A 144179-nucleotide genomic window follows, 5' to 3' on the forward strand; every position below is an offset into this window, starting at 1 on the left:
CCTTTAAAATTGTGTGTCCACAAAGGTATAGAAATGCCCCAAGAAATATGAACCAACTTAAAAAGTTAAGTATTCCAGTAATTAAATCGCTTAATTATTTATTTCAGTTGAGTGTTAAGTCAACCACTCATCATTTAGAGAGTTAAGGATAACAGAATTAGAAACTACTAAGTCAGGAAGGGAGCCCACCTTCTGGTTTTATAGATGAGTCAGTTGAGGCTCAGACACCAAGTCTAAATGAATCTAAATCTTGCAAAGTCTTTTGCCCTCCCCTTCCTCTTCTAGCAGCATGTCTCTAAAAAGGGGTTCTTCTACGTCTGCCAAACCCTTCCTCATTTAGTCCTTTTTGTTTCCCAAAGACTATCTATAAATAGCATTGCAGACTTACACAGGGACCTAAAGTTGGACAAGAGGATCAACCCATAGAGATCTCTTCCAATTTTTGAAATGATCTTATTTATGCTTCTAGGATAGAAAAACTTTCTAGAAGCAGCCTCTAAGCCTTGGTGAAGAGAGAATTTTTATGGACCTGAGGGCTAGCTATAAGAGGTGAGTTATAGATTTAGATCTGTAAATAATGATTGTGTCTAAGAGGCAGTTGCACGGAATAGTAAGAGTCTGAGGACAAGCAGAAGTGGGACAGAGCTGGTGCATCCTTTCCTACTGGGTTCTGGAACTACCAGTCAGGCTTGGCAAGGGGTCAGGAAGAACACATGGCCCTCCTTTACCTTCCTCCCTCCATACACAGAATGGAGTTGTGTTAGAAAGATACCCCACCTATAACCTCAGAAACAACATGCTTTTAAAGTCACACTGGGACCCCGGAGTACTCTCTCTCTCTTTGTCTATACAATCTTGGTACACCCAGTGAAAAGGTGGGACCTTGCCGCACCCAAGGTAATCCTATTCTTCTTGGGACCTACCTGCAAGACCCCCCTGCTTCAAACGTCATCCTGGACCATTCAAAGACTTTTAGACTCCCCCTTCATTTCTATATTAGGATGGGAGATGGGTTGTAAGAGGAGAAGAAAGGTTTTCCTAAAATGCCCCTAGGAATTTCCTCTAACATTTCAGCCCAAACTTCATTTTTGTTGTTTTATTTTTTGAAGACTGGAAATCAATTGCAATTCTTCTCCCTTGCCTCAACATGTTTTTCTTCCATAAGTAAAAGTTTTGCATTTCTGGAAGCAGGAAATAACCTTATTTTGCTCATTCTTTTTGAAGCAGCTGCCTCGAGACTCATCCCTGGAAAAGTAGTTTTACCTCTCTGGATCTTAAATTTCCCACCTGCTCAATAAAAGGGTTGATGAGCGATGGTTAAATTCTCATCCACCATAAACAGTGGAGGAGTCTGAGGCCCACTGCCCTTTGACTTTTCTCCTGGAATGTCCAGCACAGAGGTAGTTGAAGGTTAAGGATCTCTCCAATGCCAAGTGGTTAACATGGGGGTGAGGCTCACTGACTGCAGGTCTGAAGCCTCTCCCCGGCTCAAAGACACCCTCTCCAAGATTTCTCGAGTGTGAAGCTGCTGCGGGGTCTTCTCCATTCTTTCCCGCGTCCTGGCGGAAGGTTTGTGTGGCCCAGCTCTGTCGGTCTCCCGGCCACCCAGCTGTCTATACCATTTTTAAACCCAGTCGAGGCTGCACCGCACACCTAGCTCGGTTTCTCACGGTTCTGCCACTACCCCTCTCCTCCAGGTGCCTCTCGGTTCCCACTATTTCCCACTTCCAGAAATCCCTTCAGCCGCACCAGCCACACTTTGCATCCCTCGCTTGGGGCTCTGGAGCTAGGCGCGGAGGTGAAGAGGGGCGCTCTCCCGGGGCGTCTCGGGCTCCAGCTCCACCTCCACCTCCCCACATCAGCCTTTCTTGTTCGCTGCCCCCCACGCCCCGCCCAGACCCCTGCTGCCTTCCCTCCAAACTCCTTGGGTGTTCTCCCGGAGCCCTTTTTCTTGCATCCATGTAGGTAGACTCCTCCCCGCCCTTACCTCCCCAGTAAAACGGGAGCGGGTCAGTGGGTAGGGCGGTTGGCCCAGCCGAGTCACCGGACCGGCTCTCTGCTGGGCGGGGACCGGGACAGAGAAGGCTCCGGGCCTTCCCCCAGCTCCGGGGAGCGCTGAGCTCTGTCAGGCAGACGCACCGCGGGACCGGATCACTAGAGCAACCTTGGGCTGGAACCCGGCACCAAAGCGCCCGAGCCGCCGCCTCCAGTCCGCGGGCGTCCCCCGCGCTCATCCCGACTTCGGAACGCCGGAGCCTCAGGCGCCCCTGAAGCACCGCTCGGCGTGCGGGTCTCGAGCGGCACCGCACGCTCTTTTCCAGGCCCCCAACAAGGAGGGGCGCGCGGGGGGCCCCAGAAGCACCTCCCGCCAGCCCGCCCTCCCCCTTCCCCGCCCGCGCACCGGGTCCGCGCGGCGCGGCGCTGCGCTCGGATTCCGGGAGGAAAGCGCCGCGCGGTGTCCCTGGCGTCCTCAGTCCTGCCCCTCGAAGTGGAGATGCGCGAGAGGCAGGCGAGGGCGCGCAGCTCGTGAGACGCCGCGCCAGCCGGCACCATGCGCCTGCGGCCGCTGCCCTTCGTCGTGGTCCCCGGCTTGCTGCAGCTGGTGAGTGTCCGGCCCGCCGCGCGCCTAGCGCGCGGGGGACGCGTTTCGGCGGGAAAACTGCGTTCGTGGCCGACTCAGAAGCGGAGACTGGGGTTGCACGGGACCTCGGGGCTGGGAGCACGGGGGGTGGAAAGAGTTTGGGGTTGCTTTAGGGGTTGGAAGGGAAGAATCGAGGAATTTAACAGAGGGGACCTTGAGGCGGATGGAGGGTTTAGCAAGGATTGGGACTTGAGGGCTGGGGTAAAGTGGGCAGAAAGTGGCCGGGGTAAGAAGATGCGAGAGGGGATGAGAGTAGAGGGGTGCGATGAGGATGGTCTGAAAGATTTGCCTCCAGGCCAGAGTTTGAGGGGCTTGGTGGTTTTTGTGTTTCACATGGTATTTTGCCCGGATGCCTGCAGACACTCCTTTCAAACCGGGCATCGTGCATCCTTGTTCTCAGGGTCAGTTCGTAGCTCCTTGCTAGGGGAAACTTAGGCAAAAGACAGATTTGGGAATCGGGGGGAGATTGGATTTGTCTTCGTTTTCGTCTGGCGCAGGGGACTGGGATGGGGTTTTGCGCCGGTGGGGTTGCGGGATGTAACTTTCACGCCAACTCCATGCTGGAGCCCCCTCTCGGGAATATCGTAAGCAGTGTGCTGCCAAAGACCTCTCCCGCCTCGTCTGTCTGAGGGGGCTCTGAGGCATATGAAGGCCGTGAGAGGGTGCTTCAGGGTTCTCCGGCGAGGCTCTGGGTGACTGTTAGTCCTTTAACTATCTTCTCTCCCTGCTTTTCCCGCGCGGCGCCGCGCTCTCCTCCTTCTGAAATATGCCTCCATAATATATGTATTGTTAGTTAATTATACTTAAGGGAGATCCCAAGTAAAACCTTCCAGAAGACAACTTTTAAAGTAAAATAGGGAAAGGGACTGCTTTCGCCTGTGGATTTCAATTGTTCTCTAGGTACTTAACCTTGATACAGTGCTGTTAAGGGTTTTCTCCAGGTTCCACGGTTTCTTTGGTCCTTATACCTAAGATTTTGCTAGTTAGCTATGGGCTGTTAAAACAAGATTAAGGAAACCAAGCTATCAGAAAATGATGATCTCTCCCTTTCTCCTCTCTTCTCTTCTCCTCTCTCTTTCTCTTTCTCTTTCTCTTTTTCTTTCTCCTTTCTCTTTTCTCTTTCTCTTCTATTATTTCCTTTTAGAGGGAAAGATCAACTAACTTAAGAAAGTTTCTCTGTGAGATGTATGATACTGTAGATGCCGAGGTACTTGCAAATTTTGAGGATGGAAGGGATTCTAAAAGGTCTTAGTGAAGGGGAGAGGATAAGGAAAGGCCCGTCCATTCTGGTTACAACAGAGACTAGCTTTACTTGCACAGCATTAGGTAAGAAATTCTTCAGTGACATCAAGAGGAATATGCCTTGATGTTCCCAAATGTCCTTCATGGAGCCATCACATCCTGCCTATATACAATATTGCATGTTAAAATAAATTGTACATCTAAGGCATTTTGCATGCAACATATAAGCCACATTAGACTTTAGTATTACTTGCTTTTTTAAAATGTTTAATCTGGATTCCAATAAAAGATGGTCTAACCAGCAGCATTTGTATGGTGTACATAAATAAAACTCCAAAGGCCTAGAGAAATCAGGTACTTAGGTAAGATTTTCAGGATATCTTCATGAATCTCTTAGTTAATTTAATTTTGCATTCAGTGATCCAACTGTGTATCTGTTCCGCCGTGTTAGACTCTTAAAGATGAGGAAATATATCTGGGCATATGATGGGAAAAAGTTCTCCTATCAGCCACTGTATTGGAAATGTTACTTTTTTTTTCACACCACTGTAGTCAATAAGAAATAGGAAATACATCTTGAAGGGATTATATATCCTCCTTAAGAGCTAGATTCTAATATTACAACATGGATTGATTGATTCATTTTTAAGGAAGCTTATGTCAAATTCTAATCCGTTTTTGGATTGTGCTTGGGTTGTAATGTTTTTTTCCTGGAGCACTTTATCATGGTAAGTGAGGTGTGAGCTGCAGCTGTGTGATAAGCACACATTCCTTACTCTGCCATCCTTTTGGACAATAAAAGGCTGTTTACATTCTCCACATTCTTAGAGCTGTTTCCAGCCACACAACACAAGGGGGTTAGGATGTGAGCTGAAAACAGAGTGACTGGGGAAGGTAGACCTAAATGAAACATTCCCCAGTCCCACCATGTACCCCACCCTGGCAGGTATCAAGGAAGGCAAGTCATAACTGGACCCTTTAGATGACTCACAGTTTTATTCTACCTTTTCCAAGCTGATATTGGACTTATTTGCTCAGTCCCAACAGCAAGTGGATAAAGTGTTTTCTAGATGTGAAAACTGGACTTTTAATTTTCTAGGAACTAGAAATAGTTGTATTTAGTAGATCTGCCATGGGGGGAGTGAAGAAGTGGGGGCAAGGTTGGATTATTGCTAGAATTGGATTTTATTTTTTCAACCACCTGGGCAACCTGAAGAATGTACTTTTTAAAACACGCTAAGTTTTTTAAACCAGTAGTGGATTCATTTGGGGATTTTTAAATTGAATTTTAAGAAAATGGTCTGTTTCATCGAAAACAGTCACATGGAATTGGGTCCAAATAAGTCACTAACCACACGATACTGGTACAATAACTAGAATGTTTTTACTTGTTTTTGTAATACTTAAAATTTGTAAGAAAACAGTTGGATGAATTGGTAAATATTGCAGGTAGCCTATGAAGTACGTGCGTGTTACCTGCCTTTGTCCAGTTCTCCTTCCTGCGTCCAGTGTTTTAACAGATACATTGCTCACCTAATTAATAGGATTGCTAGGCAGTTGCAAAATTTAAATATCAATCCTAAATGTATTATTTTCTCCGAAATCCTTATTCAGCAACCATTCTTTATTATAGTATTAACAACACATTATTTCTTTTCTGCCATCTAATGATGAGAAAATTAGCATTTGAAATTAATATTATAATATAATGAGTGTTATTTCCTGACATGATGCAAAGTAAAGACTTCTCCAGATGACAACTTCTTACAGATTTACATGATAATTTAGGACTCATAATAAGTGTGATTTTTGCCTTTAAGTAAAATGCAGATTGTAAAAGATTAAATTTGAATTTAAGTAGATTATTAGCTTGAGTTTAAGTTAAAATTCAGTGATGATTTTAAAAATAAGTTTGTCATACATTTCAACTTGTTTTTCTGTGTTACAATGATTTTATAAAGTAAAATATAAATTAGAAGTGATGTAAGGTAGCGAATTTTTAGAATTCTATAAAATCAGAGCACCTGTGAGGAAAGGTGTTACAATTTTAAGTTTATCCTCATTGTGTAGTATCTTCCCACATGAACTTCCTTTGTTTATCTTTTAATAAATTAATAATTTTAGGATTTGTTTACTATGATATTCATAACATATATTATTCTCAGCTCCGTATTTACAAGAAGTGGTAACTCATGACTGTCTTCCATTCAAAAATCGTAATTTCCCTCATACAGTTCTGATCAATAAACATCAAAACAGTATTTTCTAGTGTAGGATCAATAGTCTCTTGGCGAGATGATGATAACGCACAGGCGGAAAAATACTGCCATATCATGGCTGCGACTTAAGAGTTGACGGGACATTACAATTAATTCCTCATTAAAAACACCGTATCTTAGACGTTTTTAAAAATGAGAATTAGGATTAGACAGCTAAGTCCTCTGTTCTTGCCATTCACCTCTCCGAGCCTGTTGTGTTCCCTTGGTCTGTTGTGAGATTTATGTTATCTGGTTCAGTGTTAAATGCCTTCCACATAGGAAACTGACTCCTCTTGGGAACTTATTTTATAGCTTAATAGATTTCCAAATGGAAAAGAAAAGCTTTCTTAATCTTCGTTGTTGTTTGTTTTTCTTTAATATTCTTTCTGTATTGTTTTTGATTAATGATCAAAATGCTCAGTAAGGCAGAAGGCTTTTTGGAAAACCTTTTAGAAGTTTTACATTGTCAGCTTAAAAATGTGTAGCTCTTGCAAATCGAATGAATTAAGAAATGTTGATTTTATAATACGTTGTCCACCTTTTACCTGTTAAAGAGCTGAGCTAATCAATACACTTTGAATGATTTAGACATTTGGTAGTAGCAATCAAAGGTGAATATAAATGTGTCACAGGTTCGTGATTTTGTAAAAGCTCTAAGACTGTCTCTTACTGTTTACATATTCTGTGGACTCCTTTACCTGAAGCATTGCTGGGTAAGATTTGAAAAAAGAATTACAGCTGCACACTCAAGTGCCTACAGTTAGGGCTGTGTCAGCGTTTCTGTAGAGAATCTCATTTCTATCTTAGCCATAAGCATTATTGCTGGTAAGAAGTTGGCATTTAATATCTTGATCTGGGAGTCAATTATTTTAAAGCTGCTTTAAAAAATTGGTCCAAATGATCTTGAGCACTCATCCATGTGAGGTTACTCTCGCACTATTCATACAGTACGGAAGACCATGATTTAACAAACTGATTTCTGTATTAGTCTGGCGTAGACATTATAATGTTTAAATTATTTTAAATAATCCTTTTCCAATTAACCCATTTATTGCACTGTTGTAAGACTTTGAAACACTATTTCATCATAAGTGTTTTTTGCCGTGCCAAAATCAGATGCCCTAATGATTATTTTTATGAGTTTTTACTTGCTAACAATCTACTTGATTTTTTAAAAATTATTTTTGAAATGACCAATGGTGTTAATACAACTCCATTCCTTATTTCAAAACCATGTTCCATTAAAAAAAAGTATTTAAAACAATTTACAGCATAGATTTTCATATTATAGAAGGAATTCTAAGATATGATTGAAAACGTCCATTTTAGGTTATTTTTAATTTATGAAAATCTAGATAAAAACCTTCAAACAACTGTTTGGTTCATTGTGCTATAAGATCAATATATAATAAGGGATTCTGTTTCTTTGTAGAATGACCATTAAAAATTAAAATGTCATTACCTAAACCCAAAAGCTACAAATCATATTTTCCTTTTTTCCTAGCCAGATCATTTAAGAAGTTAAAATAATGTCTTTAAACTTGCCATTCTTATCAATTTTGTCTGTCCTAGATTCATGGACGTACGGTAAGGGACAAGGGAAGTTTTGTATACTTAAATTACAATAATAATGCTGTCTTAAAGTTGCACATACTTACTATTTTCAAGTTTCTTCCATACAGTTTACCATGTTCTGTTCTCCCAATAAAACTATAAGATCAAGAGGGACATTTTAAATGTCTCCATTTGTGTATTGGAATGAACAATGCGTTTGGTGTTCCATTTTTAAATAAATTGCACATTCAACAAATATTGACTGACTGGCTGTTTAGACCCAGACAACCACACCGAGACGACAGCAGACATTGGGGACGTACCAGTAAGCATAGTAGGACTGATCTGAGAGTGTGAGTATGTGGATGTGTGTGCACACATTTGTGTGTATGTGTCTTGTGCAAGTCCCTTAACAACCTCAACCCTTCATCTGTAAATGAAGTCATTAATGATAAAGTGGATGAAAAGTGCTTTCTTGCGTCACTTTCCTTTTTATCATATGGTAACAGTGTTTCTGGATTTTTCTTTTTATGAATTACGTCTTTAATTACTGTACAATTTAAAGTATGTCTTAATACAAACATAATTGTTTTAAAGATAAGTTTTACGTGGAGTTTATGCTGTGTAACCACATCACAAATGATATGTGTATTTAGAAGTAGATTTAAAACACTGCAAGATTGATTAATGTTATCACTGTTTATGGGAAGAGAAAATTAGTGAAAGTAGGCAAAGGGAATTGATGAACATTTATTTAACCCATATAATCAACAAAATCAATAAAATTTAAATTAAAATGGTGTATTCAGGCTTTTTTCCCCCGTGTATACTATTTTTAAATTGTAAACTACTAAAATCTAGTTATTGCTTTAATTTAAATAAAAATAAATTGATGCTGAGTTAAATTCTGATATTTAAGATAAACAGCGTAACGGTGTGATACTGTACTTCAACCAGAAAATGATCCTATGACTTTCGTACACCCCAGTAGAATCCAGCCTATTTAAATCAGAAATAGTTTTAACTAACTAAAAAGGTTTCAGGAGTTTGGATGTAAATGGTATGGAAATTTTGAAAGAAAACCAACAAAGAACTGGCATGTGAGACCCTATCAAAGGTGGAGAAAATGTCAGTGACTGACTTTGACCTCCAGAATGCCTCACTCTGTTCAGTATCCATGCTGAGGTAGAAACCTCAACTCATTCATTTTAGGAAAGTTTTAAACAAGTTTGTCATAAAGTCAAAGAAGGTAAACACAACAAACAGGTTCTTGGATCATGTCCTTTGGTCAGCAGTTCCATTTAGAATTTAATCTCCCAGAGTCCAGTTTGCCAAGTACTTTGGCGAGTAAATGTATCTCCAGTTAGGATCAACCGAGGATCTGAGAGTTCCTCTAATTTCTCAAGATCTCAACCTGTACCACTTGAGATAAAGATGAACAGGAAGAGAGCAAAAGGTCTTAATTTCTGTTAAGGGCCACTTAATCCCAGTTGTCTAAGGGGAAGGTCGGAATGTGAGAAGGAGCCTGGGGGATGGGGCCGGGCTACATAGTAGGTACTTACGCTTGTGCAGAACTTGGGAGCATCCATATGTGATTGTTCTTTAGCAATAGCAAATTTCCTCTTGTTCTCCCTTCCCTTTCTTACATTTGTAAAGGTAGTATATCATTGACTCTCCATCCTGATCTCTTTGGATCTCTTTTTAACATTTCTATGCACAACCCCCTCCCCTCCACTTTTTGATTTTCATTCTAACTCTGGGCAACTGTAAATAAATCTCCTGCAGAGAAGTACCCCCCAGGTGCTGGTGTTGGATGCACCTTGCCAGGAAGCACTCAGAGTCAGAATGTCCTTCTGTTCCCTTCCCTCCCCCTTAAGCCAGCTTTTAACAAATGACTCACAGGTGCCAGGGTTGTCTTGCTCGGAGACTTGGCGGAATATTCCAGAGTTTCCTTTGAGGGAGCAGGTTGAATCTACCTCAAGTGGATTTTGCCTGAGATCATACATTTCCATGGCTTCCTTCCACTCTCTGACCTGCAGCTCCACGCTCTTACCAGACTTCCCTGGAACCTCTTCATTAGAAATCACTCGCTCGGGGTCTGCTTCTGGGGAAACCGACCTAAGATTTCTGTTTAAATGTTTTTTTTTTTTTAAATATTGAGAAAATTTTAAAATAGGTATTCTCATCCTTTTCTGCTTTCTGCCATCTCACAGTAAGAGATAATCACTATGAATAATTTAATGTGTATTTTTCCAAGAATTATGTATATGTATGCTTTTATTATAATTATATCAACACAACAATGTTCTATAACATTTTTTGTTATAGAATATATATTATGGCCATTTTTATGTAATATAGAACAGCTTATATTTTTGAGGATTCATAGTATTTCATAGCATTGACATACCATAATGTATTTGATCAATCCCTTATTAATATTTTGACTGTTTTGAAGTTTGTGTATACACTTGTAACTATGTAAAATGAATGCCTAGAGTTGAAAATTCTGGTTCAATGCTGGGAATGTAAAATATGATTTTTGATAAATATAAATTGTCCCCTAATTGACAATACCAAAATAGAGTACCACACACAGTGTATTTGCACATGTGTGTTCCTATCTGGATAGTATTTTCTCTTTTTTTTAACTTTTCCAATCTATTAGAGGAAAATACCTCACTGTTTATAGGGAAGGTGAAATGTCTTTTCATATTTAACCATTTGTATTTCTTATTCTTATTAATTTTCTTAATTTTTCCATTCTTTTTTTTCTACAGCTTTAAATTTCTATGTCTTTTATATTGGTCTTGCACAATCGTTGTTTATTTTATTTTATTTATATGTTTATTTTTTAAAGATTTTATTTATTTATCTGACAGAGAGAGACACATGGAGAGAGGGAACACAAGCAGGGGGAGTGGGAGAGGGAGAAGCAGGCTCTCACTGAACAGGGAGCCCAATGTTGGACTTGATCCCAGGACTCCAGGATCATGACCTGAGCTGAAGGCAGACGCTTAAGGACTGAGCTACCCAGGCGCCCTTGTTGTTTATTATTCCTTGGATAGTTTATACATTATGGAGTTGTTGTGGATACTGTTTCTATGCCTGACATTTTAAAATTATTTTTTGCTGGCACACAAGGAAAGATATTTATTTTAGTGTATTTATGTTTGTATGAGTTCTATTTCTGAACTAGATTATTTTTAATAATCCTTTAATTTGATTCTCTTGGATTTTACATATAGATAATTATATTACCTATAAATAATCTTATGTTTGTCTCTTTAGTAAACATTGATGCCTCTTGAGTTAAAATCTACTCTCCTAGTGTACTGAGTAAAACCTTCAGAATACTGGACTAACACTGGGAAAGACAGAGTTCTTGTATTTCCAACTTCAGTGAACACTTCACTCAATATGTTTACTTTTAGCTTCTGGTAATCTATCAAGTTAAGAATATACTTTTATATTGTACATTAAAATAAATTTGTTGATCTCAGAGGTCGATTTCAAATATGTTTTTAGCATCCTTCAAAATGATCATTTTTAAAATGCGAACCTCTGTATATTTCTTATTTATATAACATAATTTTCCTAATATTTTTCCTAAAATTTTCCCAGTATTAAGCTGTTTAAACCAAGTTAAATGATCTATATTTTAATACACTGGTACATGTGTTTTATCTTCTTAGTATTTTATTTAGGAACATTGATAATAATACATAAGTAAAATACAGCAAAAGTGGTTTTACATCAGGATTATTCTAAGATCATAATTAGAAAGACTTCTATTTTTTTTTTCCTTAGTTCTGGGAGAAATTAAGATGAGAATTGCTTCTGCCTTGGAAGTTTGTTGGGAATCATTTTAATCCACTTGAGCCTTTTTGTTTCAGGAGAGATCTATTGGAAACATTTAATTGCCATTATGACTACTTATCCCCTCAGATTTTTTTTCTTAAAAACTTTATTGAGTCCCTTTTGTTAATTTTAAAAGAAAAGTATGCATCTTTGCACATCTTCAAATTTATTTAGCATAATATCATATATACTATTACTTTAATTTTTTTAAAAATTTACTTCACATCTGTGAATTTACACCAAATCCCCCCATCCCCCTGCCCCAACCAAGTTTGTGTGTTTGGGAACAGTAGTTGCTGGGGGACGGCCTTCATTCTTTTTGTAGATCTATGGCTGTAACTAGAAACTTTCTGTGGCAGATTCCAGAGTTAACTCTATAAGCTGTCCAAGATGAATGAAGCCTCATGTTAAAGGGTGAGCATCTAGAGCCTCAGCCCTCTTTCTGCTCACTGGAGGACATTGCAGCCTTCTGGGAACAGCCCTGGTACCTGTGTGCGCTCCCAGCTCCCCCTGGGCTGAGCTTGGTGGTGGGAAGAGGGTATTCGTTGGTGGGGGCAGTGGGAGGGGTGGTTGGGAGTAAACCCCAGCTTACTGCTCAGGCGTTGTTCTTCTTTGTCTTTGATTACGGGCTGCTCAGCACATCTGGTTTTTGCATCATTCTGATCCACTCTTCTTTCCTTCCTCTCGAGGTTCTCACATCTTGTGGACTCTTGGCCTCCTTTCCTCTTTCTAGCACCACTATGCATTCATTCTTGTTTTTGCACTCCTAGTTCATGTCATGGGAAATTTGGGAGGGAGGCAAGGTAAATACATTCACTCAGCTTTCCCCATTGCAACTGGAAATCTTTTAGTCGTTTTTGGCTCATTTTTCTTCATCCCCTACAATATCCATTCAGTCACAAAATCCTATGAAATTTCCTTCCAAATCCTTCTGTAAACTGTCTCTTCCTCTCCACCTGGTGCCATTTCATCACTACAGCAGCCTCCTAGCTGGTCTACTTTATTCCAAAACAAGCCTTCTAAATTCACTCCACATGCCATAGAATCAGCTTTCTTAAATCCTCTTTTGATTTACTGTGTCACTCAACTTTTTTTTTTTGAAGATTTTATTGTTTATTTGAGAGACAGAGTGAGTGAGAGAGAGAGAGAGCACATGAGCAGGGGCCAGAGGGAAAGGGAGAAGCAGACTCCTTGCTGAAGAGGGGGTCAAACATGGGGCTTGATCCCTGGACCCTGGAATCATGATCTTAGCCAAAGGCAGACACTTAACCAACTGACCCACCCAGGTGCCCCTGTAACTCTACTTTTAAGAATGAGATTGTGATTTCCGTTTTCCTAACACGTGGTATATAAGTTTTTTTGCCTGGGTTTCTAGCCTTTAATCTCTTATCCAATATTCATCACATGCTACAAACTGCAGCCAGGTCTGTATCCTTAATACTCTACGGATACTTTAGAATAGAGGGAAAGCATAGGTTTTGATGATAGAATGATTTGGATTCAGTGCTTTCTTTGGCATCTTGGACAAGCCAATACGTCTACTCAATGTCAGTTTCTTCATAAAATAATGTCAGTTATAGCTATTTCATAAAGTTGTGATGATTGTCTAAAAAATGTGAAATGCGTAGTACCTAGTATTAGCTTAAAAAAGATCAGCGTTCCTTTCCATCTGCAACATCTTAGCTTCTTGGTATGCAAGCAACAGAAGCTGACTCTGACAAACTTAAGCAGAGAAGAAATTCATGAGAACAGGGCGACTCACGGGAAAATTTGGAGAACCAGGCATGTCGAGAGCAGAATCAAGGATCTGGGTATCAGGAAAGTATCATTTAGGCAAGAAGATGAATAAATGCCAAATTTTTTTTTTTCTTCCTCCAGTCCTTCTTTTGCTTCGTTTAAGATGTTATGTTCAGGTTGAGAGCGTCTGGTAGACTTGAAAAAGTTGGACTGCTTAGACCAACAGTTCTACACATCCTAGGGAATCAACACTCCGTGTTCCCATTAGAGAGATCTTGTGATTAGAACTCCTGCTAAAGGAAGAACTCTATCAGAGGAGGAGACCCAAACTCCTCCAGCTCTTCATCTTGATTAGTGTGATTTTTTTTGACTCATAGATTTAAATAACCACAGATCACCAGACATTTAAGAGAAATCATTGACAAAAAGGAGGAGGAGGAGGAAGAGGAGCTACCTTGCAGGAAACAAATAGTATAGGGGATAGATTTCAATTTGAAGGATTCCTAATTAGTATTCTCAGAAACTCAAGAAGTTATTGCATCCTGAAAATAATAATAGACTGCTATGAAGAAAGATCAATTGCACAATGAGAAAGAATTCCTGGAAATGAAATGTATAACTGATGAAATTTAGAAGTTGAGGAGAAGATTGAAAAGAACAGGGCTAAAGTTCATGCTGGTGAACTCTTTTTTTCTTTTCTTTTTTTTTTTTTTTTTTTAAGATTTTATTTATTTACCTATTTGTTTGATGGAGAGAGAGAGGGAACACAAGCAGGGAGAGTAGGAGTGGGAGAAGCAGACTCCCTGCTGAGCAGGGTGCCTGATGCAGGACTCGATCCCAGGGCCCTGTAATCATGACCTGAGCTGAAGGCAGACACCTAATGACTGAGCCACCCAAGTACCCATGCTGGTGAACTCTGAAGAGGAAGTCAGCCACAACAGAACCAAAAGACCAAAATAGGAAATAGGAGTTAACAGTGAAGAGACACAGAAGACAAATACAGAAAATCCAGTAAGATGCTCCAGAAACACACTGTGAGGGGAGGGAACATAGTAAAAAATAAAAAACAAAACAAAAAACAAACAAACAAAAAAAACAGTGTTGAAGGGGCTGATTTAAAAAGAAAAAAAAATCTGGTGAAATTTCTGAACTTGAAGGAAAAAATAGAAAATCCTTAGAGTTTTCAGAGAAACAAGAGATTACTCACACACACACACACACACACACACACACACACCTCATTAACCACACTGGATGTTGGAAGCAAAGGAATAATGCCTTCATAGTTCTGAGAGGAAAGGGACATTGAACCAATAGCAAAACTATAAAGTATGAAGGAAAAAGGAGGAAGAAAAAGCAGAGAAAATCAGAGAAAGCAAAAAATGACTTGGGCATGCAAGGATCTCAGGGGAATTACTACTCACTCCATATGGAACAATTTTCAAAGAAATACCTCAGCCAAGCAAGTAGAAATATAGAACGGGGGGATGATGTGGGATATAATGGTGTCTGAGTATGAGTCAGAAGTGAAGGAAGCTGGAAAAGGATCCGTTAGCCTCTGACCTTGGAAAGGTATGGGGTTCCGTTTCCTTTTCTAGTTCAATCACACTGTGGCTCTACAGGGATTTCCATTTCAACCGTTTCAGTTCTATAAATGCTATTTATTAGTGTTTAGAATGGATTTACACACAAAGCATGAATGATTTAAATATAATCTAAGAATGGAATATAACCGCAATAAATATTAATGAACTTAAGTAACAGAATATATTAAAAATTTGGAGGTAAATGAAAGACACAGGTGAAGATAAGCAAGCATGCCAGTTTCCTTATCTTTCATAGGAAGAAGTTGAGAGGAGCTGTCTAATGTTAAAAAAAATTAAGAAATAGACTTCAAGTGTTAAAAGCTACCAAACAATAGAAGAATTAAAAATAACACAACTAACAAAAATTCTCACGTAAATTTATTTACAGTGCGCTTTTATTTTTTCCTGTCATATAAACAGATTAGAATACTAAATTTAATAGTAACATCTGGAGATGGGATTTTGACCTTCAAATGTGATTGTATGAGTGCACTTCTTTTTGTGTAGTGTTTTTGACAAATATTATCACTATGAATTTCAAAATAAGGGAGGTCTTCTTCGTAAAGGGAGCTTCCCAGCAGTTGTAAAGACATGCATGTGAGGTAATGTGTGCTTCACTGGGATGTGACGGGTATGTTAATGGCATAGATTGTGGTGATATTTTCACGAATGAATACTTATCTCCAAGTGTATATGTGATAAATGTATAGCTTTTTGTATGTCCATCATGCCTCAATAAAGGATTTGAAAAAGGGGGTAAGCAGAGGTCATCTCTTGGGTCGTGCCATAGGGCAGGGTTTCCCAACCTCAGCACTATTGACATTTTGGGCCAAGTAATTACTTGAGTGAAGGGTTGGGGTAGTGAAAATGGGGCTGCTCTGGACATTGTAGGATGTTCAGCAGCATCCCTAGCCTCTACCCACTAGATGCCAGTAGCACACTCTCCCAGTTGTGACAACCAAGAATATCTCCAGACATTGACCAATGTGTCCTGGAGGACAGACACACCTGGACTGAGGCCCACCACTGTAGGAGATTCCTGGCTATGAGAAGCTGAGCCATGTGACCTCTTTGGCCTATGCCAATTAAATACTCTATCTTTGCGCTATTGGGAAGGGATCAACATTTTGCATAGACCTAATTTCTTAACACTTTTTTTTTTTTTAACCCCATCTCAGCTTCCTTCAGTTCAGTTTTCTTCAGTTTAGTTCAATTCAAACAGTGTTTTTGAGTGCAGCTCTGTCAGACACTCTGCCCAGGGTACCCACCTCTATTTAACAAATTTTCATTTTTAAGGCAAATGGATGAGTGAGTCCCCTGATATTGCCCTCCTGGATAAGATTTCCCTCTTAGTAGAAATTCACACGCTTTATTTTGCCTCAGGTACAGCTCTTACCAGTTGTTAGGGCTGGCTCAGAGAGTTTTAGTAAAGCCTTTGAATTTCCATATTTTAAAATGCGGTAATAAGAAGTTTAAAGACAGCAAATAAAACTGAAAATGGTGATCATCAATGATAGTTGGCTAATAAAAATGTGAACTAAATCACACTTGATGTATGTATTTGTTACAATTAAAATGTAGAGCAAGGAGCCTGATGCGGGACTCGATCCCAGGACTCTGGAATCGTGACCCGAGCTGAAGGCAGTGGCCCAACTGACTGAGCCACCCAGACGTCCCGAGAGTAGCACTTTTGAATGGAAAATTTGATTCAGTGTTTTTGAGATTTTTAAAAAGTAGCTTAAAACTATTAAATTCAACTCTTAGAAGCTAGAATATGTTCCCTTTTTATTGAAAAATTGGGGGCTTTCAAATTTGCTGAAATGTAAACTCTGAGGTACTCTTTTTATAAATAGTATGAATCACTTTCTTCTACATTGGAATGCATTTTTAATTAAATTTCTTCTTTAAGGCAATTCTTAAAAAAAAAAAAAAACGTATCTATGAATGTATACTAGAAGTTGCATCATCTCCCCTAGAGATAAACACGGTAATAAACAAGTAAACAGACCCTGGCTGGTGTTAAAATTTGAAATATAATATATTTTCATGAAATTATAGATCTGTATAAAAGGCGACTTTCCTTATTGGGATAAAGTCTGGGAACCACAGTGGACTATGCGCTATGCTTTTCTGTCTATGGTGGATGAGCCTCTGCATAGGCTCCCATAGCCTCTGGAGTGAGTGTGTTGCTCACCGCCTGGGCAGGCCAGTGCGTCCCTGTTCCTGCCCTTATACACACACACATGCACACAGATAAACTCTCCTACTGAACTTTTCCCACCGCATCAAAAGTGGTATCTTTTGATTGGCAGGGAGTATATTTAGTCTCTACTTCGGCAGTTAGAGACCTGCTTATACTGTGCTAATGTCACTCTCTGCAAATGCCCAAACAAGCCATGATTTACTGGTACACTCTTAGCTTCCCTCAAAGGTTAGCATAGGAAATAGCCATAGAAAAACATTTTTTGGTAACACATATATTCATATTTTCATTCACTGCTTTGTTTGCCAGTTTAAGGGTCTACTGTAGGCATAGTATTCTGCCAAACTTTTCTTTAGAATATATTCCTAGGGACAAAAGTATTTTTCCTGGTTAAGTCAAGAATCCTTACTTAAAGAATGACAGTTTTCAACTCAGTGTTTCCTATTAACTTTTCCTACCAGGAAGAGCAGAGCTAACTTACAGCTCATTGCAACAAGTATCTTTACTAAACCCAATTTTCTTCAAGTTTTTCTCTCCCACTATATAGTTCTTGACCTTCTATTCTTTTACATACAGTCCTGTTATGTATAGCTTATGTCACGTGCCTTGAAAATACTTTCTGAAAGTATTTGAGCTGAAATTTTCTTTGCCAGATGTTTCTCCATTGCTGTTCGCATGTTCTTGAAATTTGGTGAAGTCTTTTCACTTCTGTAGGTATGAATTTCCTCAAAAGTTTTCCTTGTGAAAACTGAGGTGGTTCGATTCCACTGTCCTTGTATGCCAGCCCCTGTGACAGCCACGGCGAGAAAGCCTATTCAGGGCCTTTGGGCGTGTTACCTCAGCGTCTCTGGGTTGGGGCCAAGTCACCAGGTGTTGCTGGGGCCCAACCAGGTTTAGGAACCCCTGGACCAGATGGTCGCCTAGACGTTCTTTGGGTTTATGAATTTACAATGCTGTTGGGAGCCCTGGCCCCCAGTGGGTGGACTATAAGCCAGCCCCAGGGAAGGAGCCTAACTCTCCTGATTACACTGCCACCGTTACAGGAAGGAGACCCTCAGGTCACACAACAGGGGTCTTCCCAGCTTTTACAGACCTTTCTTCCTGAGGCACGTGAAGTGCTTCTCTCTGGGCTCCTGCACACAGGGTACACCTGCGTTGGAGCGTTTATGTGATAGTATTTACGGATGTGCACCTTTGTATATCCCACTGAACTTAAGTGCAGTCCGCAAACAGAGAGTGTGGCTGTCCATCTCTAAGGCCACAGCCAACCACCGGTAGGTATCCAGTAAATGCTCAGGTGACTGAATGAATGAGCTTTTGAGAGAAATCAGCCAGGAACCCCCTGCTAAACTGTGTTTCAAAGCTAATGGAAAACCACCTGGGTGACAGATCACAAGGAATAAATTTCAGTGGCATATTAAATCTAAGCCTTTAGATGTCAATGTCACTGACCTCCTTCTAAGTGTACCTGAACCCCCTTTGTTTTGGAGCTCTGGATTTCTACAGGAGAGGGCTCTTAACTTTTCTTAACAGTATTAAAAGGATCCTTTGGGACAGAACTTTTACACCTAGGTTACACCATCATACAAAAATAGATTTATTTGTTCTGTCTGTTATCTTCTACTAGAATGAAGAAAGGATATTCTCAATAGTCAAGGAACTGATTGATTCCATTGTTTACTCTTTTATAAGGCAATATAGATAAGCACAATTAAAATTTGTTGTTCATTAGCAAATATGCACCTTATAATGCTTTATAATCTCTTCCCATCCTTATCATTGACTCATGTTTTTAGTAAAATATGCTTTGCTGTTGTTCTTCTTAATATATTAATATTTAAGTAATTAGAGAAATAGATAATATAGGAAATTTTTTAAAAAATTTTATTAACATATAATGCATTATTTGCTTCAGGGGTACAGGTCTGTGAATCAACAGTCTTACACAATTCACATATTTCTAAAAGTTAGAGTCAATCATTTGATAGAAAAAAAATCATGAAAATAAGGATTTAGATATCCAACAGTTTTATTTTTTTTTTTAAGATTTTATTTATTTATTTGACAGAGAGAGGGAGATCACAAGTAGGAGAGTTAGGTGGAGAGAGGGGGGAAGCAGGCTCCCCGCTGAGCAGAGAACCCGATGTGGTGCTCAATCTCAGAACCCTGAGATCATGACCCGAGCCGAAGGCAGAGGCTTAACCCACTGATCCACCCAGGCACCCCCATCCAACAGTTTTAAATTTATGATCAAGTTTTCTGATCTGCTTTTAAATTCTGATATTTTAGTGCTTTTCCACACAAATCTCCTTATTTCAGCTATTTATTATTTTCTGAGATCGCAGGTTTAATCTGTTGCTATTTATATACTAAGGCCACTTTCTTGGTATAGCTTAATTTACCCCCTTTTTAGATTATAATCATATATCAGGTTTTTATTTAGTGTTAATTAAGGTGATTATTTCCTCATTGAATCTTTAAAAAATCTCAAAGGCCACATATGGTTTTAGCAATCATCACCTTACCTATGAGTAAGCACCGTAACCTCCTTGTAACAATGAGCTATGCCTCAATTCTCCCACCTTATGTATAAGTAGATGTAATGTAACACAATGGCGCATGTAAGTAAGCATGGCCTGACCCGAGGAGCCAAGCATGGCTATGTAGGGAATGGTGCCTCTTCTCATTATACTAAACAAGCATATTTCTAGCAGATAAGGGAGCAGGTCTACTTTCAGTTGAAGATTATTATGTGTAGACAGTTATGGTTTAAGCAGGACACAGCTCAGCAGCTCCGGGTGATAAAGGCATCCTTTGTTTATCCACAGCAACACAGACTGTCAGGGAAGGTTTTTGCATTTTCATTCGGGACCAGCTTTTCTTCTCGGTTCTGAACACAAAATATTATGGTATAAGAAGCCCTTTTAATACGTTGTACCACACTTAAGTTAGCACATCAAAATTGACCCAATGAAGGCATATGACCAGATCATTAAGGAAATTCCTTTTATAATATTTAGTTTTGATTTGTCTTTGGGTTTATACTGGAGAGAGGTAGAACCAAATCAAATGTATCCAAGTGGTTATGAAATGACATGCCTGCAGCCGAAGAACAGTAGTTCACGAGTGCCTGCAGTAAGCAAAAGCTGTCATCTTTGAATGTTATTAATGAGAGACTTCAAAGTTTCTGTTAAGAATTCTGGGGTGCTAGAGACTGCAGGGTAAAGTGTGAATCATGGGGGGAGATGTGCCAGTATTGGTGTGAAATCTGGTTCCTTTAGTGATGTGATACATGTCATAACTTGTGGACTCCCATTATCTCGAGCTGACCTTGTTGGTGACATAATACAGTGTAGTTCAAGGCTCTTGTCTCCAGACGTGTCAGAGAGAGGTTACAGGGTGTGCTTGTAACAGAAGCAAAGGTCATGCTTTTTCACTTTACATCTGTTGCCTCTTCTCGCCTCACATACACCCAGCTTTGAATCTACTTAATATGCTTTCTAACAGAAACTTCTACTAAACTCTTTCTCTGGGGACCCATGTGGTCCTGGCTATTTCCCAATTCTGTATATACCGTAATTCTCTAAGACAGGAAAAAAAGCTCTCTAAATATCAATTGTGCCTAACCTGTACACTACTCTGGATTTTAATAAGCCTAATCTAGGATTTCAACCTTTGTAACCTTATACTGTGAAATGGGACGACGTTTTGCATGGTTAGCTCTACTTCCATGTCACCCTCATGAACACCTACAAGCATCTTAAATGGTTAGCCTCAGATGCCTGGCTTTTAATTTTCTAAATCTCAGAGCCCCTAGGTTTCTCTTTAGCTGAATCTGCCAACCTTCCTTTTTATCTTCAGATAATCCATACATTTGAATGCACATGATGAAACATATTTTGCTTTAGATAGGTACTTCAATCAGAATCTTTGAAAGTTAAATTTTCTTGTATCTGCAAGTGGCCAGAAAACCACTCTCCCAACTTTATTTTAGTGACATATAGGGGATGGAGGAAGATGTACTTGGGTACTAAAGCCCAAGCCAGGATCCTCCTTTCTCAGCTTCAAATGGCACAGGAAACCCCCATCAGATTTCCAGCATGCTCTCTCAGAATAGCACTCGTTTCTGTTGCCACAGAACATACTTTGGCTTCTTGCTGAGAGCCAACAGGAGGCACAGCAGATGTATTAGTAAATCACAGAAATTACAAAACTATGAAGAAATACAGCCACAGGACATTGAAAAGCTCTGCTGCATAAATGTGACTGGGAGTATATTGTGGCCCCTGACTGTTGGGAACTTGGCCAAGAAACTGGGTGTTAAGGTTGTCCCATTGCTAGGACAATCAGCCATAGGTGAGTGGTGAGATCAGGTACTACAGATCAGAAAAAAATGTGAGGCATGGGGGTTAGCCATGGGCGGCCACAGAATGTTTTCGAGACTGGCAAAATGACTGAGGTTAGGTAGGGCATAGGCAGGGAACACTGGAGTGATCTGGAGAGGTTCAAGTAGAGGGAAGGGTTGGAGCAGGTAGCAGCAGTAGGTCAGGCACAAAGACAGAAGATTTGGTCCATTATGGGTCTCTAAGTTTCAGGTAGCGTTAGCTCTGGCACCCTGAACATCTCTGTAGGACAGGCATCTACTTGGTGGCAGTGTTATTCGGTTGGAGGCTTGTATGTGCCACAGGCTGGTTTCATCTGGTGGCTGCTCATGCCCTGATATTTGCTTAGCAAAGGGAGCTCAGGACTTTATCCTCAGCCTTGTTCCTGTAAAAAAGTGAAATTATTGTTCTTTCAGAATTTGGCTTCAGAAGGAAGGTCCATGTCTGGTCTGACAATTCTGCCAGCCTGTCTACTCTGCCTTGAGGCTGGCATGTTAATCTAAGAGACTGGTCCTCAACTTTTAATTTGCAACCACCTGGGAAGCTGCCTAAAACTGCAGGTTCTTAGCTGCTGCTCAAGGAGATAGATACCAGGTGTGTAAGGTGAGGCCCAGGAGCCTGGATTTTAAGCAGCATCTAAAGGGTTTCTAAGCCCTTTAGATTTAGAGATAGTTGGAGAAATACTAGCCTAAAGGGAGCTGGTTCTACTTTATTTTAGAAAAAATGTTGCTCTAGGGCCATTAATGACTGAGCATTATCTAAGGATCCTGACTGAATTTGTTCTCCAAAGCAGGGACCCTCTGCAACAGATGAGATGTAGTTCTTACTCATTATAACTTCCCAGGATTTCACCATTGCTAAGCGTGTTTCTAACACACAGTCTTTTTCGTTCTGAAGGGTCAGGTTGAGTCATCTTAAAACTTAAGCGGATATTGAGTATGTGGACAGACTCTGAATATGCAACGGAGAAAATAGGAGAGTGGCTTGCAGATAGATTTATTATTCACTGGTAATTGGGGAACTGGTGGCCCATTTATTTTACTGTTGTGTCTCTTAGACATATGGTATTTATCCAATTTAGGGTTGGCTTTGTTAATTTCCTCACTTGTCTTTCAGAATGAACAAATTGCAGGTTAATTTTAGCTTTTCAATTTGGAAAAAAAAAGTTCAGAATGGCTTATGATTTTGAAGCCTTTCTCGGAATGATTGTTAATTTAAATACTTTATAGAAGAATAGTGGTGCAAGTGTCTGTGACAGATACTACTGGCTGGCTGTCATAATCACCATCTACAATCTCTTTGTTCTTTGTATAATTCTGGCACAAGTAGAATTGTAAAATTCTTACAATTTTTAGAAGATATTGCTAAGGCCAGTGGCATACAGGTAAAAATTTGCCAGAAAACCTTTTGCTTTTTTAATTAAAATAAGGATATATTTGGTTGGAATACCTTTTGCCTTTGGCACTTTACCTCCTTTCCACTTGGATTGTAGAATTGTAGCTAAGGGGTGCAGCAGCCATCCTGTAAACATGAGGCAGCAAATGCAGGCAGAGAGCTACATCTTGAGAACAACAGAGAGGAATGATGACAAAGCCTGGGTCTTTTATAGCTTTGTGGCGCAGCATCTGCGTCAGCAGTTGCCTGCCTGTCTTAGGGCTTCTTGTTTCTTGAGTACCTGACTATTTAAGCCACATATTGTCCTAATTGATACAGGATGCTAAAACATTTTGTGACATGTTCCACCTTAATAAAAATACCCATTATTAGGGCACCTAGGTGGCTCAGTCTGTTAAGCATCTTATTTCAGCTTAGGTCATGATCTTGGGATCCTGGAATAGAGCCCCACTTTGGGCTCCTTGTCTACGCTCAGTGTAGGAGTCTGCCTCTCCCCATTCCCCCTGCTTCTGTCCCTAGCTCATGTGCATGCTCTCGCTCTCTCTCTCTCTTAAATAAATAAAATCTTTTAAGAATTTTTTTAAAAATTAAAATACCCATTATCAAAGATAGTTGCAAACCATTATGAACAGCATATCTTAGTTAAAAAGAAAGGAAGAAAGAAAAATGTCTTACAGATCATTCATTAGAGCCTGGTGGGATTCAGAAAGAATTACAAGGAATTTCGAATGACAGTCTGTTCCTCTTAACAGCATACATGATGGCAAATTAATTTGTAACTTGACATAGTGGCTACAGAATATCTCAGGATCTGAGATGGTGAGTTCCGCATCTTATAAAGTAGCCAGAGGAAACACTTTCATAACATAAGCATATTACGATGTAAGAACTGGACCAGCTCTCATCCCCTCAAAATCAGAGACTGAAAATGGAATGTTTCAGTCAGTACAGCTCTTAAGTGAACTTTTTGCTGGGTTTCTTGGTGAGGGACAGTTGGCGTAAATAAAGCCTAAGTACTTAAGAATTCTCCAGACTTGGTAAACCAGTCAGAGAATTAGATCTGCAAGGCCACATCTCTAATTATGAGTCTTTCAATTTTGAGAAATGGAATTTGGAAAGGTTATCATGTGACTTAACAAACTTGAGATGTTTTGTAGTGAGATGGGGCATGTTTCAACCAGAAGGCTTATGTAGGAGTTCATGGGGCTCAATCAAGTAGAGACATGAGTCAAGCACAAAAATAGTATTGTGTAAGGAACTCTGGACTGGGGACATGAATTTGAACTTGAAAATTAAATTCTTGTTACTAGCTGCTTGACTCAGAGTAAGTCATATCACTGAACCTCGGTATTTTTTCCTGAAAATGTTATATACACTTTAAAGTTATGCTTAGGCTTAAAATTCTATGATTCTACAGTAATTTCACAAGGACAGAGGGAACAGGTCCTTTGTGTCAGAGCAGATTTCAAGCACAGGCCCCCTACATACCTCAATAGCTCCTTGGCCAAAATACCCAGGTGATAATATTAAAAATTCAGTGATCAGTTTTTTCAAAAGAAGTGCAGTCTTATTCAACTATGATTTTTCATTTTTCTGGAGTTCTCTGTGTTAAAAGAGCTTTGGCCTCTTTTCTGAGATCTAGTCTGTGGAATATAAGGGATAGAAATTTCCTTAAGAAGTTGTGTCTGAGAGTCATCCCTGACTCAGCCTGTGCCTCTCCCTTCTCTCATCACACATCTTGTTGAAAACTACATCATAACAGTGGTGTTCCTTGGAGCACCACTCTTGTCACTCAGAAGTATGACGCTGGGAGAAAGTTCATTTGTGTGCCTTAGTCAGGCTTCAAGTAGGCAAGCAGAACCAGTGGGAGATTAGATAGGTGAATAGAGAGAGGATAGATAGATAGATAGATAGATAGATAGATAGATAAGGACACACACATACATGCATGCATACATATATATCGATCTAGCCATATATGTGTGTGAACACACACATTGTTCACTACCCACTGATCCTAAATTAAGGTGATAATTTAATAAATTACCTTTTAACCCACTTAAGTGGTTTGCCAGCCAGACTAGTGGCTTTAACTCTCTCTGTCATACTGACAAATCCTAGGGAACAGTGAAGAGTTTGAATTCATTAGATACCTTCCTGAGCACTTTCTAAGTAGTAAGTGATGATGAGACAGTTTCTGTTGTTGAGCCCATTTTCTTTTGCACCCAGTTTATTCATGCCACCTTCAATTGTTATTGTGATTCTGTAACATAGTTATTATTTTGAATTGATAAGAATTATTTCTGAAGAGAAAGATAATTTCATGTATAAAACTTCAGTTAGGTGTCTTTGAAAGAGTAAATAAGGGCTAATTATTTTTCTAATTGCTGGAAAGTTAGGCATGGGCAAGACAACTGGAAAAAAGGCAAACACTTTTCTAAAACTCTGGGCAGATTCTGTATCCAGATTACTTTGCAAGTATGTTCATTTGGGAGGTACTTAAAGGAATTGATACAGTAAATCTTAGAGAAATTATGGTTTTCATAAGAAATATGACATTGTAACTGCAGTCATGAGCCCATTCTCAGAGAGAAGCTTTTGATCTTACAAAAATTGACATATTTACATTTTGATTAAAATAAAAAAATGTTTATATTAGAAGTCCTTGCTAACGCATTAATACAAGGAAAATAAGCAGTGTTCATATTAGAAAAGGATGAATAAAATGGATGATTTGATTGTATAAGTAGGAAACCCCCCAAAATCAGTAACAGCAAAAAATCCTGGAACTAATAAGTGAGCTTAGCAAAGTCTCAGGATACAAGGTTAATATACGAAAGTCAATTTCTGTCTTATATGCCAACAAAGAACAACTGGACTTGAAAATTTGAAAAATAACATCATTAGAACAACACCAAAATTTATGAGGTACTTATGTAAAAAATCTGAAAAAAAAAGTCAGGATCTATCTGTGAAAAACTACAAAACACTGATGAAAGAAAACAAAGAAGAGCTAAATAAATGGAGAGATATGCCGTGTTCATGGTTTGGAAGTCTCAGTGCTGTTAAGATGTCATTTCTTACTAACTTGATCTACAGATTAATGCAATACTATTTAAAAAAAAAAAAAACCAGAAGGCCATTTTGTAGATATTGACAAACTGGTCCTAAAGTTTATATGGAAAGCAAAGACCCAGAAAACCAGTATAACACTGAAGAAGAAGAACAAAGTTGGAAGTCTACCCTAATTTGGGGACTTACTATTAGGTCATAGTAATCAAGACAGTGTGGAGTTGGTAAAAGAATAGACACATTGATCAATAGAATAGAATAGAATAGAATAGAGGGACTAGAAATAGACCTGCAAAAATCTAGTCAGCGGATCTTTAACAAAGGAGCAAAGGCAATTTAACAGAGAAAGGACAGTCTTCAACAAATGATGCTGAAGCAATTGGATATACAAATGGAAAATACGTAACTAGACACAAAGTTTACATCTCTCATAAGAACTAACTCAAAATTATAAACCTAATATTAATTGCAAACCTATAGAACTTCTAGAAGAAAACAGGAGACAATCTGGGTGATCTTGGGACTATTGATGAATTTTTAAATAGAAAACCAAAAGCACAATCCAGGAAAGAAAAAAGTGATAATATGGTCTTCGTTAAAATTTAAAACTTCTTGGTGAAAACAGTAGTAAAAGGATGAAAAGAAAGACCACAGACTGAAAGAAAATGTATGCTGAGTGTGTATCTGATAAGGGAATTGAATCCAGAATATCCAAGGAATTCTTAAAACATAACAATAAAAACAATTTTAAAATGGGCAAAAGATGTGAATCTCATCATAGAAGATATATAAGTGGCAAATAAGCATGTGGAAAGATGCTCAGTAACATTTGTCACAGATAAATTGAGCATTAAAACAATTATGAGATACCGCTACACACCTGTTAAAATACCTAAACTCCACGTATCTTCCAATACCAATTGCTGGCAAGGATGTGGAGCAACAAGAACTCTCCTTCATCAATGATGAGAATGTACAATGGTACAGACACTTTGGAAGACTGTTTGGTAGTTTCTTACAAAGCTAAACATAGTTGTAACACAAGATTCAGCAATTGAGCCTTTACATGTTTATCCAATAGAATTAAAAACGTTTATTTATACACAAATCCCTGTATGCACATGTTTATGACTTCTTTATTCTTAATCACCAAAAACTGGAAGCACACAAGATGTCCTTTAATAGGTGAACAGATAAACAGATATTGGTGCATATATATAATAGATTATTATTCAGTTAAAAAAAAAAAGCATGAGTGGCCAAGCTAGGAAAATATATGGATGAATCTGAAATGTGTATTGCTAAGTGAAAGAAGCCAGACTAAATGTCTGCACACTTCATGGTTGCATGACAATCTGGAAAAGGCAGAACTGTAGAGACTGAACGGATTAGTGATTGCTAAGGGTTCAGGGGGCAGGGAAGGATATGAATGGCAAAGTATAGGAGAAATTTTAGGGCAGTGAAGCTATTCTGCATGATACCATAATGGTGGATATATGACACCAGGCATTTGTTACAATGCATAGAATTTTGTTGCACAAAGAGCGAATCTTCATGCATGTTTAAAAAAAAAAAAGAGTTTAGGAGCTCAGGGGATTCTAGGTTGGAATGCAGAATATGACAAAACAGTCTAACAGCACTACAAATGTATGAAGTGACCTCACTGAAGAGGATAGGGGTCAGGGGGAGTTGCTGACCTCAGCAACTATAAATGAGTGGGGTCTGCAAAACTAAAGGCAAAAATCTGTACATAAGCACCGTACTCGAGTTGATAAAATTTTCCCCTGGAGGTCCAAGTCACTAGTCCTTACATCACTATACATGTACACTGGAATCAATCAATCAAGTAAGCGTGTGGTGCATGTTGGAGCTAGACTTCTTACTTTGGAGCTGGAATCTACAGATAAGGAAAGGGGGAGGCTACAATGACCCATGTGCTTATGGGTTAGACTTGGAGTCACCAATACAAGCTCATGTTTAGGATGAATACAGATGGTTGCACTTAGAAATATTTATAGATGTGTGTATATACGCAAGTTAGCACACACACATGTATTTCCTTGCTCTGCCTGCTGAGAGGACCTTGCAGAAACAACACCCCAGTAGCAATGAGCACACCCATCAACCACATCTTAGTTTCTAACACCATTTTTTCAATAAAAGGAACCAGAGCTCCTTAGAAAAACAACCAATTCTAGAACTAAGGCAAGAGATACACAGTTCATGTCTGGAGCATCTTGCAGTGTCAGAGAATAAGAAATTGCTCAAAAAGAGGAAAAAAAAAAAAAAGAAATCCTCAATGATGACAAATGTCAAAAGGACACAAGAGCCAACTGAAAGAGCTTCCAGTGGCCAAATCTGGGTAATGTGAGCAGTAAGATAAATCACTATGGGATGAATTGTAACCCAAGGCTTAAAATAAGTGAGTCTTTATTGATACAAATTCCCAAATAAGCAAATCTCCACACAGAAGGATTCCAAATGATTTTATATAGATATGCCACCTTCAAGGAGGAGTGAAGTGTGGTTCTGCTCCTTAAGCTTGGTCTGCGCATAGTGACTTCCTTCTAAGTAGTACTGTATGGAAAGGGGAAAAACTAATTTGTAGAGAAATCTGAGTGAATTATGGGCTTTCATTAATAATAGTGTACCAGTATTGGTTTCTTAATTACAACGAGTATGCCATATTGATGGAAGATGTTAATAATAGGGGAAATCAGGGATAGGGTAAATGGGAGCGCTGTACTACTATATTCATGATTTTCTGTAAATTAAAAACTTATAAACTGAAGTTTCTTTAAAACACGTTTAAGGTGTGTGTCATGTGTAACGTACACATCCATCTCTTTTCAACTGGCCAAGGCCCAAGGGCCAGGGCTAATCTCATCAGATCAGAGGTATTCTCCAGAAAGCTCTGCCATTAATTCAGGACCTGGAATTCCACTAGATGCCTTTCTTTTTTATTTTATTCAGTCCCTACCACAATACTGCGGGGATAGTGTTTTTCTTCAGATCTATGAATAAGGAGTCTGATGTTGAGAGGAAATGGGGGGCTTGTCAGAATTCTATTTCTAACAAATAAGATTTGAGTGGAAAAGAATTCATATGTGGGCTTTTCCGCTTTACATTTCCTTTTTCACACTGTTAGATACAGGAAGCTTTTAAAACTATGTTGTTAGCTAGAATTAAATCAATCTTTATTGCTCTATTCTCAAAATTTATTTTTTAATCCCTTCAGGCCTCCATTTCATTAATGTGTCTTTGAGACCAAACACAAAGTAATTTAGGCATCTCAAATATTCCTGAAGTTATCGCCCTATAATCTCAATGATGTCTGTTACTCAATTTAGTATGGAGTATTTAGTGTTGAATATTAAATTTAATATTTAGCATTACAATTCAAATTCAGATTCCCCACAACCTTTAAAATAAGAATTGAAGTTACCCTAGAAAGAAGAATATAGTAAAATTAATTTAAGAAAAATCTAAACAGAGTTATGAGGTGGATAAACAAATACTTTAACCATAAAAGTTAATAGAGTTGTTAAAATTCATCATGAAAGCTGCCACTGTTTTATCTGGTGGCCAAGAAAAAGAAGGAAATATGATTAAGTTATATTTCTCCTTTGAAGAGGGAACGTACCAGATTTTCAGCAAAACTTTCCCTTAGTTCAGATTCTGAAAGAATTTATTTATTTAGGGTATTTCGAGGGGGTAAAACAAAAGAATTGTTCACAATAGTTTCACAGCCATTATGAAAATAAAATTTATATAATTGTTTCTCATAAAAACTGACTAAAACATTGAAGTCGTAACAATAAAAAGCAATTCAATGCTCATAGTTATTTGAGAGGATATTGTGATGTAGCCCATGTATATTGTAGGAAATTCCAAATTCTAATTCACTTTGAGAATACGTTAGACAAGTAAGAGTGTATATACATAGCTTGTTCCTAAAATTATCTTCTCTAAATATTATCCTTCTCATCTGGGTTTCTGGGAGTAGCTGGGTCTCAGAGAGAGCATGGTATATTCTCTAGTACGTGATCTGTACTGTTCATTGATTTCTTGCACAAATATTTCTTTCCGAGGAGCTTCTGTGTCCCAAGATATCCTGGTTCATTTGACAACAGACATCTGTCTCCTGAGCATGTGCTCTAGTGAGAGAGACCCAAGAGAACAAGGAAATAAGCCATTAGGAGATGGACAGACAGTAAGGGGTGCTATGGAAGAAAAAACCCAGGGTAATGAGACAGAGGTGGGATGAGGGGTGGTGGTGGGGACGCATGTAGGGTTGAGCAGGTGGCAAAGTTTTATAGAAGGTAGTAAGCCAAGGCCTCTCTGGCTCAGCAGTAGACCTGAGGCCAGAGGGGAAATAAAGAAGCCAGACATGGAATACCTGAGGAAAGAGAATCTGTTTCCAGAAAGAGGGAACAGAAGATGCGGTGATGCCCATTTGGCTCATTTTTGCCCATTGTAGGCATTAATAGCTTACATAACACCAAGGTTTAAAGAGTAAATTATAAATGTTAAATGAAGGATGCATAGGCTCCTTCTGGCATTTCACCTTTCACATTATCTGGTTCAGCAGGAAGCGTTTTTGCCTCCCATGATGGTGGTGGTATCACAAGGCAGCTTTTGAAAAAGTTTAATAAAACAGGAGACTGTGTCCTTGAAAGATGTAAATAGACTTAAATTTTTCTTGGAATATTTTTCCATAAGATGAGGAAGATTTTAATGAGGACAGACTTGCTTCTTCTAAAAAAAAAAAAGAATACTGGATCAAGAGACATAAATTTGCTGCTTATTAAAAATAATTTTTTTAAAACTAGGAATAATACTGAAATGTAGTATTGAAAGAATCTAGTAACTTGATGGGCCTACCATTGTAAACACCAACTGTATGGTCATTTTAATTATAATTTTAATTTATGTCAGGGAATTATCTCTGAACCAAAGGGTAAAATGGGGAAAATAATCTGCCAGTGGCCAATAGAGGAGTGTAGGTGTTAGCAGAAAGAAGTATTTAACGAGGTCTTCTTGCCTAATCTAACGAGAAGCTTAGGACTATGGATTTTGAAGCATATTTCCGGGAACTAAAGAGCTTTATGTCATTACTTTAAGGTTATGTTACACACCATTCACCAAGTACATACATTCCCAAACTTATTACAATTCTAAGCATTAAGCCTAGGGCCTCCCATAGGGGGTTATTTTATACTTTTCTAAAGTAACAAACTATTCGATAGAAAATACTGAATAAAATAAATTCTTTGTTTAGTTTAACTCAGTACAGTCAACTCATTTTTGGTTAGTTTCTTCTGAATGCTTTCTAAATAACCTACAAATGTCTGATCATGTTCGGGGAGTGCATTTGGCCACAGAATGTTCTCATTCAGGCTTGCCAGATCCTTCAGCCGAAATATCTGTCCTGTACCACACCGCGTGAGAAGTCACAAAATAGCCTCTGGCACTAGAAACCACAGCTATCATTTGTAACTTGGAATGAGTGCCTCAACATTTCTGATTTTACGATAGCTTGTAATATTTAGATTTTTAATTTTGGCTGTCTTAACATGGCTGGGGCTATGCGTACATCTCTTTTTCCTTTTAATTTCATTAAAAAAATTTTTTTTTAATTATTTGACACAGAGAGAGGGATCACAAGTAGGCAGAGAGGCAGGCAGAGAGAGAGGGAGAAGCAGGCTCCCCACTGAGCAGGCAGCCCGATATGGGGCTCTACCCAGGACCCTGAGATCATGACTTGAGCTGAAGGCAGAGGCTTAACCATGGAGCCACCCAGGTGCCACTACTTTTAATTTCATTTTTGAAGTCATACTATTGCCTAGTAGATTTTGGGGACAGTATCTTCATTCACTTGTCTGGAAGGCCTTCATGGGTAAAGACTGGTTCTTATTCACCTTTGTGTCACTAGTACCTAAGCATAGCTCCTATCCTTGTAGCAGTTCTTGGTAAATGTTTGGTGAATGAATGAACGGACACAAGGATGAGTCTCCACTCTGCCGCTACCCAGCTACAGCTCTGCTGGCTGGGCTAGAGCCATGATGTTGGTGACATCTAGACTATATTCCAAATAGATTTTCTCCTTACTTCATGAGCTTCTTTTATTTTAATGCCTACATTGAATTATTTAATTCTTTGTTTGCTTATGTCATTGGATGAATTTGGACTGTATATTAGTGTTTAGAATTAAATCACTTGCATACATTCCAAGTTTGGGGCTTTTAAAATATTTACTCTGTGGGAGATACTAAAAGCAGAATACATGGATGACTTTCACATTCACAAAACGTTTTTTTTGAAAATAGTAAATGGTGAACTATAAAAAGAAACATTTCAGTCCTCACCATAGAGGAGAATAAAATAAGACCTATATTTTGGATGCAACAAAAGATTGCATTATTATTTTCATCCTGTAGGAGCCTCACATCACTCCATTGTGTGTGTATCACTTGTGTTTTCTGGTTAAGAAAAAAATGTTGGAGCTAAAATGCCTACCATTTCCCTATCTTCCCTGAGATTCAAAGGGAATGGACACCTGCCCCTTAGGTTTCTGGCTTCAACCTGACGTGTAAGCATCTTTTGAAATGAAAAAAACAAAACAAGTCTTTTGTAGAAGCAACACAGTCCCTGCTATTGGTTTGATTTAAGATACCAGAAAACACTTGCACTGGTCTTAAATTAAATTGGTAGAGGAATGTTTGCTCATTTAAATTCATCCTTATGAGGAACAAAACTTAAATATAGTGTTTTCATAAGAGAAACGTTTCATGTCAGTAAAATTTATTATTGCATCCTGACATTATAAACTGTACTCTTAACTATTTGTGATTTAAAATTATCATTTTTTACCTCTTTAGTTCAAGCAACTGTCCTCAAAACTTTGAATGTTTTTTCTGTTTTACTTTTTAAATTAAGAATTCAGCTTGGGTTAAAGAGGCAGATGAAAGGTAAGGTATAGAGAAATATGGAATTCTTGAATTTGTTTTAGATTTTCTGTTTTCTTAATAAAGAGTTTATTCTTTGCAGGATCCATCATTAGAAAATACAAAAGCATATTGATAACATAAGGCAAAGATATGAAAGTAATTTGATAAAAATAAAGGAGCATATAAAGTAATATCATTAATAATAACTTTACTAAATCAAATCTGAAGATTCAGGACTGAATGAATGAAGTCATGCATTTCAGCCTTTTGGTAGGAGAAGAAGCAGGAGCAAGAATGCAAACCTACATTTCTTTTATTCCATTGTATTACAAAATCACAGAGGAATCCTGAAGTTTGCAGACCACAATGCATACTTTTCTTTTCTTAAAAAACTGCCTTTCTCCAAGTGCTCTGTTTTGTATATTGACTCCCCTTATTCTTAGGGTTGCAGTAACATGCCATCTTTGATTTCTAAAAGTAAATCTAATAGTAAGTAGAAGTTTCATTTCCGCTATTTAGATATGTCAATTTCTTCTTCCTCTTCTAATACATTTTCCACAGTATATTACAATGTGTGTGTGCGTGCATGTGAGCATACATCTCAAAGGCAGACATTTTCCATTTCCAGCTCAATTCTATCCATTAATAGTAATAAATCTTTCTAGCAGACACCGTAACGTTTGCACACCCTTGTGTTGTTTGTTCTGTCATTCTTACCCAGCTATGGATTGGACCACGATGGGGAGTGGCCCCGCTGGGCCACAGGATACTCATGCCATGCAGAACTGTAAAGGCTATAAATGATGACTCTGAGCTAGCTTTTAATGAGCAGCCACTCTGAAACACTAAGCTAAGTCAGAACTTCCTGGCAGTCCTCTCAGCAATCCTCTGAGATTGATATAACTCTTTTGTTCCCATGTCACAGAGGAGGAAACAGGCTGGTGAGGTTAAACAAACTAATTGTTTGTCATTCCTCATCCTTCCTGACACACAGCAGTGTCACTAGCACGTGGCATGGGAGCAGGCACCTAGCAACATCCCTGCAACATTGCATGAATGACTTCATGAAGTCACTTGCCCTGGTCAGTGTTAAGGCCAAAAGGAATCCATGGCCTCTGATTCCAATCCCAGTCACCTAACCTCAAGTATACCGTGTCAGAAGAAGGCTGTTAACATCACCTAGAAACAGTGAGAGGAGCAAGGAGAGCCTAGAAGTGAGAGTAATAACAGCTAGGGGTATGGAGGCAAAATTGAGTCTAAGTCAGGACAGAGGAAGACAGTAAGCAGATGCAGCTGTTTCCATAGCTTTGCCAACCACAGAAGGAAAAGTGACAGCCCGAGGCACATGTCTGCTTTTGCACCCTAAAGGTTGCATGGCTGAGGTCCTGGACTCTTGAGGAACAGGTGACCACTTACTTGTTCACTGTACATGGACATGGAGATGGGAGGAAGTCTCTGGAAGCAGCAGTCTGCACTCAGAGATCCCCACCCAACCTGGGGAGAATAAGTCTGACTCGGTCCTTGCACAGTGGGGCTAGAGCCTGGAAGAACTACTCCCTTCACAACAGTGGAAAAAGCCAGGTGGAAAGGACCAGAGTTGTGACCAAGAAGCAGATTCAAGGTGGTCCATAACGGAAGGGAGGCTTATGAAGAGGAGGGAGGTCTGGACACCAGAAGGAGGGAGACTGAGGGAAGATGATGGCGGGGTAGCAGATTGATGGAATCAGTAACTGCAGGGGAGATCAGATATACCTACCCAATGTCAAAACATTGAGCTAATCAAAGCAAAGCTTGGTCTAAGAGGTGGTGGTAGACACTGATAGGACAACCTGTTCATACAGGCCTCTAAAGACTGACGTGACATAGTAGGACCAGTGCCAAGGATAACAGTGAATAACTGTCCTCCTCCCCTCTGAGAGCCTTTCTTTTGTCCTTTTCTTTTCTTCACCTTCTTTTCTTTGGACAGAAAAGACATCCATTCTTAAGCCAGTCATCAATTCACATATTATTGGTCTGTACTTGTTAGGGGAAAAATGCTCTCATATATTTTATATGTGGAGACAAAATTCTTAGAAAAGTATATTCTGATAGTCACAGCCAAACCACATTTTATGCCTACAGAAAACACACAGTGTTTTTGTTTTGTTTTGTTTTGTTTTTAATGGCCAAGCCACTCCTCTACTAGTAATGGTCATAGAGAGTAAGATGTTCAAAGATATGGATTTAAAAATAAAATAACAGGGTAGCTTCAGTCATTTTTTAAAGATTTTATTTATTTATTTATTTACTTACTTACTATGAGAGGGCAGAGCGGGTGGGGGCAGGGAGAGGCAGAGGGAGAGAGAATCTCCAGTAGACTCCCAGCTGAACGTGGAGCTGATGACACAGGGCTCAGTCCCACCATCCTGACATCGTGATCTAAACCAAAATCAAGGGTCAGACGCCCAACCAACTGAGCCACTCAGGTGCTCCTAGCTTTAGTCATTTTTATAAGTTTCATTAATATGTAATTCACAGACCATAAAATTGACCTTTTCAAAAATGTATAGTTCAGTGGTTTTTAGTATATTCACAGAGTTGTGCAATCGTCACTATCTAATTTTAGAACATTTTCATTTTATCCCCAAAAGATATCCTGTACCCATTAGCAGTCACCCTCATCTCCTACTTCCTCCAGCCATAGACAATTCAAGTTATTTCTTTATGGAGTGACTATTCTGGGCATTTCATACAAATGGAATCACATAATATCTGGTCATTTATGACTGCCTTTTTTCACTTAGCATAATGTTTTCAAGGTTCATCTATGTTATAGCAGGTATCAGTACTTCATCCTCTTGCATGACCAAATAATATTCCATTATCAAGATACACCACAATTTGTTTACCCACTTACCAGTTGATGGACATTAGTTTGTCTTTTTCAACTAGAAGTGGTTCATGTCTGGATAACCATGACCTCAAAGAGATACCCCATGGCATATGTAAATCCATTTCTTCCTGTGTTGGGTGCAGACTCACAGCCTTAGTCACAAGCAATCAAAAGAACTACATGGTTGCAATGGTAACTCTCTTGAAATATATTTGAGAATTCTTTCTTTTGGCCAGCTCTTTGAAATGTAAATTACCTATATTAACCAGAAGAAATAGTCTTGCAAATAAGAAGTGATCTCATGGACTTACACCAATACATGTTGAATTAGAAGTGAAAAGTCATGATAAAAATATTGTTGCTGTTTGTGTTTGCTATATCCATGGTCAAGCAATATTTGTTACATTTAATCACTACCATATCTCTAGTCTCTATTATGATGTTGATAATAATAGTAGTAGTAGTAGTAGTAATGTTCCAGGTCAGTCTCTATGCCTCCCAGATACCTTTGGAAACTGAACTCCAAAAACAGTTTGTCGACATGGCAAAACTTGAGTCGAGATTTAAATTAAGTCACTATTTCATTTTCTTTGAATTCATGGAATAAATAAATAAGTAAATAAAGCTGGCTTGCTCTGGACCCAGGAAAGGTTGAGGGACAGGGAGGCAGTGCCAGCTTGCTGGGAGTGAATACAGTGTCAGCCAAGTGAGGGATCTGCATTGCTCATTGGTGTGTCCTCCTGGTGTTTTACACACACTCCTGTCACATTCATACATTGTGACATCCACATTATGATGTTTTGGGAATCTTGGGAAGAAATCTTTAATCTCATTTTACGTGATTATATATTAATGTCTGAGGTTTTTTTTTTTTTTTAAGTTGAAATATAGGTGACACATAATGTTCCATTAGTTTCAGGTATATAACATAGTGATTTGAATTTCTATAGGTTATGCTAGGCACAGCTCACCACAAGCGTAGCTACCACTTGTCACTCTACATTGTTATTACAATACCATACCAGAGTGTTTTTGAAATGAATATTCAGCAAAAATATTAGTAAGAAAAATCCTGTCAAAAGTGCATCAATACTTTCCCATAAGATCCAAATTCATCTCTTCATTATTTAAAAAAACTGCTTTTTTGTTTTTGTTTTTGTTTTTGTTTTCCTCACTGTGCTCTATTGGAGATCACTCACTTTCTTCCAGGTTTCCTCAGTATTTTAACCTAGGTAGGTTCCAGAAAAACATCCACACCTCCTTCGGGCTCCAACCCCTCATCCCAGAGGATTACCTGAAGACAGATTCAAGTGTTAGCTCAGAGACATCTCACGTGTCTCTGATACATGAGACACCTAACTCAGAATTGTGGAGGATAAGTAAAACAATCTGAATTTTGAGCCCAAGACTCATTATTCCTGGGATTAATACCTTGGTAATGAACTGGTTCAATTCGAGCCAAATTTTATGTTTCTCCCTTTCATTTGGAATGCTGACAGTTGGCTGGAATTATGGGCTAATGATGGCATGGGATTGACTTTTCAGGCTCATAAATAGAGAGCAATATGCTAGCTTCTGCAGAACGTGTAACCATGAATTAGCAATAGTGCATTTTACCATGGTAACATTCTACCCATTAATGCCTAAATCGAGTGCAATACAGGGCTTTCTGTGCTTTGGGGATCCTCTACTTCTCTCTGTTCTGCATCTAGGTAGTTATATCAGAGCTGGGGAAGCAGAAACAAATGTAGTTAATATCCAAACAGTTCTAGTAGCAATGCAGAATGGAATTAGATGTAACCACTATGGAAAGTATATAATACACTAAACCTTGCTTTCACATCAATTTCTGCTACTTTTGTTCACTTAACTTGGATTTTTTTCTTGTGAAATTAAGATATTTGTGTCGAGGTTATTTCATTTCAGGACCCCAAGTAATTTACAAGTGGTACAACTTCTGCATATAGGGAAATTAAATGACAAGAGGTGCCATCCCCAGTTGAGAAATTAGGTTTTTCGTTTATCTCTTCCAGAAATAACTGGGATTTGGATCATATAATTTCAGAACTTCAATAGTGAGAAATATAAACCAAAAAATGGGGGATGATTTCCTGTTTTTCTAACATTCTCAAAAATCTCTTCAAACAGAAGGTAAGCAAAGGTAGCTCTCATAGACCCTGACCTAACATTTCTTTATTATTTCTGAGCTCCCCAGCTCTCATTCCTGAGTAGCTGCACGAGTGAGGGTGTACAAGGCTGTGCAGGCCATCCATCCTTCGGGCCAGTGGCCTCCGCAGCTCTGCCAGCACCATCTCAGCTGGAGACGGTAGCTATCTCTGAACATTATGCTACCATGGACCAATTTCCCTCGTTCCCATCCATAACAAAGGCGAACCATCAACAGCATTCGCGGAGAATCAGGCCAAGTTGTCAGACAAAGGTGTTTTCAGTCCTGTTCTCAGATCTGTTAAGTGGATTTCTGTTTTGTTGTATTTTAAAATAAGTCATTTTCACCAGGAGTTGATACACGACGCCTCCAGCTTGCCAGGAAAATGCGGAGGGGGAGTGGGAAGCAAGGGGATTGTCCCAACATGGCTCTTCTCTCTAAGGATCTGTTTCACAATGTATTTTTTTCCCACCCAACCCCCACTCACATCTCTCCTTACACTGACTGTTCAAAAGTACAGGAGGCACCAGCACTGGTTTCTGACACTGCCTTAGCGAATTTGCAGTATGGCTTCATGCTTATCCTTTCAGATCTGTGGTGAGGCCTCCCTTCCCCCCCAAAAGACCCAGTGTGAACACATTCTTACTGTGATCTATAAAGGAAGCAAGAGACTCTAAACTTTATAATGCAATAAGAATTAAAATTTGGATGATAAAAGTTATTACACATGAGTGAGTTTGTCTCTCCGAATCAGGGAAATAAATTAGGTTCCCTGCTTTGTAGCATATGGTATCCTCAGAATTGCCTTCATATAATTATAACTCTGTTTATTAAAAAGAATTATGTAACAGTATGGTTGATTTATTCTGATGTGATTGGCTTAGTAACTTAATTGGACTAAAGCAATATACCCGAGATAAAATTAATTTAATTAGCTGATTCATTTCAGGATGACTAGAACCCCTCATCACACTTTGATAATCTTCTGAAAAGGTGTGTGGGTAAACAAGCAAAGTTCAAGAACAATCGCATACCTGTGTGGTATGTTGATTAAGAGAGAAAATGGGGGGAAAATAGAGTAGCGGGGTACCTATTGCCAGAGAGATGAAAAATAATATTTTACCTCAAGCTCTTAACTCTTTTTTTTCCAATGGACAGATTTTCTCAAAGACGTCTGCAGTCCTAGGACTCTCTCTTCCTAAGTTAACCAGGACCTAGTTACTAAAGTCTACTCCTGACTTGTCCTTCCTTTTTCTGCTGCAGATTGCAGTCATGATCTCCAACTGGGCAGGCCTTTTGTGCCACCCGGGCGCTAAGATGAAGAACTGAGCATGAACTTGAGCCCAGTATGAGCCAGAGTGCACGGTTCTTTTCTGTGGACTGAGAACACCAGTGTGCAAATTTGTACCATTTCAGCAAAAGAGGATTTTAGGGAGCAGATATGGATGGATTAGGGAAAAACTGCCATGGCTGTTGCAAAAGCAACTCAAAGTGTGCATATCCAAATAATTCTAGAGTCAAGAACTGTATCTTCTCACCTGCTTCTGGTCTGTTCTCCCTGCTCGTGCCCCCGCTTCATATTCTAATCTGTTCCGTACAGTGCCAATAGACAATATATTATATATCTTTTTGTTTCTTTATACGTATGTACAGTTCCTGCCTCATTCCTGAGGCAGATTCACTACTGCTGGGTTAATCTTACACTGCATCTTTGATCATATGTCATTTCCCTACTTGAGAGCAGATGGCTTTTCATCAGCTAAACTGCAGAGGAAGAAAATCACAGTTCTTCAACCTGGTGCTCATGTCCCTCTGTAACCTGCTCCCACCATAGTCCTCTGACCTCGCCTAATGTGACCCCATTGCGGGTGACAGGAACTTGGGACTTCTTGCCCTTTCCTCCCAGCCACTCTCTTCCTCCTCCTTTGTGCCCTGCATACCTTAGCTCATTCCGTATTCTCTTTCCACAGTAGCTCCTCACCACATTTCATTTCTGTTTACCACAGGAAACCTTTTCTGATCGTCGGGGTCAATACTTACTTCTTCCTCTTCTGAATGTGTGTGTGTGTGTGTGTGTATGTATGTAAAATTTGAGGGGATAAATATTGTGAATGTCTGTTTGTGTCTACTAGTTTTGTTTACAGAAGGGCTGTGGCCCATCTTCTCTCTCCCCGCACCTCCTGGTGTAGCAGTCAGATCTGAAACCTGAGGTGGCATTCGATGATTACTTGTTGCATAAATGAAAGCACATTACTGTGATTGTGGTTGTGGTATTGCCTATCATTGTTGCTACTTTATTTTTATCACTGATACAGACATACCTCAGAGATCCTGTGGGTTCGGTTCCAGATCACTGCGATAAAGCAAATGTCATATTAAAGCAAGTCAAATGATTTTTTAGTTTTCCAGGGTCTATAAAAGTTATGTTTCAGGGTACCTGACTGGCTCAGTCAGTAGAGTGTGCAATTCTTGATCTCCAGGTTGTGAGTTTGACCCCATGCTGGGTATAGAGATGACTGAAAACTAAAATCTTGGGGAAAAAAATGTTATGTTTACACTCTACTGTGGTCTGTTGAGTGTGTACTAGCATTATGTCTAAAAAAATGTACATACCTTAACTATGCAAAACTTTGTTGGTAAAAAATCGCTAACCATATCTGACCTTTAGCAAGATGTTAATGGCTACTCAGTGATCAGGGAGGTGGTTGCTGAAGGTTGGGATGGTTGTGGTGATTTCTTAAAATAAGGCAACAGAGAAGTTTGCCACACTGATTGACTCTTCCTTTTATGAACAATTTCTTTGTAGCATGTGACACTGTTTGATAGCATTTTACCCACAATAGAACTTCTTTTAAAGTCAGAGTCAGTCTTCTCCAACCCTGGCACTGTTTTATCAACTAAGTTTATGTAATATTCTAAATCCTTTGTTGTCATTTCAACAATCTTCACAGCATCTTTACCAGGAATAGATTCCATCTCAAGAAACCACTTTCTTTGCACATCCATAAGAAGCAATCCCTCATCCGTGAAAACTTTATCATGAGATTGCAATTCAGTCACATTTTCCGGCTCCACTCTAATTTTAGTTCTCTTGCTGTTTCCACCCCATCTGCAGTCATTTCTTCCACTGAAGTCTTGAACCCCTCAAAGTCATCCAGGACGGTTAGAATCAACTTCTTCCAAACCCAGTGGATGTCTGATGTTTTGACCTCTTCCCATGAATCATGAATGTTCTGGATGGTATCTGCGAAGGTGAATCTTTTTCAGAAGGTTTTCAATTGACTCTGCCCAGATCCATCCAAGGAATCATTATTTAGGGCAGCCATAGCTTTGCAAATATATATTTTTTTTAATAATAAGACTTGAAAGTCAAAATTACTCCCTGATCCATAGGCTGCAGAATGGATGTTGTGTTAGCAGGCATGAAAACAACCTTAATCTCATTGTCCCTCTCTGTCAGAGGTCTTGGATGACCAGGGGCATTGTCATCAAGCAGTAATATTTTGAAAGGAATCTTTTTTTTCTGAATAGAAGCTCTCTCAACAATGGGGTTACAATATGCAATAAACAGTGTTGTAAACAGATGTGCTGTCATCTAGGCTTTATTGTTCCATTTATAGAGCACAGGCCAAGTAGATTTGGCACAATTCGTAAGGGCCCTAGGGTATTCAGAATGGTAAATAAACATTGGCTTTAACTTCAAGTCACCAGCTGCATTCGCCCCATCAAGAGAGTCAGCCTGTCCTTGGAAGCTTTCAAACCAGACATTGACTTCTCCTCTCTAGCTATGAAAGTCTGAGATGACATCTTCCAGTAGAAGGCTGCTTTGACTAAATTGAAAATCTGTTGTTGAGTGTAGCCACCTTCATTCTCAGATCTTGGATCTGATATCTTCTGGATCTAGATCTCAGCTAGATCTTCTGGATAATGTGTTGCAGCTTCTCTGTCAGCACTTCCTGCTTCACCTTCTACTTCTAAATTATGGAAATGGCTTCTTTCCTTAAACTTGATGATCCAAACCTGGCTAGCTTCAAACTTTTCTTCTGCAACTTCCCCACCTCTCTCAGTTCATAGAAATGAGGAGAGCTACGACCTTTTCCTGGATCAGACTTTGGTTAAGGGAATGTTGTGGCTGGTTTGATCTTCTATCCAAACCAAGGAAACCTCCATTTTAGCAATAAGGCCATTCCCCTTTCTTATTTGTGTGTTCACTGGAGTAGCAATTTTCACTTCCTTCAGGAACTTCTCTTTTGCATTTGCAACTTAGCTGGCTGTTTGGTACCAGAGGCCTTGCTTTCAGCCTGTCACGGCTTTCAATACACCTCCCTCACTGAGCTTAAGCATTTCTGGCCTTTGCTTGAAAGCAAGAGGTATGTGACTCTTCCTTTCACTTGAACACTTAGAGACAATGGTATGGTTACAGACTGGTCTAATATCAGTATTGTTGTGTCTTAGGGAATAGGGAGGCCCAAAGGCAAAGAGAGAAAAAAGGGACTGTGTGGTTGGTGGAAGAGTCAGAACACACATTTATATATTGTTTGCTGTCTTACATGGGCATGGTTGATGGTGCCCCAAAAGAGTTACAGTAATAACACACAGGATCACTGAAGATAGATCCCCATAACAAATACAGTAATAACAAAAAAGTTTGAAATATTGCGAGAAATACCGGAGTGACACAGAGACAGACATGAGCAAATCCTATTGGAAAAATGAGGGTCGCCACAAACCTTCAGTTTGTTAAAAAAAAGAAAGAAAGAAAGAAAGAAAGAAAGAAAGAAAGAAAGAAAGAAAGAAAGAAAGAAAGAAAGGGAAAGGAAAGGAAAGGAAAGAAAAGAAAAGAAAAGAAAAGAAAAGAGAAAAGAAAAGAAAAGAAAAAGAATATCTACAAAACGCAAAAAACTGAAGGCAAATAAAATGAGCTATGCCTAAACAGTGCTTTGTGGTTTCTGCTCCTCCTCGGGCAATAAAACATCGCCCATGGAAGCAATCATTGCTAACTTATTCACCATCCTGTATCCAGTGTCAACTTTAATCTGTTGCTTAAGAACTTTTTCCTCTTTAAAAATAAGACCCTGTTTCCTAAGAGTTTGCTAATTTTTGAAGTCTTTGAAGGCTTTGAGGGTTTTTCTGGCTCCCGTCGTACTGGGTAGTCTGTGGGTTGCAGGCAGATAAGGTCTCTGAGGATGGTGTCACAGGTGTGTACATACCCAAAGAAGCTGATGAGAGACAAAATCCCCAGTTCACCTGCTTCTGCCCCCTTTGATGCTGCAGCACATGTGGCATGTGTGATAACATGCTTCCCACAAGCAGCACTAACCAGGCAGAGCAAGGGAAGCAAATTCAGGCAGTCCCCTCAGTTCTGCCTCTTTGTTTCAGTGAAGTTAGATTAGGGTTGCCCTGCATTGCATTGAACTTGGGTGCTTTGATTTCTTTTGTTGTAGGAACAAAACTGTAAAAGAGAGAATGGAACAGAGGTGCTTCTATAATGAGCATTGAAGTGATCGAGGAAATCTATATTGGACAAAAGACCCATTTATCAGTGCCATGAAAATCCTTTGAATATCCACAGTGGTTTTTTTTTTTCCTTTAAAGTCTTTTATCCCTTGTCGTCTGAGGTAATAGGTATATCTCTAAAGGTAAGATAAAGATTTTTGCACACAATGAGAGAAGATGAAAATATGTTTTTCAAAATAAAATTACAAATAGTGATTATCATATGAGTCCATTAATTGTCGTGCACTATTCCCAGTATTTTTTCCTTCATCGTTTTATTTAATTATAAAAACAAGCCCATAAGCCCCATATTGTTACCATTTTCCAGTTTAAGAAAATAAGTTTTAGAAAGCAATAAAGTGGTTTGGAATCCAAAACCTAATCCAAACTCTGCTTTCTTTCCACTACACTGGATTTCATCTACATATGAGAATGAAGATGTACAGCTTAACTGGACAATGGAACAACTCCTTTGTGTTGGTCACTGGATTATTAACCACAAATTAGACAGGCAGTGACTTTGAAAGGATGACACACTACATAATGATTCAAAGAAGCACTCTCCTTATTAGTTGCCTGAAAGTTGTGTGTTGTGTATTTTATAGATACTGATTAGGATACCAGCAATTTGGCAGGGGTGGGCATCCAGTTCTGACTAATTCCAACACATTGCTCTTGACTTGAGAGAGAATAGTCCTGGATGGCCGATACATTCCAGAGACAGATTGGCTCTGAAATATGTAGTAAAATGTGTGGGGATTGGTGATACGGGAAAGTAAGAAAGAAGAATACCATAATGGGATCCTAACTCTAAAACCCACAAAAATCAGTCTCAACCATCAGCTATTTTTTATAGTACCTATGAGATTTATGACCTTTTAGATCAATAAAAACCAAGTCCAGACATCCAGTATCGTGGATTTTCCAGACTAGTACCATATTTATGTTCAAGCACAGCTTTTTGCCTGCCACAGACTTCTTTCCCACCTGACCTCAAAAGACTGACTTCCTCAAGATTTTATTCTTGGCTTTCTCGCTTAGTAAAATCTTCTCTACCACACCCCAGATAATATCTCCCACCATCAAGACTAATTACCACTTACAAACTGACGGCTCCTAGATCTATACCTCTGACCCTGATCATTTTTCTTATTTTCATCTTTTGATTCTACATTTCTACCAAGATGCCTCTGAGCTACTATAAGCTCATTGAATTCCCTATTTTCTCTTCCTGACCCTGAACATCCCCTGCTCACCATATTGCCTTCTTCACCATAGTACCATCAGCCATCCAAGCATCCAAACACAAATCCCTAGAATCGTCCTGAGTGCATTTCTCCTTCACCCCCCGTAGCCACCCCCACCAACACTAGGTCCTATTTGCTCTCTCCTGTGCAAATCTCCTCCCACTCCTGGCGTCTCCCTCTGGCTTTTTATTGTCACCTTTCTAACTGGTGTTCACTCCCTCTATTCCGTATTCCATTCTTCTACAAGCACACATTCACTTTTCAAGATTTAGCTCAAACACAACCATGTTTGTAAAGCTTTCCCTAGCTTGGACATTTCTTCCTCTCCGCCACCAATCACATTGAATAATTACTTTATCTCATTGCCTCCCTGTGATATTGTGAGTTACAAGGGATATATATTTGGTCATTCAGATATAGAGAAAATATATTTCTCTTACATATTTGGTCTTTTTGGTTCTTGACTCACAACACACCAAATCCTTGGAATTTCCTGAACAGTAAGCATCTTTTATTGTAATATTTGGTCTCTCGTCTTCAGTTCCTAATACCACTTCAGAACCATACAGGTGTAATGCGTATCTCATGTTCACAACAAGCCCCTTTGCACCACAACTGGGTTTATGGTAATGAGATGACTTTTGTGTAGCACCTAAGGATGGGGACTGGTTGCCAGGAAAATCAACCCTGTGATTAGAGTGTTGGAAATTTCAGTCCCATGCCCCTGACCTCTAGGAAGTAGGGAGGAACTAGAGGTTGAATCAATCACTAATGATTTAATGAATCATCAGTGACTTAATCAATCTTGCCTATGTAAGGAAGCCTCCATAAAAACCCAAAAGGAAGGGGTTCAGAGAGCTTCCAGGTTGGTGAACACATGGAGATTTAGGGAGAGTGGCCCATTTGGAGAGGGCATGGAAGCTCTGCACCTCTTCACCATACCTTCCCCTATGTATCTCTTCCTTCTGGCCATCCTGAGTGACATTCTTTTATAATAAACCTGTGATTAGTAAGCAAAATGTTTCTGAGTTATGTGAGTCACTCTAGCAAATTAATTGAACCCAAAAAAGGTCATTGGAACCTCCAACCTGTAGGTGGTTGGTCAGAAGCACAGGCAGTGACCCGGACTTGCAGTTGACATCCCATATTGGGGATGGGAACAGTCTCATGCGACTGACTCCGTAACCTGTGGGATGTGATGCTATCTCTGGATAGATAGTGTCAACCTATAAAGGAGGCAAAACTGAATAAGAACAAAGGCATTTATCTGGGGGTCTCAGAATTGTAATTCAGGGAGGGCAGATTCCAGCAGTAACCAGAAAAGTGTCCTGCCTACAAGGTGAATGCAGGGGTTTTATGAGTAAAAAAAGGAGGGGAGCAATTAATGACTCGAATAAATGAGGACAAAAAAAGTATTCATTGGTACTAACAGGCAGAGCTGCTTTTGGTTACACATTGATCAATTCTTCTATTGATGTTAAAAAATGAAACTACTCCTGGGTACCTTCATTAGTTTAGCTATTATGTCTTTAAAAAGTCCACAACCCATTGTCTTATGATCAGGATGTCCATTGTCCTGTTGACTTTATAAACAATTGCTTGTAAAATATTTGCTTACTGTTTCTGGCCCAGTCCAAAGGTCTTTTTGCCCAGTTCACAATGAGTTCATTAAAAAGAAAACGGAGATTTTCTCTAAATGGAGTCTCTCATGCCCTGAAATTTTATATAATTCCACAATAATGTCATATTTTGAGTTAAATTAAAAGACACCCAGCTGGTACCAGAGCATTGCTTATTGGTGGGGAGAAAACAACCTCCCACACGTTGAGATTGGGTGCTCAGAACTTTACTCCCCTTTTAAAACACAAAGTTGAGAACAAAGATGGAGCCCTATTGATCTTTGTATTCCCGATGCTCAGACTATAATAAGTAGTTAAGTTTTTATTAAATTAAATATCCCCAAGCTGAGTTCTGCTTCTCAGTAACTTCCATGCATTCTTTTAGACCTACCCTTGACAACTACCCCGAATGTCTCCTTTTATTTGACATTTTATCTAATATTTACAAACAAAATTCTGATTGATTCTGAAATCTTCTTGCTTCCTGATATATAACTGCAAATCTTTCCATTGCCACTGTCTTTATGTTCTGGAAACTTCCAGATCCTGGTACACCCATCTTCTGGAGACAGTTCATTACTTAACGCTCCTTTTAGAACCAAGTGTGAATATCACGACGTGATCTGAAGTCTGTGAGTGCAGTGACCTCCTTTGATCACCCCATATAATGTCCTTCTATAATGCGACCAAAAATTGGGAGAGTTTTCTTAGGTGTTATATCCCCTTCTTGCTTAAGTATAGCTGGAGGACAACTAAACATACAGATATTTTTTTCACATGAAACAACAATTTCCACAGAAAGTTTTTCCGGGTTTAAGTGCAAAGACTTCCATTTTTCTCCATTAATTTCATATTCTTTCCTTTTTGCCTTTCAAGATCTTTCAGATTCTCGGTTCTGTAATCTGACAGGCAAATAATCTTTCCCAACTTGGAATCACTGCATATTTGATAAGTGGTTTCCCCCTTGATTCACACAGAAATAAAATATCTAAATATTTACCTAACCCCTGTTTTAAGTCAGATATTCTCTCTAAATCTCTGTAATGTTCTATTCTGTCTTTCTAAGGTACCCCTGGTTAACAAAATGGCCTTCTGTTTATCTTGGTTTCTTTACACTTATCACTGGATCACTCATACTAGCCAATTTCATAGAAATTTTTCAGTCAATAGGAAAATCATTTTAAGGGAATTCCTCCTTTAAATCATTTCATTATAGGCCATGTTGATACATGGAATGAGAAAGAATTTTTAGAAGATACAACACAGCTTACTTCAATAAATTCACTTTTCTCAAATTCTTAAAAAAAGAAAAAAGAAAGAAAGAAAAGAAACAAGTCCTATAAAGTATTTGAAGCATTTGTGCATGTTAAACAGGACGAGAAAATGATTTAAGAGCATAGAAGCTGCATTTTGAAAAGGAGGAAATGTAGTCAATTGCTTGAAAGTCTATTTTGCACAATACCAAATATTTGTGATTTGCCTCAGGTTTTTTTTCTATTTAATCTGGAGGCTTTATGTCAAATATGTCATGAGGCATACAATCAATGACAGTGGGCAAACTTTTAAAAATGGAATAGAAAGAATAAGCAATGGAAGTAGGAAGAGCCATATTATTCAGAATTATGAAGAGCCAGTTATTAGGACTTCACATGAAAGATTAAGGGCACAAACTAAAATCAGAATGCCAGCAGAAGGAACACTGAGAAGACCGTAGACTCAGAATGATAGGTCAAAGAGATCACAGCATAGGCTCGTAAAACCAACATGACAAGGCAGGAGGACAGAGTCTGCTAGTGAAGCTTTGAGGTACATGACTCAAAAGGCTGGGCCAGCAGACCTGAGGATCTCCCCTCATTAGAAAGAAGTCCACATCCTCAGCTCTGACACTGACAGAACTTTAGATGAGACCTTCTCCTGAAAGGAGCTCCCACCTTGACAGTTTAACAGAGTTACTTTTTCAACTTTTTCTCATTACCTAACCATGCGGCTGCCTTTTAAAAAGTCCAGTTATACATCCGACTCTCCTCCAGGCCCATATGTATATAACAGGTCACCTAAGAAGCTTCTCAACCCCCTCCTCTTCTCTAGGACTTTCATGGGTCAAATTTCTCTACAGGATTCTTGAAACATTTTTGATTGCCTGAGATAATTGTTTCCCTAATCACAGAGCTTCCCCTTCTGACACAGCACGTACGAGATCAGCAGACTTGGAAAGCAATGATTTATTTCTAATTTGACATACTTTGGATGTAAACCAAGATGTCTGAGAACAATCAGCTAGTTCCTTAACCTTCTTTGCCACATTAGTCACATTTTTCTCATTTCTGTTTCCTCTTTATCCACACATCCATCCACACCTGCCTACTCATCACAGCCTACACAGACATCCTTTTCAGATTTTGGCTGAGGTGCATACACACAGATCAGAGGTTGAGGCAATGCATAAATCATGAGAACTGAGAAGCATAACTAGAAACAATGCAAAACTTTTGAGCAAAAACAACAAAGAGGTACTATTACAAAAAGAAGTGAGTTTTAAGAATTGTGAAGCTGGGGGCGCCTGGGTGGCTCAGTGGGTTAAAGCCTCTGACTTCAGCTCAGGTCATGATCCCAGAGTCCTGGTATTAAGCCCCACATCGGGCTCTCTGCTCAGCAGGGAGCCTGCTTCCTCCTCTCTCTGACTGCCTCTCTACCTACTTGTAATCTTTGTCAAATAAATAAATAAAATCTTTAAAAAAAAAAAAAAAAAAGAATTGTGAAGCTGGGCTTGTCAAGGCCATGCTCCTGCCTCCTCCTTGTGATGTTTTTAGTGGGCGCTGCTCACTCTAAGACCAGAATGCTGACCTTGGCCCTAACACTCCAGCCCTCTCCTTGGGTTGACTTCTGTGATTTCTAACAGATCTACCTACAGACTTGCTTAAATCGTTCATCCATGTGTGCATAGACTTCTAAAGACTCAACCTAGTATTTATGGAAGAACTTGGAAACAGCCTCACCCACCAATGACAGAATGTCATGGGCATTTTGAGCCAGTACTCTCATCACTTTGATTCCCATCTTAAGTTGCCAAAACTCTGGGGAGACTGTGCCGAAGAGCAGACTATTTGTGAGTTGCCAGTGCTGTCCACTGGTGGATTTATTTGGCTTTTGGGTTTCCTTGGTCACCATCACATTGTCAGCTCCTAGATTAGAGCCAGCAAGAACAGGTACTCAATCAAAGTGTGCTGCTTACATTTAACCAAGCCTCTTCCGAAATCCGATCAGTTTACTCTCAATGATTTTTTTCCCAACAAGAACAGAGTAATGCTGACCTGAGAGTCATCTGTCTGTTCAACAAGTACCGTGCAGCCTCTGGTTATGAGCACATACAGCATATCTGATCCAGGCAAACAAATGGAAAGTGGTTCCTGCTCTCAAAAAGCACGTAGTATTATGGAGAAGGCAGAAACTAAATGATAAATAGAAATGATTAAATGCCATTTAAGTGTCTATGGATGCTCTGAAGGGGAACAATAAGGAACTCTAAGACAAATGAAAGGGGGGGACACTTTATACTGGCCATCAGAAGAGACCTTTCTAAAGAGGTGAAGTTCAAAGTGAGAGAGAGAATGACCAAGAGCAGAGGGAAGAACATTCCAGGGAGAAAAGAGAACATAGGTGAAGCTGGAGATGTTGTTACTGTTATCTATTGCTGGGTAACAAACCTACCCCAAATTTAATGACATAAAACAACCAATTTACGGGCACCTGGGTGGCTAAGTCGGTTAAGCCACTGCCTTCAGCTCGGTCATGATCCCAGGGTCCTGGGATCGAGTCCCACATCGGGCTCTCTGCTCAGCAGGGAGCCTACTTCCCCCCACACCCCGCCTGCCTCTCTGCCTACTTGTGATCTCTGTCAAATAAATAAATAAAAATCTTAAAAAAAAAAAATTACTGTGCTCATAGGTCCTGTGGGTCAGGAATTTGGAGAGGCTGCAGCCAGGATAGCTTCTCCCTACTCCACAAAGTATGGGGTCTCATCTGGGAAGACTAAAATATCTGGGTGACTTGGATGACTAGGGGCTGAAATCAGCTGGAGTTACTAGGACTTTATTCCCATGACTGGCTCTTGTGTGGGCATAACGTGAAGACTGGGCAGAGCTGGGGCCATGAACCCAAGCATCTACAGGTGGCCTGTCCATCGGCTTGGACTTCTACACAGTATGGTGCCCCAGGAGAGTCATATTTCTTACATAGAGGCTTAGGGCTTCAGAGTATACAACAGACGATGTCTAGCCTTCTATAACCTAGCCTCAGAAGTGTTTTAGGCTGACTTACATCCCTCCAATCTCATATATTGAATCCTGGGCTCCAATACCTCAGATGAAACTGTATTTGTAGATAAAGCTTTTCAAGACGTAATTAAAGTTAAATGAGACCGTGTGATTGGCCCTTCCACTATGAATGGCGTCCTTATGAGGGGAGATTAGGACACAGACAACATCAACTAAGGGACAAACCATATGAGGACACAATGAAATGATGTTTGTCTACAAGCCAAGGAGAGGGGCCTCAGAAGAAACCAACCCTGCCAGCACCCTGATCTTGGACTTCCTTCCTGCCTCCAGAATTGCAAGGAAATCAATTTCCATTGATTAAGCCACCCAGTCTTTGGTCTTTGTTACAATTACTTCTTATGTTACTCTTTTGGTCAGAGCAGTCTCAAAGCCACTCAGATTCAAACAAGAGAGACATGGACCTCATGATTTCTTCATGACAGGAGTGTCGAAAGATGTGAGGCAGTGTTTTAAAACTGCAATGTGTTGGAAAGAACTTGGTAGTTGGTGGACCTAAAGGCCAGTGTGGCTTGGACATGGTGGGCAAGGTGTCATGCGGGAAGAAGTAAACACCAGGGGGATTGACTATTCGAGGACTTTTTCATCCCAGCAAAGAACTCAAATTGTGCTCTAAGTGCAGCAGGATTTTTGAAGGTTAATCCGGAGAATGATGTTTTGATTTATATTTTTTAAAAGCACTAACACAGCTGTGAGGAAGAGGACAACTGGAAGCAGAGTGACTGATTATTACATGGACTGAGAGATTCAGAGGAACAAAGTCATTGGCTCGGAGGAAGGGACTGGTGGTGAAGATAGAGAGGGACAGGTAGGTACAAAATAGGGTTTGAAAGTAAAACTGGCAAGACTTGATGAAGAACTGAATGTGAGTTTGCAGGGAACTGAAGGCACGAGGGATAACTACCAGATTTCCAGCTTGAGAAACTAATGATGCTATTTTCTGGGATGGGAAAAAAGAGAGAGACGGATCGGGTGGGAAGATGAATGCAAATCAAAGGCTTATTTTGGATATACAAAGCATCTTTTGAACTTCTTCAAATGGAATTTAGCAAATCGTCCCGGAAACAATAATCCAGAAATGAAAAAGCACCAATAATTTTACTCATGTTTCTCTCTTTTAACAAAAGTAGAGTGGAAAGAAATTAGCTAGAACTACCCAAGACAAATGTCACCTCCAGCTTCCAAGCGCCCTTCCCGCCCTCATCCCCGGTTGGAGGTAGACTCCAAGTATGCAAGCATGTACTAAAAACTGTGCTTTTAATTAAAAAAAAAAAAAAAGTAAGAGATTAGACCTGTAGAAAAATATCAATCTCACTTTATAAAAGAAGGAATACTACTTTTTAAGAAACAAGTAAATCCAATTTGTCCAGGAAAATAATCAGAATATATTAGAACTCTCTATACATCTAGAAAAGAATAAAACTCTAAGCAGAATTCAGTACGGATCTCATTTTTTAAAAAGGAAATAACAATTTTTCTTCTTTTTTTTTAAGATTTTTTTTATTTTATTTTGACAGAGGGAGAGAGATCACAAATAGGCAGAGAGGCAGGCAGAGAGAGAGGGGGAAGCAGACTCCCCGCCGAGCAGAGAGCCCGATGTGGGGCTCAATCCCAGGACCCTGGGATCATGACCTGAGCCGAAGACAGAGGCTTTAACCCACTGAGCCACCCAGGCGCCCTAACATGTTTTCTTCTTAAGAAAACAGGTATCACCTGTTCTATAATGAAATATTTAGCAAAACATAAGCAGAGTTCTGAACGTTGGGAGAAGAACGGGCCCAGACACAGTCTATGGCTTTCTTTGGAAAGCAGGTAATTTAGTATAATATTTGGTCCAATATACATTAAAGGAAATATAAAAAAGAAATGTAAATAAAGTTCTGATCTTTTTAACCTTAGAAAACTAATCAGAGTCATAAAATACCTTAATAATAACTATGAGGAAATGACTTAAACCCTTTAGCGAAACTTTGTGTCTACCCAAATCCCTACACTTAGACTGAAAAATGACAACAGAAATGATTAAAATGTTTTATAAAGCCACATCTGAATTTTTTTACTGATTTTTTTCCCAATTTTAATCTATAATTTTGGTTTTGTTCACTATGCACAGCTTGATGTGTAGATAATGGCAAACATTTTTTATGAGGGACTAAGTGTGCCCACATTGTTGTTTCAGCCATATTTTCACATAAGAGTTTTTATTTATACTTCATGTTTATAAACATTCTTTATATCTTAAGGAAAAATGTATTTCTGTTAAAAGACTTCTGTTTGACTTCTGCTAGATTAAGCAACTGCTCATTAAAAATAATAATAGCTAATATTTATTGAGACCTTTCTGTATGTCAGATACTATGCTAAGTAACTGAAATGACTTTCTTTTTTATCCAAATACTTTGTATCAGGTATGTGCTATTTTTGTATCCAGAGGATTAAAAACTCCATCTTAGAGACTGTGTTAGTGTGCTAGGGCCGCTATAGGAAAATACCACAGACTGGGTGGTTTAAACAACAGAAATTAACTTCTCACAGTTCTGGAGGCTGGAAGTCCTAGATCAAGGTAGGTGGGGCTGGTTTCTGGTGAGACCTCTCTTCGAGATGGCCTTGCAGACAGCCATCTTCTCTCTCTGTCCTCATGTGGCCTTTCCTCAGAAGATGAGCGTACAGGGAACTCTAGAGTCCCTTCCTCTTGTAAGGACACCAGTTCCCTCACAGTAGAAGCCCATTCTTATGACCTCATTTAATCTTAATTGCCTCATTGAAAACCCTATCTTCAAATATAATCACATCAGGGGTTAGGGCTTCAACATATGAGTTTTTTGAAGAACCCAGTACAATCCATACAGAAATATTAAGAAACTCACCCAAGATCACATACCCAGCAAATATTGGAGCCAGGTTTAGAACCCAGGCAGTCTGACTGCAGAGTTCTACTTGACATGTTCACTCATTCTGCCTTATATATTAACCTCTGCCTCTATCTTCCAGAAACCTTGCAGGTATACAAAAATTAGAAGCAGTGTAATCAGCAGAAATTTATTTAGGTCAAATAACAGGAAAACATGTTTCATGTACTTAACTGATAAAGTTGGTCTTTCGTTCTGTGTTGAAGACAGTGTGTGTGTGTGTGTGTGTGTGTGTGTGTGTGTGTCTTTTTTATTTTTTTCCAACTGATGCAAAAAAAGGAACTTACTTCAGTATGGATTGAATTTTTTTAATCTCCAGAAATCCTAAGTATAGCAGTAATAATAATAATCCATTTCAGTAACACAATTTCTGTATCTAGGTTAATAATCTAGAGGGAAATATATCAACATTATGTTAATTAAACTCTCAGTTGGCCGTACCTTGGGAGATGTTATGAATGGTCCTAGAGAAAGAGTCAATATGCAAATAGTTATAGTATCAAGATATAGTCAGGAAATTGTGGCACAGATGAGACAAACTCATACATGCATGAAAGAATATAAATGTAAATAATGTGAATGGCAGTAAACACTAGAAGCAGGCATACTGGAACAACGATAATACTTCTTACCTGTGCACTTGAAAATTCTTTACACATAGTAAGTGGGTTTTTTAATGCAAGAAAATTAAAAAAAAGCACAGAGACTGTCAGAGAAAGCCACTGATCACTGAAGCTGGAAAATACAATTCATTGTCAGAAGACTATTTTGAAATACAAAGAGCAACTATATACATAGCTTGGTGGAACAAATGTGGGATAAATTTAAGAATAGAAAGCAGTGTATCTACAATGCCAAATATTATGTAACATAAGCCTAGAATATCCTTTTGCCTCAATCTGGAATAAAAACTATCTATGTAAAAGAGCTTGCTTCCATGAAATTTATCTAAAACAAAGAGTCACAATTTAACATCTATTAATAATTACTTGCTTTCAGGTCAACACACATTTACTGACTTGGGCCCTCAGATGAGAAATTATAGCTTTTTGGATTCATCTCCTTTCTCTATCCCCTTTCACAGACCTCCTCTCTCTCCCAGATGGGAACATTAGTAAACTATGGTAATATCTGAGTGTAGAAGATGGGTAGATACGTGGGTTAGTCTTCCTTCTGGGGAGGCAGAGCCCATTTAACACAGCATCAGATTAAAAATTTAAAAAGCGACCACTTAGTAAATATTTGTAGTGAGTTGCCTCAGATACCTGTGTATTTAAAAAAAACTTGCAGGGGTTTAAAACAGTAGGATAAAATATTCAGTAATTAACTGTCCTCTCCACTCTTTTGTTATGGAAGAGACCTAATCCATGTTTATCTTTCAGGCTGCATTTTCACAGCAAATACCAATTGTATTTTAACCACAGTATGTCTTAGCTCATCTTTCACTGCTCCCACTTGTTAGCACAAAAAAGTAGTGAAGCCTCCACACTGTGGGACACAGCAGGGAGGGGGCAGTAGTAGTGACAGCAAGCAAGGCAACAGGCTGTCCCTGGTGTAGTTTCTTCCATTCAGACTGATTTTCAGCTACGTGTAATCCTATTGTGTTATGAGCGCCTGGTTCCCTAGAGAGCACGTAGCATAATGCCTGCTGCGTAATAAGCTCTCCATTGCTGTTTGTTTAATTCATCAGTTACAATCTTGGTCTTCTTGAGCCACTAACAGACTCATTCAGACAAGAAACAGACATGCATCCCCCCAAACAAGTATCAGGAGTGGCGTTTTGTCATTTCACCAAATCCCTTTAGTATTGAAGCAGTCATATATTATGAGCAATTCAGGGTATCCCCCACTTTCTCTGGGGAGGCTATGGTTTTCTGAAAGGTAGAAATAACAATGAATAGTTTTGGGGGAAAAACCATCAGGATGGAAGGGAAAGGTATGGAACAGCCCACAATGACCTGCTGAGCTCTGTCCCACTGTGCCGTCACACTGCCATATCCAACGTCCAGAAGGACACACACCTACACTCATCCCATCAGACAGAGGGGGGTTGGTGAAGTTAGGGCCAGCTTACGTGTGTGACTTGCTGTAGCAGTGTCACACGCCACAAACTGAAGACATGAGGGAAAACAGCCATGCTAAATGTGAGGCAGTGCTCCCTACAGTTGATAAAATGTCTTATGTACCTGAAGTCGTGCCTGATAAAAATATGAGTAAACCAGGAAATGTTGGTTTAGGAGGAATGGTGAAAGCAAGCAGGGGCGCGGGAAGTGTAGGTACCAGCCATGGGTAGAGAAGGACGTGTGAGTCCAAAGAGGAGAGACTGTGGGGTCCGTGTCCGCTCAGCCGTGTGTAGCTTCATGGGGTAAGAACTGCAAGGCTTGGGGCGAGGCTCAAGTTCTCCCTCTGAAAACTGGGGACAGTGAAAGTCAGCCCAGAGCCGCACTGTGAGAGCTGAGTGCAATGCTGGGACCTGACAGGAGGCAGATGCCCGGTAAATATAGGTTTCTCGTTTGGATATTAAACCTAGGGGCCTTTTAGACACCTTAGGGAAGGGCCAGGCTCAGTGTTTTCTAATGAGATGCAGCTAGGAAAAGCTAGGACGCTAAGAAATAACCAAGGCTGTGCCCCTATCACTTGGATTAACATGAAAACCTCACTCGGAGAAGAGAAGCCTTATGGTGTAATCGCTAAAAACTAGGTTTTAGGGACAGGCTGGAGCCAAATGGTTTGGTTTCTTTTTGAATGCCAGGTATTCTGCTAAGTACTCAACCATGGCTTTTCCATCCATTTTCCAGTATTTCTAATGTTCAATGACTTTCTTTTTTTCATCGTGTCTTTCTGGAACGAAGTCCACTACCACTGTCAATTGTTGCTATTCAAGCTTCATTAAAGCTACTTGGATTAAGGCTTTGCGCCTTGAGAAACACTGTTTGTTGGCTTGGCTTGGCTGTGCTTTAATGTGAAATCCTGTAATGAATTTCCTCAGTGTTGTTCTGAGAAGGAAAATATCTTGCGTCAAGCAGTTCTTGTCTCTGCTTGCCCTAGTGATAGATATTAAGTAATGTGGTGTTTAACGTCTTCATTTTTCTTCACCCAGAAAACAAGCAGTCAGAGACACAGGAGGCAGTAGGTAGGAGCTGAAGAAGTGAAGAAGGGCTGTACGGCACTCCCCTGCACCCCCCTACCCCCGCTTTCTTGTATTCTTCCTTCTCTGTGCCATTTTAAATTTGGACATCTACTGATGAGGAAGGAACTTCTAGTGAAAAATCCAAACTCAAATCTAATTGATGTGGGGTTTCATAGTGTTCTTTCTTCCTCCCCCTCCCCCCACGACTTGTGACACTCTTAACTATGTTCTGCCTACGAACAGCTGGAGACGCTAAAGAACTTCCAAGGAAGATGGAACTCAAGTTCTTGAGCAACTATCGAATTTTAGGAATTTTTTTTTTAACTTCGTTTTATTCTTATAAGACCAGCCAAAATTTCTTGAGCCGAAGATCACACCTTAACCACCTGTCAGCAAATCCTGCCAGGATTATCTTCTAAAAGTGGTTCTAGAAAATTCCACTTCTGAAAGTGGAATATAACCATTCTACCACCCCTTCCCCTCCTAGTCTCATCTTCATTGTGTGGCCCATCGCAGATCTCCTGGTGGTTGGAATGGTCTCTCCTCCTGATACGCTTGGAGTCAGTACTCAGCCCGGCAGCCTCGTGATGCTCAAAGTGAGTTGATGCCCCTGCTGTGCTCAGGACGGCTTCCCCTGTCTCTAACCACTCAGAGCGGGGCTGGCTGGACGCCTATCTGTGCTGACCGGCCGAGCCTCCACGCAGCCCACACATCCCACCTACTTGTTCCATGTCCACGGTTTTGTACCCTGATCATACTCACCTCCTCAGCGTTCCTGCCCCCGTACCCAGCTTGCTTCCACACCAAGGCCTTTGCACTTGCTGTTTTTTAGGTCCAGAATTCTCTTTTTTTTTTTTTAATTTTATTTATTTGTTTGACCGACAGATTACAAGTAGGCAGAGAGGCAAGCAGAGAGAGAGAGAGAGAGAGAGGAGGAAGCAGACTCCCCGCTGAGCAGGGAGCCCAAGGCGGGGCTCGATCCCAGGACCTTGGGACCATGACCTGAGCCAAAGGCAGAGGCTTTAACCCGCTAAGCCAGCCAGGTGCCCCCAGAATTCTCTTTTTTCCAAATAGCCTCAACACTCACTTTTTCGATTCCTGCAAACCTGTGCTCAGGTGGAAACTTAGCGAAGGACGCCTTCGTTGACCACCTTCCGCAAAAAGCTGTCCTCAGTTACCCTTTAGCCCCTCGTGCTGCTTTGCTCCTCCTTACAACACATGTCCTCTTTGGTGTATATTTGTTTATTGCGTCCATCCACGTTCATGCGTATGTAAATTTCATGAAAGAGATTAATCTCAACCAATGAGATTAAGTTTGAGAGCCATGAATTTACCCAGAGCGTGCATGGAGCAGCTAGACCACAGCCTTCGGTCTGGCAGTCTTTGCAGCCCGTGTGCTCCCTGCTACACCAAGATGCTGACTTTGAAGCAAAAATAACTACGCTCCATCCATCGCTTCTGTGGGTCTGCACATTCAATAAAGGCAGGATGCTCAGAGCACACTACACTTATGTATCTACCTGCCGCATCTACATCCTGCAGACTTCCAGCATTACCCACTTGCTGACAAGGTTGCTCAGCCTGGGGAGGTTTACACCTTTGTCAGTCTTAGGTTTGCAGGAGAGGAAAGAAGGATGAGGGAACAAGACTGAACACAACACAGGATTCCTTCGTTCCCAGAGCCTGTGTCAGTCACTTATCTAGCTATTCAGCATACTCTTTTCTTAGGAGCCTTTTTTCCTGCACACATCATATCTCACCCATTGCAATTAAAAAACAAACAAACAAACAAACAAAAACCCAGGTCTAAATGCTTCTTTTGAAATAAAATGATCTTCTGCCTGCAGTATTGCTGCAAATCCCTTGTACTGTTGCCAGAAGGGTCTTTATAAGACATGAATCTTACTATTTTATTCCATTTTGAAAAACAAAAACAAAAACAAAAAAAACCTGCTGTCATCTGCAATCATGACTCCTTGACCTAGCACAATAGCACATGAGGCCCTTGCTAATTGAAATCATGCGTCCCTCATAGCCCTCTGCCCAGGCTTGCCCTCTCTGGCAACTTTTAATTTTACAACAAAAAAATATCCCTAAGGCCCTGTATACATCATGCAATGTCACATTTAAACATTTTCTTCCATTCTGGACACTCTGAACCACTCACTACTTTCTCTGCCTGATTCCTGTCTGTTGTCATTAACACCTGCGTCTATGGAGAGCCTGCGACGTATCAGGTGGTGTTTGTCCATAAACATAAATGAGACACATTGCTTCCTGCTCACAACAGCTCTGCTGGCAAGCATGTTTAGCCCAGACTTTACAGATACAGGAAGTACAGCTCAGAGAGCCCTAGACCCCATGACTAAACAATGGGAGAACAGGGATCCGAGCCCTGCTTTCTTGCCATGACCCCAGTGCGTGCCGTCTTTCTACCATGCTGGGTGCCATGCATCTGTGCCTGTCATCCCATCTCCTGCTAAGACGGCAGACCCCTTCTGGCAGAGTCGTCTCGTTCTCTTAGCAGCTACAGTGCCTCAGTGACCCGGGTCATCAATTTTGCAGTTGCATAAATAGGATTAATTATCTGTGAAAAAGAGCGTGGCTAGGAATTATGTGTGAACACCAGCAGCTTTGGGGCAGTCAGCCCTCATCTTGACTGTGTGGCCTTGTCCCTCGCCACACAGTCATGGCTAACAGATGCACACACTTCAAGGAAATTTGCGCGTTTGGTTTATGATGACCACAGGTCTATGAACACAACCATCCACGAAGACTCATGCTTGCTCCGGCCTGCCTGTGAGGAAGTTCATAGGCATACCTTTTTCTGTTACTGAGGGTTTAGTTTTATGTAAGAAGATGGTTTTCAATACTAATGCTGGTGTTCTTCATATACTCAACAGCACACCTGCTTTGCATTGTCCTTTCAAATGACCGCTTTTGATTTAAACATACTGCTTTTTTTGTTTAAATTCTTTTATAACTGATAGTGTGTTTCATGTGATTCCCCCAAAATTCAATAGATTTGTTTTTTTGTGTGGGACTAGGTGATTTGAAAGTTCATATGGAAAAATAAATGCAAGAATTCTCAAGAATGTAGGAGAGAGAGAGAATAATGAGATGGTTCAGGTAGTACCAGATACTGGAATTTACTTTAAAGCTAATGTAATAAAAAAAAAAATGCTATTTACACAAGAAGAAATAAATAGAGCAATGGAATAGGATCAAATCAAGAAACATGTAGAAGTAAATGTGGGATGTTACTATATGATAATGAGAGCATTTCCATTCCGGGGGAAATAGAAAGTTGATTTAATAAATAATATTGGCATTATTTTGTTATCAAAATAAAAAAATAGTTTTAATTTTAATAATTTCGTTTTAATTGAAGAAAGGAAGAATAGCATCATATGTTTATAAATTTATATTTTTGACTTGTTACAACACATATTACCTTTGTAATTTAAAAGAATTAGAATTTATCTTAAAAGTAATATTTACATACTGCATATTGTATATTACATGTTCCTAACATTAAAACAATTCAAAGATCATAAAAGTAAATACTGAAAGACTCCTTCATCTTTATGGAAGCTGAAGTTTATAATTTCAGTTTATAATTTCTCCTCCCTAACACTCTGATGTGTATTTACCTATACACATGCAAATGGATTTTTTTTTTACCTTAAAGGGCATGACATGAAATTATTTTGCAAATTATATACTTTTTACATTAAATATATCATTGTGGATGACATTCTGCGAAAATATTGACAAATCTCAATCTTTCCAAAAGCTACACACAGTATTCCATTATATGATTCTAACTTCAATTTATTTAAGTAGCTCTTTATCAATAGGGATGTCTTTAATATATTGTTAGAAGTCAAATCATACAGAAGGAACAAAAATGAAAAGTCAAGTTCCCTATGGCTCTATTTCTAACATTCTTCCCCAGGGATAAACACAAAATGGGTCTGTGTCATAGTTCTGAGGTTACCATTGCAGCTTAAATGACATTTTCTTCTTTCTTTGCTTTTTGTTTTTGTTTGTGTATTTATTTTATTGTTGTCTTGACTTCAGAGAGGAGCAGTTGCCTTCCTGAGACAGAAACTACACCATTTAGTGAGTCTCTGCTCAGTCTCCAACTTCCTCCACTTCCTTACGTCTGCTGTTCTGTGACCATGATTATGTATTACTTGTTTAGTCTATCAGTCAATGCAAAGCTTTTAACCTAGATTTAAGAGACATTAATGAGATCATGTCCCTATCGATATTTATTACAGAACAAATTATGTTATTGGATTTAGAGAGAGATAATGTTAAGATACTAATCGCCAGCCACTCAAAGGTTGATACCTCAAACCTGAAGGTCTAATGGTTTCTTTTAATTTATTTTGAGTTTTTTCTCTTCTTCTAAGTCGTGTCAACTGTTACCATTATGGCTCATCGCATACTCTTTCTTCATTATTTCTCTTTTGCTTGATCTGTTGGAGGGCCTTATTGAATAATGCTTTTGGAAAGCTTTTGAGAGTGACACACTTTGTGGGAATTTGTATGACTGAGAATGTTACATAAATAATAGTTTAGATATGGAATTCTAAATTCATAGTCATTATCCCAATGAGGATTTGGATAGTCTTTGTTCCTTCGAGCTTTAGTGTCCAGTGTGGCTAATAGAAAAATCTACTATTAATCTAATTCTCCTTCCTTTATAAATAACATCATTTGTTTTTCCCTCTGGAAATTTTTAAAAATTTTCTTTCCAGAGATTTCAACAGGACATATTGAAGCATGGATTTTTTTCCATCTGCCTTACCTCAGTGAGACTTTCAATGTGAGAGGTCTTACACTTCTTCAGTCAGGAATATTTTTATTACATTATTTCTTTCATTATCTCCTCTCTCTTCTGTCTTCTCCTGGAACTTCTTTTAGTCAACTTTCTTTTTTTCTTGTCTTTTGTTTGATTGTTTGTTGTTTTAGGTTGTTGAAAACTTCTTTGCTTGTGCTTCCAAATCAATAACATGATTTCTAACACCATTAGAATGTGGTGGTCCATTGATTTTTAAATTTCAGCCATCAAACTATAATTTCCAAAAATTCTTGTTTCATAGGTACAGTAGCCTCCCTAATTTTTCTGAGGATAATATTTGGAATTTTTAAGGACATTTTGGATCTCTTTTGTTTCCTCACATTCCTGCTGCTCTTCTGCTGCCTACTCATATTTGTGAATCTTTTAGGTTGACCTGAGGTGCCATACAGTGAGTATTGTAGAAGTTCTTCAGGTAATAGGTGTAAAATGATGTACATGCTGCTTCACTTGGTCTTCTTTCATCTAATAATATGTCCTGCAGATTTTTCCTTATCAGTGTATAGAAAGATCCCTGCTTCTGGAGAGCTTCATGGTATTCCACTATGTGGATGTACCATAGTTATTTGATTATTTCCCTATCAATCTGAAGCACTTGAGTTCTTTCAAATATTAGGGGAAGGAATTCTTTCCTTAATCCTGCAATGAGTAATCTTTTTTTTTTTTAAGATTTTATTCATTTATTTGACAGACAGAGATCACAAGTAGGCAGAGAGAGAGAGAAGGAGCAGGCTCCCTGCTGAGCAGAGAGCCCGATGCGGGGCTCAATCCCAGGACCCTGGGATCATGACCTGAGCCGAACGCAGAAGCTTTAACCCACTGAGCCACCCAAGCACCCCTGTAATGAGTAATCTTATCTAACTGTCATTTTGTACCTGTGCAGTTATACCTGCAAAATAAATCCTCTAAAGACAGAATCTGCATTAAAACAATATATTTTTAATTTTGTAAAGTGTTGACAAATTTCCCTTCAGTTTTAAACATGAGGAAACAGGGGCCCCTGGGTGACTCAGTCAGTTAAGCCTCCAACTCTTGGTTTTGGCTCAAGTCGTGATCTCAGCGTCCTGAGACTGAGCCCCACAGCGGGCTCCAGTTCACTGAGGAGTCTGCTTAAGACTCTCTCCCTCTCCCTCAATCCCTCTCCCCTGCGAGCTCTCTCTCTCTCTCTCAAATAAATAAATAAATCTTCAAAAAATTTTAAACAAACTAACAAACATGAGAAAACCTCCCTAGAAAGATGAGATGACTTAAAATAGATACATAGCAAATTTAAGGTCGTGTGGGGAACAGAACCATTACCTCATGACATTTGGTCCAGTATTTGTTTCACTGTGTAACATTTCCTTCACTATGTTCTATAACCAGGGACTATAGCTATGTCAGGTAATTTGGTGGAACTGATTGATCATCAGGGGCTAGCCAAGAGATCATGAATCAGTGCCTGGAAAAGCACTAAATACCTGCCTCCCATTCCCCATAGCCTCACAGAAATAATGATATATGCATATGAAGACAATGCAACAAGGCAAAATGATATGAAAAGAAAGCGAAGCAAAATAAAAGTGGAGTTAACAGTGGACCGGAAAGTTTAAAGAAATTTTGGAGCAAGGAAGCAGGACAGGAAGAACTATAGCCAGAAACACGAGAGACGAAAGAAGTTCTTCTCAAGATGGCTTCTAAGGGGGGCACCTGGGTGGCTCAGTGGGTTAAGTGTCTGCCTTCGGCTCAGGTCATGGTCTCAGGGTCCTGGGATCGAGCCCTACATTGGCTCTCTGCTCAGCAGGGAGCCTGCTTCCCTCTCTCTGACTGCCTCTCTGCCTTCTTCTGATCTCTCTCTCTGTCAAATAAATAAAATCTTTTAAAAAAAAAAAAAAAGAATGCTGCGAAATGTTTCAAAAAAAAAAAAACAAAAAACAAAAAAGAAGATAGTTTCCAAGGAAAGTCTAAGCTAATTAGGACAATGGCAAGAGTAGATCATCAGAAAAACACCAAGATTTTTAGATTAAGAACTAAATTTAGAAGAGCCAATTCATCTGCCTTGCTGGCTTTCACCCTACCCCAATATACAGAGACTCCTCCAGAGCTGACATGAGATGTTTTGCCCTTAATATTGAAGACCATCCAAGTACTAACTAGACTCAACCCTGCTTAACTTCCAGTATCAGACAACATTGGATACGTTCAGGGCAATCTGGTCAGGGACTGAAGCCCTATTCTCTAATGAACAAGTGGCTGATGGATTGGGAAAGGGTCTCAATATATGTACAGGACCTGAGAGAGAACAGAAATGGAGATTTGGGGAACCCTACATGTCTGTCTACTTCAGAGAGCGAAGGGGAAAAACAGGAAAACCCTCTAACCATCCAAATAAGGCCTTTCTTCCCTGACTGTTGGGGGATGCTCAGCCTCCTTCCTACTCCAAGCCAGCATGACCTACTGGGAAGCCTGTCAGAAGCCTGAACACTGTCACAGGTGAATTCTGCCCTCCGATCAGAAAACATTTGGTAAGTCAGCCTGCACCAGGACTGTGTTGCTTTGTTACACTTCATCCAGCTGTGCACAAGAATTTGTGCAATATTGTTTACCTCATAAAACCTCCCTGAGTGATTCTAAGTTGTATCCAGGACTGAGAAACCCTGCTCTAAACAACTGAATGGAATAGTTGTATGTGTTTAATATAAAATAATCTCTGCTCTTTTGAAATTGAGTTTAGAGTGAAAAATCAAATCCTAAATCTACTTAATAGGTAAGTGTTTTTGTGCCAAGAGAGCTATTAGCTTATAGTCAATTATAATCAAAATACAGAGACTCTAGTTAAAAATAAAGTGACTGTAGTGGACTACAATGAAATATTATTTTCAGCGTGTTCAAATGAGCATACCTAGAGTTGAGAGAACAGTCTTGTTGTTTCAGATTTCATGTCCTTGTCATTGATTTAGGAATTCCACTATGATGGGTCTACTCCTGGAATTGTTTTACTCATTTCCTTTCAGTTATTATCTGTAAATTGGTGTCTTTCATTTGGTCTGGGAAATTCTCAGTCATTACCTCTTCAAATATTTCTTCTCTTCCATTCTTTCTGTTTTCCCCTTCTGAAATTCTACTTAGACTTATGGTAGAACTTTTTATTCACTTCATATTTTTAAACTTTTCTTTCATATTTCTATCTTTTTTCTCTCTATGGTGATACTTTCTTCAGATGTCTCTTCCTGTTTCTCTCTTTAGCTCTATCCAAATGGCACTTTTGCCTTTTTCTTCCCAAAAATTCTTACCATTTTTAGAATTTCTGTTTGATTCCTTTACAAGCCTATCAAGTCATTCCTGGTAATTCCTTCTTTCTTGCTTTTTTTTTTTTTTCATTCCCATATTAATTCTTTAAATTGTTCACACGTAACTGTTCTACATTCTTTATCTGACAGTTCCAGTCTCTGCAGTCCTGGAGGGTCACCTCTATTCCTTGTCATTTGCTCTAACTCTTTCTTGGAGCTTGCCTTCTCTTATGCTTGGAGCTCTTTGATTTTAAGCTTTTTGTTTGCACTTCCTCTGTGGGGATCCCGTGGGGATGCTTTCAGCCAAGAGAGTATCCATATCTGCTTCTGCTGTGAACTAAGGGTCTCTACCAACCTGGGACCACTTGGTCCCTCTGAGAGTCAGAGTTCAAAGCAGGATTCTCAGGCTCAGCTTGTCTATGATGTTGGCCTAAGATCTAATATATGGCATGAGACCTCAGGGCAACCCTGCCCCTCTCTGCCATTCCCACTCCCAAATTGCTTGCGGTTTGGGGTTCTGTGACCACCAGGAAGCATGCCCCAGCTAGGGTCGTTTCTACTGTAGGAGGGTCCCTCCCAACAATTATGGTCCACCATATTGCTGGAAGCAGTTACTGTAATGAAATATTTCAGCACTGTTCTGGGGAGCCAAGAATGATTGTATCAAAAGTAAATCAGTACAGCAAGGGAGAATGTGTTTGGTGATTAGGATAAACTGTAATCAGCTGGTTATCATATTAATATAGTGAAAATAATTTTCGGTCTGATGTCTTTGTATCAGTCCAACATTTCTTTTTCTAACATCTCTAATTAATTCCTAAATTAATTTGTTTGGCCACAGTGTCTTATGGATTTTCATTAAAAACTGTGACAAAAATGTGCTAATAAGCCTTTCAACTGACTTGGCAAGTAACTTTATGGCACATATGTAATGCTTCCTCTGATTTTCTGTGTCTTTGTGGTTAAAGAAACCATAGAGGTTATGCTAATGGACATCAACAATTTGGAAAGAGAGAAGTATCAGCATTCACCTTTGTATCTGTCTATATTGTATATGGGTATGCCTTCAGATGTTATAATGTGTGGCATGAAGTCAGGTTCTTTTAGTACATGGTCTAATTTCTTTTAAGTGCTAGACCTTTGTCTTTGTGCTATTTTGCACATGGTAGAAGTAAAGTAATCCAAATGACTTAACACCATTGTCTCAGAGGTGGACCTAATTCTTCAGCACCTCACCTCTTGCTTTTTATCAGGCCATTAACAGCAAAGTATGCCATTTCCAGTTTGTGGGGAAGCAAACATAGCCTGCTTCCTGCCTCTGCATTTAGAAAAGTCTGGCATTCTCCTAGCACATGATCTTCAAAAAGACTTGAAATTTCTTCCTAAGGTGCTGGGAATAGGGGAGTCTTATATTAATGTGAGAAGGATTACTCCATTTCTAGGAAGCCAAAGAAATTCAAGATATGAATTTTACTAAGTGAGAGTATATTCAGCATGGAGTAGGGTATCTGACAGACACTTAACATTTATTATATGTTGAATGAACGAATGAAAAAAAAATGAATGAATGAGTCTTTTAAAATAGGGAACCAATAATCCAAAACTATCCTACTAGTAGGGATCTCATGATAAGATTTTATTTGATCTTTTATTCAGTATACCCCATCCCACCACATGCCTACATACACACACAGCAAGAGAGAGAAGCAGGGGTAGAAAATAAATTTAATTTATTCCAGTGTGAATTTTGAGGCTAGAAATAACCAATTATTATAGTCCAAATGAGTGACCTATTGCATTAGGACATATATTTAAGCTCCTGTACTTTTATAAAAACAACGAAAAAGAAAGAAACTCTTCTCACTAATTTTCCTGGCCTATTCTGTTCTACTGACTGTAGCTTTTATGTTTTGTTCTGTTTTGATTTTACATAATTCGAGAGTGGTGCACTGACTAGGAATGTGCCAGTAGGAACTAAAATTTATCTTGTGAGGAGATAAAAATCAGTATCTGGAGGATTGTTTGGTAATTCACACTGAAAACCGAAAGCTTTGATAAGAAACACATTGGATTCCCCTGGCGAGTACATTGTGAGTCCGTGCGAAACAAAAGGCTGGGAAGGATCCCTTGGGCCCACCATCCTGTCCCAGTCTATTGTCCAGACCCACAGCCTCATCGCAGAACACGTCACACGTCATGACGACATTTCTCTTGGGATCCTGGGCAAATGGAGATTTTGCTTGCACTAATTTTGCAAGTTAAAAAAAAAAGGCTTCTATAGTTGACTTTAAGTGCAGTTAAACCACCCTCTAGAGAGGGTTTTTTAAATTTCTTATGTTCTCATTTCTTATTCATTCCGTTTCCCTCACTGAAATCAGGAGAAGAGCACTGAACACACCGGATAACCCAGTACTAGGCAGCAAAGCTGTAACCAGAGTTCGCTCCATTTTTATTTTGTCTCCCTTCATTTGCAGGCTTCTAAAGATGGTGGAAGGAAAAAAAAAAAAAACTTAATCTGTCACTCCCAGTGGATAAGGGTTCCTCTTCAGACTGGGTCAGCCACAGAGCCAAGAACATTCAGCAAGCTCTCCTGTCACGTTCTGAGGCTTGCTACTTAAATGGAAGCAGGTTAGACCTCAATAAGAAGGGCAGCAGTTGGGGGGCCTGTGTGGCTCAGTGGGTTGGATGTCCACCTCTTGATATCGGCTCAGGTCCTTATCTCAGGGTCATGGGATCAAACCCGGCGTCAGGCTTAACACAGTCTCCTTATCCCTCTTCCTGTGCTCCTCCCCAGTCTCTCTCTCTCTCTTCTCTGTCTCAAATAAATAAATAAAATCTTTTAAAAAAAGAAGAAGAAGGACAGCAGTCAAGGTCAGCGGCAGCTCCCAGGAAGAGCCACCTTGCAGGGTGGGGGTAAATCCTGAGTGTCCTCCCAATCCAGTTTTTTCCCAGTAGGAAACTGCTTTGGAATTAGCAGCGATAATGTATGTAATCATGCCTATGTAAGGCTTGGAAGCATTGGATAATTAATTTTTTTTTCATTCAGAGCATTTTTTTTAAACAACCAGCATATAAAATTGTCTCCAAACAGTTAGTAATGGTAGACATAGCTGCGAGAAGGAAGAATTAGAGGGAATTTATCACAGAGTGTTTACTATGATGGTCTCTGGTTGTTCCTTTACTCAGTAGTACTGGCTGGATACCTGCTGTATGGTAAGCCGTGTAGGGTGTAGACAGATATAGGAGACATTGACCTTGTCTTCAAGGAGTTTTCCATTCATACATGGAAATAAGGGCTGAACCCAAGTACTTACAGTGCAATGGATTTTCTGCTCAGTGGCACAGAGTAGTCAATGCATAGCAGAAAAGTAAACTAATATCTAAGAACATAAAGAATGGGGGAAATAAGCTTTGCTTTCTCAGAGTTAACCTAGGAAGATACACGCAGCTACATTCACAGGGTTGAACTTGATTTGAGGATAAACCAAAGATAGGACGTTGCTGTGGATTTGGGGAAAGTAAAACCAGACTCACAGGTGCCTGAATATCAAGATGGAGGACGGAGGGCGGGAGGAGGACAGGTGGGGTGATACTGTGATGAATTGTATTTAGGCTGGTGAGAGTAAAACTTAATCAAGAGAAGGCAGTCAGCTCAGAGAGGAGAGAACTCCAAATTCCAATGCTCACCAGCCAAAGATAAGCAGTTCAGATCCTGGGACAGAGGAATGAATCCCTTCAGTGAACCAGCACCTTGTTATGATTTTGTACTCACTTAATATTCTGATTATAAATTGGCTTCCAGTTTAATTCTATCCATCAGGGGGAGAATCTTCCTACCTATGTGACTTATGCTTCTATCCATGTAGGTTATAATGTAATAGTATTCTGCAGTGCGCACACACCTGCACACATACACCAGTTCTGTGAGCTCAGGTAACGTACATCCATTCCTAAGAAACAATTCTGCCCAGCATGCACTGCTCAATGTCAGGTTCTCCACCTGCCATACTAACAATTAGACCCTGACATTGGTGAATGCCCCAAGATCTCCTGATTGAAACCATTTGACAGACAGCCATCTGCTCTCCTGTAGTGACACCCCAAGCTCACTGGCTCAAGCTTCAGATCAAGCTAAAACATACACAAAATGCTACAAAAGACATGAGACTAGCAAATGATATATATTTCTCTTCTAACTGCAATGACCACAGAAACTCAACCCTTGAGCAAATGTAGAGGTTCATTAAGCAAAGGGCTTTGGTGAATGGGAACCCAAAGGCCGTGTCATGAGCCAGATGCAGAGGGACATGCCTGGGCTGTGCAGATCAGAGCTGCTAGGAAATAGTGGGAGCTGGTGTGGGAAAGGTGGGTTAGGCCACTGTGGGAGGACTGAACCGCTAGAACTAGGTGTTTGAATCATACTGAGTAGGAACTAAGGAACAATTAAAGAGTTTGAGTAAAAGAATTTGTGCTGTAAAAGATATGCTATAATTTGCAGTCGACAAGATGGATTCAGCGGAATTAACTCATGTAATGACATTCTGCAGTGTACATACCAACACACACGCACTGGTTCCTGAGCTCAGGTCATGTGTATCTGACAGAGGTGCAGTTTAGAGGTCAAGGGACAAGTTCGGACAAATTTGGAAGCTGTTGTCATGAGGTAACTATGGCCTCAGGTAGGATGGAGGCAGATGGATGACTGAAAGGAAAGCCTAAATGCTAGAAGAAACCAAGGAAATTCCTCTGGAAGGGCTCGTTAATTAGTCAGCCTCCTTTCTCTGGCTAAGATTTTTAAATAGAATCATGCCAGTCATAAGACAGCATTGTGCAATATCAGAGTCCAAAGGAGCATCTCACTTCATTTTAGTAAGTGAGAAGCTGGCTCTAGGGAGAGGGCAGCAAGAGGAATGGAACTAAGGAGGAGGGAGCATCTCAGCAAAAAGTGCTGAGTGGCCCAAGGGAGATCAGGCAAAGCCTGAGGAGGGGTTGGGGGGGATGGGTGCCAGTTTGGATCAGTGTAAACCCCGGGGCCATTTAGATGCATTCGAGGTGTATTAGACACTTCAAATGGAGAGTGAAGGAATAAAGGCTGTGTTCATGGGGCAGTGATTCATCTGAGACACAGAAAAGGAGGTCTCAGTGAGTGGACTTCCAGGGGAGAACTGTAGGTGAGGGGCTGGTAAACGATAATAATTTATAGAAAAATGTATCTTACAGAATCTGAGGTGGAGTAAAGATGCCAGGTAACTTGAGAGTAACCCGCGGGTGAACTAACCCCTCTGCTTGGGTCTCATGATCACCAGCAAGTTGGAACTCTTGTACATTGCTAGTGAGAATGTGACATGGTGCATTCGCTGTGGAAAACAGTTTGGCGGTTCCTCAGACAGCTAAACATAGAATTGCCATGTGACCTAGCATTCCACTTCGAGATAGTGAAAAATAGGAAAATTGAAAAGAATTGAGAACAGGAACTCAAACAGATACTTGTACACCAATGTTCATTGAAAAATGTATTCATGGTAGCCAAGGGTGGAAATAACTAAAGTGTCCACCACCAGATGAATGGATAAACAACACATGGTACATCGGTACAATTGAATGTTCTTCAGCCATAGAAATGAATACAGTTCTGATATATGCTACCACATGGATGAATCTTGAAAGCATTATGCTAAGTAAGATAAGCCAGGCCCAAAAGGACAAATATCATATGCGTCCACTTATAAAAAATATCTAGAAGAGGCAAATTCTTTGAGCCAGAAAGTAGGTTACCAGGGCCTTGAGATGAATAGATTTATTGCTTAATGATTACAGCATTTCTCTTTGGGGTGATGAAGAGATTTTGGACATACTGGTGATGCTTGCATGCCCAACAACGTGAATGTACTTAATGCAACTAAATTATATACACTTAAATATCATTAAATGGTGAACTTTATGTTGTGTATATTTTACCACAATTTAAAAACATTTTTTTTTTTTTTAAGAGAAGCTGCAAAGCCTGCTTGTAGAGTGAAGAGTGAGAGAGAAAAGCAGTTTGAACTTGTCGTTCCTGAGGGGCCTGCCTCAGGAATGCTGGACCCCACAGTTGCCCCTATTGCCTGAGAGGTTGGGAGGCGCCCTCTGTCCCACCATAACCCACAATGGGAACTGAAAGCCCTCATTCCATCTTCCCTCCAGTAGCTCCCAGAGTCAGTCCTGTGGGGTCTCAATAGCTTCATCGTTGATTACAGTTAGCTCCACTGCCAGTCCCTGCTGCTAGAACACACATGGGGACCAGTGGAATATTGTAAGTGCCCGTTTCCGCAGCTTTTGTTTGGTAGAATGCCAGAGAACACAGCTTTTGCTGCCATAATTGGTTTAAATTTAAATACTCACTTGTTTTTGTTTCAAATTGGTTTGCGGGTGCGTGGACACAGCCTAGGTTTGTGGGCATAGAGTCTATTTTGTCAACATGGAGCGAGTGAATCAGGGGTTTTTGTTATCCAGACCAGCCCTTGTTTTCAGTCTTGATTTCCCGCGCCTTAGTAAATGTCCTCCAGCCTTTGAGTCAAGGAGAGGTTGGAACCCAACCACTTAATTGGAGGTTTTCCAGTTCACAGCAGTTAACTTTTCTACAACTTGTCTCCTTAATTTAGAACAACATTCAAAGAGTAATGAGCACTATACCTCACATTAGTTTGGGCCTTTTTCTAGACTGCTGTGTCGAATATTCAGCATTCAAAGACATTTATTGTCTTTCAAGAGTTTTCAGTAAGATTATGAAGGAAAACAAAGTTGTCTTGAATTTTATAAGTTAATTTCAGTCAAATTGCTAAATGGGGTGATTTAGTATTTTTCAGTGAGTGCAGCATTAATTTGCATATTAAATCACATTACATCTGCCTCCGTTAATGAAATTATTTTTAGATTTAAGCAATCAATACAGTCTTCTCCGATGTTCAAATCATGGTGCAAGAAATAGCGCTGGCTGAATTGCACGCTCAGATACTTGTTAAAACATCTTAACAAGTCTCTGCTCATTCTTCTCCCGCGTTCAGGTTCACGGCTTTGGTGATCGTCGCAAAGTGGTTTGTGTGGATGACAACTGGGGAAGTTAGCAGCTGTTTTTGTTTTTGGTTTTTTTTTTTGTTTTTTTTCCCAAATAGGCCCTCCTTGTCATCCTATGCCAGAAAAAGAGTTAAATTCTCTGCTTTAAACACACTTATTAAATGCCCTGTGTTTAGACTACATGCACTCGTGCTCGAGACAGCCCTGGCATCTTGGGACAGCCATCGTGATGACTGTAATCACAAATTATTCCAGTGAGGAAGAAATGGAGGAAGTATCTATAGTTACCAGCTTGACTGCCCAGGGAGCCTTCAGACAAGGTCAGATTTTAAAAGGGCAGAGAAGACGCAAGTCTTACTTATTAAATTAGCTGATGACATGAGGCTCAGAGAGAGAGGGGGAATGTGTTGGCTGACAGGATTCCAATGGAGCTCAGCAGGTTAGAATGATGGGCCAAATCCACAAGGAAAAAGTTAAGAGGGACCATTTTGAAGTCGGATACTTGGATATAGAAAGAACAACCACCAGAGGACGAAGGATGTATAGTGAGCAAGTATGGAAAAGTTTTAGCTGAAATAAACTAAAGTTGTGAGTCATCAATATGGTGAACGCTTTTCAAATGTGCATGAGCTTTCCAGAATGCTTATGCAATCCTAGACTATATTAATAGACTCTGGTATTTAGTAAGAGAACAGCGATAGCATAAAGCATTTGCAGGCACTATACACAGATGTCAAGCAAATGCTCTTTGGGATCAGACAACCGTTTTCTCAGATACCATCTCCGGCTCATGGTGTAGTAGAAGCTCTTCAGGAGTGATTCATAAAAATGTCAAATGTGCATTAAACTTTTTAATTGACACTATGAGTGTTCATTCTTCCACAGATTTTTGGTGTAGGGTCAAACCTTTTCCTTTGGGGGGTGGCTCGTACCTTCAGCCGGTGCATACAGCTATGGCCATGCCTGTGGTTGGTGGCAGACTCCCATCCTCACGGGCTCGGTGTGTTTTCTCATTGGTTTTAACAACATTTGCAACATCATCCCCTTAAACATGGGTCCTGTCACTGGCATTTTTATTTTCTCATTATAAATAAACCCCATTCTTAATGAATTATCTAAGATTCCTAACTCCTGCTTTTTTTTTTTTAATGGAGCACATACCTAAAGATATCTTTCAATCAATTCAAATCGTTCTACAATTTTTACCTTTTTTCCTGTTACAGTTCTCTTGCTTTCACTTATTTTAGCAGCAATATTTTAAGAGACTCATCTGCAAAAAGTTTCTCCAAGCAGTTGACTTAATTTATACATAATTTTCTTTCCTCACTCATATTTCATCGGTTTATGTAATATTTTATTACATAATTAAAATGACCAATATGACTGACATAAACAAGATGGAGACAAATAGCTGTCTTCCCTACAACTCAAGAGAAGTAGGTGGGTGCCCGAGAAGAGTCCACGAGGGGTGAGCAGTCAGTATGCTGTGAAGTAGGACCGTAATCAGAGGGAAGTCTCCAGGATGGGTATGGGAATCGAAGGGCGGCTTATGATTGATCAAGTGGAGGCATTTAGTCTAAAAAGGGGCTGAATGGGGCACCTGGGTGGTTCAGTGGGTTAAGCCTCTGCCTTCAGCTCAGGTCATGATCTCAGGGTCCTGAGATCAAGCCCTGAGGGTCCTGAGATCAGGCTCCCTACTTCTTCCTGTCCTTTAGCTGCTCCCCCTGTTTGTGCTTTCTCGCTCTCTCTCTTAAATAAATAAATAAATAAATAAATAAATAAATAAATAAAATTAAAAAGGGGCTGATTTGCAGATGTCCTCAGCTGTTGGAATGTTTATTAGATGGAGGATTCTTCTCTAGGACTCCAGAGAGAGAGTGATAGAAAGAGAGAAAGAAAGAAAGAATGAACACAAAATCACCAAATAACATTATAGGCAGATAAACTTCAGCTCATACTGGTATGAATTTTAATAGAGAGTTTAAAGATGACACAGGCTGTCTTGGAGATACCTGTCACTGGACATGTTCAAACATAGGCAGGATGACCGTCTGGGCAGCAATGATATAGAACAAATACAGGATAGTGTGGGAAATTCAATTAGATGATGGTAACTTCTCAAGTCATAATGGCAATGCCAGGAAGTCATAACTCAGGACAATCTACTAAAAAGGATTAAGCAGAAGACTTTCCTTGAGCTTTTACATTGCCAAAATAAGGGCAGTCTTAACTGTTCTTGCTTCAGTTTAATTTTAAAAAACAAACTTATCTTCAAAAGAATGATTATTGTGTCAAGATGCCAGAAAGATAACTAAGAATATACACACTTATATGTATACACACGTATGTATGAGTCTACGTGTGTAAATATTCTCTTCCAGTATGAGAATTCCGTATCACAAATCAAAGCAAAAGAAACAGAGAAACACCGGTCTTCTTAATATTATTAACAATAATTGCTTCCTGGAACAGGGTAATTTTATATCTCCACTACATGAAGATACATTAAGTGAATTTGTCGTATGAATTTAAAATGACTTACAAATCTGAAAAGACATATAAAAGTCTAATAAGACTTAATCATGCTTACTTTGAAAATTATGATGGGTCCTACTCTGTTGAATAAAATCCACTTGATAGAGTTACAGCTGCCAGAGTATAGAATTTTAAAAGCTTAGGCATCCCTTTGTTTTGTTATTAGGAGACAAGACACGACAGCGGCATTATGGTAGTCTCTAACTCTAGACGGTTGTCACATTTGGAGGGATACGATTTGAGCCCCAGTATATCTTCGCTCCATTCCATAATGGACTTTCACTCTACTTCACGGCCAGTGTGTACCTATAAATTTCCAATTTCGAACCCCTTTAAAACCCATCTATATGGACTGGAAAAGTATCTTCCCATCACACGTGGCTGCACCTGTCTTACTAACTCAGAGCTCTACATGACGTGATTCATCCCATTTGGATCCTGTAATAGGAAAGGCTGCCCCTCAGCTGCTACTGGTACAGTAGTAGGATTGTGCACAGCCCACTCGGTTCTGATTGGTGAGCGCTTCCGCTCTGGTCGGTTAGGAACGGTGTGGGACCAGTCGTTAGATCTATTTAGCGGCACCACCTGAGAATCCCCTGAGGGTTGTAAAACCCAGGTGACGCTCTGGCTCCGCATCTCCCTCATTCTGATTTAACTGGTCTGAGGTGACACAAGCTTTCTAGGTCAGTTTTCTCAGACAATCTCTGTAAATGGCCAGTGGTGATTTTTTGCTGTTGTTTGTTTTAAGTTCCAATAGTTGTATAAAATGAAAAATCATAGGACTGAATGTTGTGATTGAATGTTGTTGCAACATCTTGGCTATGAAAGTTTCTAAACACTGAAATGTTTATCTTGGACTGGTAACAGTTTGTGGCTCCTACTTTAAGAAGCACTGATTCTAACCAAGGCTGGCGTAAGGAATCACAAGTTTTAGAGAGCCTGCCTTGCGGGCTGGCCATTGCCCTCCATGTAACTTCTTACGGATCTGCTTGTATTTTACAGTCCAATAGCCCAAAGAAATGTTCTAGTCAGGACCATTTATTATAAGGAATTGGCTCACATCGTTATGGACACTGGCAAGCCCCAAGGTCTGCAGGGTGTGGCGGCAAGCTGGAGACCCAGGAGAGCCAAAGATGTCTTTCAAGTCCAAAGGCCAGCACCCGAGAGACCCGGCAAGAGCCAACATTTCAGTCTTAAGTCCGAAGGCAGGAAAAAAGCCAGTGTTCCAGTTCAAAGGGTATCAGCCAGAAAGAATTCTCTCTTACTCATGGGAGGGTCAGCCTTTTCTTTCATTCAGCCCTTCAGTGGACTGGATGAGGTACACTCGCATTCAGGAGAGACATCTGCTTTACTCAGTCTACTAATTTAAATGCTAATCTTATCCTAAAACCCTCTTACAGAAATGCCCAGAATGTTTGACCATATATCTAAGCTCCCTGTGGCTCAGTCAAGTTGACCATAAAATGAACCATCATATTGTGACACATAGGAAAAGCTAGCCCTTTATTAAATATGCTACATCACAGGTATTGTCTAAATCTCTGAGGGACACACATGCCTCAGATCGGGTTTCACCCGCAGTCAGTTCACGGGGTGTGCGCAAGGGGAACATAGCTAGCGTGCTTTCACACCGTTGCAGCACAAGGGAGTACTCGTTGCAATGAAGTCCTATCCAGGATGGTGTGGTAGGAGAGGCCTGTAGCTCCCAGGGCTTCTGCATGTTTGGAATGAAGCCTAACCATGCGTATTTTTTCAAAAGTCTCCCTACCCCACCTTGTTAAATGATAAATAGGAACAGGCACATAACAGATCCCCCGTAAGTACGTGTTTCTCAGTTAGGAGGTTGTCTGCCACCCTTTGGACACCGGCTGCCTCACCCTGCTAAGCACCCTTTACGATGCGTATGAAGGATCGCTGTCATCTGTGTTCCGTCCTGTCGGCCCTATTCATATTTGTCATGTCAGATCCCAAACACTGTAACTGAAGGAGAATCCTTGAGATTCCCTTAAAACAGGAGTAACAGTAAAAGCTGCTCTTCACTGAAAACTTAGTGTTGTTAGAACCTGTGCTAGGTTTTGGTCACATACCGCTCACACACCTACCAGGCTGCTTGATAATGACCCCCAGGATCCGACTTTCTGTTGTACTCAAGTGGCCGGGAATAGCTTGCTGTGACACCTCTGCCTTTAAAAGGCACCGGGGACTTATTATTTTAATCCTTGTACAGCCTGATTTATCCCTCCCAACATCTGTCAGCTGTGCTTTGTCTTGAAATTGGTACCGATGCTGCTGCTGATTTTCCAACAGCAGCTGGGAGACGTTCATTAGTTAGACTCTCAGAGGGTGTATGGCTGTAATATTTTCTTTTACTAATGATCTCTGAAGCATTAAATATTATGCATCCCATATCTACAGGAAATCTTGAATTTTTATTTCCCTGCTTCAAGATTTGAAGCATTAGGTTTTACTCAATTAGCTAAATTATTAACAACCAAGTCCCTGGGTCCTGGAGATATAAAAGAAAAATGGACTTTTAGTTCCTAGGTTAAATACTTGTTATTTAACACAGGGGAGAGAACATGGCCCATTCTCTCCGGCAGATATAAATAAGAGCTGAGGCACAGTTTTTCTTAAATGATTTCCAAATTAATTTGTCAAAGGAACATTCCTTGATTTAGCTCTCATTAAGCCTGATTTAGCTCTCACTTGCTTTACATTCTATGCTCACAACAGAGGAGAGGTTCTTTTGCCCTCCTAGAGTTTTCTGTCCTACCTTTCGTTGGCCATTGTTAAAGCTCCTATTTGTCTGTGCAGAGATCTTTCTCATTTCTTGTTCTGGGCACCTGGGAACTTGCTTCTCACATGTGGACAAAGGCAACAGCATTTTATACTCTATCTGAAGCCTTGAATATTCTCTGGGAAAGTAATCTATCCCTCTGGCCCCATTGTTACTGCGCTTTCATCATGAGTTTTCACTCCCCGAGTTAATTCATTCATTCATTCAGGTTATTTGGGGGTGCATGGGGGTGGAGTAGAACGGAAACTCAAGAAAAATTTTGAATCATCTGTAATTCTTCTGGGAGTGGATGCTGTGGGTAGGAACCACGAGACGATATGATGCCAAGTCCATATTTATAATTTTACTCAAGTCAGGACCTGAGTCTGGAATATATTCAAAGATAAAGAAACTGCCTCTGAGAAATCATGATCTGAACCGAAAGCAGCCACTTAACCGACTGAGCCACCCAGGCGACCCCATAAAATAAATAAATAAATCTTAAAAAAAAAGAAAAAATATTGATGTGTACTGGAGGCTGAGACATCTTTAAGGAAGGATCTGTGTCTTTCTCATCTCTTTCTCTCTGAAATATTGAAAATCAGTATCACGTAAAGGAAAACACATAGATTGTGGCATTGGACAACCGGGGTCTTAAACGCAGATTCTCATCCCAAACCTCAGTTTCCTCATCAGCACTATGCAGCCAAGTCTTATCTAACCTAAAGACCCTAATCAGGCTCACAGTAAACATTCAAGAACTGCTCCTTCTCACTGCTCTGACTCCTGCAGTGAGTTTTAAGTCGTGGGTGCTCAGAAACACTAGCAGCTCCTCGGGATGTGCTTCTCCTTCCCCTCGCAGTCATCCCCTGTGCTGTCCATCTTTTGTTCCTGGTCTGTTGTCTTAAACCTGTTCTATTTCCCTTAGGTTGCCTTTTTTTTTTTTTTTTTTTTTGGTCCTTTCTCGTGTATTTTATACCTTAAGTCTGAGAATTGCACTCAGCTCTGCCAGGCAGTGGGCATTTCCTAGGCTGGCTGATGCCATCCCAGGATAAAGATATCATCGACCTCTATCCAAAACGAGGAATAGCCCACCCCACCCCACTTCCCACCCATGTGGGCCAGCAGATTGCAAATCCTTCAGGAGTTAGATCAGCTAATGCACAGTTAAAATCCTCCCAACTTGACAACGGGACTATTACCTGCTATGCTTCCTATTTGATTGCTTTTGTTTTGTTGTGTTTTTTTCCCCCAGAAGGGATGATCATGAAAAGTTGTACAATTGAGCCTATTTACCATATTTACAATTCTTCCTGCCTGTCTTTGCTGCTTTTCTTAAAGCACAGTTCTCTACATTTCTTTCAAACTGCCTCCTTCTTTGAGAGCCAAGGTAACTCTTGCTCGAGGCTCCAGGGGATGAGAACAGATGTGAAATTCTCCTGCAGTTAGGAGATAGCACCACTGCCTTTCAATCGCCGATATGAACCAACAGATAATTACAGTTTAAAATTAGTATTTTAATGAACCAGTCTTAGCAAATGTAAAGTGAAATCTCCCAGGCTTTCAAGAAGCGAGCAGGAGGGAGGACATTAACTAAGAAGTCCAACAGACGGATGGTCAGCAGGTGCTGGGCTGATAGAGTGTTGAACGTTCCAGTTTTTATGTGCTGCACAAGGCAAGGAAAAGCCCATGTTTAAAGGCGAATGGAAATACCTAAGGAGCAGTGTCAAAGTCAAATCAATCATACATCTGAGGCCTCAGTCCAAGAACTTCAAATTAAATATCAGTGCAAAATCTAGGGAAATAAATTCCTTCTTCATTTAAGCCTAATGTCAAGGTTCTCTTTGTCTCTTTCAGAAATTAATGACACCATTAAATATTTATGTGGCCTGATACCCAGCAGTAATTGTTAGCAGTATTATAAACCTTTTCAGCAAAATAGAAATATGAGAAACCAGATGTTGGTAGGTGAACAGATCATCGAATTGTTAAGGTTTAAATGTCTATAGTGCTAAATATGTATTTTACTAAGGGCTTGGGTGTTATACCACCTAGTCAAATAAAAGAAAAGGCATAAATCATGTTAAAAATGGTTTGAATGCTGGATTGGAATGCATCCCTGTAGGGGCAATGGAAGAAGCAGGGTTCTGTTTGTTTTGGGGGGCTCACTTGCTTACAGCACTTGGATTAGTTGCTTAAACTCTATGCACCTTGATCTCTCATCCTCAAAATGAGGCTGTTACCCCACTTTGGAAAACATTGTGGAGATTCCTTAAGAAATTAAAAATAGAGCTACCCTATGACCCTGCAATTGCACTACTGGATATTTACCCCAAAGGTACAGACGTAATGAAAAGAAGGGCCACCTGTACCCCAATGTTCATAGCAGCAATGGCTACAGTCGCCAAACTGTGGAAAGAATGAAGATGCCCTTCAACGGATGAATGGATAAAGAAGATGTGGTCCATATATACAATGGAATATTATGCCTCCATCAGAAAGGATGAATACCCAACTATGTATCAACATGGACGGGACTGGAGGAGATTATGCTGAGTGAAGTAAGTCAAGCAGAGAGAGTCAATTATCATATGGTTTCACTTACTTGTGGAGCATAAGGAATAACATGGAGGACATTGAGATGGAGAGGAGAAGTGAGTTGGAAGAGATCAGAGCGGGAGACAAACCATGAGAGACGGTGGACTCTGAGAAACAAACAGGGTTTGGGAGGGGGGTTGAGGGGGTGGGGTGAGGCTGGTGGTGGATATTAAGGAAGGCACGTGTTGCATGGAGCACTGGGTGTGGTGCATAAGCAATGGATTTCGGAATATTGAAAAAAAATTAAATAAAATTTTTTAAAAAGTTAGGCTATTACCATTTGCCTACATGGCTTACTGGGAAGCAGGGAAGATGGAATTCAGTAATGCCCTCCAACAGCACCGCCCCCACACATGCATGGAACAGTCTGGATTATTGCACAGAGTGTGCACTGACAAGACCTACCACAAAAGCTTCAGTTTGTATTTGAATATATTTTGGCCTCCTGTAGAATTTTGGACTAAAGGTTGCCATGAACAAGAAAATACATGAACTTATTTCCACAGCTCCTGCTCTGCACCTCAGCAGGAGACTGACTGGGATCAGTTGGATACTTGTTCCCCCAAACCTCTAACTGTCTAATCCCTGCAGAAAAGTGCCCCCTTGTGCTGACGTCCATCTTCTATCATCTGCCCTCTCAGAAGCTGGACACAGCAATATCTGCCCTCATTCTCACCACACCATAGGCTAGCTCCCTTAGCCTACTTCAATCTTGAACCCTGTTCATCTGTTCTTCCCACCATGTTTCTAGGCTAGCTCTCATCCCAGGGACTGGATGCTGCTGGTACAGGAAGTACTTTCTAGATTAGATAAAGCACAAAGCAAAGAGGGGAATATTTGCCCTCTCTTCCTCTGCTCTGTTAAGGATGAGTCTTCCTAATGAACTGTTCACAAGGTGTCAACTGGTAACCCAGGTTGTATTGTTCCTTGATTTCCTCTACTTTCAACAGCTCCCTGGTGGGCTAGCTGATTGGATGAGGAAAAGCACCTTCCTCCCTTCCTCCCAGGGCTATGTGGCAGCACTGGCATTTCAGTAGACACTTCATCCTTCTGCCCACAAAAGATTGAACTTGCACTTCATTGACAACCGCGGGAGGGAGTTGTGTTCAATCCAATGTTTTCTACATATATGGTTTAACCCTTTTACATATTGTTGAGTGATATGGGAGATTGCTTTATATCATGTGCTTGCATTTATGTACATACACATTCATATATATCTTCAATATTTTTTTCATTTCTGTTCATTGTAAGTTGCACTTATTTAGCCATCTTGTCCTAGATATTATGCTAAGCATCATAGATACAAATCTAAATTTATTTAATGCCTTATTGTTTTCTGTCCAGACACTGAAGTAGTTTGATTCCCAAAATTTATTGCCCTTTTCCATTTCACCAGACACTAGAAGACTAAAGGATTCTACATTTGATAGCAAACTGCCTGAATGTGTTAATCTTGGTCTGGACATATTTTAACTTCAGAATTTTATTTGGGAGTAGTTGTATTTATAGCTATTTATATTGTTGAATATTTTCAAAATATACAAATACATTAAAAATAAGGGGAGAATTGGGTGCCTGGTTGGCTCAGTCAGTTAAGCTTCTGCCTTTGGCTCAGGTCATGATCCCAGGGTCCTGGGATCCATCCCACATTGGGCTCTCTGCACAGCCAGGCTTCTGCTTCTCCCTTTACCCACTCCCCTGCCCCCACTCGCGCTCTCTCTTGTGCACACGTGCACAAATATAAATAAATAAAATCTTTAAAAATAATAGGGGGAAAATCATCAGTGACCTTTCTGCCTAGTTGTAACCTATAAGTATTTTAGGATATTTATTCTAACCTCTGTCCCTTTATTTTTAATATAATATAGTTGAAATAATACCTTATAGACAATTTTATAGCCATTTTAACTTAACATTATAGAAGTAAGCATTCCCCCACATTATTAAAATCCATATCATTTTTTTAAATATCATTAATAAGCTTTTAAATAAATGTATAAAAATCACTTAGCAATTTTCATAAATTTTTAGAGATTTTGGTTGTGTGTAGTTTATCATAGTATAAATAACACTGTAGTGAACATCATTGTACATACATCACAGTTGTATTTTGAAAGAATTTCCTAAGGCTAATACTTCAGAAGTGCAATTATTACATCAAAAGGAATGAGGAATTTTAAGGCTTTTTGTTCATATTGTAAATCGCTTTCCAGAAATACTCTGTTAATTTATATTGCCATAACAAAGTAGGGAAAATATCCTCTCCAGCAGTAGATATTCTCATTCTAAAAACATAATTTGTTTTCATACATTTTATATTTGCTGATTTGTTAGTCATAAAAGCATCTGTCCTTTAATTTGTACTTGATTTGTACTTAATAAGGTTGAATGTTTTATTAAATTGTTAATATTATCCATTTATACTTAATCCAAAGAGAATTATTTTATCAGTTTATAATTTTTATTTTGTTTTTCTTCAATACTTGCATTTTTAATTTTTTCTGAATTAGAAAAGTAGTACAAATTTAATGTAGAAAATGAAACATAGTGCAACTACATAGAAAAGCACCAAGAATTCATTATCCTGAGACAACCAATTAGCGACTTGGTACATGTCCTGCCAATATTTTTTTTCCTACTCTTGCCAGTTTTTTAAATTGAAGTATAGTTGACATATAAAGTTATATGTGTACAATGTGTATAATATAGTGAATTGACAATTCTGTAGATTATTCAGTGCTTACCGTGCTAAGTGTCCTTACCATCTGTCACCACACAGTTCTTATGTCAGTATATTGACTATATTCCCTATGCTGCACATTTTATCTTCATGACTTATTTATCACTAGATGTTTGTGCCTCTTAATCCCCTTCACCTATTTCACCCATCCCCCGCCCCCTTGTTCTATGTATTTATGAACCTATTTCTCTTTTTTTAATTTGTTCATTTGTTCTGTTTTTTAGATACCATATGTAAGTGAAATTATATGGTATTTGGCTTTCTCTGACTTACGTCACTTAGCATGATACACTCTAGGTTCATCCATGTTGTCGTGAATGGTCAGATTTCATTTTTTTTATACGGCTAAGTAATATTCTATTGCACATATATACCACATCTTCTTTATCTATTCATCTATCAGTGGGCATTTCTGTTGCTTTCATACCTTGGCTATTGTAAATAATGCTGCAATAAGCAGAAAGGCACGTTATGTCTTTTCAAATTACTGGTTTTGTTTTCTTTTGGTAAGTATCCAACAGTGCAATCACTGGATCATATTGTATTTCTATTTTTAATTTTTTGAGGAACCGCCATACTGTTTTCCACAGCGTCTGCACTAATTTACATTCCCACCGATGGTACATGAAGGTTCCCTTTTCTCTACATCCATGCTAGCTTTTGTTCCTTCTTGACTTTTTGATACTAGCCATTCTAACAGGTGTGAAGTAAGATCTCTTTGTGATTTTGATTTGCATTTCCCTGATGATTAGTGATGTTGAGTGTCTTTTCATGTGTCTGTTGGCCATCTGTATGTCTTGTTTGGTCCTGCCAATAATTTTTTAATGTGTATATAAACTGGATTCTTTCAAAAATGGGTCATTTTTTCCCACTTACTAGCATTTCATTTTTCTTGTTATTAAGTGTTCTTTGTTTACATTACTCTAATGGAGCCTCATATCAATTACATTTTATTGCTTCCATTAAATGTATACACTGTATATTATTGCCATTATGAATAATGCTATAATTGACAGGCTTGTACATAAACTATGTGCATCATTTCTTTTAAATTTTTAATCAACTTGTAGGAGATATGATTTACACATAATAGACTTAACTATTTTTAGAGAACAGTTCTGAGAGTTTTGACAGACATGTACACATGTGTAACTACCACCATAATCAAGGTATAGAACTTTTCCATCACTTTGAAAACTTCTCTCAAGTCCCTTTGAAATCAACAACACCACCAATCCCTTGGTCAAACGCAACCTCTGACCTGCCTATAGTTTATTTTGCCTGTTCTAGAATTTCTTATCAATGGAACCATGCAGTGTATATGGACTCGTATTTTCTGAGTCAGTAGTTTTGGTTTTTGATTTTTTTTTGTGCTAAGTGGTATTTCATTGCATGAAATTATCCATTTATATTCCTCCTTGGAGAATTACGTTTTTATCTAATTTTTTTTTTAATTTTCCATTTGATTATCCATTACTTAATCTTTCATATTTGCCCATTATTTGGACATTTGGATTGTTTTCACTTTGGGGTTATGAGTAAAGTTGCTATAAATATTTGTGTTTAAGTCTTTGGATATACACAGGCATACCACATTTTATTGTACTTCAGTTTATTGCACTTTACAGATAATTGCATTTATTTAATTAATTTATTTATTTTTTAACAAATTGAAGGCTTACGGCAACCCTGTGTTGAGCGAATCTCTCAGCACCATTTTTCCAACAGTATTTGATCATTTTGTGTCTCTGTGTCACATTTTGGTAATTCTTGCAGTATTTCAAACCTTTTCATTATTATTATATTTGAATTGCTGCAATCTCATGATAAACCTTTAACAGGTAAGGAATTGCTTCTTATGGATATGAAAAGAAAGTGGTTTCTTGAGATGGAATCTACTCCTGGGGAAGATGCTGTGACAGTTGCTGAGATGACAACAAAGGATTTAGAATATGACGTAAACTTAGTTGCTAAAGGAGTGGCAGAGGTTAAGAGGATCTACTCCGACTTTGAAAGATTCTACAGTGGGTAAAATACCATTAAACAGCTTGCATGCTATGCAGAAATTGCTCATGGAATAATCAATCAATATGGCCAACTTCACTCTTGTCTTAATTTAAGATATGGACACAGACAGCCCCAACTTCAGCAGCCACAACTGCTGATCAGTTAGCAGCTCTCAATATTGAGGCAAGACCCTCCCTCCACCAGCAAAAAGATTACAACTCGCTGAAAGTTCACATGATGGTTAGCATTTTTTACCCATAAAGTGTTTTTAAATTAAGGTATATACCTTTTTTTGGACATAATGCTTTTGCACACTTGATAGATTACAGTAGAGTATAAAAATCACTTTTTTTCAAACATAATTTTTATATGCACTAGAAAACCAAAAAACTCATTTGACTTGTTTTATTGCGGTATTTGCTTTATTGCAGTGGTCTGGAACCAGACCCACGATATAATCGAGGTATGCCTGCATATTCATTTCTCTTGGATAAATACCTAGGAGTAAAATTGCTAAGTCTTAGTGTAGGTATGTCCTTAACTTTATATGAAACTGTCAGATTGCCTTCCAAAGTTGCATTTTACATTTTACTTTCCCAACAGCAATGTACAGGAATTTTAGTGAGTCCACATCTGATACTAATGCTACCATCTGATACTGTCAGTCTTTTTCATTTTGGTCATTCTTGTGGGTATGTAGTGCTATCTCTTGTGGATTTCATTTTAATTTCCCTGAAGACTAAGGAGATGGAACATTTTGAAAAGAGCATATTGTCCATTTGTGTCTCTGTAGTGAAATACATCTTCTTTTGCTCAACCATTTCCCTTTGTAAAAAATGGAATGTTGGTCTTATTATTGAGTTGAATGGATTCTTTACTACATTCTAGATATGAACCCTTTGTAAGTTAAATGTATTGTGAATATGTTTTCCTAGTCTGTGGCTTGTCTTTCACTTTCTTAACAGCATCTTCCAAAGAACAGATCATATGAATCTTGGTAACATAATTTAAATTTTTTTCTTTTATACTTTTTGTTTTTTATATCCTAAGAAACCTTGGCTTTTATATCCTAAGAAACCTTGGCTGAAGATTATTTCCCTTTTATTGAGGTCTTATAGTTTTAACTTTTACATTTACATCTAAGATCCATTAGATCCAATAATTATTGGACTTATCTAATTATTGTGTTTGGTGTAAGAGATTCATTTTTCCCATGTGGATATCCAGGTATTTCAGCACCTTTTGTTGAAAAGACTACTCTTTTCTGATTCGATTACTCTGGCACTTCTGTTGTAAATCAAATATACATATATACATATATATCAGGCTATATATATATATATATATGGGTTTATTTCAGAGCTCTCTATTTTGGCCCATTGTTTTGGGCATTATTTTGCCTTGGACTGAATTCCTAAACATGAAATATTGGGCTTGAGGGTATCACAGTTTTTAAAGCTATTAGTTTATATGCCCAAATTTCTCTCTAGAAAGATGACCTCTTATTTATTTTTCCAGGCATATTCCCAACCTTCGGTGATGGTGTCACCTTAAAAACTCCATGCCAACTTAACTTTTGGAAAATATTGTTATTACTTTTAAGTAGGTATTTATCTGTTTATCCCAATATTCATTGGCTACTTGTATATCTTTTCTTGTGAAATTTATGTTTTTATCTTTTGGGTTTCCATCGTGATTCTTAGCTCTTTTCTTAATGATATCTAAAATCTCTTCATATGGTAAGATATGAATCTCTTTTCTACCATATTTATTCAAAGCAATTTATCAGTTTGTGTTTGTATTTTAGCTTCATTAATCTGTGTTTTTTATCAAGAGGTGTTTAGTACATTTTTCTGAGTGGACTTTAAAATCATTTCTTCATGTTCTCCAAAAAAATCCCATTAGGATTTGTAGATCAAATGGCATAAAATGTATACATTTACTTGGGCAGATGTGATGTCCTCACACAATCCATTCTTCCCAGTCAAGCACATGTTATGTATTTGGACACATAAAGAAACCAGAGAACTCATTTCTCTTGGTAGAGTTCTGTAAATTTACCCATAGAAGTCCTAGATATTTCCTGTTAAAGCCATTTCTACATGTGTCAAACTTGATGTTGCTACCATGATCAGCATCTTTTTCACATTACATTCTAGTACTTTTAATACTAAAATATAGAAAATTATTTATTTTTGTTATTAATTGTTTATCTAGCTACTTTGTTGGACTAGTATCAATTTTGAATCCTTTTCATTTGATCCCCTTGGATTCCTTACTTATGCAACTTATTTTTTTCAGCAACTAGTGATAATGTAGTCATTTCATTACCAGGATTTTTTCCAGTTACCTCCCTTATGCTTTATTGAATTGGTCAGAACTTTGGCAACCATTTTAAATAATAACGGTTATAGTAGCTTTATAATCTCAGAGCCTCCAGTATCATTGACAGGCCATAGGAAAGCATATTAAAAATGAAGGTAATTGGAGACTGGAAAAATCATAAAGTTTGTTTCAGGTAATGCTTAGTTAATTTATGGATTTCCCTTACAACCTCAGATATTCTGCTTTAATATCTGGAGTGATGAGGACAAAGGAATTCACTGTCTGCACTGGTTTTCTAGGGCTGCCATAAAAAAAGTGCTACAAATGGGCGGCTTAGAACAACGAAAATGGACTCTGTAGGGCTTTGCAGCCTCCAGGTCTGAAATCAGGGTGTGGGCAAGAGCAAGCTCCCTTGGAAGCCTCTGGGGGAAGATGCTCCCTTGCCTGCTTCAGCTTCTGGTAGCTTCAGGGGTTCCTTGGCCAGTGGCATCCAAACTCCAATTCTGCCTCCAGCTTGAGAGATTGCATCTGTGTGTCTCTGCCTGCCCAAGTTTTACTTGTGTGTTTTTTCTTCTCTTCTCATAAAGACTCCAGTCATATTGGGTTAGGGTGCACCCTAATGACCTCATTTTAACTTAATTATATCTGCAAAGACCCTATTTGCAGTAAAATCCAATTCACAGGTACCGGAAGTTAGGACTTCAGCATGGGTTGGACATGCTAAACCCATAACCCATAACCCATGGACACAATCCAACCCATAACACTCTCATAAGAGCTGTTCTATTGGTGGGCAGTCCTCGGTTAGAAATGCCTTCCTTGGGGCGCCTGGGTGGCTCAGTGGGTTGAGCCCCTCCTTCGGCTCAGGTCATGATCTCAGGGGTCCTGGGATCGAGTCTCGAGTCGGGCTCTCTGCTCAGCAGGGAGCCTGTTTTCCCCTCTCTTTCTGCCTGCCTCTCTGCCTACTTGTGATTTCTCTCTGTCAAGTAAATAAATAAAATCTTAAAAAAAAAAAAAAAAAGAAAGAAAGAAAGAAATGCCTTCCTTTTACCAAACCATGATCTGCCTATCTCTTGTCTCCATACTTAGACCTAAATCTCACCTGGCTTCTGTTGGACAGCCCTTGAGATATACCAAAACCTCAAACATAGCTCACTGTTTAGAGATAGTCACACCTTTGATGCAAAAGAGAGAGAGGGAGAAAGAAATCAAGAATTGGCCACAGTCAAGAATTTATACATTATATGGAAACACCTTCTCTCTAGTTGGTAAAAGATGCTTCAGAGGTGCACATAATAAGCTAGGTGATAGGACTTGTGAGTTTTGAATATGCTTTTCCTGATCCTCACCAGTTATCTCAGAGCATAATCTCAAATTCTGCTGATTTGCATGCTCTTGGAGCATCTGAATTAATCTTCAGCATATTTGACCCAGTGCCCTTACCTTAAATTTTTAACTTGACCAAAAGCCAGTAATAGAGAAACACTCACACTTTTGTAATAGTGAGTTCTCTCCTACAGGTGCCTAGGTGGTGAAGAAGTGGGCGATTTCTATTTTTTTTAGCCCCCTTTTTGTTGACCGTGGTGACAGAGCAGATAACTACCCATATGTGCTTGAGCTATGTTGAGACAAAGTATGAGAAGCATAAGTACATTCATGAAACCAAATCAAGCAAAGATAGTAAAAAGGAGATACAATGGAAAAGAAACAGGAAGGTTTTTAAATGTTATTAATCATTAATTCCTTGCTTGAATCACCTTTTAAGAAATATCCCTGAAATGGAAATGCAACCTACATACACTTTGTTAAGAGGGGGAAAACTTGAGCTTATTTGAAAAAGACTTTCTTGGGACTCTGACAACTGACTTAAGAAACCAGGCCTCTTCTAATTGTTTTTTCCTCTGCTAGCGCCCTCTATAAATATGATTCCTTTATAAATATTGCAAATCTCCAAATATTATGAAGCATCCACTTTTCAGAATTAGGTCATAACAAGATGAGGAGTGAGATACTTTTCAGAATTAGGTCATAACAAGATGAGGAGTGAGATCTATTAAAGATCAAATAAGCCCTGTAAAAAATGATGTCTGTTGTAAGTGAATGTTAAATAAATAAAAACAAACGATCCTGAATTTTGCCTGGTTTCTGCTGACCTGGCTTAACAATATATACTCGACCATTTTCTTCTTTTTAGATATCCATGCAGAATTAACCTTTATGAATCCTCTTCAGGGCAAAAAGGTGACTGATTAAGACCCAAGCTACCTAGCAATTCATAAGCAAAAGAAAACAGAGGGATGGTTACTTAACATTGGAGTTTGTCTAACATGTTTCTTGAATATCCTTGAAATATGTAAATTGACCAAAACTGAACTGGCTGGCGGGAGCTAGCATCGGTTCCTTGGTGGTAGACACGTGTCTTATGGAAGTCATACCAGCAGTCTGGACTCAGGTGGTTATATTTAGGTGAGCCCCAGGTTGAGTCTGGACTTTTCTGGAACCTCCCCAATGATGACTGTGAGATCCTGGAAGCAGAGTTTAGGAAAGTCCTCAGGCTCTGTGTGGGATCCGTAAATCAGACTGACTCCGGCTGAATCACCCAGGCTAAGGCTGCAGGTTGCTCCACACACACACAACCTCATCTGCAGCAGGACAAAGCTCCGATTATCTTTTTAGCGCTTGCACTTGTGGCTCCTACTCTTTCCGCTCACAGACTTAGACACGCCCTCCATGTTTCCCTTATTAACTGCATAAAAAAACTATCCTGGGGCGCTTGGATGGCTCAGTGGGTTAAACCTCTGCCTTCATCTCAGGTCATGATCTCAGGGTCCCGCGTCGGGCTCTCTGCTCAACGGGGAGGCTGCTTCCCCCTCTCTCTCTCTATGTCTGCCTCTCTGCCTACTTGTGATCTCTGTCAAATAAATGAATAAATTTTTTTTAAAAGCCTCAAAATTTGTGGAAATCTTAAGACAACAGCCATTTTATTATATTTCATGATCTCGTGGATCCAAGATTTGGACAGGGCTTAGTTGATGGAGTCTCTTGCTTTGAGTAGCAATTACTGGGATCCCTTGGAGGTACCCCATAGCACTTGAACAGCTCTGAAGAGCTCAGGATGGCTTTACTCACATGAAAGGGCCTTGGAAGTTTGGACTCAACTGGGCTCTTTGCCCTCACCATGTAATTTCAGAGTGTCTACACACAGCCTCTCAAACAGAGTAGTTCGACTTGATCCCTGCCTGTTCTAAGAGTGCATATATTAGAGAGTTATAATTTGGTCCCAATAGTGGGGAAAGGTTTTCCTGATAGAGAAAACACAGGGCATAAAGAGCCCAGAGGAATTAAAGGACGAGGGCGCTTTCAGGCAGAGAACAGCATTTGCGTTAAGAGTGTGGATAGACTCTGGGAAACTCACTCGCTGTCACACATTCTGATAAAAGACTGTTGATTCATGCATGTCAGTCACGTTCAGTGTGTGCCTGATAGAAGCTGGCGTTGTCCTCTGCAGATGCTGAGTAGTCCCATCTCCACACTACTTCTGGGTCTTCATTTATATGTAATAGTCTATAAGGATACTAGAAAAGGCTCTTAACAAAGAATGAAGAGAACTTAGTTCTCGATTTTTTTCTTAATTTTAAGGATCTCAATTTCTTAAACCTGTAGAATTTTGTAGTTGGTGTATAGTCACTTCATGAAAACTCAACAAATATTTACTAAACACTTCCTACAAGCAAGATGCTCAACTTGATGCCCAAATGACTTAACTCTTCCCTTGTCTGTTTCTCCAAAATCACCTCATGCCCTTTCTCCTGTCGCTAGCTGCCTCCATATAATTCCTGAATTCTCCAAGCTTTATCTGGTCATAAAGCCTTTCACAAGCTGGACTCTGGACCCTCTGCCCACAGCACTCCTTCTGCACTGTCCCTGTAATTCTGTCCACGTGAGCTTAAATGCCACCCCCTCTAGAGACACTTAACCCTATTCTCTGGTGCATCTTCTGTTGGTTTTCTTCTCTCCACTACCCACCCCCCCCAGCTTGCATTTATTTTGTAAATGCATTTGCTTACAAATTTCATCTCGGTCTTCCCCCACTGGACACCACACTCCAGAAAGTAGGAGCCATGACTGTCTTACTCACCACTGTACCTCATTGCCCAACCGAGTGGCTGTAGTGCAGGTGCTCCTGAAATGTGTGTGGAATGCATGTAATAGGAGACCCAAAGTAAACTTGTAGTCTAGTGAGAGAAGGCAACATGAGTCAGAATATTAATATGTCTTACGATAAAGACCATGAGCAAAGTTCTGTGTTGGTTTTCAAGAGGAGTAGACAGAAGGCATCTGCACAGGAGAAAGTGGAATGCACATTGGAAAGGCAAAAGGAGCCATAACCAGAGGACTTTGCTCACCATTTGAGAAGTCTGAATTTTATTCTTAATGCAGTGGAATATGCTGACAAGTTTGTACTGTGGAGGAACATGGCCTGGTTGTATAGTTGTCACCATGCAGAAAATGAGTGAATGGTCAAGATTGGACACCGGCGATTCTGAAGGTGTCCAGGAGAGAGATCACCTTGTTGATGGAGGAGACAGCAGAAGTGAAGAGAGGGATACATATTTAAAATAGATTTGGGGGACACCAGGTAGCTCTGTTAGTTAAATGTCCCAAATCATGATGTCGCTCAGGTCATGATTTCAGGGTCGTGAAATCAAGCCCTGAGTCAGGCTCCACACTCTGCGGGGAGTCTGCTAGAGATTCTCTCTCTCCCTCCCCTCTGCTCCCACACTGTGCATTTGCTTTCTCTCTCTCTCTCTCTCTCTCTCTCAAAATAAAATAAAATAAAGTAGATTTGAGAACAAAATACAGGAATTAGTGATAAATTAGATGGGGAAAGGTGAAGATAGGGTAAGGCTTCAAGCATAACACAAGGATCTGGGTTGAATTTTGGAGGGGGAGAGATGCACCAAGTGGGAAAGATAAGGCAGCAAAGGGAGGAGAATATGTTTGAAGAAGGAACTCAGAAAGGAAATGAGCACAACGATCCAGTTATTGCATAAGGGATGGGAACTGTTGAGGATAGGTTCACATTTCAAGTTTCTCAGTCTCTGGATATTTGCTTTCTAACCACTTCCTCCCTCTGCTACCACCTCAGGCTACCCATCCATTTCACTGCAAGTTCTTAATGAGGGAATGTTCCCCAAGTGGTCTTTACATCATAGTTGCTCAATAAGCACCAATCTGAACCAAGTTTAATTAACAGGTTGATTAGTTCTTAATACTTGTATGTAAAGACCCAGTGAATCACTGGTTGTTCCTCTTTCCCAATAACACATCGGGAAGGTGTCCACTGGTTATTAAGTATTCTGATTTACTTAATAGATTGTTAAAGGTGTCTACAAAAGCCAAGTGTAGTACAGTGAGAAATGGAATGTTTACCTATGTGGTTCAGGTCCAAAGCACTTTTAGTCTGAAAACATCAGATCTCTCCACAACACTGTAACTTACCTAAGTATCTTTTTCTCTAGTCCTTTATTTGACAGGGACACTTCTAGAAAAGTATATTCTCTCCTTAGCAATTCAGTGGATGCTGCACTAATTCTCCCCTTGTCACTAGAGGACACTCTTCACAGAAGTCTTTTCCCTTTCCCTAATTAAATGGAGGAAGCCACAACATCCCTTTTCCAGATCCCTTCCTAATCTGACAGTACTCCTCAGCTAAGCCTAACAATGCTTGTCTTCTGCTGGATCCCAGAGGCTGTGATTATGCTTGAGTCTCCAAGGGCCAGAGTGGCCAGGATCCCATCAAATATTGTTTGTAGCATCCCATTCTGTTCCTTCTGTAAGTGTGGCTTTTCTCTCCAGGTTCCCTACAAAACCACAGACAGTTAAACTTTTTGAATTTGATTCCCGATTATCTAAAAATGCTATATGGTCATTTGGGTACAGTCCAGGAATGACTTTACAATATACAAAGTCTCCTGGGAAAACTTAACTGAGTCATTCTGTTACTATTGAAATTATATTGGCACTTTATATGAAGGATTACACTTTTTCAGCAATGTATGCTTACTAGTGCACTTTAGACATAAAATAAATGTGGGGCTTTGAGAATAGAATGAAGTTTAAGAAAATGTCTGTATCTTAAGATAATTCAGCCTAATGAAAGGACACCGACCAACTCAGGCACTATTATAGGAGTAGAATGGTGGGCCCACCAAGTTCCCATCTCCACACTACTTCTGGGTCTTCACTTAATAATCTGTAAGGATACTAGAAAAGGCTCTCAACAAAGAATGAAGATAACTTAGTTCTCAATTTTTATGCTTAATTGGGGTGGGGAATGACCAAGTCCACTGATTGTCGAAGACACTCTATGGTGGAGATATTGCCATGAGCTCTTCTGAAGCTGATATGACTATAGTACTCATCTACTTCCTCTGATTTCAAGTAATATGTGTAAGATCCTTATTACTCTCATTCATGAAGTTTGTAAGAATTGTTACACATTTGAACTCACATATAATTGCATTAGTAAATAACACTGGCGTCTCTTGTATGTATTAAAATTCTACCAAAGCTTACTTTGAGGCAAAAAAAACCAAAAACAAAAACAAACAAAAAAAAAACCACAACACATTCCACTGCTTTGTAATTGTGAAGGCATCGATTTAGGTAACAGGGAGCTTTTTAAAGGCTCACAATCAGATCCCAGTAGATCTTAGAAAATGCACCAGGCCGGATACCTGATGGGTGTGGCTTGACGGAAAGTGTTGGCAAGAGAGAGCCAGGGCCACTGTTTGTGGGCCTGAACCAGCTCCTGATCCCAGGACAATCCTGTTGGACCTTCCCCAGGACTTCTGAACCACATGTTGGGAGAAGGAGGTGGAGAGAACAGAGGGAAGGCTACTCAAGCATTTGCCAGAGAGACAGAAAAGACTTTGATTTGATCCTATTTGCAAATGATTTCAGACACAGAGAAAGAAGGCATGAGTGATCTTAGCCAGTATCAGATGACTGAAAGTTGTCCGTTTGCAATTGTACGAAAGCCCTCGGGGCCCTGCGAGTACAACTTCAGCCCAGTAGAGACTATCTGAAGCAATGTTGTAATCATTTGAGTTGTAACAAAGAGCAACCTTGACCACCCCCCATTAAAAAAACCTTCTATCGGCATTATCTTTAACTGCTACTTACACTATCACAAAGGAATCATATTATGTTTTTCAGTTTTATAAACTGGTGTGTACTTTCCATGGCTAAAGTTGTTGCAAGATTTATTTTCCTTTAGTGCCCGTGGTTCTTGGTTGTGCCCTTTAGAAGAACGAAGAGGTAGAGAATGGTGGGGAGCAAAGCAGAGTTTATTGAGAGTACAAAGTTCCAGAAGAGGGAGGGGACTTGAAGCATTGACAATTTGATATTTAAATCTAGGGTGTTTTATGGGCTCTTTGATGAGGGCTATTTTAATCTGATTAACCCTCCACGTCCCTGTCATCTACTTACCAGGTGGTTGTTCAAGTGGGAGAGGTGGAGGGCTCCTTCCAGGGTGGTGTTTCTGTAGCCTCTGGGACCAAGGGGGTGGTGGCCCCACTGCCCTAAGGTGCACCTTCCAGCCACAGGCCACTAAATCAAGCACTTTGTTTAAATATCCCACTGGCTATTCAGCGGGCCCCTGGGCCTGGGTAAAAACACCCAAGACCATTCCCTTCCATTATTTTAAATACATGTTGTAAGGCCTCCTAGTAGGAAGACTTAAGGCTGTAGCACTGAGTAAAGCCTAGAATAACAGGATGCGATCTTTTTTCTTTTTAAGGGTAGTTTTCCTTTTAGGACAGGGCCCCTTGTCCCTGCCTGCTTTTCTCCTGACTATGCTTCTTTAAAGTGAAACTGTCTGTTAGAAAGCTAGATCCATAAATCTTGAACTCCAGGTTAAGGTGGGGCTAACAGTAGAGATCTGTGAGTAAATCTCAGCTTCTAGGGGGAAGACAGTCATGGGAATAAGTACCCCTTGAGAGTAATAGAATACAGTCTTTTTTTTTTTTTTAATAATACTTTGTAAATTAAGTTTTTCATTAATTCCTGCCAAACCTTTCAAATATTATTTTGAATTTTTTTCTATTTAATTTTCATTCTTCCTCTATCACATTATCATTTCTGCTTATTCAGTTCCATTCTCCCAATGTGTAACTCTCCTTTCCCTGTCTCCACTACTTTTTCTACTTGACTACTTTATCGACTCCATTTTATTTAGGATTTAGAACATTTTCCAAAGTGGCTTAAGAGTAAAGCCTAAGGAAATAAAAAGTAGTGAAAGGTCCAGGATGTTACACACTGCCGGTCAGATTTATGTACTCAGCTTTCATTGGGCACTTACTGTGAACCAAACACTGAGATAAGCACTGGAAACATAAAGACAAGCAAAACAGAGCAGCTGCCTTCAAGGAGTCTACAAAAGGAAGAGTCAAGTAAAAAATAAATAATAATGATAATAACAAACAACATGGCAGGTAAAGTGATTTGAACTTGCACAGGTTACTCGGGAGACCATGGAGACACTTGACCCTAAATCTGAACTTGTGATGAAATCACAAAGTATCCCCTCTGTTGGGTTCTATGGACAATGTAAGAAAGCAAGAGGCATAAATGAGTCATGAAATAAGATATTTACACATGAACATAATTATTAAAATTAAAAGGTAGTGTATATTGGAGTTCTCCAGAGATACCGAATCAACAGGCTAGAGAGATGATAAATAAAAGACAGGTGGATGGGTAGCTAAATGGAAACCTAAACAGCCATATTTCAAGGGATTGCTTCTTGCAATTGTGGGGGTGTCACGTCTGACATTTGTAGGGCAGGCCCCAGAAACTTTCAGGTAAGAGTTAATGCTGCAATTTTGAGGCAGAATTTCTTCTTCCTCAGGCAAACCACAATTTTGTTTTTAAGACATTTCCACTGATTGGTTAATGCCCACCCACAACAAGAAGAAAAATCTCCTTTACTTAGAATCAAATGATGGGCTCTGGGGAGAACACCAAAGGTGTGAGTGCTTTTGCTAAAGACTTTAGGTCTATGACTCATGGATCCAATCAACTACCTCAGCAGAAACCAGGAATAGAGATACAGTTATCCAGAAAAGATGTGTGGAGGACGTTCTTGTTAATGGTTTGGACCCCAGTGAATGACACAGGAAACTGATGTGTTTTTAAGAAATTCATAGCACCCAAAATGTCACCAGCTTGGACTAAGACACTTTAGAGGGGAGGGTCAAGATGAAGAAAGAAGGCAAAGCCATGGATACAAAGACTAGAGCCCACAAGACCTCCTTGGGCTTCAAGGATGGAGCCATCCCAGAGAACAAGTTTGGTTCTGCCCAAAATGATCCAAATAATTGATTTGGACTTCGATGACAAATGATGGAACAACAAAGTGTGGAAGGTTTAAGGAGGAGGTCTAGAGAAAATGGGCCCAGATTTTTACTCTTAGTAATAGTGAGATTTTTTCTTCTAAAGCATTTAAACTGTTATGCAACTGAATACAATGTATTTTCTTAAAAGTAATTAAATATACTATACAAAAGATTGTTGTACCCAAGTTTTCGCGTCGGAAAGACCATCAAGGAGCCAACACTGATGCAATCACATGAGGGTTTATTCAACAAGCTTAAGCTTGGGCCCAAGTATACCCGACACAGCGGAGTAGGGACTTGGACCCCGAGCTTAGTTAAGGCAGGGGTATTTATGGGTTCCTATTACTAAAGCAGGGTGGGGATTCCTGTTACTAAAGCAGGGTGGGGGTTTCTGGAACCAAAGCAGGGTAGGGGTCCTTAGAACTAAAGTAGGGGAAAGTTCAGCCCTTGGGCACAGGGGTCTGAGATGGCTGCCGGAGCTAAGATGGCTGTACTTATGCTAAGGCTAAACCTGAGGTGGGATGGCCTTAATTTTTCTCAGCCTCCACATTGATGTATCATTTGTATTACATAGGAAGAAAATATAAATATACATTAAAATATTCAGTTACCTGACTTTAATTTTCTTTAGTTTTCTTAGTTTTATTTTCTAGAATAAACATTTTGTAGTGGAAAGAAATTTTTTATTTGTAAGGTAAATAGTTTATATTATATCATATTATTTGTATTATGTTGATCAAGTTGTTTTTTTGGTGTCAGACCCATTAGAGTATAGTGTGAAAAAAACAGTGACTTGATAAAAAACTGATTTCTATATTTATTGCTGCCTTTCAGTATTTGGACCTTAGACAACTCCTCATAAGCTCTCCAAGGCTATCTCCTGCCCACCACACCTCACAAAGTAGGTGTAAGAATCAAATGAAATTATTTATGAAGACTGTAATTCTCAGTATAAATATTAGGAATGATTATTGCAAAAAATAATTTTAACACTTATCAGTTTCATTTACATGAGTAATAATGTACTTGTGTTCTTTGTGAAATAGATATTTTATCATATGGAAATTATCATTGATTTTCTAAAACATTTATATGGTGTCATAATAAAGCAGCACATTTATGTAGAATCATGTAAAAATCCCCAGTACACTGTAAACGTTTGCATTTAGGTGAAATACCAAACTATATATCTAAAACCACTTGAAGATTTATTTTAAATGAATAAATGTCATGTTTGTTGAAAGAAGGTAACCAATAAGCACTGAACATTTTGAACTGAAAAAGAGAAGGTCAGCTAATTATGAATGTCAACCACATTGACAATATACCTTCACAGCAACACCTAGATTAGTGTTTGAATAACTGAACACTGTCACCTCGCTGAGCTGACACTTAAAACTAACCATCACTGGGTGCCTGGCTAGCTCGGACGGTGGAGGATATGACTCTTAATTTTGAGGCTGTGAGTCAGAGCCCCACACCGGTGTAAAGATTCCTTAAAAAAAAAAAGAAAGGAAAAAGAAATTTAAAACTAACCATCACAGATAGTGCATGCTAATTGCCAGACTAATTGTACCTCAAGACTGAAATATCAAAAGGATTTGATGGTGAAGTACACAGCCCTGCACATGTGCACTTCTCCTAACCCCCATCTCCTGTCTCTCTCTCTGTACCCACCCCCCACACCGTGTTTCCTCATCCCTCATTGAAACTCTGCCTAAAGGGATAGAAATAGAGATATCTGGCATTTCCACTCCTCATTTGACTGTTTTTCCCTTTGTTGTAAATTTCCCTTTCAAATGCCAGCATTTAGAGGTGAAGACACAGATTCACGGGGCATCTGGGTGGCTCAGTTGGTTAACTGGCTGCCTTAGGTTCAGGTCATGATCCCAGAGTCCTGGGATTGAGTCCTGAATCCAGCTCCCTGGTCAGCAGGGATCCTGTTTCTCCCTTTCCCTCCGCCCGCTGCTCCCCTTGCTTGTATTCTCTCTCTCTGTCAAATAAATAAATAAAATCTTAACACCCCCCCCACACACACACACAGATTCATGTTGTTTCTCCCAGGCGTTATATTTGAGAAGTATTTATGTGTTCCTATCACGTGAAGCTTTTCTCTCTCATTAAAAACTTGGGTGGGGTTCATAAGGACACATGGATGAAAATAGACAGTACCACTTCACATGCTGATGCATTGATGCCTTAACTGCAAAGGGACTATTTTTCTTCTCTTATATTATCAAAAAAATAAAAATAAATAAATACCTTGTTTGACTTTGCAAAACTTGCAGTAATGGAGACTACAGTCTGACCCCGTTTCACTCTGGAAGCATGGTTTTGTCATGACACTTAGCCCCCTTCCACAGGACATCCTCAATATTTGTTTCTAGCCTGTTCATGCTTGTTTAAGAGCCCCTTTTATTTAGCTTGCTAATACAAAATGAAATCCTAAGTTTCCTTTCACACCATTTCCCCTAAATATTTACAGAAATTATGGTATGTGCATGCACGCATGTGTTTATACACATGATATTTCTGTGTATCAGTGTGTGTGTGTGTGTGTGTGTGTGTGTGTGTACATTTTTTTGTAGAAGTTATGTCATTGATTTTCCAGATTACTGTCATCAGGATAAAATAGGAATTGCCATATTTAACCTTAGCAATAAAACTACTGCCAAGCATTGCAATCTAGCTTTTTGGCTCTTACTGCTAAGATTTCTGTCTTCACATTTATATTTCCTGTTAGTTCCTGTATCAATTTAGAAAAATGTAAAGGGTAGCTATTAAAAGATATCTGGAAGGTAAAATGAATTTGCTACACTCAGCAGAAAGGAAGGATGTCCACTGTTTAGCTTTCTTCTCCTAAGCAATCATTTGTTTTTCAACATGCAAAATGAATTTTGAAACAATGCCACTTTATTGCCACAAAAAAATTAATAGGCACAATTAATATATTGATACAGGTTTGATCTTACCATCCTTCATTCCCTTTATGTCATTCTTCTTTTAATCTGCTGTGACAGCTCAGTAATAGAGCCCCAGAAATATGACTTTAGGGCCAGCTATACTACTAATCATCAATAAAGCATTGTGTGTTGTCCATCAGATACCTGCTTCTATTTTGTCGGCAATGACGATAATCTGTAAAATTTCTACTCAGAAAAAAATGCTTTCCAAGATTCCTTTACAAATAAAAAATTTAATGGGATGCTGAGTTTGATCATGAGAGGGATTTTTTTTTTTTTCTTTCTGCTGAGCTAGTCGTCATTTTAGTTTTAACTACAAGATACAGGACAGAATTGTTAAAGCAATGCAATTATATAAGCTATATATATGCAACAAAGTTAAGGCTTTAGACCACCTTCATTATTGGCTGTATAATATACAGCACTATAATGGCATCTGTGGGCTACTTGTAGGTTATATAGCAGGGGTCACTTTGGGGGTTCTTGGCATAAACTCATACCCTCAGTAAAATAATTAATGGCCAGCTTCATGGATTCCATCATGAACAACATTATAAACAGAGCTATTAAACAAACCAGTTCTCCTTCCAAACTGTCACTTAGCAGTGATTGTCACTCGGAAAGAACATTAATGAATGATTCCAGAATATCCAAGGGAGGGCAAGCCAGCTGCCTTTAAAAAAATATTTGTACATATCGGTATCAATTTATCTCTTGTAGCATATGCCACTTCTGTTATTAAGGAAAAGCCAACTCTCCCAGCTTGGTACAAATCCACAAGTTTGGAGCATTTGGTTCATTCTGCCTCATCCTGGAAATTCGGATTTTATTTTTCCTTTAATGGACAGAAGAGTACATTTTTTTTTAAAAGACTTTATTTATTTGTTTGACAGAGAGAGATCACAAGTAGGCAGAGAGGCAGGCAGAGAGAGAGAGAGAGAGGAGGAAGCAGGCTCCTTGCCGAGCAGAGAGCCCGACGTGGGACTCAATGCCAGGACCCTGAGATCATGACCCGAGCCGAAGGCAAAGGCTTAACCCACTGAGCCACCCAGGTGCCCCCAGAGGACTACATATTTTTAGTGCAGTATAAAACAGTTAAGCATATGGCCTTCCTTGTTAATGGTAGGTAATATATATAATCTGTGCACTGTGTGTTATATATATTATGGCAAGTGTTTCATGGTAAAGCAGTATGGGCTGTAAATACTTTATATTCAGTGTAAATACAGAAAACTGAAAACATCCTCTTGAGGTATAGATGTCTTTACAGTGCTATGATTGTGAAAAAAAAAAATATTTGTTTTGTTCTTCCTTTTATTTAGAACAATCAGTATTTCTTGTGAAAATCATAGATATCATCCAAATTTCTTGTCTACTAGCATATTTTCACACACCTAGACACATAAAGACAAACCTACCTTATTTCAGAATACTTATCCAGAACATACTTAGTTCATTATCAATCAGCATTAATATATATTGTATTAATTATATAGTATTATAGGAAAGAGCTATAACATAATCATGGCAAAGGCCTGACTCTCCCAGAACCTAAGAATGTATACAGTAGGTATACAGAATGTATACAGAATGTATACCCTTGAGCAACACAGTAAGTTAGGGGCGCTGACCTCCACGCAATCAAAAATCCACATACAACATTTAACTCCCCTAAAACTGAACTACTAGTAACCTATTGACTGGAAGACTTACCACCCATAACCTAAACAATTGATTAACACATATTTTGTATGTTATATGTGTTATATACTGTTATATATTCTTGTATGCTACATTCTTAAAATAAGGAAGCTAGAGGAAATAAAAAGTTATTAAGAAAATCATAAGGAGGAGAAAGTTAATTTACAGTACCCTATGGTATTTATTGAAAATTATCTGCATATAAATGGACCTGCAGAGTTCAAACCCATGTTGTTCCAGGGTCAATGGTATTATAAACCTTCAGCATCTCATAGGAGGTTTAAGGGTAAAAGCCCAGGCTGGATAGGGTTGCTACCTAAGAGCACTAGACTTCCTAATCAGGAATTCAGCGCTGAGAACGTTGGAGTCCACTTATGGTTAACAGAGGTGGCCATGTACTTTCAGTTATAAGACAGGTAAGTTCTTTAGATCTAATGTACGGCTTGGTGATTGTAATAGATAGTACTGTGTTGTACAATTGAAATTTGCCAAGAACGCTTTCTTAAGGGTTCTCACTCGCCTCCCCCCGCAAAAAGGTAACTCTGGGGTGAGGGATGTGTTAATTAACTGGGTGCTGGGAATCCTTTCACACTGTCAACATGTATCAAATCCTTACGTGGAATGCTTTAAACGTATTACAATTTTGTTTGTCAATTATACCTCAATAAAGTTGGGGGGTCAGAAGAAAAAGAAAAAGAAAAAAAATTAACCTTTCACTAGAAGAAATATAACTATTGTCTTACAATGTTACCATACTCTCATTAGTAATTATAAACAAATCAATACATAATTTAGAGTAGGAAAAAAGGAGTATAAATACCAAGATCAATATGTTTTCTTGTCACTGATTCATTCATTATCAATCATCAACTGGTAAATCTTGGATTTCATTTCTCTCATCAGAATAAAGGTATGAATTACACGGTTCTATTTACTCCCTGCGCTGTTGCTCTCCCTGTTGAGGACTAGGGCTTTTGACTTCCTGCTGTGCTGATATATGTAGATATAGATACAGGTATAGATATAGATATAGATATAGATATACAGATAAATTTCCTGCCCCTTATGACAAGCATAAATAAGTGAGAGATTTATGTATGATTTATTCTTCTTTTTCCTGCTCTTCTACAAATCCCATGAAGGCAGAAACTTTATCTGCCCCTTGAGCAACATTCTCCCAATATCTAGAGCATAAATGCTACATCTGGAAGGCATCCCACAAATAGGTGTTCAGTCAGTGATTAAAGATGAAAGCTTGCATCTCTGGCCACGGTTCTGTGTCTTCTCAATCCTCTGGACTATAGAACTCACGTCATTATAAGTGTCCTGCCCACAGAGCGGCCTCACTCTGATTCACTTGCTACCTCAGGACCTCCTTCTCTCCCAAGTTCAACTCCAACCCTCCCTGCCTCTACTGTTTTACCATTGAAAAAACAGTCATGACTGGCCCAAGATGATGGGACCATAAGTGATGGTTCCAGATTACTATCCCAGTGTTCTGACCCCAACTCCTTCCAGCAAATCAAAGCACTGCTATTTCCATGCCTCATCCTTTCCTGCTGTATTGTTTAACATATTCTGATTGAATTCCTTGTGTCTGCTTCTTTCATTCATTCCATCACTCTTGGAACAGTTTTTCTGTTTGGGCAAATTCAGCTGCTGGAGGATGTGCCGACAGATTCTTTTCTACAATGGACGGACTTGTTTGGGACTCCCCATTTTGTCTCCTAGCCTAGTCATTTGCAAATGCAATGTGGGAAGGAGTCCAGTCACATTCATCTGGCTGCAGGTATAGGCAAAAGTCAGTGAGGCAATTAATTTACTCCTCCAAAAGTAAAATAATTTTTGTGGAAACATTTCCAAGCTGTTTCAGGCTTCCTACTTTCTTAAGCAAGGTATGTTAATGTCATCCAGTCTGGCCTTGCTTAGTCAGGAGAACTATATATAGAAGCAGCGAGCTTCAAGTGCTAAGCTTCAATTACTTAAGAAATTCAAGCCTTTCCTGCTCCCCTGGTGTCATGTCAGTGAAGAGTTAGTGGGAACAAAATAAATGTGTCAGTTGTAACTGTTAAACACTGGACTGGGACAGCAGGACTGGTGGAGAGCTCTCTTCTGCTGGCATTTCTTCAAATGAAAACACCATCTGTTCAAAGTGCTGTAAGATAGAACTACCTGGACAGATAGTGGCATGGTATAGATTGAATGGAATTTGAACCCCAGAAGCTCAAAGCTTTAAATGCCCTTCACTTCCTTTCTGTTATACACTGTGTGTAAAGAAATCTCCCCTCCTCAGCCCTATAGTGTGCAGCTACAGAGAAAAGGCAAAGCTGTCACAATGATAGACATAGAGAAAAGGGTTATCTCATAATTATGCCAAAGGTCTCACTGTCCCCAGATCCCAAGTGAGAGCACATAGCATTCATGATCCTTTAGCACCCAGAATACTATGAATATAGAATGCTCTTTTGTGAGGCTTTCTTTCATTAGCTCCATGCCCCCTTGATAAACAGGCACCAAGAGAGCCTCATCTCAGAGTTGATAAGACTCACTGGGGGTGTCTAGAGTCAAGTATAGTGGGCCGGCTCCAAACTTGAGAAAAGGGACAGTTGACCCTGATACAGTCAGCATCTAATTCTATGTAAGATATTGATAGAATAATCTCTTCTGACTGAGCTCTCAGTTACTGAAATGGACCCGAGTTTTTAAGAAATTAATATTAAATACAAACAAAATAACTATAACGAGGACAGACAAATGTATAGCATGCAGTATTGCTGAAATACTTTATAAGGAGCATATGACTTCCTAAACAACTCTGAGGTTATTTTAGATAATTCAATGATTCAATAGTTATAAATTGAAAGGCTTGAGACTACCTGATTTAAAAAATAATAATAATCCTAAGCCAAGTGCCACTGAATTAGATGTGAATTAAACTAAGCTTATGATAACAAAAATGAACAAGTCTTATGAAAATTCTGAAAGGAAAACTTTGAAAAAGGGAACTTTTCTCCCAGAATACAAAGAATAACATCAACAGTAATGAAGTATGTTGCTAACATGTGCCCTTGAGATAAAGTGATGAAAATGGCACTTCCTCCCCGACCTATAACCCCAGTGTAATCATGGAACAAAAATCAGACAAACTCAAATTGAAGAACATTCTACAAAATGTCTAACCAGTACTCTTCAAAACATACCATTTCATCAAAAACAAGAAAAGACGGGGGAGCCTGGGTGGTTCAGTCAGTTGTGTCAGACTCTTGGTTTCAGCTCAGGTCCTGATCTCAGGGTCATGGGATGTGGCCTTGTGTCAGGCTACATGCTCGGTCTGGAGTCTGCTTGAGGTTCTTTGTCCCTCCCTTCCCCCTGCTATCTCTCAAATAAATAAATAAATAAATTTTTTTAAGAAAAGGAAAGACTAAGAAGCTGTCACAGCCCAGACAAACCTAAGGATTCATGATGACCATAATGCGGGGTTCTAGACACTATAACGTAAGATGTTAGCAGTACAGGCAATGGGATGCCAGGTATATGGTAACTCTCTGTATGACAAAATTTTTCTATAAAACTAAAATTACTCTAAAATAAACCATTTTGTGAAAAGTATATGACAGATATAGTTTTTTAAAGGATCTTCTGATATAGTATTTGCAGAGGAAAATGCTTTTTAGTTTATAAATTATTTCCATAATTCGTGACAGTTCTCACATCTGCTACTATAAAATTCATTGCAGCTTCTTTGTCTCTTGGGAAAAAAATGCATTTAATTATCAGCAAAATTCAACTCCTGCTTGTTATGATGAATGATTTGAACCTGTCAGCTTCCCCCCCCTAAAAACAAAGAACTGAAATGAAATACAGTCTTCTTTCTCTACTCCCTTCCTTCCACCTGCTTCATTTAATTGATGAAGGTTTGAGCTTTTATTAATCTTTTTGAGCTCCTCTGTAAGATGCAGAAGAAGCTAATATGATATCATTGTATCTCGCTAATGTGTGTGCTTTGTGAAATTGATACACCCTGCCAAGACATAAATTACTTAAACTTTGATAAATGTGTGGAAATCAGGGAATGTTCAAACAGATAAAGCACAGCAATTCCTCTTTTTTTCTCCCTTTTTTGAAACTCCATTTTGGGCTTGATTGCGCTTAAATGTTTTTGCATTATTATTGTAATACGATGGGACCAAAGGAAGCAGTGATAGCCATGGAAAGCCACAGCAAATAGAAAAGTAAGCAAAGGGATACAGCCATGTGTTTTGCAGATAACATCTAACAACATTGACTTGGACAGAGTGTTTGCCAACAGATTCAGAACCACCTCCAGACTCTCCCAGCATGTCCTTTCGCTGACTCATTCGGTAGGTTGGAATCAAAGATCCACAAACACGTTCTGTTGGCAAAAGGAGCTCACCTGTGCCTATGATCTGGCTGTGACTCAGATGCCAGTGAGAGTGGAAACATGAGGAAACGATTGATTGATGTTCTAGGGTTGAGAAAGGTGTTTTCTACTCAGTCACTACTTTATTATATGGCACTGAACAAGTTGCTTGATTAACCATTAATCAGCTTCCTGAAGGCCCAAGAGTTCATACAACCCTTTGAAGACAGTTCTTGAATAGGAAACATGGTACTATCCATTGGACCATGCAAGAGCCATCAGTCATTGAATGCCTTTTGCCAGAAATTGGGCTTGGTAATTTCCATCCAATTTTTAAATTTGGTCTTTACAATCAATCAGCAAGGGAGATACAGGTGAGAAAATGGGCTCACATCAAACAGTCAAGTAAGGGGTGCAAGGTCATCAGGCACCGAATGCCTGTGCCTTTTCCACCGTTCTGCTTCCATACTGAGAGTGTATGGATGAGTGTGCACAGGGTTATAGTTCATTCAACCCCTAGTCATCCTTCTTTAGATCTTTGAGGTTAAGCATGAACCTTGGAGACTTAGATCATACAACCATCTTTGCAGACCTGGTTTAGGTGGGGGTACCCTCTCAGCAGTGATGCATTCATCTTAACAACATATTCCAGGGCAACGCTGAATATGTTATACCAAAGGGACAGTGAGTTGGGAGAAGAGGTACAATTGTCAGCTTTGTAGCACAATTAGCAATATATTTACCCATTTAATTACACTTTTCTCATTATTTGATAACTTTTTGAGATTTGGATTTAGATTTGGAAATCAGCATTTGTGATGACTGTCATGTATTTTGAAGTAAGAAATGGCTGCCTGGGCAGCTCACTTGGTTAAGTGTCTGACTTTGGTTCAGGTCATGATCTCAGGGTCCTGGGATAGAGCCCAGCATCGAGCTTCTTGCTCAATGGGGAGCCTGCTTGTTCCTCTGCCTCCTCCCCTGCTCATACTCTTTGTCTCTCTCTCTTAAATAAATAAATGAAGTCTTAAAAAAATAAAGTAATAAACAGATGAAGTTATACACAGCTTTTCTCAACTTGTTTAATATTGTTTTCAAAGTAACGTGATGGTCTAGGGCAAAGCAAAAAAATTAAAATATATGTATATCTACTTTTTATCTAAAATGTCTTTTATCTAAAAATGTCTTTTTATCTAAAATGCTGTTAGTATTTTCCCAAGAGCAGGGACCCATTACAGGCCTGTGCTATTAGTTAAATTTTATTATGTTTTTATATAAGCCTACCTTAAAATCATGAGCTCCTTGAATGGGTTTGAATCTGTAGAGTATTGTGTTAGAGTATACTTTTTAAAAGTCAAATTACATTTTAAATTCTCATATGAAGAATCTTTTCTGACGGGTTGAAGAGCCTTTCTAAAACCAAATAATTGCATATAAGTTATCTGTTTGATAAATTTTGTGTTTGTTTTTGTTTTTGTTTTTACATTTTAATTTCTTAGGGTTAGTCAATACGTTTGGGTCAATTTGTTATAACATAAATTACTACAAAGAAAGTTTTCATATTTTTTTGACACTCAGTAAATGATTTTTTAGTATTATTATTCTTGTTTTTCTTATTACCATTGAATAATCTCAGAACCAGCACAGCAGAAGTCCTAGAGGTAAGAGGATTTCTTAACATCTGTCTCATAATGGCATCTATGATGAGTAAAAGGCCAATACCAGTTAACTTGCGAACTCATTTGTCATTGAATGATGGATTCACTGTTTATAAGTTTTCAATAATGGAAAAGTAAGGAGAAAATCAGGCCAAGCAGTAAATGAGAAAAAAATGATCCAGGTAGAAAAAATTCAGGAAAATGTATAATGTAAAACAAACATTTTAAGGGAGCTAAAAAAGATCATGTTGCCCGTGGGAGCAAAGAATGTTCTCATACTTCTGAGCAAAAAAAAAAATTTTGAATGGAAAATCAGTCTTAGTCCTGCTAATAAAACATTGATTGACAGCATGGTGTATAAAGGTAAGATCTGAGATTTTCTTTAAAAGACAATTTAGAAGGGGAAAATGTTGGAAAGGATTTACTCTATCAAAGAGAGGAAAGAAAGCAGGAGTGAGAAAAGAAGTTTGTAAGTTGTACCAAGTCTGGGAGTAGAGATCAGGAAGTAAAGTTCTTACGGACAAGCTTCTCAGTAGTGAAATGTGTGTCTTGGTCTGTCAGCATGGACCAAGCAAAGCACATCTCATGAAATACTGGAAATGGATGAAAAACAGATAGTAGACTCTGGGCAACAAGAATCACAACCACAGAAAAGAGAAATTGGACCTTGATCAGGAAGGGGTTTCTTACCTGCCCGTGTGTCCTTGGACGTCTTGCTGGGGAGAGGGTGGCATGTCAGTTGGACCAGGCTTCTTCAGGCAGCTTTCAGGGAACTTAAGTCATAACTGAAGCCACCACTGAACCCCATGGGCAAGTACCAAAGGATTTGAATGAGATTTACACATCGTAATTAAGAGTATTCAAAATAGGGGGTACCTGGGTGGCTCAGTTGGTTAAGCCTCTGTCTTCAGCTTGGGTCATAATCCCAGCGTCCTGGGATTGAGCCCCACCTCAGGTTCCCTGCTCATCAGGGAGTCTGCTTCTCCTTCTCCCTCTTTTGTCCCCCTCCTCTATTCCTGCTCTCTCTCTCTCTCAAATAAATAAATAAGGGGCATGGGTGGCTCAGTTGTAAGCATCTTCCTTCAGCTCAGGTCATGATCCCAAGGTGAGGGATCGAGCCCCTCATCAGGCTCCCTGCTCTGTGGGAGGCCTGCTTCTCCCTCTCCCACTCCCCCTGCTTGTGTTCCTTCTCTCACTGTATCTCTCTGTGTCAAAATAAATAAAATCTTAAAAAAAATAAAAAATAAAAACGTATAAAAAAAAGAATATTCAAAATCAGAAAGCTTGTCACACTGTCAGAGATACCCAGAATATTTTGAACCAGAAATCCAGAGTAAGGATTCTTCTTTTCCTGGTGAATATACTCACCTTTCAACATCAGCAGAGGAAAGAAGTATCAACTCAGGATACATAAACCCCTAAGAAGGTAGCACAGATTTAAGCTCTCAAAATAGTAAGACTGTGCATTGTTTCAGTTTGCCCTCCTGCCAAACCTTAGTAATTTAAGGGGAAATAATTTTTAAAAATACTAGACATGAAGAAGAAAAGCCATCAGGAAATTAATCAGAGGCAAATATATTATGCACCCTACCCCACCCCTCACCCAAAGTACACAAAAAGAAAAAACCCATGCATTGAAGTCTTTGCTTTCTGACCCTAACGTGATCTTAGGGGATTGAGGTATAGGTGAAAACACTTTTCACAAAGCTCTACTAGAACTTGAACTTCTAAACTCTCATGAATCTATAGAAGATAACCTCATGTTACTATTAAGCTCTATCATATGGTGGAGTACAATATTTATAATCCAAGCTGTGTCTTCTTTTTTTTTTTTTTTTCTCAAAAATTGGATTGAAAGCAATAATTTTTGTAATAATCTGAGACTACTTTTACCAGGTGCTTTGCCAAGTTTGAAAGGGTTGGGGAAACAGTTCATAAATACAGCTTCATTTCTCTCTCATCCTTTTCATCACGCTGACAGTTTTCTGGAGAATCATTACCAGTGTGGTTTGTGCCATTAGAGATAAGAGGCTATCTGTGTTTCCACTAGAAACCTCTATTTTCCGGACTTTATAACTCATCCATAAATATTCACTCCAGGCAACAGTTTCATATATTATGATTCCGTCCCTCAAAATCAATATTGGCTTAACTAATTGATTTTTAGAAATTATGGGGACTCTTGCACTACAAAAAGAATAAAGAGAAACATCAGATCCAGATAAAGTACCATGTTTCAGTGGGTGTGATCTGAACCACATTCTGTGGAATCCATAAAACTAATTTGCATTCTTTCTTAGCAATCCTTTCAGGGTATAGAATTCAGTTATAATAAAATTTATTGGATAATCTATGGTCTGTTATTAATTCAAAATAGACATTTCCAATTTGTTTCTGTTTCTGTAAGGACCACAAAATTTGAAATTTTTTTTTCAACTAAAACTTTCATAGAACTTTCTCTTACTATTCATACTCCTTTTTTTTTATTACAGAGGTTGAGATGGAATTATATCAAAAGCTATGAAATTATTTGACATAAGCCTTTGAATATAATAATACCCTTAATATTTCCAAGTATAATTAAAAGACATATCAATATTTTGCATTCAGATGGCTTCTAGCTTCTTGGTAGAAACCTTCAGCATTGGGGAGTCATCTTCTACCTGAAAGAGAAGACCTCACAAATGGAATGTTTTTATCAAATGAGATACCAAAATATATTACTTCCTCCAATCTGGAAAGATAGTATTATAAATATGAGGAAGCAGGGATGAAAACCACATTAACCCATTAAAATGACATACTTTCTTCCTAATTTGAATTTTGTGCTCACGATTTTACATTGCTTGAATAGAGGCTCATCTTGTTACGCTGTTGAGCCCAGCTGTGTGAGTGAAATGCTATTTGTCAAGAATTGAAATAATACTGCAAGCACTTCCCCTTTGCTTTGGCTTTATTGTGTGTGCTCAAAGCCTAACCTCAAGTTTATTTCTCTTCCTTCTTTTCAAACAGCTATTCTGTGACAGTAAGAAGGCGGTGCATGCCACAGAGGGGCTGGACTGGGAAGACAAAGATGCTCCCGGGACCTTGGTTGGAAGCGTGGTGCACTCAAGGATCATCAATCCTCTGCGCCTGTTTGTTAAACAGTCTCCTGTCCCAAAGCCTGGACACTTGGCGTATGCGGACAGCATGGAAAACTTTTGGGATTGGCTGGCCAATGTCACGGAGGTTCAGGAGCCACTGGCAAGAACTAAACGGAGGCCAATAGTAAAGACGGGAAAATTTAAGAAGATGTTTGGGTGGGGCGACTTCCATTCCAACATTAAAACTGTTAAACTCAATCTCCTCATCACAGGAAAAATTGTTGATCATGGAAATGGAACCTTCAGTGTTTATTTCCGACATAATTCCACAGGCCTAGGCAATGTTTCAGTGAGTTTGGTACCCCCCTCCAAAGTGGTGGAATTTGAAGTTTCCCCGCAGTCTACCTTGGAGACCAAGGAATCCAAATCTTTCAATTGTCGCATTGAATATGAAAAAACAGACCGGGCGAAGAAGACTGCCCTGTGCAACTTTGACCCATCGAAGATCTGCTACCAGGAGCAGACTCAGAGCCATGTGTCTTGGTTGTGTTCCAAACCCTTCAAGGTCATTTGCATTTACATTGCCTTTTACAGTGTTGATTATAAACTTGTGCAAAAAGTCTGTCCTGACTACAATTACCATAGTGAGACTCCATATTTATCTTCTGGCTGAATCTTTCCAACAGTAATATAAATGAGGGGTGAATACATATTTCATTAGAATGACCAAGAACCAAGGCCAACTCTTCGTGGTAAAGGATCCCTTTTGTTTCTGGCAGTGAACCTTAGTTCCCTATTAGGTTTTCAAATTAAAAAAAAAGAAAAAGAAACATCTTTAAATGTGAAATGTGTTTGTTTCGCTCATACCTTAATCTGAAAAGTCAAACTGTGTATGAAGCCATGGCTTTCATGTAGGATGGCTAAGTCCTAGAAATATTGTTGTTTCTCTAAAATCAACATCAATGGTAGAAACATGTAACGAAAAAGAACCGAATTATGCATGTGATAAACATTGCTCTTGAAATGAGCCTGCCTTTGAAATTTGTTTTGGAAGGTTACCTTGAAAATAGCAGATTCAGTAAAGTAACTGAAAAGATTGCATTTGATAGATGAATCACATTTCTGACATTGAATTCTTTTTTTATCTCCTTCCCCCCACATCTGTGCTGTTATTGATATGAGAGATGAAGGGGTAAAATTTGTTTCAAAACTCATGTGTGAGGTTACAGTGCCACAGTGGAACTAAACACATTATTATCTGAGCTAGGCTGGGATGAGACTTAAACACTTAGTCCTGGGTTGGCCACCATCTTTAGGATTCTCATCTGAGTAGTAATATTGGGGCATTGGGAAAGCGAACCCGAATATATTTTAAGTCAGTCCCACAATCATGAAGATCATGATGTTTTTAGATTCTTTTGCCAAATTCAATGCCATGAAATTGCCAAAAATACCATAAAATCTGCATTCTACCCTATAACCTATAACTTCATGCTATTCTTTTGATAGTGTGAGTTTATATACACACATAGAACAACTCTGAAATTGAGAGAAAGTGATTTTGTTCCCTAGGCAAGAGCAGAGAAAATAATTGGAAGTGGATTGACAAAATTCCAGGATTATGGATTCATTATTTCCAGCCTCCCAGATAAGTCCTCTCTGCGTTTAGTTATTATTTGAGTGGGGGATCAAACACTACCTGGAGATAAAGAGTATATTTAAACATGACTGATTATTATTAACTGTCAACAACCTGACTCACCAGGCTTTTGAAATCACTTCCAAATGAAAGCGGCTTCACAGTTGGAGTCATTGCCATCTTCTCTGGGGGGGGGCGTGGGGCGGGGAGTGTGGACAGGTATCCTGCAACATAGATGTGAATGATCTTTGCATCAACACAGAAAGAGGGTCTGGCTGGCCAGCAATAAGGTTTCTAGAACTCGTAAGACTCATGGAAAGGTTACTCTTTTTACAGTAGGTGTTCACTTTTGCCCCCTTATCTGTAAAATACCAGTTGAAGTAAAACATTAAACTTAAAGAAGACAAGTCTAACCAACAAAAATGCTCTTTCTACATTGTTTGAAGAGCCAACAGCTCTGTTCTCTATTTTGCATCTCCATTCCTTTCTGTTTACTGGTGATCTCTGTACAGTGTTTGATTTTGTCTTTTGTAAAAAAAAATGTACTAGGCTTAGTGTGTGGTAGTACAGGCTTGAAATTTTTGCTCTGAGTTCATCAGGTGCTTTTGTAATTTTGTGGTTGGTGTGAAATATTTTGAGGCATCCTTTTATTTTCATCTATAGACAGGATTAAAATACTATTTATTGTAAAATATGTGGGAACCATATATGTATATATACTTAGAATTTTCTGTGTACAGAGAAAGTATGTGTACACATTTCTATGTAAATAAAAAGAATTTGCTAAATCTGTCACATGACTTCAGGGTTCTTATTTTTTTAAGACTGTTCTTGGTTTTGTTCTCACAAGGGTTTTGTGTGTGTGTGTGTGTGTGTGTGTGTGCGCACGCGTGCACATATTCCCAAGTGAGCATTATGATTTTCCTTATGTATATATTAAACAAAGCACCTTGACTATGAAGACATTAATGTAGAATAAAAGGATAATTCATATAAAGCACTTGACATGTAGCCTGAAACCTGATGAGACCTCTATGAGTGTGAGGTTCTATTATGATTGATATTAGTTACTATTATTATTATTACAACATGAAATATGGTTAAGAACTCTCTGATGTTCAAATGTTGAGTAATATAAACATATCCATGCAAAGGGTAAAAATGGAGATCGGTTTACACAATTCTTAGATTTTAGCAGGGTGTGTGGAATTTAAAAAAAAAGAAAGAAAGAAAAGAAAGTTTCCCTAGGCATATTTTTTTAATTGGAGTAGAACATATGCCACATACATTTTTAAGTCATAATTTCATTTCAAAGACTACATAATTGCCAGTAATGGTACTTGGCACAATATAAATCAGATCCCATTTAAACATGCAAATGCATATATTTCTACAAAACCATTTTTGCCTTTGAATATTGCAGTTGAGGGAAAGGACATTCACGTAAGCTAACTTTACACACACAATTACAAATTCTTCAAAAGTTAAAGAATAGACACTTAAAAATGAAAATGTAATCATTGTACACCTGAAACTACTATAATGTTATATGTCAATTATACTTCAATAAACATTTTTTAAGTTAAAAAAAATACTTAGCAGAAATTTAATCTTCAGGGAGATGTCAGGCGTCTTTCCAGGGGCTCTGCAGGCTTGCTGCTTACTAGAAAGCAAATTAGTTTGAAGACCTTTTCCTCCTCAGCATAAACAATCTTTTAACTCATCACACTGAATCAGGAAAGAAACCATATTTCCATGACTAAGAACAATGTGATCACAACAGCCACAGACTCTGTAAGATCTGTGGAAGGGCAATGAGAGAAAGAGCCTATGGACAGCATCCAGCAAAGCCCCAGTCGGTAAAAAGGGAACAATTTCCTTCTTACTGCTGGGTACTTGGAATTTCAGTGCATTCTCATGATTACAATAACAGCAACAAAGGGTATAGTTCTATATGACCACCCATAAGAGCACCTGATGCATATTTCAGTATAGTCTTTCATCTTTATTCTGCAACACCTTTCTTCTTTACTTTATATGACTTGGATGCTACATGCTACATTTTAGGCATGAGTGCTACATTTTAAACATTCCACAATCTGGCTAATTCTGTCTTCGCTCAAGACATGGTTCTGCCAGGTTGGAGCAGCAGTCCCAGCTCAGAGAGCCCTGCCGTTCAGAGTGTGATGGGCAGATCAGCAGTGTTACCTCTAAGTTTGTTAGAAATACAGAATCCCAGGTCCTACCCCCAGATGCACTGAATTAGGAGTTTTCCTTTTTAACAATATCCCCATGTGGCCTGTATACACATTTAACGACTAAAAGAACTATTTCCCTAGAAAGCCCGATTTAGTGAATGTGCTACAGGGATCATATACTTTTTATAGGAAATCTACATTTTTTTAACCTTTAATTTTTTTTTAAATTTAAGTATAGTTGCCACACAGTGTTACATTAGTTTCAGATGTACAACATAGTGATTTAACTTCTCTATACATTATGTTATGCTCACTATGACTGTAGCTACCATCTGTCATCATACAATGTTATTACGGTATCATTGACTAGAGGAATCTACATCTTAATAAGCATCCTAGGTTATGCTGGTTCAAGTAAGCTTCTGAAAATACTTTCCAAAAAAAAAAATTAAAGGAACAACAAAAATTAAAGTAATAGATTGATAATCAAATAAAAAGTGATAACCTAATATTAAGATATAGAAGAGTAGTAGAACTTCAAAGAGTGCAACCTATCTTCTAGTTCAGCTCCCTCGTTGGACAGACAAGGAGACCAAGGCACCATCATAGAAAATAATATGCCCAGTAGCAAGCGGCAGACCCAACTGAAATGCATGTCACCTGATTCCTAATCTCAGGCTCTGTGTTACATAAAAAAAGTAAATTGGGACAGATATTCAAGATGAAACAAAAATAACTGCAGTCGGGGCGCCTGGGTGGCTCAGTGGGTTAAAGCCTCTGCCTTCGGCTCAGGTCATGATCCCAGGGTCCTGGGATCAAGCCCAGCATCGGGCTCTCTGCTCAGCAGGGAGCCTGCTTCCCTCCTCTCATTCTGCCTGCCTCTCTGCCTACTTGTGATCTCTGTCTGTCAAATAAAAAAATAAAATCTTAAAAAAAAAAACTGCAGTGGATGTATAACAAGACACGATGCAGAAGGCAAACTAAACATGAAATGCTCTCCCTCCAAAACCTTCGAGGTTATAATTTCCCTATGAACATAAAATTTTTAAAAACTAACCACTATAGAAAAATAAAATCAAGATAGAGTCATTATATCCAAAGATAAGAGCCCTGGGATATATTAGAGGTATGACTGACTAAGAATTAACAGCGGTAAAACACCACATTTGGCAGAATTTTCCAGTGATTATAACACCTGAAAATATATTTTCATAGAACTAGGTAAATTGTGTGAAATACTTTAATTGCCTGGAGGTCCAATTTTACCTTACAAAGAATCTTAAATTAATTGGTCTATAAAATAGAGAATGGAGTTATGCATTTTTACTTGCAGTAAAGCTATAGTTAACCCCAGTTTAATTAATCAAAATTTTCAGTGAATGGAAATGTAATGTGTCCGATTGAAAGAGACAAATCTAGGGAAACAAGGTTTCATTGGAGATGTTTTTCTTCACAAAAATATTATGGAAGATAAAGGGTCATTTCATATTTGCCTTCATCTCCTACTCCATACTGTGAAGTCTGGAATCCTAGGCATGTAACCTCTTCTACTTCATTTTTAATCTTCCCCTTTCTTCATCCAACTCAGCTCCTTCATAAATAGGATGTAATCTGTTCTCAAAAAGAATGAATCAACTCCTTTGTGTACTCCACAGTACCCGGCTCAAAGTGTCTGGAATGGAGTGGTTACTTGATCAATATCTGTCATTTGATTTTTTAACAAATTTCAAGCACAATCCAAGGATTTGTCTAGACCCACTCTACCGACATAACACAAGAGTTATCACGCACCATTTCCAACATAAACACATTGCTCCAGCTGAACACAGTGCCCACTGAATGCTAGCTCCCAGAACCACAGAAACATAAAAGCTGAAAACAATTTTAGAAATCATCTGGAATAAGTTTTGTTTCTTAGATAAAGAAATGGAGGCCTGATGAAGTTTAACAACATGGGTGTTATTGTCCTTCCTGTCTGGGCAAAAGCATTCATTCTCTTTTATTCTTCCCAATCATTGATGTTACCCACATCTATTACAGAGACTGTCAGCTGCCCACCAGAATGGACCTTCTTCCTTCTCCCATTGCACTAGCAGATCAATATGTGGCTGGCCAACTAGATTGCATGACCCTACCTCTCATGCGGTGAGCTACAGTTAATGAAATACGGGAGGAAGGAATGTGTTGATTCCAGGAATAGACTCAAATAAAAGTGCACTCGGGCATCTCTGTGTTCTCTGCCCTTTGGCTGTCTCAGAGAGATGACCTGAGGGTGCTGAGATACTGGACAATGAAGGAGACAAAGCAACTGCCAGTCTGAGTGCCTTTCTGACCACAAAGCAGAGTCACCCTGCCAACAGAAAGCCCACCCTTGAGGGCTACATAAGAAATAAACCAACATAAGGGTGCCTAGGTGGCTCAGTCTGTTAAGTGTCTGTCTTAGGCTCGAGGCATGATCCCAGGGCCCTGGCATCCGGCCCTGTGTCAGCTCCCTGTTCAGCGGGGAGCCTGCTTCTTCCTCTCCCTCTGCCCCTCTCCCCCTCTTGTGTGCTCACTCGCTCTCTCTCACACATTCTCTCAAATAAATAAATAAAATCTTTAAAGTTAAAAAAGAAAGAAACCAATATATCCCTCTTGAAGTAACTGAATTCTTAGTGATAAATGAATGATTAATGATTTACTACTGCTTGACCTAACGAATACAAATGTTGCATAAAATCTTCTCTGTGGATTTGAGCCCACTCTGATCTCTGTCTGTTTAAATTGTGTCTTCAATCTATGCTAGGCATTGCAGTAATAATCCCATACATACATTTTTAGAGTGTCTTATTATTTATACTTCTTCATGTGTCCTAGAAAGAAAATCTTTCTGGGATAGCAAGAGATTACATTTTATACTTAATTTGAATGTCCCACAATGCCCAGATAAAGCCATTGCCTTTTAAATGGTATACACACGAAAAGTTGCATTCGAAGATAACATAGGAAGTTATTTACTTGAAAAATTGGTTTTAAGAATGACCCATATAAAATAGTGATGGAAAAGTCTTAAAAGAGAATGAAACAACAATTTAAGAGTCATGCTAATTCTATTTCACATACCAAGACAGAGAAGAAGTCTATCGGTTTTCTTTTCTATTTTATTTTTTTGTTCGTAATCCACTTACATGAATTTATAATTCCCAATCTACCGATACAGTAGACAGTGCAGGATCTCTCTCCTACCCCTTTTCTATACTCAGACTTTCCCATCTCAAAAGGAAAATCATAATATAATCTTCTTGTGTATCCTGGCAGAGATATATTAATATGTGTTGGAGTGTTTTAAGTGATTACAAATGTTTTCTTCAGTTTTTCATGATGCTCCCTTTGGTGTGTATTTTGATTAGCTAAAGCTAGTTATGATGCATTTCTTTGTTATTGTTTCCTCTTTTAATTTAATAACTCACTTTCAAATACCCAAATTTTTAAAATTAAAAATGCTATCCATAATTCCATCACTGATAAATCTATTTATTCTTCTATTTTCCTTCTCATCTTTATCCACATATATGAGTATGTGTGTATATATAAGAATAGCTTTTATGTAGTTATAATTATGTCCAGCATATTTACTAATAAATAAAGTATTATATCTTATGTATAATCATAACTCTTGGCTGGAATAAAAAGACACTTAGAACATTTCCTGAGCAAACCATCTAGGATTTAGTGTATGGCTTGATATGAACTCAAAAATAGGATACACTGGGAATATGTGAGTAAGGGGATGCCCTCCACCTTCTCTCTTTTTGTCATCTACCCTATGACAAATAGAGCATAGAATGATTCTAGTCCCTGAACCATAGAACAGTTTTGTAGAACTTGCTATGTCAAAGATTATATTACAAAACTTAAGAGGATCCCACTCACAGTAGAATCTAGGAAGCCAACTCACTCTCAGAGCCCCTGTGGCATCTAACGTGGCAAGTGGAGCCTGTCATTAGCATAGTTCCATCCCACTCCCTTTCTGAAAGAACCATGCAAATCGCAATATTAAGGAAGTGAAAGATTCTTTACAGAGAACCAGAGTTAATGTCCACCGATGTCTACTATGGGTCCAGTACCATCTGACATAATTCACAAATAAGCACAGAGTTTTGAGTTAGTGTAACCTGGATTTATGACTTGAATTTGCCACTAGCAAATTCACACACAGCTGTGTGAACTTGAACCAATTACTCTACCTCTCTGAGCTTGGGGTTTTTTATCTGCAAAATGAAGTTACATGCCTGGATCATAGTGGTGTTGAGGTGAATGTAAATATCTCATAGATTGTGAACAGTAAGGGATGACAAGAAAGGACAACACTTTTTATGATTTATTTTATTTGATAACAATACTTTTATACATTGTGGATATCTCAAAGTCAGTGCAAATAATTAGACTTCACTGTTTTCTTTCTTTCTTTCTTTTTTTTTTTTTTTTCAAAATCTATTTCCAAACTTACCTGGCACATCAGTGAGAACCTCCTTACTTTGAGGCTTGAAACTGTATATGCAGGTAGACTGGTAGTTGGACTTCTCAGGTGTCTTCAGAGCAATGTCTACTTAAGGTGTATTCTTTCTTTCTGTATTTGAGCAAAAAATTAAATGTGGACATAGTGTCTTGCATAAAGAAAATCAAAGATTTTAAGAGCCGGAGATAATTGTCTTCACAATATTCATAACATAAAGCCCAGATTTCTTTTAAGTAGAGAATCGATATTGCCCTTAACAGAAGTAATTTTACTTAATGAATAAAAGCTATTTAACAAAATTATCATCACAAAAGAAAAATTTTAACTGAAATGATGTCCAGATGTTGTGGGCACCTGGTGGGTGATCTTGCCAATACCTTCTTTTCCTAATAATCTTATTTTGGCATAATCTACCTAGTGACATCACTGGATCCCAGCAACTATTTTGTACAATATGACCTTGCCTGTTGGATTATTTCAGTAGCACTGGGAATGAGCATCTCTTGCACATTGGGCCAGTCAGAAAACTTCTCTAGGAATTTAGAGTTAGGACAAAGGGACAGTTCATTGTGTAATACTACGTTTAAAGACTGTTGGCCATGATGTTTTCCAACATACAGGAAAGAAGCAAATGAAACTATCTTATAGAAAGAGAAAGAGAAAAGCAAACACAAGGGAACAGAGAAGAGAAAAGGCAAGTCCTGAGAATACTTAGGTCTCATTCTGGTTTATTACCAGGGAAAGCTGCAATCTCTGCCTTTGGGTTCAGTAAGTCTACTCTATATATCATTGTATAAATGTCTTTTTTTTCCCCCCTAGAGATAACTGTATTAGTCAGAGTCCCAGCAGAAAACAGAAATCACTCAGTGCAAGAATCCTGTGGGAAAAGTGTGACTTGTTTGACTGTAGGCATGGTCAAGTTACATGCTTTGGCCACTCAGATGTGAATGGACTTGACATTTGCCCTATCCAAGCAGAAGCTTTACATGTAATTCTGGCGTTTGGGTTGGGCTTTCACTTGAGTTTGTCCCCTCTATCATGAAAAGATCATATTCTTTCAAGCCAAGGATTTAGAATGCAAAGACACCCAGCATCTAAGCCACAGCTGATCTAGAGCCCTCATGTTACATGAGCAAAAAGCAGAAGTCTATTAAGCTGCTGAGATTTTGCAGCTGTCTGTTGCCACATTAAGCTGACAAAGACCGTGATGCACCCGTAGATGCACAACAGCTAGAACCCATCACCATCGTTAGGCTAAAGAAATAAGGAAAGGAAGAGTATGCTGACAGCCAGGGGGAGCTGGAATAGTAAAGAAAGGTCTGTGTAGTCTGGTGGGAGCAGTGATCAAAAGAATGCAACCACCACTCAAAGAACAGAGGGAGTAAATGGACAACCAGCTCTCACTCTCTTCTTGCCCTCATTCATATCTGACAGTGCCTCCCATTGCCAAACCCAACCAGAAGTCAATCAACAAGATAGTCCAAGAGAATGAGTCCCCAGGACTCAGCATCCCAGAGCATAGAGCAACACAGTAGCAGACAATAGCCACTAACCAAAATGATTTGGGATTGATAGAGAGTGGAAATGGCAAGTGTAGAATAAATCAAGATATAGCTCAAATAGATTATTCTATATGCAACCAAGAGCCCTCTTAATGTGAAAGATAAAGAGTAAGTGAGAGAAAAGAGTGAGAGAAACAATGATTTCAGATAAATCTCTCAATAAAAAAGAACATAGAGGCCACAGGTTACTACTGAGCTATCAGCTACCTTAGTGGGGGAAAGCAACTTGATGGGAACAGGAATCACATTTTATTAAGCAGATTCCATGATAGCTACCATCGTTCCACTTACTATATATGTTACGTAAGTACTTGATCAGGACGATAACTTCGATGATAGATGTGCTTCCCTTCCAGCATCAGTTTAGGTGGTGTCTTTCTATTTTCCCCGATTACTCAACATAGAAAAAAACTTTGTACAGTAGTACTCAAAGATTTTAAGTAAAGAAAAACAGAGAGCGTTCTTTTGCAAAAGACAATCCTGAGATATGAAATTCTACTAGTGATTTATTCTGCTACGTCATGGGAAAATAAATGTCCTTTCCAACTGACCAAGACTCTTTTCATTTGTCAGCTATTGATCCCCTCCCACAACCTCTCTTCTTAGCTCCATGATTCTTATGGAGGTTAAACCAATGAGGCCCCATCCCATTTATTTCTTCCTACTTTATGCTGTGGTATCACCATCGATAACATCAGAGCAGCCAGCCACTCATCTTTGGGGAGCACACAGTGGCAGATACTAGCTAGAGAGAAGCTTTTAGTGGTTGTCTAGGCATTTCCTTTCAGGGCCCAATAATATAAATTAAACCTTGAAAATAACTACAGAATGTATATTTTTAAAAAGTACTTCTTTTACATTTTATGTCTATCTACATCAGCCTTGCCCCTTTGTTTGCCATTCTAAGAAATGTAAGAAGGAAAATCGTAATAGGCATCATCATATTGTCTGTTACATAGGAGGCTGGTAGGTTACAAGAGGAAGAAAGAGAATGATCAAAACCGAAGGTCGAAGAAAAATCTCTATAACTCACAAAGGCCATAATCCTGATAATTTACTTCTAGGGTCCACAGACCATGTTCCCTTTACTTTAATTTCTCGAATTCTGCTGAAGAACATTTTACTTCCTGAAGATTTATACTTAATGTACAAATTCATGAATCACTGCTTCCTATTTCTGAACTATAATGGAGAGAGACTCATCTCCCCTTTAGATTCTCCCATGAGTTTGGCATGGTTCTGAATACCTAGGTGTTCAGACTCCTCCACAAACACTTAGAATACCCAAACACTAGCCTATAGAGTAGAAGCAAGAGGCCAAAAGAAAATATTATCTGTCTAAATAATTGCTTTCAATTCCTTTAGGTGGAAGGGTGATTTTGTCATTTCAGGGATATCATCATTTGAATTGTACTGACTTTCCTATTAAACTGGAAGCTACCCAAGGGGGGGAAAAATGTTCCTTTCAATTTCTTTTCTGGTCTGTGTAATATTCACAGCAATCATCTGCTCTTAGTGGTGCCTGACCAGTATTGTTAATATACTAGTAGATCAGTCTACCTCTCAATTTACTAATGCTCCATTTTGTCCAAGACACTATGTAAGGTGGCTTATAGGAATGGATTTTTTTAAAAATATAAACTACTATAAATCAAGAATAGCGAATGACTTTTATGCTACATGAAACTTTATTGTTTGGTAGAAGAGGCCCAGATAGGTCTAATGGCTAATAAAATGGCTAATAAAGAATGAGTGGCACATTCAGTTAGCAATTTCTGCCATGAGTGTGGGAGGGGAAAATATGGATATGCCATTCTAGTTTTTTTAATGCAGAAAATGAAGCCAAGCTTCAAATGAAAATATAAGTAAATGATCAGGTGCTAAAGGTCCTCCCAAATATGACACCAAGACAGAAACCATTAAAAAAAGAATGCTAATATTGATAATATAATATTGAAACAGACCACCCAAAAAAAAGATAAAAATAAGTTAGAAACTGGAAAATATTTGACAATACCTTTTTTTTAAAATGTGAGTGTAGTTGACACACAATGTTACCTTAGTTTCAAGTGTACACACCTTAGTGACTTGACAAGTTTATACATCATGCTATGTTCACCACAAACAGGGTCACCATCTGTCCCATTACAGCTCTATTACAGTATCATTGATTGACAATACTTAGTAAACAGGCATTCATACCTTTTAAGTCTAAAGACCTCTTCTAGATCAATAACCAATTTATGGTCTTTACAATTAAATATGGACAGAGAATATTATCACCTATACCTAATAGAAAACCCAACTTATAATGGCTTAAGGAAATAGAGGTTTTATTTTTCTCATGTAATACAAATGTAAAGGTAAGTGACCTGGGGCTATTATGGAAGCATCATGATGTAACCTTGCCAACAGGGACCAGTAAATTATAGGAGGGAAGGAAGTGATGGATGGAAGAAGGAGAAAAAAAAAACTTAGTTCAAGGGGGATGGCAGGAGGAAGCTTAGGAAGAAAAATGACAAGTAACTATGTGAAACAGTTAACTTTCTCATCATCAATCAAGTTAATACAAACTAAGGTATTTTTTCACATAGCAAATTGGAAATCTAAAAAATATTTTGATATTCAAATTAAAAGGTATACAAGAAAGAAAAATATGCATAGTCTGCCCTTCTTGAAGGCAATTTGACACTGTCTTCAAAGCTTTATGGTTTTGCTTATTCTTTGACCCTGCTAGTGGACTGCTCAGGAGCAAGTCACAGATAAGAATGAACACTGAGCAACAAGGATATTCACTGAAGCGTCATTACTAATATGAAATACTAAAACAACTGAGATTTTCAGATAGGAGACCGGTTAAGAAAAATGAGGCACATCTATACAATAGGATTTTCTCCCCCTCCCCCCACTCTCTCAAATAAAGAAATCTTTAAAAAATAAATAAATAAAAGAATGGTCACCTTTCTCTTTATTGTAGTGAGAGGTGGGGCGAAAGCAGGCAAAATGCAACTAACTCACTCACAAATAATATGTGTGTAATAAACAAGTGAAGGAGAAAATACTTCAAAACATCCTGGTGTTATCCAACTGAAAATTTTTAACTCTCCCATCCCCAGACCTTCTCAACTAACTCGTACATAGATCCTGTCTGAGTATCAACATAGAAAACCCCATGCTGAATATGAGCACCTTAGTCCAAGGACAGGCCCATGAAACTACAAATCATCAAATATTATCTTTACTTGATTTTCTATGAGGTGATAATGAATATAATAGTCTATAGCACAATAGCTGTGTCTAGAGACCATGTGCTTGTTAATAGATGTTTTCTTGAGATGCAACCTTAGTTACACGGTATCTGGCCAGGGTACAATATGGATGCAATGATAAAGAAGCGATAAATAATTTGTATAAGCAAAGCACTGTCCTTTTGACTAGACCGTCAGCTTGTTTGGACCACGGACCTCTTCTTAGTTGTTCTTGTTCATTGCTCTTCCCTATCACTTAGCAAAGCTCCCAAACCCCAGTGTGCTCACTTACTTGTGTTATAGTCAACTGAGAATAAGAGAGACTACTTTTTGGGTACATCCATTTAGGGCCATAATTGTAGAACTATTAAAACTCTAGCTTTCAAATGGTTCTTTAAAAGCTAAAGAGATGTATCTATTAGTCAGTATTCTAGCAGGAAACAGAAGATACCCTAAAGAGGTATTTTGAAGAAAATTTAATAAGTGGGCTGTTTTTGGAGGTGTTGCAAGGGGAGAGGAGCTACCAAGGGATATTGAGGCACCCAAGGAAGGCATCAGTGGGAAATTCCTACTATTTCTCATCCTGAAGGGGAAGGAAAGGGAACAATGTTACACAAACCCAGTGAGTTGGAACTACAGAAGAAGAGATGTTGAATAAGAGCTGAAGCCCTACTGGGATGAAGACACACGAGAGACTTAGCCTGGAGCAGAAGGAAACAGGGAAAGAAATACCCCAACAACTCTCTTCAATTTATGCACTTTATTTATTATAAATAGCTATTGAAAATAATAATGAGATAAACATCTTGTGCATATTTTTCTACCTCTCTGATTATTTTCCTAGGATATACTCATAATGGTAGGACTGATGGGTCATAGGCCAAGAGTGTTGAAATATGACTAGCCCTCCAGGAAAAGTGTACCAATTTATACTGTACAACAGAACCTTGGTGTATGATGGTGTTATTTCTTGACATTCTTGCTAATTAACACTCCCACCTCCAGGTGTTAAGTTCTCTATCACCTCAATGTCTTTATCTCTATTATATTCTTTATATTATTTTCTTTATATTCTTTATATTATAATATTCTATTATATTCTTTATATTCTATTATATTGTATGTATGTATTCTATTTATTTCTTTTGTATGCTGGCTAACTCTGCTGTCCTCCTGATACTCATGACCTCGTCTTCCTCACCCATCTCTGCCAGTTCCTATTTGTTCTACATTTCTATCATCCTCCTGGCACCTGACCAGGCATAATGCATTGCAATCATTTGTTCACTTGTTTGTCTCTTAAACTAGGCAGTGAATTATTATTGAGGAAAAGGATGATTTATTAATAGTGGTAGTAAAAGTATTCAACTCTATAACCTCACCACTTAGCACTATCTGAAATGTAGGACATACACAGAGCTATGCTTTAAATGAAAAATATATGGAAGCTGACCACCATCGTCGTATGATCCAAGGATGATCCATCAATCCCCACACTGCTGTTGTACCTCTTAGCCTGGTTCTAGTGTGAGTCCCATATGGCTGGCACAGCTCTGGAGAAGACCATTTCTCTTGAGAGTTCCTCAGAGCCCAGCCAGTTATAAGAAGCTACCCAGCTCATTCTTTAGGAGCTGTTGTTAGCCTGTTCTTTGAGTATTACAAGTAAAAGAGATCAAGGACACCTGCGTGGCTCAGTCAGTTAAGCATCTGCCTTTGGCTCAGGTCATGATCCTGGGATTGAGTCTTTTTTTTTTTTAAGATTTTTATTTATTTATTTGACTGACAGAGATCACAATAGGCAGCAAGGCAGGCAGAGAGAGAGGAGAAAGCAGGCTCCCTGCTGAGCAGAGAGCCCGATGCGGGGCTCGATCCCAGGACCCTGAGTCATGACCTGAGCCAAAGGCAGAGGCTTTAACCCACTGAGCCACCCAGGCGCCCCTGGAATTGAGTCTTGAATTGGGCTCCCTGCTCAGCGGGGAGCCTGGTTCTCCCTCTGCTTGCAGCACCCCCTGCTTGTGCCCTTTCTCTCTCTCTTTCTGACAAATAAATAAATAAAATCTTTAAAAAAAATGGTAGAAGAGATCATCAGATTAAGGAGATGGGGACCTGTGTGGGGATTGATCGAGCTCTAGACCTGATGTCTTTCCAACCTCTTTCTTTCAAGAGGAACCACAGATGGTAACTAGGGCATATCTCACTATATGTTGTCACTATAGCTGACAACAAATCTGAGAAACCCCTTCAATGACTCCTTTCCTGGAAGACATAGGGGACTTACTTCTTCCCCTTCTTTGAGTCCAAGTTTTGGGCTAGAGTTCTCAGTGGGGCTTGAGATATAATAGGAGGGACCAATGTGTCCAGGGTCAAATTTTCACCTGATATGGTCAGGAGATTGAGCATAAAAATAAATACATTGAGAATAATGGAAGCCAGGTATTTTATTGCCAGATAGGGGAGTTACAATTAAGGAGAGGGGAATGCTAATAAATGTTAATAGTGCTGGACTGAACCATCTTGTGATAGATAGATAGATAGACAAAGAGATAAAGAGATGCAAATGTATATGTCTACATATGTACATAGATTTCCTCGTGAGGTCCTATGAGAGGCTCTAGAAGCAAGAACACTCTGAAGGTTAGATCTTGATTTCTTATTATCATTCTCCATTAAAAGGAACCAGGGTTCTTGAAGAAATGGCTTTGTCCAGGACTAAGACAAGAAAAATACAAAATAAAGCTAAATTTTTTTGTGCCAGAAAGTACTGAAAACATCAAGAATGATGGAGAGGATATATCAGAAGGCCACCCAAATCAGTTTAAAGGGGCTCCCATTGGCATAACTCAGGACAATTTGAATATTAAAATAATCATTTCAACATACTGCAACCCCTTAAGTAAAATAGAAGGCCATGAGTATATGCTGATAAAAATGAATAAACAAGGGAAGAAGGGAAAGTTTTACCTTACAGTAGATTGCCAATTAGTAAGTCTAAGGGATGATGGAGTCAGAAAACCACCATTCAACATCGTGTGATTCAACCACTAAGGTAAAGGGACACTCTCTTGGCAAGGTTCATCTTTTCCTTCACTATATGTAGTTTCTTTATCATTCTGGATATCGTCTTCTCAGATCATCTATACTTTCACCATTGTATTATTTTTCAGTCCCCCAATTTGACTCCTTCCCAGTATGGTTGAATGGGGACTACCCCTTGAGACTGTGCTACTCCTTTGGGCTCCCCCATTACTTCCACCATGTGTCTGGCCTCCTTTCCCTTCCTTCAGCCCAAATCCCCAGCCACAGCCCAAATCCAGAGCTCCCAGAAAAAAGGCAAAACTGATTAACTTCTGCTTTCTGATATAAAGACAATGGACGCAGTTTCCCCCTTTTTTTTTCTTCCAGTAGTTCATCATATTTTCTCCCCTTTCATCTGAAATGTGTTTCAGGATTGGCTACTGTTCAGTTTCTTCAGAGTTGAAAGAATATGAAAGTGACCTAATACTTTATCCCTTTCATAGAATGTGTTCTGCACTGATTAGAACAACGAAGAGCAGGATGGGGGTAGGGGGGCAAACATATTCTCCAGCGCAGTTTATTTCCCTCCCTTTTTCTTGATTCTCACTGAGTCCCCTCTCTTATCTTTCACCACAGGAATTAGTATTTTGAGTATAAGATAGAAGAGGAAGTTGTGGGTGAGTCGCTTTTAGCATCTGGATTGTAGCCGAATTCAGTGAACACAAATGATGTGATCTTAGGTAAACAATGGAATCATTCAAGCTTAGTGTCTTCCCTGAAAAATGAGAGGTTTGACCTAATAACTTCTTACAGCTTTTCTATTTCTGAGTCCATGAGTCTGTGATTAGAACTTTAGATATTTAAATGCTCCTGAGTGTGGTCCTAAAAATTCTTTCTTCTTTACTGACATCAGTGACTTCCTGAAAATCTCTTGCTTTCATCCCCAAATTTTATACCTTCAGTCCGTATCCCTCCTTCTTTCCCTCCCACCATGAGCTTCCTATCTACAATTGCCTGGTTGATAGCTTCAGTTGGCTGTTCAACAGGCATTATAAACACAACGTCTGGAAGAGAAGTCTCCATTCTAACCCTTTGTCCTTCTCTGGTCTCTGCCATCTCAGTAAAGGGCAAAACCACTTACCTAGTTTCTCAGACAAAACATTGAGCAAATATCTTTAATTCCTCTCTTTCTGTAAAGCTCCACATCCATTTTAACAGTAACTCCTCTTTTGCTTTTCCTTCAAAACTATGTTCAGTCAGACCACTTTTCAGCACTTCATCATAGCCAAGACTTAGTCCCTGCTCTCATCACCTCTCCCATGAATTATTATCATAGCCTTTCTTGTCCCTACTTTATAGTCTCCAAAGAGCCTTCAAGTTCCTTTTGAAAATTGAAATCCAAGCATATCATTCCCTTGTTTAAAATCCTCTGGTAACATGCCAATATACTCAGGAAAATAACACGAAATCCATTCTATGACCTGAAGCCTTACCTGCCCTGGCACATGCCCACCTCTCAAATGTCACCTTCCCTCAGGAACAGTCACTCTGGCTCCTCCTCTATGTTCTTTATGTATGCTGGAAAGAGATGGGCTAGTTGCTTCCCAAACCTGGATTCTCTTCTTCCCAAACACACAGCTAAGTTGCATTTTCCAGCCTCCTGTGCTGGTAGGATGGGCATGTGACTGGATTCTTGCTGATGAAACAAGAAAATGAGTGATATGTGCCATTTTCAGGACCTGACCAAGAAAAACTTCCCATATGACACATTTCCATCACTTGTCATTAGGATAGAGAGGAGCCAGGATGCTGGAGGGTGGTAGAGCCACCAGGGGAAGGGTCCTGGGTCCTGGAAACAGTATGAGAAAACACATCCACTAGACCCACACTGACCTCTGCAGTGAGCAAGATATAAGCATCTTTTATGTGAAACCACTGAGTTTCCATGATGAGCACAGGTGGTATAGGTATAGGTATGGGTATAGGTATAGGTATAGGTATAGGTATGGGTTCCCAGTCTCCTCAGGAACTTCCCTGTTATAATCTAAAACTAGCTCATAGGTAGGACAGGGAGAGGCCAAGGAGAGAGGCAGGCCACTCCAGACTGGTAGGTGGTAGGTTTAATAAGCAAGGGAACCTACTTACGAGGTTTGTCTTGGGTGCCCACATCACAAGTAGATCTCTGCCTCCACTTGTCAAATCTTGGAAGTTTATATAGCAGTCTTAACTGGGTTTAGTCATGTATACCATCCAGATAGTCTCAGCGCCACATCGCTGTCTTAAGGCTGTGTCCCTGGACAGTTTCTGGGACTGGAGAGGGCCAACAGAATGCACATTTCAAGGCTAAGGAAGGGAGTGAGGAGTCTCTGACTGTTGGGGTCCAGTTCCAAGGTTACCTAGTGTTCATATACGCTCAGTGGCCTCCTCCAACGTTTGTTGAAACATTTAGCCTCCGCTGACTGAACAGTGAACCAAACTTCTTCCTATGTTACTTACTTCCTTTGCTCAGAAATTTCTTTTTGTATCCATGCGGCCTATTTCATTAGATCTTAGTTTAAATGTCACCTCCTCCAAGAGGGCTTCTCTGACTACTCATTTAAACTAACCTAAAACAAACAAACAAACAAACAAACAAAACATAAATTAACCTAGTCCCATTTCCCAATTAGCTCCTTACCTTAAACTAATTTTTTTCAAAGTGCTTATCATCACCTAATATTGTTAGATATTTAATTTTTATGTGTTTGTTGTCCCTCTCACACTACAATATCAGATATGTGAGGACAGTGCCAGCCGTTTTTTTCTTTTTTTTTTTCATTGTTATATATTTCATGCTAGATCAGTGCCTCACACATAATAGGAGCTCTATCACTACCTTGAAGGAGAGAAAGAATGAATGAGTGAGTGAATGAGCGAATTTTAGCTGCCCTTTAGCAGCATGGCCCTGTTTCAGCTGTGACTATGCCCACAAATCCAATTTTGGCTCACACGCCTCATTTTCAGATCCAAAGCAGCACCTACCTAGTCACTCTCCAACAATTAAGCTTTCGCTTCCCTTATCTTAACAGCTCCAAATGAGGCAGCGTGCCTCCTGAAAGGTGATATACTGTCATGGCTTTAAAAGTTGAGAGAAGCAAAAAAACAAATGTAAACTCTAAGAGTGAGAATCTAAGCGGTCTGGGAGTCTGACGGGGATGAACGGGAACACAGCAGCCTCCAAGCACTTGGGCCAAGACAGGCCCCTGCCGGAGATGCTTCCCGGTTCTTGCTTCCAGGCAGAACTCTCTATCCCCTACTCCTCTCTGGCCTCTTGGTTGAAGGAAATTACTGTAGTTAAGAGTTGGACAGCCTTAGGTTCAAAGCCAAGTTCTAATCCTAGCAGGTCCACCACTCAAAGTGAGTGGGGCCTATTGAGGGGAAAGATCATAATTGTGATTTTGGACGTTGTGACTTTGCAGCGGCAGCCGCTTCCCGCCTGTGAGTATTGAGCCCAAGTGTGGAATAGTGAGAACATGACTATCCTGAAGAGTGACCAGGAAGCCTGCAAATGCTCAGCAACGGTACTTCTCTTTCCCTTCTCACTTCCAGCCTTTGGTCATTAATTCATTCTATCCCTGTCTAGCAGTCTTCCAGATCCATGCGTGAACCCATAAAGTCCCTGTTGTTATGGGGCTTACTTTCTAGAAGGATGGACTGATGATGATATAAGCAGACAGTATTCTAGGAAAATGCTGCGAAGATGAACAGGCAGGGTGAGGAGAAGAGATGCCAAGGAAGTCTCTCTGGGGCAGTCACAGTTAAGCATAGACTGGAGTGAAATGAGGAAGCCATGAGTACAATGATGGTGGAGAGGGGTCCAGGCAGAAGGGGCTGGAAATCATGAAGACCCTCAGAGGCCATTGCTTGGCTTGTTCTAGGAGTAACACAAAGACCTGTGTGGCTTGAAACCAGTGAGCGAGGGGATCCTGGTGGAGCTGATTTAAACAAGTGGCCAGGATTGGACCATACAAGGTAAGGACTTCGACTTTCACATGGAAGCTACTGGACGATTGTGGGCTGGGGATGAAAAGAGCCAGCTTCTACAGGACAGAATGTTTTAGCCTGTGCCCGAAGCAAGAACCTTCATCAACAGAACCAGCTCTCCCTAATGCTCCTTTTTCTTTTTCCCATTTCTACCCCAACTCAGTGAATGAATATAGAACAGCTTTAGAATCCAATTAATTTTTTTAAATGGCATTTATGGAGTATTTACTATGAATCTCTTCCAGGTCCTTTCCCATGTGTCAAGCGGTTCAGATAGCAGTCTCTTTGTGTTATACCTTCGCCTGGAGACCAACCACTGGGCTCACCTGCTTTAACAGTATCTCATTTGCTGTTCATGTCAATCAAGGAAGTGGATTTTATTACCTCCCTTTCCCAGATGAGGAAACTGAGGGTCAGAGAAGTTAAATATCTTATGTAAAGTCACACAGACAATAAATGGTAGAGTCAGGATTCCCCACATGTACCCAAGGCTTGCTTCCATGGCTCCATGATAAGATGTGGCTGTGGCACTTGATTCTTCCCTTGAGGGTGTTTTATATTGAAAGGAGTGCATCTGAAAACAGACAGACAAATGACCAACCAGCACAGAGTATGTTCACATTTCCAAAAAAAGGTGCATCATTAACAATGAATGGAAAAGGAAATCTTCAAGCATAGAAGTGGGAAGAACTTTCCAAGCAGAAAGGACGGCAGAGCATACATACTGTTTAAGGCCCCATTATACTGGTTCCCCACCCTAATGACACATTAGAATCACATAACACGTATTTGTGCATGTGCTTGTATGTTCACACGTACCCATGTTTACCGTGGCCCTTAGTGAGATCGGGGAAGTCTCTATTAAAAAATCCCGGGTCTGTTCTACTATGCAGCCAGGATGGAAAATGCCGTGACTTATCAGTTGTCAAACTGTACCATCCACAGGCCTGGCCTCCTCCTCCTGTGCGGGGTCACCTGTAGGGGGCTGGAGAGTCTACACGCTAAATAATAACCCAGGTGATTCTGAAGCCTGTAGCGCCAGGACTGTGCTCTGAGGAACATCTGAACACGATTCCATAAATGGAAGCAGTGGTCATATTTGCCATAAGCAGCCATCGTACCTCCAAGCAGGAAAAGGGTAAAAAGGCCAGGTAGGTGTTTAAAAGGAGAGGCTGCCGGAAGTTAACCAGAGTGGAAAAAGCCATGATTCAGCAGAGCTCAGCGGGGACTCCGAGAGGCCTTCTGACTTCTAATCCACCCAGCTGAAAAAATGAAAAAGAGAGAGAGAGAGAGAGTATCCATTACTACGAACAGGAAGTACAGAATTCATAGAATTTCAAACATTTTCAGAAAAAAAGTACTGCCTCTTTTCTGAGTTTCCATTTTCCAAGTGGTTTCTAAGTGCTTTTAATATGGAGGGCAATAACACGGGCTTCTTCTTCTTCTTCTTTTTCTTTTTTTTTAATAGTGCCGAGCTAATTACCAGACGTAGCCGTTCTGCAAGCATTTAATGCCTACATAAAACATGGGGCCATAATGAAGATAATTGAAAGTATGACTTTCATCAATATTTAATTAGCATTTGGTGCTAACTCATTATTTCGGTACAATTAATTTGACATCTTGCTCTAAGTCCCGAACAGATTTCAATCCAGAGGGCTGTTTTATTGGCGAGACATGTGTAACATCACGCATGCCCCTGCCCAGAGGAAACAATATGAAATATGGGGGAGATGATTGACAGTTTAATCTAGCTCTGAATAGCAAAGCCTAATATATTAAAACCAAATAAGCATGTTTACTTAGCAAGGCGAATCCAGTACTAATGAAACTCCAGGCCTTGCTTGCCAGCCAGTCAGAGCGAAAACCCCGCTGCACAACTTCTGGGGTGTCATCTGTCACAGTGGTCTGGGGAAACATTCAGAGTAAGGGCAGGCTGTTGGTCCCCTGTGAGCCAGAACTTAACACCTCACACATTTGAACGACCTAAGCTCAATGTATTATCAAGCTAACAGCAAGAGATTGCACAGCAGAAGGGGACTGAGAACACAAGGAGAGGATCCAGGGATTTGTATTTGGATTTGCCAGTCTTATGATCTGCCAGTCCTATGATCTAGCCACTTCTTAGCTTTTGGGCAAGTCCCTGAACTTTCCTATGGCTCAGTTTATACATGTGTGGAAATGATAAAACAAGACCCATTAAGTCACTGTCCCTCAAACTATTTGTGGTAAAGGTCCAGTTTTTTGTCTTACACTTTTTGTTTTTCTAATTTTCAAGTGCTTGTGAATTGATACATCCTTAAAATACAATTTTTAATAAATGAACAGAAAGGAGGGCTGGGTGGCACAGTCGGTTGAGCGTCTGCCTCTAGCTCAGGTCATGATCCCAGGATCCTGGGATGGGGTCCCTCATTGGGCTCCCTGCTCAGCTGGGAGTCTGCTTGTTCCTTTCCCTCTGCGTGCCACTCCCCCCGCTTGTGCTCTCTTGCTCGCTCGCTCTCTGACAAATAAATAAATAAAGTCTTAAAAACAAAACAAAACAGAAGATACTCTGTTCCCAACACTGTTCTGGGCAGGGAGCTGAAGTGGGACCCTGTTCTAGGACTCCAGGATCATGACCTGAGCCGAAGGCAGATGCTTAACCGACTCAGCCACCTAGGCCTCCTGGTCAATATGTTTTTTTAGAAAGGTTCTTTTTATTTTATACTTATAAATGTTTTTCCATGCTAATACTCGGTTCAATTATTTTGCAAATGGAAAGTCGTATATTCTTCATTAAAATAACATAATTTTTAAAAGAATAGGAAAAAAAAACAATAAAAAGACATATAAAATAAAGCCCCAATTCTTAATTATTAGGCCTAGTAGATGTACAATTATTCTTTGAAATTACATAATCATTCCTATATTCTTCAATCTGTGTACTTATCTGTTGTGGATCAGTGAGCACTTGTGGAACATACTTGAGGAACACTGCTTTAGACTCCTCTTAGGAAGAATTAAAGAATTGAAGAGGTTTTAAAACAATAGGAAGAAAAAGTGAAAAGCACTCAGACTATAAGAGGCTGCTTCTGAGAGGAGGAGCACAAATAGGGGGGAGACTGTGGCTTTTCTTAGGATTTAAGTGAGAAACAACAGTCTTCCCTGTTCTTGAGTCGGTCATCCCTTGAGGCTTCCTGGGTGACATGTTCAAGAATAACACACTTACTTTATGTTGAGTTCTGCTGTAAACAGAAGGGGAATAAACTAACTGGACAAACTGGGATGCTAATGATATGTATGTTATATCAAAACCTTGGAAAAGCAGAGTGGTCTGCTTTATAATATCCTAAGATGGGGGCTATGTGTGTGTGTTTTGGTGTAAACAGTTTTGTTGAAGTTAAACTGACAGAAAATCAACTGCCCATGCCTATTTTTTTTTTTAAGATTTTATTTATTTATTTGAAAGAGAGACAGAGAGAGCAAGTTTGGCGGGGGGGCAGGCTGGGCAGAGGGAAAAGGAGAAGCAGGCTCCCTGCTCAGGACCCTGAGATCATGACCTGAGCTGAAATGAGATGCTTAACCGACTGAGCCACCCAGGTGTCCCATGTTTATTTTCTTCTAAAGTCTTATTTATTTACTTCAGACAGAACAAGAAAGTGAGAACACGTGGGAGACAAGGAAGATGGAGAGGGAGAGAGATAATCTTCCAGCAGAATCCCCGCTGAGCGGGGAGCCCAACCCGGGGCTCAATCTCATAACCCTGAGATCATGACCTGAGCTGAAATCAAAGAGTTGGTGGCTTATCTGACTGAGTCATCCAAGCACCCCTAAGCCCCACATGTTTAGTGCACAGTTTAAAGTAACTTTTGACATAAACATACCCATCACCTCCAAAGTTTCCTCATGCCACTTTGATCCCTCCCTCCTGACCTCCATTCCTTCCCCTCTACCTCATCCCCCAACCCCAGATAACCATGGCTCTGCTTTCAATAATATATGTAAGCATTCATTTTTTTAGAAATGTATATAACTGGAATCAAAAGTATACACCTTTTTTAATCTGACTACTTTTACTTTTCATAATATGTTGAGGTTTATCCATGTTATTATATTTAATGTATTATATATAATAATTCATATATGTATATAAATACAAGTCCTTTATTAGATATACGCCTTTCAAATGCAAATATTTTCTCCCACAAAGGTGTGACTTTTCATTCTTTTAATGATATCTTCCAAGGACTAGATGTTTTTAATTTTTATGAAGACCAGCTTATTTTTCACTTTTTGGATCTATAAATTTTATAGTTTTGGATTTTACATTTTGGCCTATGAGTCATTTTAAGTTAATTCCTATATACAGTGTGAGGCATGGATGGAAATTCGTGTTTTATTTTTTTGCATATGGATATCTAATTGTCCCAGCACCATTTTTTAGAGTATCTTTTTTCTGCTGAATTGTCTTTGCACTTTCACTAACAATCAATTGATTATTGTGTGTAGGTCTATTTCTTTACCCTCTGTTTAGTTCCATTGATCAATTTGCCTATCAGGAAGCTGATGCCACACACTGCCCCCATTACTGCAGCTTTATAATAACTTACAGTCAAAAAGTTTGAGTTCTCTAACTTGGTTCTCTTGTGCAAAGTTCTTTCGGCCATTTGAGGTCATTTGCATTTCAGTAAGAATTTTAGAATGGGCTTTTAAATTTCTTTTTTGTTGTTTTAGGTTTTATTTATTTATTTGAGAGAGAGAGAGAGAGAGATCAAGAACAAGCAGGGGGAAGGGCTGATGGAGAAGCAGACTCCCAGCTGAGCAGGGAGCCTGATGTAGGACTTGATCCCAGGACTCTGGGATCATGACCTGAGCTGAAGGTAGACACTTAACCAACTGAGCCACCCAGATGCCCTAGAATCAGCTTTTAATTTCTGAAAAACAAAACAAAGCAAAACAAAACCCTGTTGGAGTTTTGAAAAGGACTGTGTTGAATCTATAGATATGAGAATGGAACTCCTCAACAATGAGTCTTCTGATCCATAAGTGTGCTCCGCATCTCCATGTTTTTAGGTCTTTACTTTGTCTCAGTAATGTTTAGATTTTAGGGTATTGGTCTTGTCCAGCTTTTGTCAGAGTCATCCCTAAGGACTTCATATTCTTCTTTGTAAATGGCATTATTTTCTTAAATTTAATTTGACTGTTGGCTACTAGGATATAAAAATACAATTAATTTTTTAAAAATATTCTCACTCACCATGTGTCCAAGAAAACTAAATGGAATTCTGAAAAGATGTTAGATTCTAGGAAATGCAGTAGTCCTTGAGAAAGGAGATGGTCAGTAGGACTTGTTATGGAGAGCCCTAGGTAACTGACAGTCTTCTTCCTGTGCTCAGGAGAGTGGGCTAGGGCACTGGGGTGCCTGGTGGCCCTGGATGTGTAAGAAGTGATCCCATGGGGGGGCACCTGGGTGGCTCAGTGGGTTAAAGCCTCTGCCTTCGGCTCAGGTCATGATCCTGGGGTCCTGGGATGGAGCCCCGCATCGGGCTCTCTGCTCAGCAGGGAGCCTGCTTCCTCCCCTCTCTCTCTGCCTGCCTCTCTGCCTACTTGTGATCTGTCTGTCAAATAAATAAATATATAAAAATCTTTAAAAAAAAAAAAAAAAGTGATCCCATGGGTAAGAGATGGTTACTTCCACTGGAGAGACCAGCTTAATGCAAAGTGTCAGTTATTATCCCTCTTAAAGGAACCAGTGCAGAGTTTTCTGAGGAGCCCTGGGCTACACTCTAAGTTCAAAGGCAGGAAGAAGATGGGCAGTGAGGTCTTGAGGGGATGAGACAATTTGAGAAATTCTGGCCCTCATGTAGAGAATTCTACAACTCAAGAGGAGGGAGTCCTAGGTTGAAATCTTTTTGCTGAAATAAGCTGCTCAGTGAGAACAGCTTCAGCTACCATCTTGATTAGAAGAGATCCCCATTCCCAAATATACTCAAGTTGTGAGTGGATAGTATGGAGGAGGCTATGAGCAAGTGTCTTACAGGTAGGGTACAACAGCCCCCATCAGCAGAGGACTGGGCTGCTAACCATGTGGCCAAATTAGCAGCAAGATCAACCACTGGACAGATCATGCCATCGGAGAGATGTGGTTGATTCTCTTGAAGTGGTCATAAGAAGGGAGCACCTATTTATTTACTTTAATTTAATTTATATTAATCTTTCAATCTCCAAATACTTAGCATATAGTGTTTTGTTCATTTCAGGTGTACAATATATGATTCAAAAAGTTTATAAATTACTCAGTGCTCATCACAGTAAATGTACTCATAATCCCCATCAACTATTTCCCTCATCCCCCCTCTCACTTTCCCTCTGGTAACCACCAGTCGATTCTCTATAATTAAGAGTCTTTTTCTTAGTTTGCTCTTTCTATCTCTCTTGTTTTTTTCCCTTTGCTTATTTGTTTTGTTTCTAAAATTCCATATGTGAGTGAAGTCATAGGGTATTTTTCTTTCTCTAATTGACTTATTTCATTTAGTGTATTTCTTAACTCACTCTATGTTGTTGCATGGCAAGGTTTCATTCTTTTATTCTATTTTATTTTTTTATTAACATATAATGTATTATTAGCCCCAGGGGTACAAGGTTTCATTCCTTTTTTCATATCTTCTTATATATTAATTTATCGACAGACACTTGGGCTGCTTCCATAATTTGGCTATTGTAAATAATGCTGCAACAAACATAGGGGTGCATGTATCCCTTTGAATAGTGTTTTGTATTTTTTGGATAAATATCCAGTAGTGTGATTACTGGATCATAAGATAGTTCTATTTTTAGATTTTTGAGGAAATTCTAGATGTTTTCCACAGTGGCTACACCAGTTTGCAAAATTTGAGGATGTGCCAAAAAGATTCAGAAATAAAGATGGATTATAATTTGAATTTACATTTTAAAAATAAAAATTAATTAAAATAACTTAGGACAAAATATCAAAATTTTAAATGAAGATAATATCATATTGAGCTCTATTGGAGCTTCAGGTAAAAGGAAAAATGTACTCCCTTGATATATATTTTTAAAATATTTTATTTATTTATTTGTCAGAGAGAGAGGTAGGTGGAGGGAGAAGCAGGCTCCCTGCTGAGCAAAGAGCCCAATGTGGGATTCAATCCCAGAACCCTGGGATCATGACCTGAGCCGAAGGCAGACGCTTAACTGACTGAGCCACCTAAGTGCCTCTATATATATTTTTAATGGCCAATTTTTTCCCAGAATATTAGAGTAGTTGGAAAGAGTCTTGAAAAAATTGAAAAGCATATGTATGAAAACTCAGAATAATATTTTATGTATAAGTATTTTATTTGTTCTGAAGATAATTTATTACAATTTAACTCTAGTGAAAGCAAACTCATCATCAATATTTTAAACATCTAATTCCAGACCTTGCAAACACCACCATCCCAGAGTCACCTGCACCTCCCAGCCATGGTCAACCCACCATGTTCTTCAACATCATTGTGGACAGTGAGCCCTTGGGATAAAGTTCCAGAGACAGCAGAGAACTTTCATGCTCTGAGCATTGGGAAGAGAATTTGGTTTTAAAGGTTCCTACTTTCACAGGATTATTCTGGGATTTCTGTGCCAGGATGGTGATTTCATAGGCTATCATGGCACTGGTGGCAAGTCCGTCAATAGGGAGAAGTTTGATGATTAGAATTTCATCCTGAAGCACATGGGCCCTGGCATCTTGCCTGTGGCAAATGTTGAACCCCACACAGACAGTTCCCAGTTTTTCATCTGCCCTGCTAAGACTGGGTGGCTGGATGGAAAGCATGTAGTCTTCGGCAAAGTGAAAGACAACATGAATATTCCTGAAGCCATGGAGCTTCAGTATAGGAATAGCAAGAAGATCAGCAAGAAGGTCACCATTGCTGACTGTGGGCAAATCTAACAAATTTGACTTGTGTTTTACCTTAACTACAAAACCATTCCTTCTGCGGCTCAGGAAAGTACCCTTTAGCCCCATCTGCTCAAAACAACCTATAATCTTTGTGCTCTTGCTACCGTTCTATGGCTTCCATATTTTCCTTATTCCCTTCCAAGTCTTCTAGCTGAAGTGCAGAGTTAAATTTATGATTATGAAAAAAAAACAACTAAATAACAAGAATAAAAAAAGTAAAAATAAAAATCTAATTCTGGAAAAAATATTTAGACATTAAAAATGTATACAAATATGGATTAATGGGGGCACACTTTTCCCTTTGCCTCAGGTACCAACCAACATGACTTCCTGAAAATAAAGTGATACGAAGAAAAACAAAACAGAGAGAAGTCAGGGCCGGGAGAGAGGTGAAGAGCCAGAGAGAGAGCTGCAGAAAGGTTAACGTCCTTTGCATGTGAGCAGCTGACCATGTCAGAGGCCAGGTCTGTACCTGGACTTCTCAGCTATGTGCATTAGTCTCTGTTGTTGTTATCACTGCATGATTTGTATTTCTGTCACTCAAAATTCAAAAGCCATGTTTAAAAGCTGGGTCTTTGCCTTAAGTTGAGTTCCTGAAGCAGACCGAGAGACAAGAGTTCAAGTAGTTTCCTTAGCAGGTAATTCCCAGAAAGTACCAGGGCAGAATGAGAATGTGAAATGGGAGAGGGAAGGAAGGGGATAAAAGGAAGCTTTGCAAAGCAGTGCATCACTTGAACATCTCTGGGGTGTCTTTGTAGAACACACCTCAAAGTCCCCTCACCCACTCCAGGTGGCAAGGCTCTAACATTTACCTCTAGCTCCTGTCTGCCACTGGCTCCTGAGGGCTCTGACTCTCTGGCCTTTCAAGCCTGCCTCTGCTCAGATCAAAAGAAAGATATTAAACAGAGAATCGTAGGTGTTTGTGGTAGAAGGCAAACCAACCATGTGTACTGGAAAGGTGGGTGTTCAGGGCTATGGTGAGAGCATCTGTAGACACCATGGTCTTGAAGGAGGACAAAGTCTCCTTTACAAAGTCTCTGCCTTTACAGATCAAAGTGGGAATCTGGTAATATACAGTAGAAAGCTCAGGAAAGAGCAGACTAAATATTATATTATCTCTAGATCTTATTGGTAGTGTGGATTGGAAAAATCTCTTCAAGTTTTCAATTGATCCGAATAGTTTCCTCATCTGTGGAATGAATAGAATGATGATAAAAACGACTTCAAAGCAGGGTGCCTGGGTGGTTCAGTGGGTTAAGCCTCTGGCTTCGGCCCAGGTCATGATCTCAGGGTCCTGAGATCGAGTCCTGCATCGGGCTCTCTGCACAGTGGGGAGCCTGTTTCCCTCTCTCCCTCCGCCTGCCTCTCTGCCTACTTGTGATCTCTCTCTGTGTGTCAAATAAACAAATAAAATCTTAAAAAAAGAAAAAACCCACAAAAAAACGACTTCAAAGCAATGCAATGAGGATCCAATGGTGTATGGAAGTAGATGAGAAATGCCTAAATAATCGATTTTAATTTTTCTATTAGGTGGTCTTAGCAAAGAATTTTCCATGTTGTAGAGTATTTAAAAATCCCTATTGGGGAGGTTATATGCTCTGGTGAGTGCTGTGAATCGTGTAAGACTGATGATTCACAGACCTATACCAATGAACCAAATAATACATTACATGTAAATAAATAAATAAATAAATAAATAAAAATTAAAGAACGTTAAAAAAAAAAAAAAAAACTTAAAGACCTAATTGAAAATAGAGTGACATCTAGAGTTTCTGATTCAGGTCACCTAGAATGTCATCTCAAACTCCACATTGTTTAAAAGTTCCCCACGTACGCTAAAGCAGATAGACTGTGAGTCACACTTTGAGAAATGCTACAACAGCATAAAATATATGGAAAGAGGGAACATCTGGCTATGATAGAAAGAGAAGCCTGAGTTGGGAGGTGAAGGTCATATACAGGACATAAAGGGAATTTGCTTTTATCCTATGACCAAAAAGGCAACATGTCAAAGGCTTTAAAATAGGGGAGTGAAGTGATTGGTACCATAGTGGAGAAAAATGCCTTTGACCGCAGCATTGGGGATAGACTAGGAGGCAGCAAGTTGAGGATGGAGAAAACTCTAAGTAGGGGGGCAGGAAGGAAATGAGATCGGGAATTGGGGGAATGAATGTGAGAACAGAGGACATGGGGGATGGGGAAACAAATGTTAATAATAGATTTTAAGAACAAAAAGCAAAACACAAAAATGCATACGCATACTATATTCTATTTTGTTTATACATTCGTGAGTATATATATATATATATATATAAACACACAAACACATTTAAACAGAAAAAGGAGAAAAGGAAATGCAATGAAATGTTAATGCTTATCTCTGAATAGTAAATTATAATAGGGATTTTAAGAATTTTTTAAATGCATATTTTTTCTTCCAAAATACTCCATAATAGACATGTATTACTTTCATGATTATATAAAAAATATATAAAAGAGGAAAGAGAAGAAAACTTTATTATAAAACAATATCACAGGGATGGCTGAGGAATAGCTGAAGAGGAAAATCTATAAAAGAACGAGCCATTCTTCTAGAGGACTTAAAAGCAAATTCTGGTGAACCCTTTGGCACTATTAGTTAACTGTGATGTGGCTATTTTGACTCTTTTTCAGCTACTACTTCCACCTCATATGCCTTTAAAATACAATTAAATAAAAGTTACTACAGGTTGATTGATGGCGGAAATCTTGCTTGCTTGCAAATTGGGTACAAGTTGAGCTATGTATATATTGCACGTTCAAGGGGTGAAATGCTTTTCTGTTTCTTTAATGATTTTTAACTTTAAGGTAGAGTCAGATACACACAAGAGAGGAGAAAATATCCATAGTTTTCAGAACTGACAGGAAAATGTGTAAGGCTTAATAAAAATCATACCCAGTACCATGGTGTGGTAATATATCTAAGAAAATCCAATATATTGAATAGTTCTTAGATTAGCATCTGTTAATTTTGCTCAAATGAAACTTGATGGTTGATTGAAAGTGAAAAAGAGTAAATGTAATTCATCACTATAAAATTGGGGGTAACATGGCATGGAGCATTCAGGATTGGCAATTTTTCTACTTTTAATGAGCTTCTGATGAACCTCTCATATGCACACTGTCATTCTACAGAGGAGGTCTAAAGGTTCCCTGGGTTCCGTAAAGCAGCCAGTAGCTCTGAAAAATCCTCACAGTACCTTTCCAATGATATCCAATTCCAGAGAACCAGGACATCTTCAAAGAGAAAAGCCAGACTGGCTTCGAACAGGAAAAGCCTGGTCACCTCACAGGGTTAAGGAAGGGTGGAAAGAGGGGTTTTCATGAAAACCTAGGTTAAGCAGGGGCATCATTATGATGGAAGAGGCATACGAGGGTTTGTGTTCTGCTATCATTCCAAGCAAGGCAAATGGCCCCGGCAAACTTACCAAGAGAGAAAAGCCTGGTGCATATTCAGGCAAAGCTTGTAAATAGGATTGCAAGGCAGAGTTTGTATTCTAGAGAATATTGGAACATGGGTAGAAATTTAAATAAAACAATAACAAAAAACAAGTAGATCTCAAGTCAATGCTATAGAAACACCTGCTCTTTGCTGTTTACCACCCAAGAGGTCAAAATGTCTCCCGACAGTCTTGTCCAGGAAAAGCAATTCCTAAATTCAGTGACTTCTACTTTGTGGGTGGTGGACTTCTAAGGAACCAGGAATTTTGCAAGGAGACTTTGTACCTATACATACACGAGTCTTAGATGAGAAGATATAAAAATGTAGAATTACCCGTAAAGAGCCTTGGTATTGCTTCTCACCCATATTTATATACTTACTACTCTTTTTCAAATATATGTTCAGTTTTAATAAAATTAATTGTTAGTAACTTTGGATATTTGATCTTTTTGCAATCAACACAGACCAAAAATGCGTTATGTGAAAAGCCCTGAGAGTTTCAGACATTCAAGGAGCCCTTCCTTGCTCAAAAAAGCTAGGAACATCTGCCTTAAATAATTACAGTTATCAGTACATAATAGAAAAGAGTTCTGATAAAAGCTGAGAGCAGTTGTTCTTGGTCTTGACTGCATGTTCTAATTACCTGGGGAGCCTGTAAAAACCCCAGTGCCCAGGTCATACTCAGAACCTGTGAGGTGAGACCCCAGCATCAGTATGCTCAAAGCACATTGTATTTCAATTGTAATTTCTTTGAAAACTAAAAAGTCACACATGGTGAAAATTTCTACATATAAACAAGTATATGTGATGAAGTCCCTCTCCCACCTCTTACTCCAACACCTATTATCTTTTCAGACACTACCATTATTATTATAGTGGGCAATGATGCAGAGATATCCTAAGCATATATGAGGATAAAATAATGCAGAGATATCCTAAGCATATATGAGGATAAAAATCTATATTCTCATTATCATATGAATTAACAATTATCCTCACCAAACATAGGACAGCCTATACTGTAGGGATGGATGTAGCATAAAGCCTTGATCCCTTGGGTTGCAAAGAAAAGAGCTGCTAACCTGAGCGGTATCACTTGCTTCTACCTCTTGCATAAATATTCTTTTGCTATTTGTTCATTAATTTTGCCATCTGTTAACTCCAGTGACAGAGAAGTAGTAGTAGACACCAAAGGTTATCTTTGGGAGATAAACCTTAGTTTGAGAAAACTCTATCAGTTAACTTAATTTTTATGCAAATCGATGCCATTGCCATTGCCTTGAAGGATTTGGAGCAGTGCTTGGGTAGAGAAAGGATGGTTTATCATGCTCCATCTCTTTAACTATCCAAGTCCTAGAAGATGATGAGCTGGGCACGGAAAGCATGTCCCAGGATTTGTCTAAGATTAATTAGAATTTGCTCTAAAGACCATGTCTTTATCTTTTCATTCTTCTGGCTGTCTCTGGGTTTCCCCTTTCAACAACCCACTGTACACCGCCTCCCACCCCTTAAAGTCAGGAACACTATCTTGTCACCCATGCATCCTGAGTGCTTTGCACAATGGCTGGGCCTAGAAGGTAAGACCCACAAGATCAGAGGAATCCCAGCAGATCTACTAGCAAAAAGGGATGACTCTGGAGTTACAGTGAGAAGTGCCTGTGAGTGTTTGGACATGGGGCAAAGGGAGATCGGCAAAAGTCACCAAAGAAAAGTCCCAGGGATTTTTTAATGAAAGAACAAAAACCAGATGGTGTGGGTCCAAGTTCCAGAGCCAGTGCTACCTATATGGCCTTGAGCTGGACAATCTCTGTGCCTTTGGAACTGGATTTTTTGAAGCCTGGGTTTCGTTGGAGACATGGCGTGGGTGGGAGCATTGTGAGAAAGTGGTCACATGCATCAGACTTGACCATCTAGCCGCACTTCTTTCAGAACAGTGTTGATCTTATCCGGTTGGGAATTCGCCATAAAATCTTATTTGAACAAAGAGTTTCTTGCTTTGAATTTGGTTAAATTCCACCAGACTGATGATTTCTGAGATTTCCTCTGGCTTAAACATTACAGGATTTAATAATTTCTAGATTTAGAGGCTGTGAAATTAATATTTCAGACTTTCAAATTTTAAAATTTATTTCTTCTTTGGCCTGGGAGTGAATCATTTTCTCAAAAATGCCACTGAAAACGTTATAATAGTGTTCTCACTCTGAAACCCTAAATGCACATAGGCATCAATGCATTAATGACTTTTCATTATTTCCTAGGGAAATCAGCAATTCTCCTTTCTGCTTAGATTTGTATAACAGCAAATAGGATTTTCTAGGCCTACGAATGGCCCACAAAGACTTATCTCTTCCGGTGAAAATTTCCAGTGAAAATCAAAATGTGGAAAATATTTTTGCTTCCCCCCAACTTCCCAACAAGCCAAGGAAGAAGCACCACTTTGCTGATAGCGCCCACTTCACCTCATTTAAAGATAACAAATGAGAGAGACACTATCCTAATAGGAATCAGAGGACTGAGGATTAATTATTTTCCCAGCAGCTGACTCTCCCGCCCTGTGGGAG

The 144179-nt window shown here is 39.2% G+C and overlaps 1 protein-coding gene and 2 pseudogenes across 1 annotated transcript; 2 read left to right on the plus strand and 1 right to left on the minus strand.

The window, feature by feature from the left end:
• Nucleotides 1-2418: 2418 nt before the first annotated feature.
• NXPH2 (neurexophilin 2) lies at nt 2419-112449 on the plus strand. The gene is made up of 2 exons (XM_032856139.1): nt 2419-2602; nt 109945-112449. Exons 1-2 carry the CDS (start codon nt 2552-2554, stop codon nt 110686-110688), a joined length of 795 nt encoding a protein of 264 aa, XP_032712030.1. The 5' UTR covers nt 2419-2551; the 3' UTR covers nt 110689-112449.
• On the minus strand, nt 40585-42447 carry LOC116866926 (annotated as a pseudogene).
• Nucleotides 112450-129369: 16920 nt separating the features above from the next.
• LOC116866792 lies at nt 129370-138128 on the plus strand (annotated as a pseudogene).
• Nucleotides 138129-144179: the final 6051 nt, after the last annotated feature.

The sequence above is a fragment of the Lontra canadensis genome, unplaced genomic scaffold (genome assembly GCF_010015895.1).
Source record: "Lontra canadensis isolate GAN:19392208 unplaced genomic scaffold, GSC_riverotter_1.0 scaffold11, whole genome shotgun sequence".
NCBI lineage: Eukaryota > Metazoa > Chordata > Mammalia > Carnivora > Mustelidae > Lontra > Lontra canadensis.

Coding starts and splice junctions, on each gene's coding strand:
- NXPH2 (XM_032856139.1), top strand. CDS start 2,552: ATGCGCCTGCGGCCGCTGCCCTTCGTCGTGGTCCCCGGCTTGCTGCAG. Junction 2,603..109,944: donor TCCCCGGCTTGCTGCAGCTG/GTGAGTGTCCGG, acceptor CTTTTCAAACAG/CTATTCTGTGACAGTAAGAA.